Source organism: Tachysurus fulvidraco, chromosome 23 (assembly GCF_022655615.1).
Source record: "Tachysurus fulvidraco isolate hzauxx_2018 chromosome 23, HZAU_PFXX_2.0, whole genome shotgun sequence".
In the NCBI taxonomy this organism is placed as follows: Eukaryota; Metazoa; Chordata; class Actinopteri; order Siluriformes; family Bagridae; genus Tachysurus; species Tachysurus fulvidraco.
Genome location: NC_062540.1, coordinates 13,294,816 through 13,431,185, shown reverse-complemented (window position 1 = coordinate 13,431,185; position 136,370 = coordinate 13,294,816). Strand labels below are relative to the sequence as shown.

The window sequence follows — 136,370 nt, the reverse complement described above, 5'->3', positions numbered from 1 at the left end:
AATATTATGTCTATTCTAGACTGATCCTAGCTGATAAGACTTCAGGGGACAGATGAAGTGCTTATTTGTATGGAGAAACTGTATTATGTCTCTGGTATAAAGGGTTTGACTTTGTATAGCATATGGCATGTTTTTATCTGATGCGGATCATCAGAAATAAATGACCGGGGCCTCTATAAAGGCCGTTTCATAAAGTGCCCTGGGTCTGTGTGTATATACTATAATGATGGTCAAGACAAATGCAGTAGAGCTGAGATTTGCTTTAACAGTTTGCCTGCAGTTTGTATTTTCTTCCTTTAATCAAAGGTTTATATTTACTTCAGTGTTCTCACTCACAAAGTTCATAAAAGTATCCTATGGGTCTAAGTATAGCCTGTAACCTGGCACTGGATGGATGTGAATTTTTTCCTCCTCCACTATTTGTGCATGCAGTTATTACATTTTAGAGACCTGTGCATTTTGTCCATAATAAGCAAATGCACATTGTGTGTTTTCTCAGTTAAGTCTTACTGAGCAGGGTTTCAGTAGGAACAAAAAGCAGTTAGCAGTGATCTGTTGGATGAGTATAAAGACCATTTCAGTATTCGTTTTGTTTTACGGATGGATACTGCTTTTGAAGCACCAACATAGACACCAGTCCACTCGGAGTATTAGTGGCATGAAATGACACAATTTTTCTGTCTGACCACAGTCTCAACACCTTATTGCTCCTATTACCGCCCTAATCCAAGTTTGGTGTCTACAAACACATAAGAAAAAAAAAATCCAGAGGTTGTCACCTATGCGTGATGTCTCCTGGTTATTGTTATTATGTCTCCTAATTGTTGTCCAACAAATTATGCTTAGCTCATAGTAGAATGTCATAGTAGAATGACCAGGCTTTCTATTTCTCTATGAAACCTAAATTATTGGTCATGCTGGGGTTTGGAAATTTTGTTTAACTTGTTACTATGGTATCAAACAGTCTCCCAACAGTCTCAGGATTACGAAAGTGGAAAGACATTTTAAAGAAATGACGCTACTTCTGTTTTTACTTTGTTTTTCGTCATCAGTGCACAAGCTATCTTATACACATCTGATTTAGTCCCTGATTTTTCTCTGTGTAACTGATCCATTTAATTGTGTTTTTGTTTCTGAAATACACCCTAACACACCTGGTATGAAAAGCTGTCAAAATGTAATGGGTCTCCTGTTTAGTTTGATGAGAAGAAATCAAATCAGGATTTCTTATGTTCTGTAAAACTGGTTTGAGACAATGTCAAAAGTGCTATACAAATAAAATTGAATAGAATATAAAAAAACAACACTTTTGGTCAAAAGCAGCCTCCTGACCAGCAGTTACTGAGTTGCACTGTACACCAAGCTGAATTATCTTGTAAATGTTTGCACAAAGACATACCTAGCTGAGCTCCTTTACATGTGGTCTTCCCTGGGCCTCACACACACCATGACGAATGAATCTGCCCTGTGCACTGTGGAACACTGTTTTAAACAAAACACCCTTCTGGCTTTTACCATTACATTGCACAGCCATAATAAGAGTGTGAGTCTAAACGCTAAAGCACAAGTACACAAGAAGTATGCAGTTAAAACCTATCCATTTGTCAAATCTTTTAGCGGCTTAGTCCTACAAAAGCCATAGTATGAACTAGCATGTAAAATCTAATGCTAATATTGTCTAAAGGAAGTAAAGATAGACTCATGAGATCACTCGGGATGCCACCTAAAGTGAGAGCACTGCAGAAAAATACTCTCTGGCACCCCAGCTAAGTTTAGTTCCCCGAACTGACATGTAAGCGTGATAGGAGAGCAATACGACATCCTTTTTAAGGGCTTGCTGTGACTGAACACTGCAGGATCTATTTCAGACACTAATCTCATGGGTACTGTGGTTGTGTGTGTAAATATGTTATTGGTCATCTGAGCAGAAAGACCTTGTGGAGCAAATGTAAATGACTTGCAGGAAAACAAGCAAGAAAAGAACTAGGGATCTAGTTTTAGGCTGCTTAATTTAAAGTGAATAGTTTGAACCTGACAGAATAAAATGCTACATCAATATTGCTTCCAGCTGTAAATAACAGTAATGCTGTTTATGTCAAAGGGAGGTCAAGGATGCCAAAAAACCCCACCATTAACCACTTTAAGGTGCTGAGAACATGTAATGTGGTGTATCAGAAAATCTTTACTTACATTATTTATTTTTTATTTTTATTATATTGTTAACATTGATGATCTGTGTTCCCTGATTGAGATCTCCAAGCACACGAGAGTGGGAATGTGGGAAAGGTTTGTGTGAACAGACTGTCTCAGTTGTAGACATAATGTCATAGCTGACCTGGAACTGCTGGCGGGGAATGTGGTGTACGGATGAAGGGTAATAAGTTACCCAGAATTCAGTAGTCCAGAGGGGAGCATGAAAGGGTCATCAGCTTCCAGAAGGCTTATACCCACAGAGGCTAGTAAATTCACATGTACACTTTGTTGTTCTATAGTGTGTGTAAATTATACACAGTAATGTGACAACACTGGGTGCTATAGTCTTGTTTGCCATCCAGCCGTCGTATCTGACCACCTCAAATTAAAAGCTTATGTAAGGAATTGCTCCATGTGGGGCTTTGTTAAGTGCACTGATATTTCACAAAACCATAGTGTCAACACCTTATTGCTTCTATTATGGCAATTTGTATTTGTCTGCATGCACAAAAATTTGTATTTGTCTGCATGCACAAAAAGTGCTTTGTGACGTGACGACGTGACATACGGCTAAGTACGGTGACCCATACTCAGAATTTGTTCTCTGCATTTAACCCATCCAAAGTACACATACAGCAGTGAACACACACACCGTGAACACACACCCGGAGCAGTGGGCAGCCATTTATGCTGCGGCGCCCGGGGAGCAGTTGGGGGATTCGGTACCTTGCTCAAGGGAACCTCAGTCGTGGCCGGGACGAGACTCGAACCCACAACCTTAGGGTTATGAATCAGACTCTCTAACCATTAGGCCATGACTGCCCCCTTTGACACAATGCCCTGATTATTAGATCTGGTTTTTATGTTGACACTGCTGTAAGCTTTGAGTAAGAAATCTCTGTAATGTGCATTGGATGACATGATGCTCTGTATTTTATTGATGTCTTCTTTATGAGATGTTTGTGGAGCACTTGCCATCACGCTATTTGACCATTAGTGATTTAGTTCACATTTACTGTTATAATGACCTCCACTCTTCTGGGAAGGCTGTACATTAGATTTTGGAATGTGTCTGCGGGATTTGTGCGCGTTTGGCCGTTAGAGGTTAAGTTAGGTCAGACGCTGATGTCCGTGAGGAGGCCTGTGGTGCAGTTGGTGTTCAGAAGTTCTTTCACTCCAGCCTTCGCAAATCATATCATGAACCTCACTTTGTGCACAGGGACATTGTCATTCTAGAACACGTTTGTGAAGTGAAAAGAAATTGTAATGTATGTAATTGTAAATTCTAGCCTGTTGTGTGCTTCAATCTTTGTCCCTGCAGTTTGGAGAAGAACAATTGATTCACAAATAACTTGTCATATAGTGTACATATAAATAAAATGACAGAACTGAACTAAAATGATAGTAGAACAAAAAAACTAATTTTTCTATAAATTTTTTTTAAAGAATTGCAAAAGCTTTTAAATCCGTACGTTCCTTTATGGACACAGAGTAAATCTAAATATGTTCTAACTTATATGTCCAATCTTTGGCTCTCCAATTTGAATCCTCCATCTCATGGCAAAGCTTGATTTTAGCTTCTGTTTTTAATTGGGGACTTGATGCAGGATACGCCCACATTTCATTTTTTTGGAATTTCACTTCTTGGAATTTATAGTTAAAAAAAGAAAGAAAATATTTTCTGTTGTATTACTGCCATGAACATTAGCATAATGGTATTAGAGTATATCTATTGTATTAATAGTACATAAACAAACCAATGAGTTATATATAGAGTGCAGAGGTTTTACACAGGCATGAAAAAGGCTTTAAAGTAAGAATGCATGCAAAAATAGAAATCACATGACCACCCTTTGCATATCAATTCTTCTAGGTACACACTTGGACACACTTTTTGAAGGAACTTGGTGGGTAGGTTGCAACAAAATCCTTCTGTCTTTTTGTGCAATCCCAGACAGATTCAGTTTTGAGATCATGGTTTTGTGGGGCCAGACCACCACTTCCAGGACTCCTTGTTCTTCTCTATGCTAAAGATATTTCTTAATGATATTGGTGATATTGTATGTATGGTGGTGGTGTCCTTCTGCTGAATACATTTGGGGTCAATCAGATGCCTGTTTGTATTTCTCAGCAATAAGGACACCATTATTCCTGACTACATCTTCAACACTATTTGCAGAAATGCTGCCCTAAACCTGTAAGGAACCTCAACCATGCTTCACTGTTGCCTGCAGACACTTATTATTGTACCGCTCTCCAGCCCTTCAGTAAACAACCTGCCTCCTGCTATGGCCAAATATTTCAAATTTTAACTCATCATTGGCGAGCACCTGCTGCCATTTTTCTTCACCCCAGATCCTATGATATACTGCAAAGTCTCAGCCTTGTTTCCACATCAGAGGTATGGCTTTTTGAATTCTGCTGCAATGCTTCCATGGTGGTTTAAAACCAAAGGGAATTTACACTAAATATTGATTTGATTCAGATTTTTCTTCTGTTCGCTCATTTTGTATTTTGTGCTAAAAATAAACAATTAAACTATATATATATATATATCAATATATGTAAACATATAAAATCATTCTAACTTTACAGCATTTCTTCACACCTGCCTAAAACTTTTCACAGTGCTGTGTATATAATGGTACCAATAAGGTTCATTGTGTTCAGAGTGATGCGTTTAAGGGTTGGGGCAGGTGTTTCTAGACTTTCTCTTGGCATGTTGGTGTTCTTGAATCACACGCTGAGTTACTGACTAACATTTTGGACCTCTGTGTCTTGAACAAGGAGATATATCTGCAGGCCCACGTTCTTAAAACTCCTCATTATAGCTACAGTAGTTGGTATAACTTCCTCTATCATCTTGATTTGTCCGTTATATTTTTATGCTCTTGTAATACAAACTTCACAAGTTTTCAATGTAAACAGGGATAAAAGTATGGAAATTGAAAGTTGTTACTGAACCTACTTTAGTTTATATAATAAAATTTGATTGCTTCCTCTGACTAAAAACTGAACAGACATGGTACCCTGTATAAAAGGTTAACAGTAACGCTTTTTGTAGAGAATATGTCCTCTTTGGTAATGTTCCCATAACCACAGCATATAAACAGAATCCTGCTGGAAACTGGGGGAAATCCAGTGTGCTCACCTCACCTCCAGAATTTGTCTATGGCTGCCATGAGCCAGATGAGAGAAGTCTGTCTGAAACACTTTTCCTTCACTGCACATGTCTGGGTTTGGTCAGATTATCGCCTGTCTTTGCTGTCTAGACGACACATTATAGTCAGGTATAGAGAGTATTTTGTCTCAGAAGTTACGAAGGATAAAAAGGGAATTACAGTAGACCATATTTCACCAGACTCATCCTGCTAAGCTCAGACTGATAAATGTCCAGCCGGAATGTTTTTTTCTCCCTGCATGCTTATCTGGGCAAAGTGACAAAATATATTTCTTCTAGTTTTCTAGGATCACGTATGAAGCGGGAGACTCTCCTAGATTTTGTAATGAAGGGTTAAGAGATCTGCTGTGACATGATTTCATGAAAATGTGCTGGCATTTAGTAAATCCATACTCGTGCCTATATGTGTAATACATTCACATGCAAGACTTTAAATTTTTAGTGTAATCTATCATTTGTGGTGCAAGTTTTGTATAGGGTAGTGATTCTTAGAGCACAGTTTGGTGTATTTTGGTCAGACATGAGTATGTAAAAAGTACAGGAATGGCAGAGTTGGATTTGTGTGGTAGAGGTAGGGCAGTGTGGATCCCCATAGTTGTGCTGGAAGCAAGGCATCAAAATTTTTAAACAGTACTAACAGTGTCTAGAGCCAGAAGGGAAGCAAAGACTTGCATGTCAGCAGGGTCCCAAAACTATCTCCCTCTTTCTCCCTCATGTCCAAAAACAAGCTTGTCAAGGAACCCGTGCTATATTAGCTGCTCCAAACCTATGACCTAAAGACTAATCCTCTTAAGACACTTGGCACACAGAATGGAGCAGAAATATAATTCTTTGGACAATATTCCAAATTCATCCCCTTCATGCTTTCCAAAACCAAAAACAGCAGCTTTAGTTTGAACTTTCACAGCCTTTAATGACAGAACCACCAGCTTGCTGTGCTCTGTTAAGTATTAGTCATATTTATTTTGGCTTATAGAAAAAAAGTAGTCTTAATGCTTAGGTCCATTATTATTTTACTGTATTACACAAAGTAGAACAAACAATCAAGGGTCTATAGAGTTGTTATTTGTCCTAATATATACATAGTCATTGAATGGGGGTTTAAAAAGCAATAACATTGGCCACTTTTTCACTTTTCCAGCAAATACATCAGCATGGCCTCCTGTTCTACGATTCATACAGCTGTGCAGTTTATTATGGCATTTCAGAATCAAGATATTAATGAAAGCAGTATGAATCTGGCCTTTTATTAGACTAACTGAATTTCTTAAAATCTGTCTAGTTATTAATATTATCCCTAAACACTATCTGTTTGTGCTCAGTGACTAGTCATAAATAATGTCACTGGTTTTGTTATTGCTATAGGTTTTGTTTGCTTATTTTGTAAAATAAGACTTCAACTGTTTTAAGTCAATAGCCAAATTAATTAGGCAAATGAACATAAATTAATTATGCCGTGCTGGCATGCTAAATAAAGACAATTTTTGTAATACAAAATACAGTGCAAACCTTTCACTCAACTGTAACCATACAAGCTTCTGAGATTATTTAAACATGTAAACACCTTTGCACCTCTTATGAGTGAATGTCTTCTGAACCTCGCCTTTTTTATTCTGCACAGAATGTGAGCAATTACTTAAGGTTCTTCACTGTCTTGCTACACCTCCCTATAGAAAGACAGTGTGCTCTATGCACAATTTAAACTCCTTTACCAGCATGTACAAGTTTTCGGGATTAATTTTGTCCATATGTGTGCCCAACTTGAGGGCATCAGTAGCTTACCACCCAGAAAAGGACATTAGGTACACTTCTGAGGAGTAACTAAGGCCAGTCATGGAAAAGAGTGTGATTGCTGCAAATGGCTGCCAAAGGCTATTTGTAAGCGGAAAAATGGCAAACTCGACTGATTAACAGAGACTCAGTTTGTTTAAGTGTCCCATTTAATTAGGGAGTCAATTCATTACAGTGAGCAGCAGTAATTACTTTAGCTCTCCTTCATGTGTAAAAGAGGAGGAGGAGGGATTATGGTGTAGCTGAGGTCAGCGTTGCTGAAACAGGTGGGGAGGTTGTGGTCCAGACTGATGAAACTCCTGCATGGCCTCCATCTGAATCACTAAAACACTGAGACTGACTCAAGTGCATTAATGCAGCAGTCTGATTGTATCATCATGCACCTCATCCTCATCAGTTCAAAAGCTGTGGTTTTCTTTGTGTCTAAATATAGCTATCCTTCTGGTGCAAGTGCAGAGAGCTGGTCTAGACAGATGATGGTTAAACATTTTATGCAATGAGCTTTTAAGCATCAGTGGAACATTATGGGATTTTTTCATATTTTGTTTTAGATTAATTGACCATTAACAAAATATTAACATCTTTCTGAAACTTGCCAACAAGAAGAACTTCTAAAGCTACATACAATATAATAAAAGACTGTAGAATAACATTTGTGCTACTTCACATTGTTAGATACTGTGATAATGTATAATGGCCGATTTCTTTCTAGCCCATGCTTGTGATTAATGCAGCCTACAAGACACTGTCGTGTCACACTAAAGCATGATCTATATTAAGAATGCATTTGGGATGATATTTTTAGCCTGCTTTACTGACACATCAGTAACCAATCATTTTTTCCAAAATGTCATCGGAGGAGAAACTGAAAGTAGATAGACTAAACACACATGGACCAATGTAAGTAGAACTGATACCAAAGGACAGATAGCAGAAGTTGTATGTGTTTTTTTTTCTGTTTACCATGTTGGGTATTCAGAGGAAACATGGCATGAACCCAGAAGTGCATTACAGGAAATTATGTCAATGAAGTCATAAGTCTCTGTGTGTGGGTGTGCGATAATTTGCACTCATTATCTTATTATTTATCCTGTGATATAATGCATTGCTCAAGCGTGTTCAAATTTTTGATAGATAGTTATTGACATTTTAACCATCCCTTCTAATATTATGACTTTCCTGTCAGTGACAATTCCCCACCAGAATGCCATAATTAACAAGGCCCATGGCCCACTACAAAATGCACTTCTTCTTGTATTCTTAAAACACAAAGCATTTATATGTTGAAGTTCGTACTACACCCTGGTGTTGTCATGTACAAAGGTGAGTGTATGAATCATCATCCTTTGTGGCAACATGAATTATGTCATACATTCAAAGGGCTTCTGGTATAACAAGCAGATCTACATTTTATATACCTACTGTAAGCAGAGGTGACAAGACAGGCAACCATGCCTGTGCCACACCGTTAACATCCTCATGTACCCCGTAAGCCCTGCAGAGAGTGCTCACCATTTTATCCGCATTTTATTCCATTGTTCAAGGAATGTGTTTCAGGCATAGACTGAAAATATCCCATAGGAATGCTTGTCAGAAGTAGATTTTAAGTGTCTGTGTATGTGAACGGTGATTAAAGCCATGTGAGCGAGAACATGAGGGAGCGCCCAGTGCCGGGAGCTCATGTGAGCAGGCCACTTCCTGTGGAGAAATTATTCGCAGGCCTCTGTGGTTCACAGCTCTCTCTGTTGGCTAGACATCACAAGTCTCCAGCCAGACACCACAACATGCTGTTTTCTTTTTCCTTTCTTTTTTCAGAGACTTGACCACACACGATAATTTAGCTGTGCTGATCAACTGTGGGCACAGCAGATAGGCACAGTTAGAGATGCTAGGGAAAAGGCAGCCTGAATTGTTTGTCTCTAGGCTTGATGGGCAATTGTGACTGGTTCTGGGGCATTTCCTGGGTTCTGGGATGCTGGAGGTGAAGGAGGACAAGTTTGACCTTAAGCTCTGCTGGAATGATGCATGCTGAGACAATTAGCTGTTTGAAAGTTATGTTGAAATCGGACACATTCGTGACAGAACATAGTGGCCAGTGAAATCTGAAAATATGCTCCCATATTTGTATGCTGAATAGCACAGCTTATTGGTCAGGAATTAGTTTGGCTCTACAATTTTTGATGAAGCAGCAGGGCTTATAAACTTGAAATAGACTACAGATGGAGAATTTATCAGTCTGCAGATCTTTGTTTAAAGACCAGAGGGATGATTTTTTTTCTGGGTCTAGACCTTATCTCTGATGTAATCTGAGCCCAATTAGAGCCCTCCTAGCTTTTGAGTACGATTACTTAAGCACTCACCAAACTCTTGGTTTACAGCTCAACACAGAATATAGAAGGATATCTACAGATGGTGGGAGTGAGACCCTTGTGGAGGCAGAAAGATGAATGTGTGAGTAATATAATGATAACAGTATGCAGGTGGCTTCCTTTAATGTACTCATGACTATGGCATTTGTCTTTAAAGCAAAACCTTGAACCAGACGCTCTCTGATTAAGAGCTCTTGTTCAAAGCAAAACAGAAAGTTATGTCAAAGTCAGTATTCCATCTGCTTTTGTGCCGTAAAATTATGATACATGATTACATTATGAGCTATTTTGATTACCTTGAACATGAGGTTCTTAGGCAGGGACAATCTGGTTCAAATATCATTTCACAATAAACCTATGTTAATAGGTGATCTTAGATCTTTGATTATCTCACTACAAAATACACCTATCAAGGAATTATAACTGCTTACTTTGATCATCCAACCTTGCGAAATGTGGTATAAAGGTTTAAAAAAGTGCAGCAGCCAAAATTCTGTCAACTTGGAACCAGTGTGTTCAGTGCAAGAAATCTCTAGATTTTCTCTTTTTATATGAGATAAATATACATTAAAATTATGCTTTTGAAATAATTTTCAGTTAAAGAGGTTCCATGGCTACAAGAATTTCAGGATTAGTGCATCAGTAACTTCCAAATGTAACTTCCAAAACTAAAACTGTTATTATATACTATAGAATAGTATTTAGGGTTTGTAAATGTTGTGCTTTACTATTACATAATGTCTGTACATAAGCATCTATAAATACTTACCTAATTATTTAATAATGATTATTTAATACTTAACACATCAAGAGATAATGTTGGGTATATATTAATAGACAGCTGAGTCATAAAGGAAAATGGAAATAGTTCAGTATCCTGTTACATCAATCTGTTAAACAGTGCGCCGAATATTAATACATATCATTTACTTGAGAGGGAGAGAAAATTCACCTGTGGTATAAAGTTTATAAAACCACTAAGATGTTTATTCATATACTGTCTTCTTTTACTTTCATTTTATGTCTGCATGCAGATGTGTAGTTTCACTAAACAGAAAAACAAATCAATTAAACAATTAAATTATTAAATAAATAATAAACCATGTAAAATTTTTCCCAAAATTTTGGTTTTTGCTAATCAGCTCCGAGCACAATGACAGTGTGAATGTAGAGTAGGTGCTGTAGGGCATGTGGATGAATAAAAGAGATACACACAGAACTGTCTTGCTTCTGACAGTTGTAGGCAGTCGGGTTCTGTCAATACCTGTGTTGATTTCACAAATGTCATACATACCTGCTAGGCCAAGCTGGTGCCCTGAAGACATTGTGCTAATTTTAAACCACTAGACAATACCTCACTAGCTTTGAGCACAAGTATGTGGATAAACTGTGATGCCATGGATGGAAAACAAAATCGCAAGAATTTCCAACGTGTGTTTGTCTCAAAGCAGCATTAGAGGTTGCCAAAAATATTTAAAATCCTTAGATGTGAAATGAAAAGCTGTACAAATGGCTGTAAAAATAGAAAGGAACTGCAGTGTGTTAATGTGAACACAATTTATTGCAACTTCTGTGTGACAGTAAAATTCAATCAGCATAGACAGACATCATAAACTAAGTCTCCGGTTAAGGTGACAGAGCTGTAAAAGGGGTTACTTGGTGTTGCAGATTGTGTTTACAAGCAGCATAACTGAACTGTGGCGGTTATGAGTCATAATATGTTTATTAGGCTGGATTAAAAACTGTATCCCAGTTATATATCTTTAATGGTGTGTAGGAAATTTTTATGGTTCAATCCATATTCTCATTGCTCATTGTTCTTTACACAGATTATATATACAGTATCTATACACATATATACTGCTCAAAAAGATAAAGGAAACACTTAAGCAACACATCCTAGATCTGAATGAGTGAAATTGTGGAAAAAAGTGGAAAAACACACTACAGGTGTTCCAACTGATCCAACTTGAGGCTCAGTAGTGTGTGTGTGGCCTCCACGTGCCTGTATGACCTCCCTACAATGCCTGTGCATGCTCCTAATGAGGTGGCGGATGGTGTCCTGAGGGCCCTACTCCCAGACCTGGACTAAAGCATCCGCCAACTCCTGGACAGTCTGTGGTGCAATGTGCCGTTAGTGGATGGAGCGAGACATGATGTCACAGATGTGCTCAATTGGATTAAGGTCTGGGGAACGAGCGGGCCAGTTCATAGCATCAATGCCTTCATCTCGCAGGAACTGCTGAAACACTCCAGCCACATGAGGTCTAGCATTGTCTTGCATTAGGAGGAACCCATAGCCAACCGCACCAGCATATGGTCTCACAAGGGGTCTGAGGAACTCATTTCGGTACCTAATGGCAGTCAGGCTACCTCTGGCAAACACATGGAGGGCTGTGCGGCCCTCCAAAGAAATGCCACCCCACACTATTACTGACCCACTGCCAAACCGGTCATGCTGGAGGATGGTGCAGGCAGCAGAACGTTCTCCACGGCGTCTCCAGACTCTGTCACATCTGTCACATGTGCTCAGTGTGAACCTGCTTTGTGGGAAGAGCACAGGGTGCCAGTGGCGAATTTGCCAATCTTGGTGTTCTCTGGCAAATGTCAAATGTCCTGACCACCTTTGGACGTCGGGCCCTCATACCACCCTCATGAAGTCTGTTTCTAACTGTTTGAGCAGACACATGCACATTTGTGGCCTGCTGGATTTTGCAGGGCTCTGGCAGTGCTCCTCCTGTTCCTCCTTGCACAAATTTGGAGGTAGCGGACCTGCTGCTGGGTTGTTGCGCTCCTACAGCCTCCTCCACATCTCCTGATGTACTGGCCTGTCTCCTGGTAGTGCCTCCATGCTCTGGACACTACGCTGACAGACACAGCAAACCTTCTTGCTACAGCTCGCATTGATGAGCCATACTGGATGAGCTGCACTACCTGAGCCACTTGTGTGGGTTGTAGACTCCGTCTCATGCTACCACTAGAGTGAAAGCACCGCCAGCATTCAAAAGACCAAAACTTCAGCCAGAAATCATTGGAACTGAGAAGTGGTCTGTGGTCACCACCTGCAGAACCACCCCTTTATTGGGGTGTCTTGCTTATTGCCTATAATTTCCACCTGTTGTCGATTCCATTTGCATAATAGCATGTGGATTTGATTGTCAATCAATGTTGCTTCCTAAGTGGGCGGTTTGATTTCACAGATGTGTAATTGACTTGGAGTTACATTGTGATGTTTAAGTGTTCCCTTTATTTTTTTGAGCAGTGTATATATATATATATATATATATATATATATATATATATATATATATATATATATATATATATATATATATATATATATATATATACATACACACATATATACACATATATACACATAGATACACATAGATACATAGATAAATGCTTTCAATATATGATCACTGTAGAACTGCTACATCTCTTGTCTCATAATATTATGCTTTCCAGTACGGCTACTGATAATACTAATGTGTGACTAATGAGATTTTCCTTGATTACAGGTAATTTTAATACTGCTCACAGCCATAGGTCCCTTGGATATTATGTAAACCATCTGCTTGATGCTTTTCATGCTCAGTGAACTCAAAAATTATTTTCTATTGATTGAACGTTGAAATGAGCCATTAAAGCAGAATCATTGGAAGAAATGTTTCAATTTATGTATTGACATTTCCTTAACATGGAATATTGCCTTTTCTACTATGGAGAAGGGGAGGGAAGGAGGTGTTATTGTCTTTAGAGAAATATTGTGATTTTTATTCTGATCAAAGCTCATAGAATAAAATACTAGGCAAAAATATTATTAAGCAATTTCAGACTAATTAAATTTAACAAGCAGCATTAGGGTAAAGATACACTGTGTATGTTTCCAAAGATCTTTTCACCTCTAGATAGCTGCTGTCATATTTATGACTGTCCCAGAGTAACCCTTGTGAGATTGGGCAGGTGACAGCCATTCTGTGTCAGAAACAGTTTTTCATCATGCTTACATATAATCTAATCTATTCAGTCACAAGGGTTTGTTGGCATGATATTTTACCTCTGATTTACATTTCTCATTTATATAACACAATCATCACAACGGTGTCACTAAAGTTTATTCCAGTTTATTCCAGGTTTATTATAAATCTGTAAAGCTATAGATGAGTGCATGAAGTTTGCACCCCATGTTTTTTTTTTAAAAAAAAATTAATACAAAATCCAATTTTAATCACTTACTGTGTATGAATATATCCTGTAACAATCCAAAACAAATAACAAAATTAACTGAATAATCATATGAAAAGAACCTAATGCAAAAAGCGAAACCTTTGTAGACTCATGATATGACTGGTAGAAGGCTGTCTATGACATCTGTTCCAGTTACAAGAGATATTCAAAGAAGACTCTACAAAGAATGAAACCGAATGCTCAGGCTGTTGTAAAGGAAAATGTGTGTATTATTGTTATTACTCAACAGATGTTCAAATGTCTGTATGATATTATATTAATATCACATCGATTAATTGGTTATGATTTATATTATGGTTCACTAACAAATCAGTTACATGTGTTTAAAGGGTCATGAAACACACATGCATTGGTGAATGCTTACTCAAAACATAACAAAAATAATTCCACATTAACGGTAAGAAATATATGTGACGATGAAGGAAACCTCATTGTCCTGCAAATTAATCGTCTTCTTCACAAACTTTCACACTTAACTGCATTTATACTCAGCTTAGTCTGTTTGTATTCCATTTCAGTTCATAAAGGAATATGATGATGTTTTTATCCTCTTAATTTGTTTTCAGTCTCTGAACTTTGGCCCTAATTATATTACCGTAAGTTAGCATTCCAAGATTTATTAACCACGAATGGACAGATGATTCACATTTTCAATTTATTTTCTTCTCTTTCTAACTGATCATGGAAAACAAGTGATGGCAACTCGTACGGTTGAGACAATAAGAGTGTTTATCTGTTGTGCTCGCAGAATGATGGTAAACAAGTTAATCAGCAATTATTATCAAGAGTTGGGAAAACACATAGAAATACATTCATGTGATTGGTGTAAATGGAATGAACTGAACTGAGCTGAAGCTGAGATAGGAAGCTCTGTAGTGGGAAACATATTCTAGCAACATTTTGGTGATATTTTATTGGGATGAATTCCAATAAGTCTTGAACTTGGTGAGTGTACAGGGTACTTATGCATTCCTTCTTTGGTAGAGTATCCAGACAAATAGGCATTTGTTTGTGGTTGTAGCCACATGAATCTGTCTGCAGAGCCTTGGATTCATACACAGAAAAGACAAAAGCTGCTTTATTGAATGATGGGAAGAAATATAGATCAGTATATTATTTACAGGAGGAAGCAAAACATTCATGAATGGAAACCATTGTGACAGTCATCTGAAAGTGCATATGTGGCTGATACACGATTATGTTTCCTGTGGTGGAGAGGCCATATTTTGTGCTTCAAATGGACCTGTTTTAAGGTTCTTTTTTTCCCTCAAGGCCTTAAATGTAACTGGAGACCATATGTGTAATAGGTAAGAATTTTAATAAAATGACAAAACCATCAGTGTGTGTGAATTTGCAGTAAGTCAGTCATATTAACAGCACATGGTACAGAGGGTCATTTGACTCCTGAGTGTGGCTTTAGTAATTCCTTTTATTCCTTGTGTCAGGGTTAAAATATGAGCGAGAAAGAGTGGTAAAGCAATCACGCAGCTGGGTTCCCTTCTGTATGTCAAGCTATACAGATTTACCTCAGAAAATGTCTCCGGTATACATAAAACTCAAAGGGAAGAAAGTTGTGTGGTAGAAGAATACTTTAAGATGTGTGTGTGTGTGTGTGTGTGTGTGTGTGTGTGTGTGTGTGTGTGTGTGTGTGTGTGTGTGTGTGTGCACGGTTCTTATTGGAACAACTATATTAACACAGTCTGTTTGTGTATCACTCTATTGTTATTATGCCTATTTTTCATTTCAACCTGTGTTATAGGGTTCAGTGAATACTAAACATTAACATTTTGTATCTGTGGTATGTGCTTGTAATTCATTCCAATATCTTAATAAAATGCTGCATAAATAGCTGATTTTTTTTTTAAGTGTTATAAGGAGATTTACGAGGAGTGAGTTGTCTCTTTTGGGATCATTGTTTCCCAGTAGTGCTGCTGCGGATTGGCAGCTACCTGTGAGAAACTGCTGGATTTTACCCTCTTTCTGAGAAAGCAATTATAGACACTTAAATCTCTATATAATTTATTTACTCTTTGTTTATTTAAACCAATCTTAAAAAGCCACTCTGGAATGTTAGGATAATTTTGCATTGTGTTACAGGTCTTTCTAAAGATCATACAACACAAACACCTGGTTGTTGAGTCCCTTTAAGGAAGCGTTAAATTAGGAAGAGGAAATTCACTGGCACTCATATGTACACATAAGATTTTACAGGATTTCATTAGTGGTCTACAAAAGAACAATACCTGGCATGATTTTGGAGGGAATTTTAGGTAATTGTTAAATCTTTAATGCTAAGCAGTCAGATAACATTCATTCATTCATCAATTAACCGCTTATCCAAACTTCTTTGGTCACGGGGAGCCTGTGCCTATCTCAGGCGTCATCGGGCATCAAGGCAGGATACACCCTGGATGGAGTGCCAACCCATCGCAGGGCACACACACTCTCATTCACTCACGCAATCACACACTAGGGACAATCAACCTACCATGCATGTCTTTGGACCGGGGGAGGAAACCGGAGTACTTGGGGGAAACCCCCGAGGCACGGGGAGAACATGCAAACTCCACACACACAAGGCGGAGGCAGGAATCGAACCCCCAACCCTGGAGGTGTGAGGCAAACATGCTAACCACTAAGCCACCATGCCTGCCAAATAACATGATCAAATCTAAATGTATTTTGTGAGAGAAATATCAGTCAATGACAACTGAATGGTCACATGTAAAGCCAGCTAGCTACAGTACCTAACATGATCTTAAAATTACATTCACAGTTGTTTCAAATCTTCACTGCTGGATTATTTCTATGTGGCAAGCACAAGCTAACACCACAGGGGAATTAATACAGTGCTAAAATCTGACACTGCTCAAAAATGTTTAACTTGTCATTTAGCTACTAGACTGCATTCTGCAGACCTGACTTGGATTATAATGAGTGTGTATAAAGTTTGCAGTGTTAATCCTGTAGATGAAGCTGTAGACCAAATCTGCCTTCATTTTCTAAATTGATCAGTAAATGAGATTTTCTTAAGATTGACATTTGTGTACTCAAAAACACCCTGTCTATAATTATTAGATGCCGTTATTTCAAAATGTTTACCTTCTCCTATCTAATTAACAGAACAAGCAGTGTGCTTTGGGCCATGCAGGCTGTGTACCTGTACTTTCTGCACCAGACTCTGTTGTTTCTTAGTGCTCATAGTTGGCTGGAAATCATGATCCAATCTGAAAAGTGAGCTCTAAAGGCTGTGTTTAATAAGCAGGTGTTTGGTTTTGCCCATCACAGAAACAAAAAAAACTTTCTAATAGTCACTTTGCCCTACATGTTTATCTACGGGATTCAATTCCCACTTATAAAAACAAATACAGATATAGCAGCCTCTGGCATTTATGATAGTTTATTGCAATACTTGGTAAAGAGCCAGGGTTACTTTATAAGTACACCAAATAGCTCCCTGTCACTTGCGCAGCTAATTCCATGTCTTTTTTATGAAACAGTGAGTCATTCTCAACCATTTGATTCACGGGTAAATCCCAGTCTGTTTTCCTGAAAGCATTCAGTTAGACAAAGTCATTTGATTCATTAGATCACATTCTCATGGGTTATAACTAAGGGAAATAAACAAAAGAAGCCTTTATTTTTTCTTGTATCCATGTTTGAAGATACCCTCATTAATATAATTGTATTATGTGCAATTATGTATTTTTAGGAAGATAGTTACGGATATTTTACACAGGCAGATAACGTTCTCCGAAAAACGTACAATGTGGTGATACTGACTGGATGTCTTGTCCATTTGGTAATGATATCTAAAAAACCCCCACACTGGAATCAACAGGGGCCTTGGCATCCATGACATAATAAGGACCTCTCATTATTTCATGGAGTGATCTGTGTTTTTTCTTCACTAGGTGGCACCCAATCAACTCCTTTACTCTATAATATGAAAGTTCATTGAAATGTGAATGTGTTTAAGGGCTACCCTGAGGTAAGAACACAGACAAGGTAACATACATAAAAATACAACACTCTCCAGCACTTAATTTTGGTTTTGTAGTTATAACTGCCCCTGTAATACAGCCTTGTAAGTGGAACTGTGGGAGTATGTTTTTTAAACTTCTGCTTTCTCACAACCCAGGCACCAAAACACAGCCTCATGTACATGCCAAAAACACCAGGCTGCCAAAGGAGCCGTAATCCAAACTGGTAGAAAAACCTGAGTGTATGTGAGTGTGTCCAAAGTACAAGAGGTTGTGGGACCGAGATCATTGTTGAGGAGGTAATTAGTGGCTAAAATCCCACCACTGCTTGGCTGTAGTCACACTTCTGCTCAGGCAGATTCTCTCTTTCTGTATTTCACTCTCAAGCTTCCCACTTTTGTTTTGTCTCACTATAACGAGTCAAGTTCTCATGACTTATGACTCTGAATGTGAATATTTCTCTCGCGTCTGTTTTTGAACATTTACTTTTTTACACTTCTCACTCTTTGTTAGCCATGTGTAAAGGTGAAGCTCAAAAGAACCACACAACATTCTGCCTAGTACCAACATGATACAGTGATCAATGTCGATACTAGGCTTTCTTTTTATTGTGATGTTTCACATTAGCTGAGGCTTTTGACCTGTGTCTGAATGATTGTTCATTGCGTTGCTCTGCTGCCACATAAAAGGCTAATTAGCTGACTGTATGAATGTGCAGATGTACAGTATGTGTGTTCCTTCTAAGGTAGACTTTGAGAGTATATCATTCATCAGTTCCTTAAACTCCATCAGTTAACCTGTTATTTCATGAGAAACAAGAGTATGTGAAGTGATGAGCTAGTGAGCCAGTGTTAGGAGATTTACATTCAGTGTCTCTCACAGAGGACTGTGTCCAGTGATATGCATCTTTCTGTTCCTCTCGTCTAAACCCATGACTTCTGCTAGACACTCCATGTGCCCTTAGTGCCACAAAAAACATGTCTTTTTTCCCCCTCAGACTACATCACATTTGCTTTCTGTTGTAATCAGCTGGCTCACTTTTCCTGTGTGTAATGGCCTCATTAGGGATAAAGTCTAGACGTTCTACAATGTGAACATGCTGCCCACATGGAGGTGACAAGGCCAAAATCCCAGCCAGATATTTATAGAAGTGACTTTTGTGAGTTAAGCGGTGGCAAAATAATAGACAGAGGTTGGTGCTTTATAATGTTTCAGTCAAGGTGGGTGTGCCAGAATCTGAGTAGGTTTCTTATAAGAAGCATCACTGCTGTCACATGAGCCATCGGGCTGGGTGGGCGCTGAATTTGTTATTCATCAGCATTTCTCATACAAGTCAGATATTTAATCTGGCATTCAGTTCAAAGTGGAGGCCTACTAGCATGAATACCACACACACACACACACACACACACACACACACACACACACACACACACACACACACACACACACACACACACACACACACACACACACACACACACACATACAATTTGGCCCTCTCCTCACCCTCAAACCTTATTATCTTGGGGTTTCCTTGGCTCTGATGACCTGTAATACCAATATCTCCTGAAAAAGATTATAGCCTAGTCTATGGTTCTTTCCCAGCTCCATTTACATTTGTATTGTATTTGTATTGAAATCCATCTCCTCACCACCTCATAAGACATTCTGAAGTGCTATGAAAATACCACTTCAGGATCAGTTGTCTTTTCAGATGCCTGTTCATTTAATAGCTTGTCCTTCAGCATATGTTTACCATGCTGGCATATGTTTACCAGCATAAAAGTATTTTATTAACCAGTGGCATAAAAAAAATTATTCATTGTGTTTTAACTTAGATGAACCTAGTTTTGTCAAAGCATAAACAAAGCTTATGGCAGAAAAAAAACTAAAACACAAGCGTAGCTCATTTCAGAATTAAAGAAACCCACTGTTGCTGTGACGACCCAATACTGTGTGTTGATAGACTTATTTGCAGAGGAGAGACTTGCAAGCAGGAGGAGCCCCTGCTTATTGCTTCTTTTGTCCCAACTTGCACATCTCACTGAGGAGATAGGTGGGAAGTTGGAACGCTTCCATGTTGGACAGTAACTTTTGCAAACTGCTGGTCTTCACCCAATATTGAAGCATAAATCGTGCTTCATGTCATTTTTTTTTTATCTTTTATATGAGATTTAAAATAATTTATGGTATTAGGCATGAAAATTGTAAAAATTCGATAAACTGTTTGAGTTGATCAGATTGAATTAAAGATATTTGAAAATAATTAAATTGATAATTAAAAAACAAGTAATAAATAGTTATTTGAGATACTAAAATGAAAAGACTCGAGAAAAATAATGCAGATTGGTTAAAAAAAACAAAAACGAAACGTCTTTATAAATAATCTTCTGTCCTATTATTATTATTATTATTATTATTATTATTATTATTATTATTATTATTATTATTATTACTGTTCAATCCCAGGTGTGACATGGTAGAATTTCCACTGTCTAGTAGACTGTGATTTCAGTGCCGCTGAGCAGTTCACCTCCTGAGTTCCTTCACATTAATTTCTATCAATGTTGTCTGACAGATCTTCAGGCCACACAGAGATTTTTAATCACAACTTGATTTGTGTCCTTTATTTTTTCATTTTTGCTTTCTGACTTATAACAGTCAGATATTGATGTTATCAATATATGTCCATTTCTCTACATGTGACTAGATCAGAACCTTTGTATTCCTCACATACAAAATGGCTGGCTTTCTCAAACTACCTCTTTTTTGTGCCTAGTTAAGACGTATAAATAATGTAAAAACCTGAGTCAGCACACTTACTCTGCCCATGCTTATGTTTAATGCCTTAAGCCAGGAACTGGACAGCCAGACATTATTCATCAGTTCATATGGAGCTCCTGACCTCTATTAAATGGCTTTATTGAGGCATGATCAAAAGAGATTTAAAGACTATGATAAAAAAGAGTAAGGCTTTTAAAACATAGCAATGGATATGTAAAGCTGGTTAATTAGCTCTATCAGAGCCCCAGGCATAGTGAGGACATGAGGAGTGTGTTAGGTGGGTGGCAAGCAGTAAGTGAAGTGCTGAATGGGAGTTGATAAGATCTACATGAATTATGCATCACATTATGCTATGGGGCGTGAAGTCATCAGCTCCACAGTACAGACTCTTTACACTCAAGCCCACTTGCACAAATATCAAAACCCTCAGTCCACTCCTAATATATATTTTCCTTCTTATTCTCTCTGTCCGTCTTCTCAGTTATAAATAAAATTAAATGTAATCCCCAGAGCAAAACAAAACCTAAATCTATGTATCAGGGTTATATTTGATTCACAGGAGTTTCCACAAGACAGAAACACGCATACTAGTGACCGAATACTGCAATATCCATCCATCCATCCATCCATCCATCCATCCATCCATCCATCCATCCATCCATCCATCTTCTACCGCTTATCTGGGGCCGGGTCACGGGGGCAGCAGACTAAGCAGGGATCCCCAGACACTTCCTCCAGCTCTTCCGGGGGAATACCGAGGCGTTCCCAGGCCAGCCGAGAGACATAGTCCCTCCAGCGTGTCCTAGGTCTTCCTCTTAAATCCCACATGAAAACAGCAGTGAATTTAGCGAGAGCATAATGTGCTGGGGATATCCAACACAGCAAAGTCTAGACTTTCTGGAATGTGTATCTGGTGCAATTAATAAGGAATTAATCTTAACCTTGATGTTAGCCTCAGCTAATTCCAGCTATAACATCACATATTAATATACATTCATTTCATTTTCATTAATCATTAGACCCTGACATGAGCTTATATCCTGTCTACGGTTTCAATTCAAGGAGAGGTGCTAAAAATCACCCCCTAGAAAAATTGTTCCTATTCCACCCTCATTATTCATTAAAATCAATTGACATGTCTATTAACAATATTGGGGGCAGGTTGCAGTGATTTCTTAATATTACATGAGTGATTTATATAATAATAATAATAATAATAATAATAATAATAATAATAATAATAATAATAATCCATCCATCCATCTTCTACCGCTTATCCGGGGCCGGATCACGGGGGCAGCAGTCTAAGCAGGGACGCCCAGACTTCCTTCTCCCCAGACACTTCCTCCAGCTCTTCCGGGGGAATACCGAGGCGTTCCCAGGCCAGCTGAGAGACATAGTCCCTCCAGCGTGTCCTAGGTCTTCCCCTGGGCCTCCTCCCGGTTGGACATGCCAGGAACACCTCCCTAGGAAGGCGTCCAGGAGGCATCCGAAACAGATGCCCGAGCCACCTCAACTGACTCCTCTCGATGTGGAGGAGCAGCGGCTCTACTCTGAGCTCCTCCCGAGTGACCGAGCTCCTCACCCTATCTCTAAGGGAGCGCCCAGCCACCCTACGGAGGAGACTCATTTCGGCCGCCTGTATCCGGGATCTTGTCCTTTCGGTCATGACCCAAAGCTCATGACCATAGGTGAGGGTAGGAACGTAGATCGACTGGTAAATAGAGAGCTTCGCCTTGCGGCTCAGCTCTTTCTTCACCACAATAGACCGGTATATTGAGCGCATCAATGCAGAATAAAAATAATAATAATAAAAATACCAATATTACTACTACTACTACTACTACTACTACTACTACTACTACTACTACTACTAATAATAATAATAATAATAATAATAATAATAATTTCATGCATTAAATAAATGATCACACACATGAATTAAGTTCCTTTAGTGTATTACATTAACACTGAATAAACTTCTTTTTAATGTTCCTGTACTATACAATAATGAACAATGTCTTGTGCATATATGCACCATCGTTCTGCTCATTTGTTATCCAAGCTTATATTTAATTTCAACTTTATAAAAAGCAAGTGTTCATGAATGAGTTTATAGATACATGTCTGCACTGAACTACCTTGACTGTGGTGAAGAAAATGTCCCAGTGACAGGTGGTAGTGAGGATACACACTTCTATCATACACTGTCTCCCTCTAGTGTTCAGTCAGTAAACATGCCTATAGAATTACCGGAGCTTTAAGCTTTTAACCCACTGTCCACTTTATTAGGGACACCTGTAAATACATAAAATCAGTTAGCCAGATGTGTGACTGTAGAGCAAGACACAAATAAATAAATAGATAAATAATATTGATACAGTTAAAGAGCTTCAGTTAATTAACTTACATTAAACATTAGAATGGAGAGAACATGTGAGCTCAGGGACTTTGAACGTGTCATTATTATTGATGCCAGGATGGCTGGTTTGTTGCAGAAACTGCTGATCTCTCTGGATTTTTACACATTTCAGTCCATAATTGTAGTCCGTAATGAATATAATCAACAACAACAACAACAACAACAACAACAACAACAACCCCAAAACACATCTTGGGAGCTGCAGTTTGAAGTGAGGAAATCTATAAATAAATCCAATTACCTATAAAGCAGCAACAGTGACATTATTATTAAAATAACTTCTAATTCATGTTGTTTTAGAAAGTCAGTTAATATGAACATTGATTACTGCATCTGTAGAAATCAGTCAAACCTCAGAGAAATATTCCACCCAAATCTCTTTATTTATTTTCTTCCTTTTTTTTGGGCAGTAGGCCTATGTACAAAACAGCAGTATTTACACAAATGAGCCCACAAAAGCATGAAGAATTCACACTAACAGTCGTAGCATTGCTTGATCAGTACCCTGTTTTGAGAAGCACACATTTGCTGCCTGAAATTGATTATTTTTTTTGTTACCTAATTCGGTTTTTGCACTGAAACTACATTATGGATGCTTCTGGCTTAAGAAGACCAGAACTGACCACAGAGGGGCACAAAAGCACTAAGCACTAATCTGGGCTGCTTATTCAATTTATTTTAAAAATCATTTGTAATCATTTTATTCAAAGTATTTCTATAAACTTTGAAAATGTCCTTCATCGTCACACAGTGATGACTTGCATTAAAAAGCAAGCCTAAAGGTCTGTCAGGGAAACTCCCAGAACCCCCTCACTGGGTCCACATTTATATTTATCTCTCTCACAACAACACACTTTAAAAGATTAAGTGTTTACAGGATTAATTCATAGTTTTCCTTTTAGCTTATCAACAAAAATGAATAAAGTTCTGCTGATGCATTGGCCACTGAGACAAATAAAACACAATGTTAAACTTTTTTTTTTTTTTTAAATAAATAAACATGTATATATATATACTCAAATATTTACTCCACATTTATTCCTTCAGCTACCTCACTTCTCCCTGATTGCCGGTGTACATTACACTAAGGCAACCACAGGCACTGGAATCCGTTGTGTTACAGTAGCTATTCTCAGTGAACTCTAGACACATGATCGGTGCTTTCGGCATTACTGAGGTTCAACGACAGTGTCAGGTTTACACTTAGATAGAGTTGATCTAAATAAACTAATCTTTATGTCTGAAAAAAAAATAGATATTTTACAACATATTAGCTTGAGCTGTAATAGAAATTCTTAATATTTATGACTATTTTCTGTAGTGGCATGGATTTGAATGGGAAAGTCTGATTTTGGGTAGACGTTAAAAGTGGCGTCACAGATCTAGGGTCCGAACACGTTAATAAAGAATCAAGACCGCATTTTATATTTCAATAAGCACATTAGAGAAAGAACTCACAGTCTGTTGTGTATCATGGTTTTTGTGTTGTATATAAGTAAGATGAATGTCCCTTACACAGAAATAACCAAGAACTCTTTTCTCACTATAGAAGGACATATGAGGTTTGTAACAACACAGTTCAGCACATTTGATGGATCCTGGAGCTACTTAGCTGGAGAGATGAATCACCTTTTTTGAGGATTATGTAAGCCATTTTTTGTTATGCAATTTCTATTTAAAGAATAGAAATATTTAAAGAACTCAAACTTTTCTTGTTTTGTTGAGAATCTGAGAATGACACTGATGAAAGGTTTGCTCTTTAGGTTGTATGTTTGACTGTAAATTTTTCTGGAGGTGGAACACAATATCAGTAGTTATTACCTAGACAAAATTCAGACAGTAATAATAATAGTATTTAAAAAAAAAAGCACACCCATGCCAATGGCTGAGAAACATTCCAGTCAGCTTTACCTGATGAACAAGCTCTTGCTGCACGCTGCATTTTTTTTTTTTTTGGAATATTTGGAGCTCAACATGGCTCAGCTTTAGGATGCAATTGCCAAGATGAGAAACAGATAGCAGTTTATACCTAGAAAATCAAGCACTTGATTTTTTTAACAAGGTCTAGAAGCAGTACTGAGAAAAGAACAGAACAGAACAGGCCAAATTCAGCAGAGTGGAAACCAGACGAGAAATTCACCAGGAAAAGGAAAGTGATGCAGTGCAAATAAGGTCTCTTCATTCAGCCTGTGCCCCTCATTCCCACCTCTTCCTCTCTCACTCTCACTGGGTCTTGCACTGAGTGACCTGTAAAGCAGGAGTCTGATGCAGGACATAGTCTGTTATGTACATAATCACAATCCTGTCATTTCTGTCATCTGTCACTGTGGAGCAGCCTGGAGTTATTTTCATCTTTTTATCATCATCTTCATCATCACCTTCAGCAGCAGGAGCAGTCACGGTGAAAACCCGAGCTCATGAGTTTTATAGGAATGCCTTTAATGGTAGCTGTGAATAGAGATGTATAGAGACAATGGTATCAATAAATGATTAAACAAATATTAAACACACTTTTTGATTGACTGTTGAAGGTGGTTACATTAATTCTGGACTTCATGCTATTGGATGATTTAAATAGAATTTTCACCATCTATTATGGGAAGATGCTATATGAAGCTGGAACATTTTGTGAAATGGGTTGTGCTGCCTCATTTTTTTCCACCACACAGATTAATCTTACAGCTGTGAGAGAAGAGTAATAAGTGTTTATTGAACAAGAGTTGAATTCTGTTCACCAAAAAGTATGCCTAAGTTGCAATGATGCTAATATGCTAATAATAATGCTAAGAAATCTTGTTGTAGGAGAAAAGATTATTCATGATCGACATTGCCAGGACAACCTGACTAGCTTTTAGCAGTTTAGCTTAAAGGCAAGACCGTGTGGAGGACTGTGGTGTAAAAGGCAGGACTGTGTGGAGGACTGTGGTGTATCTTATTATGTGATTTTTACCTGTTATGATCTGGGTTCTCATAGCATCTTAGGAACTTCAGATATTGCAGATAGTTTGTGTTCTCTCCTGACTCATTTTATCAACAAGAAATCTTATGTATTATAGCTTAAAACCAAATATTTGACATTTTTTTGAGTACTGTGTCTATTTTAAGTTCTCTTGACCTGACAAAAGCCTTGATTGATTGTTATCATACCTTTCCTTGAAAGTCACAGTAAAGTGGTGTTCATCTGATGGAACATCTATTCTTATAGATATGTGTTAATTAACTCTGCTTAAGTTCAACAGCTGAATGAAGCTGCTGACCTGTTAATGGAGATCCATGATGTAATCAGACTGGAGAGGCTAGCAGCTCTGCAAAGACACACACACACACACACACACACACACACACACACACACACACACACACACACACACACACACACACACACACACACACACACACACACACACACACACACACACACACACACACACACACACACACACACACACACACACGTTATGCAGGGAGCATACAGAGTTGCCAAATACTGCATTTTTGTGTTTGATGAACATCTTGTTTATTAAATTCCTGTCTTGCACCTACATATTTGTTTTCGTAATGAGAAGCTGTCTAGCCTTAGTCTATATTTTGTTTTATATTTATTTATTTATTTAATTCTTTATTGGTGAATGAAAACCAAATCTGTAAATGAGGGGGTGAGATTTCTCCACAGTAGATTTCCACTCTAAATTATGGGACTATATTTTGTCTAATCCTTACTCTTATCTCTCTCTTCAAGTCAACAAACCTGTAAATGATGTTGCGTTTATGTTTTTTCGAATCGACAATAGTAAATGCTTCTCACCGATGTAGACTTGTGGTCAATTGGTCGATCTAGTTTGAAGCGGATGTCAGTCCGGTTCTGCTCTTGACCTTTACCACCATCGGGAGGTTTGCCTATACCTAGGACATGAACAGTCTGTAATGAGCTTTCACACACCTGACATTACTTAACCAGATCGGGTTAAACACAGCCAAAATGTCATATTTATGGTTAAAACATATCATTTTGTGCTGTATTTAATTTACCAGATGAGCTTCCCCTTCTGGTGGTGCTGATGTTTACATTGTCGTCTAGCCATGTGCTGTAGGTGAACGAGTCCCGCTTGTGTGGAGTCCCTGCCGATGACAGACTTTCCTAAACACAGAACGACACACTTTTATTCTGCTCCATTCTGTATCCATACCCTTTATACATACCAAAAGACATGTAGTTTAGACTGCCTTCTAGCTACAGTGACTAAATTTAGATTATTTTAGAGTGTGTTTGTGCAAGCAGAAAATGATAAAACACTCACCATGCCTGTATCGTAGTCCTCAGTGGCCTCGGCCTCGTTCTCCTCCACCACACTGGCAAAGCTGCTGGCATTTGAGGAGGAGCGTGACAAGTCTTGAGCTTCAGGGATGGACGGAGCTCTGAAGCACATGGCCGAGCTACATGCGCGCGCACACACACACACACACACACACACACACACACACACACACACACACACACACACACACACACACACACACTTTAGTATCTATACAATCTCTCTCTTTTACTGTTTCATCCCTTATTCATCTTTTCATGTTCATAACCTTCACCTGTTCTTAGTGACAAGGACCTCAGGTGAGCTCTGATTGGACGAGATTTCAGACTTGGGTTCCTGTGATATGTGTCCACTGTCAGGATTCTTCTGTGTGCTCGGTGAACTGTCCCTGCTGCTGCACATAAAGACACTAACCATTAGGGGGCAGCAGGAGAATTCTCTTCCACACTGTAGCTGAACGTAGTGCTCCAGTTACAGTAGGTGCAGGTAAATCTCTTTGTTAGTAATCAAAGACATTAGACATCTATATTTGGACCGAAGCATGCAGAATCACTACAGAATCTGCTGAAGAACAAGAATTTCAGAAGAGCTGGGTGAAAGTTGTGCTCTACGGTTGAACATTAATCACAAAGAAACCTGTGATTGTAGAACAAGTGCTAAAATAAAGCACCTTTTCATGGCATGGTGCAAGTGGGAGAAGTAGTTTGGGAGAAGAATTTGAGAAGAGCTAGAATAGTTTGGTTAGAATGAATGCATTAAAAACTGATGTAGATAGACAAGCTACTACAACATAAATATTAAAATAGTTTGTATAAATATCCTTTAAAAATGAGTAGGGATTCAGTGCAATGACATTTTTTAATGTACAGCAAATTGTCTGTTATTATATGTTCTCCTGCTTGTATGGGATACATGACATTCAAAGTATGATGATGCCAAGCTGATTGTGCTTATTTTCAATTCATAAAATAAAATTTGGGTATTAATTAATTAACTTATTTATATTGAATCTTGTAAACTTTTGCCACAAATGCTAAAACAAGATAGTAATATTTCTGTTGTACTATTTATGTCAGCATGAAAATAGAGCTCTAAAACTCACACAAACAGTACACTGCTCTTTAAGTTTACGTTAAGCAGACTTTCACTGTCAGTGAGGAAAAAATATTGTCAACTGCTGTGAATTTGACTAGTTTGGAAGCACTGTGCCTTTCAACAGCATTTCTTCTCTTTTGTTCATAAATTATTTTAGCAGGGCAAAAGACTTAAAAGTATGTTACTAATGTTTTGAGCATATATAACAGAGGTCAATAAAGCTGCATCATTAAACACACAGTTATCAGTGTTCAATTTACATGTTTCACTAATTTCATCATGCGCATGAAAGCTTAGAATCTTCTCCGCGTTAATCCACTATGTTATATCTACAGGAGACAGGCAGTTCTGCACTTATTAGAGAGATTCTAAGGTGGCATCTTGTACTTGGAGGAATCCATGATGAGCCTGCCGTTCCTGAGACTGACGCTGGGCAGAGAGACACAGAGCACTGTCCTGTCCTCTGACAAGAGAGCGGCAATCCTTCAGTAACCACACAAAGACAAATATAGTGGCACACAATCAGTGACCTTTTTCTTTGTTTGTTTGTTTCTGCCTCTAGTTCAAAGGAGTTCAATATACACTCTGCAGTCGATTTAATAGGAACTCAATAGGTACACCTGCTCATTCATGCGATTATACAGTCAGGTGATGTTTTTTCAACCTTGAACTTGGTTTTGGTGAGCCTGTGCTTACTGTTGCATCACATTCCTTTTCATGACTGACAGGGGATGAACTCCAAGTCAACGACTGGCATTTGTGTGCATTTTGATATGCTTTTCTGCTCAGCATAGCTGCAAACAGTTATTTGTGATACTGCAGCATTCCTGTGGGTTCGGAAAATTCTGGCCATTTTTCTTTGATCGCTCCCATAAACAAGCCCACATTTTTGCCCACATACTGCTGATGACTTGATTTTTTATTTATTTATTTATTTTTAAGTTTTCTGTATGAACTCTAAAAGCTGCTGGTCTTCACAACCCAAGGGAAAAGCAATTTAAAAAATAATCAAACCTGTCCACCTGGGAGCAAAAACCATGCCACAGTCAACTGAGATCATATTTCTTCCCATTCTGATGTTTGATGTAAACATTATTTAAAACTGTTCACCTGTAACTGCATGATTTTATTCATTGCAGTGTTGCCACATGATTGACTGATTGAATAATTGCATGAATGTGCAGGCGTCCTGTTTTTCCTACTGAAGCTGCTAGGGAGTGTACACGTACATTTATTCTATTTTCACAAAAAGCATGACAAACACCAGTGGACATAGTAATAACATGCCCTACGGCATTATATGCAACTGCTTTTTGGATCAAACTCCTGAGGGTCCTGAGCCACTAAGTTATTCACCTCTTTTCCTGCACCTCCTGGATGTTCTCGATGCCGATGGCACTGCTCCTGCGAGAGTTGAATGGGCCAGATTTTTTCCTCGTTGGACTTTTCCCAGGAATAATCAGAGACTGTAGGAGAGAAATGGCCTCAGTGAGCTTTCCATAATAAAAATACTATACCATCCCACATCCCATCACCCTCCTACATTTTGTAGTACACATAGTTTTGTTATTCTGCTGCATGTCACAGAATGATTGAGTTGGACAGCTTTGTTATTTATTTTACCCTCCAAATATGCCTGAGAACTATAGATTTTTACCACACATGATGGCAGTTGTTTTGTGACAGGATGCATTTTGACTTGTCTGGGAGATTGAAAGCTAGTGATGTGATCCAGAACTGGCTCAAGGTGGTATGCTGGTCCACAGGCATCACTACAGTGGCTTCAGGCTATGACTAGAGCAGCAGGCTTTATGCATTACCACAAGATAAAAGACAGAGGCTGAACTACTGAGCTTCGTTGAGGTTTGCTTTACTGTAGCCGCTTTGTTCTCTTGGTCCGTTTACTGGGTTTTACTAGTCTCAATTCACGGCTTGCAAAATGGGACTTGAAAAATACTTTTTATCTAAAATGACTTCAAAAGCAGGAGTGTGAGGTGACTGAAGTTTTCCCTCTATTTTATGATACAATGCTATTAAACTGCTAAGTACCATTCAATATCAAGACAAGTGCAAAAAGGGAGGGAGACAAGGGCAATGTAGCGATACAAGACACAATATGGAAGGGCACCTGGAAGGGCAGGACGTGGGAAAGGAGAACTGATATTTGGACTTGCAATGACAATTACGTGCAGAAGTTAAAATGCAAAAAAACTGGTTTCTGAGCCTTTTCATTGGAATGACAGAATGCTGCAATTTTATCAAGACTCCATGCATTATTAACTGTTACAAGCTACAGGTTATGAATGGTGTCCAAATGGAGAATACAATTCAACACTGGGCATTAGTATTGGGGATGTTACAAATAGCATAATTACTTATTTCGACTAAGTAATTATGTGATCAACATGGTAAGGTGAACACAATAGGATTTCGATTCAGATGGTTCATGTCATGGTTGCTAGGCAGCTGAGAAATTAGCTAGCTAATGACCAAGGCAAGCATTTCACTGCTAAGTCGTTTATACAGACATTATAAAAGCATAGTGACAGTGAAAACAAAACAAAATTGTATGAAATAACATTTTCCTCAAATTTGTTAATAGATTATTAAGAAAAGAATGTGTAAGAGTAATATCTTGGTATGGTAAGCCAAAACACGCAGTACATTCACTGCTAGAGTGGTCTTTGGCTAGTCATAAAAGTCATTTATATAGACAATACAAATACATAATGACTGAAAAAAGTCAGCACATTTGCTTGTGAATTAATGATATAAGTCTTATAAGTCCAGACTTTTCATGCCTTCTGCCATAAAAGAAAAACAAAACAAAAATAACACAAATTTCTCTTGTTGTAAACACAGATAATACATTTCAATATGAAAGCATTTATAATTGTAATCAAACTAAGTGGAGCCAAGCTACTCCATACTGTTTCTTCTGGGATCTGATGTCTGCTTATACAGTGCTAATGAAGGTTTTCATGCAGTGGAGCAAAAGATGGAGAAAAGAGTGAGAATTTTACATGAACCTCTTCTATTGTTCCTATCCCTATGGCACTGCCGCGGCGTCCGTATTTACTGGGACTTTTCCCTGGGACAAGCAATGACTGCAGAGGGGCCACACAAACAGAGAAACACAAAGAAAAAGAGAGGGGGGGGGGGGAGAGACCATGAGCTGTCATGCAGCAGGTTGTTATAAAAACACACAGGGCAGTTGTCAAGCTTTATAATTCTACAGTAAAAGGGTTATTATGGAAACACAGCAGCCAGATGAGGAGCCTGAGGAGCCATGGTTGGGTACGAAGGCCTGTGAGGGACAAGAGAGCAGGGCTGAGAAAAAGGAGCACACACAGCAGACTGTTAGAGACAACTATGACAATTTGGACACACATACGTTCATTCATTCTGGTTACTTAACACAATATGCCAAGACATTAATGGGTTTAATTATACATATTGTTAGCAAAGTATTGTGTATCCCACATCCGTATTTATGTGATATTCTAGCTGAAAATTAGGTGGGATTATACACAGTACAGAAAGCTACAGCAGTCTATAAACTTTACCAGTCAAAGTAAGAGGATACATATGACTGACACAGCATGTAAACGGACGGAAAACAAAGAAAAAACAAAACAATGGAGTTCCTATCAAACAGAGCAGAAACACAGAAATCTGATCCTGGATGTCTGCTCCTTGTGGACAAAACCCTCTGAGCAAACATGGTCAAAAGGGGCAGTGACGTAATTCATGTGGCATCAGACAGCTGCAACAATCCCCGAGCTGGCAGGAACTCCATTAGAGCAGCTGTGCTTGGCAAAGAGATACTGTGATATAGAGAGCAGCAGGCGGGTGGGTGAGCTGTCTGTCTGAGAAGGCCAGTTTTGCCCTCAAGCCGTATGACAGAGGCCTGCTGAGTACACACATACTCACCACACACAGCAAAGCACAGCTCAGCTCATCATCAGCTCATGCCTGTGGATAAAACACCAGAACAGCAAAAAAGCATCCAGCAAACACACACAGCTCACTCAGCTGGATGTGACGATGCACACTTCACTTTCATGCCACATATTCGCATAGCTCTTCTTTCCAACACTGACAGCATGACCATGTTTTAGCATTCTGGTACAAATTCATCCCTAAGCCATTTAACTCTAAGAACACACACTGGACACCACATACACCCTTAAAACTAGTCAAGAACAAAATGGAGACTTAGAAAAACAGATAAAACAGAGCATTCATATCAGGACCAGGAGTGAATAACACTGAACGGGGGCTGAACCATCTCTCTGAGTCATAAGACATGCTTTTAATATAGCAGATGGCCATTTCAACCTCTGTTATGGTTCTAATGTCTATCAGCCAGCTTATCATTAGATGAGATGAGCAAGAGCTGAGAATGCACTCTTGTGATTATGTTTTAAGACAAGCAGGTCTAGCTCAAGCCAAGTCACTAGTAGACAGAACACAAGTAGTAGATTATGGATATGGCAAAAAGCTATATCCAGATATGAGGAAACAGTGTTGAAATATGAATTCATACCCCTGGCCTCTCAGGTTATACTGTATGCCTTTTGTAGAATTGTTAATCAGTAGTTTTTTTTTTGCTTGTACTTGTACTAACCGGGATATGTTTATAAAAAGTATAGGTGGGCAGAAAAAGAAAATCTTTTTGAGGAAGAGACTTGGAAGGGGGCAATATTGGGATTCAGGGTGGTGGGAATGGGATGATGGCATCTTTTGGCTCAAACTTAGGCCAGAGGGAGTGTTACTTACTATCCCAGCGTATTTGGGGGCCTCTGGTGAGAGTAGCAGTTCGTTGTTGTTGTGGGTAAAACTGCCGCTGTGACTAGAAGAGACTGCACGCTTCCCAATACTGAAACTCATGGCATCCAGAGAGTGGCTCCTGTTGCGGATCACCCGCTAGGGGTCAGAGAGAAACACTGTGAACCAGGGGGCAATAGTGGGCACAGGAACCATGAACAGAGAAGTGAGGTGGGGAAACTTGCTGTTTTGAATTGCAATTACAAAAGCAGACCCTGAATCAACGAAGAGGCCTAGAGGATTCAATAGATAAGAGAATCAGAAATGGACACAGTGATGGAAGAATAAAGCAGAGCAGAAGTCCATGACGGAAGAAACTGGACAATGCACAGTGAAGGCAAGCAGGGCTAGCTCAAGCCAAGTGGAACCACGGGGATATGTACCAAGAACTGCTGAAGCCATCTCACAGAGAGGACAGAGTGTCCCTAATACTAACAAGAGTTCATGAAACAATTATTGCCAATTATAGGCCCTTAGAATCACAGTAGACAGTGATGCATCCATCACATTTTTTTTTTTACACTAAGAGCACTGTCTACATCAACACTGCTGCCAAAAAGTGTAATCTACTTTTATTAACCTACTTTGCATTAAGCAATCAGTGGCATCATAGCAGCATGTAATTTAGCTCTGTTTTTTATTCATATTAAAAATGAGCACAAAGTGCTATAAACTGCAGCTTGATTGGAGACCCTGATGAGTGAGGGGAAAGACACTCTAGTGCTCTATATGCAACACTTACTCTACTCCATGCTTGTAAATCATTTGTGTACATGCGATTCATAGCACTTTGTGTGTCATTTCATCTTGTACACCAGGCTTACATCACATAGTATGAGTATGAGCGAATGAGAACGGCATCAGATGGATAATCGACTCCTGTATCAGTAATGATGTATCACTAGCATCAAAGATTAACACCAAAAATAAACTCTGCCTTTGACCTCATGGAAACCGATGTGTTCAAGGATCTGTTTGTAGCAATTCTCTCTATCAAATCCAATCTTCAGGTGAATTTATACCACAGGAATAGGTTATGTGGTCTGCGGAATAGCTACATGGATAAATAGCTACATGGATATCTTTTTAGCAAAATAATTGCCAGATTATGAGAAACCTTAGTTACCAGCTAATAATAGTCTAATCTACATATTAGAGTTATATCCCTTCCTAATTTTATCTTTTTTTTGGTCATTGGATTTTCACTACCAGTGTAGCAAATATGGATGTGCTTTTACTGCATATGCTATCAATTACTTTAGGGTGATTAAACATGTGTAAGTGTAATCATCAGATGACAGGCTTGGGCACCGTTATTCCTCCATGTGCTAAGTGAAGTAATTAGGGCTAATTAAAGTAATGAATGATTTCATTACAACACTAAAATATGTTGAGCACTGCTACTTAACAGTTGGTGTAATAAACATGCTGACTTGATATCTCCATCCTGGAAGATGAGGGCACATGGCGTTCACACATTTTACAAAAAGTGGTACTAAGCTGCCAGCAACAAAGTGGATAATAGAAAAAGGTAGGATTGGGTCAGAAAAAGGGAAATATAGTCTCACAGGCACACTGTAAAACCAGCACAAAATCTATACACTCTGTCAAGCATACCCTCTCCCACACCTGTAATGAAGAACTGTGAAAACCCACACAAAAGCAGTTAAAAGATTAAAAGAAAAAAGATTATTATTAGGAGCACTCAGACAGTCCCAGCCACCCATGAATCACTGCCTGTCCTCCAGATTATTGGTACAAGCACTTTGGGAGACTACAAGTTGCAGGGTCCTACCTTAAAAGACTCGAAGAAGCCTCCTCCTCCTCCTCCTCCATTCTCAAGCTTCTCCTCATCGCCGCCGAGCCCCATCATGGCCTGACTGTTGATATGCAGCTCTTCGTACAGTGTCTCTAGCAGGGCTCCTCGAGTGCGCTCCTGACCCCCACACACAAAATCCATTACATAGATTAATGAGTATATGATAGACATATTGAAATATTTTTGGTATATAACCTCAGTACTATGACCGTGGGCATGCAAATGGAATACGAATGCATTATTCAGACAAATAATTTGTTCTAGCCACATACCAAAACCAGTCAAATAAGAGGTGCACTATTCATGTTTTTTCCCCCTCTTTTTTATTCTTTTGTTCTTAGTACGTACATGGGAAGGTGGTTTTAAAACTAGGCAACAGGTTTGTTTTTGGGAAATGGAATAATCATTCAAAAATATCACAACCAGGCATAAAAAAACAAAACAAAACAAAAGCATGAATAAAACCAGTCTGGTGCACATGAGGCTGAGGGACCGTCAGAGCCGGAATTCACACACCATGTTAACTCTTTTTTTCCAGTGTGCTTTCCCCAAGTGTGATTACTGAATATGCAAAATAAACATAGCTAAAATTTGTTCTGCAATGCAAAATAGCATAATTAAAGAACATACAATTTCATTGAAATACACAAGGGCTTGGTTCAGGTTTTCATTCCAACCAATCAGAAGCCACACCTGAGTGTACTGAAAGCCAAGAAAGACTGATTAAACTGGTGGACTCAAGTGTGGTTCCTGCATGATTAGGATGAGATCCCTGCATGTCCACCGGCCCTTTGCGGAGAGTATTGGATAAATCTGGTGTCATTCTATTATAAGGAAAAAATAAAACCTATTAGTGTGTGGTAAATTGTGTTAAATATGATCAACTCACCTCCAGTCTGGCAAACTTCTCAGCTTTGTAGCATGCATGCTCAGCGTTGATTAGCTTTGTATATAAAAATTCATGAAACTCTGTTCCCTAAGAGAGAAACAGAATACAACCCATGATTTTATGCTGGACTGTCTAAAAAACCATGAGGAAAACTTGATGCATATTTTGTAGTAACTGGGAATGAACATTACCACAACTTCTTTCAGCTTACCTTCTTGAATATGGCAGGATCAGGTAGGGCTGGTCCAAAAAATGGGACATCATCTCTCGCAGTCACTGACACCTGCAGAATGACACAATTTTATTAGGAAATCTGTTGGTATTAGAAGTTACAGTAGGTATGTAATTTTTAACTCTGATAAGTAACCCAGTAATATTTCCTTTCATGATTAAGTTCTTCACCCGCACATATATTCAGTACATAGGTACCTCTTGTGCACCTCCTGTTATAAAACTAACTTCTTTCAGGATCAATAACAACCTTACAGTGAATTAATAAACAACGATGTTGACTGTTGTATGCTTTACCTTGTACAAGACATTGTCAGAACATGCATTCTCCACTTGTACCACTATGTAGGCATGCAGGAAGTTTGATGCGATCATGTCTGGAACAAAGGGAGTGTTCTCTTCTTGGAACACAATGGCCACAATGTCATTTCCTATATGTCTCTTCCTCTGCAGCTAAAACAGAGAGTTAGGGAAAAAAAAAAAAAATATATATATATATATCAGACATATTTCTCTTTTTTTATGCCTGTCATAATTGTGCTTTCGTTTAATTACAAAGAATTAAAAGAATTTATTAAAAAAATGTAAATTTTTTTCCCTAACAACAACTTTTATCTCCTTCCTTCTTTGTCAATTATAACTCTAAAATGCAAAAAAAAAAAAAAAAAAAAAAAAAAAAAAAAAAAATACAGTTCCTGGTTAACTGAAGTTAATTTTCAGGCAGAACAAATGCAAGAAATGTGGGAAGTTTAATCTTGTTTGCAAAACGCTTTCATGTACAACACTAGCATCTGCTACAGTATTCCAGTCTCTTTGCTAATATTCACACAGAACATGACTGAAAAATATGTTGGCAAATTAGATATGTTAAGAAACACATACGAGGAGGTATTTATGCTCTTATTCTTTATTTAAGAAAGCCCAAATGAGATCATTTTAAATGGTTTATTCACTACAAATTTGGCTTTGCAAATCAACATTCCTGATTCATACTTATGGATGTATGTTTTTGAAAATGACAAATACTGTACATCTACATTCACATCATAATACTGCATATTTATCAGATTGCTGTACCTGTAGATTCTATGTGGTGTCATGTTACTTCTGGTGACTTCTGAAAGCATTAATACTACATACCTATAATTTGTGTCCCATATTAAAGTTTCATATTGATTCCGTCAAAATATAATTCAAATAACGCTCCACAGTGTTATATTTTATCAGAAATAAGATTACTTGTTATCTCATAGTACATTTTATATTATATGGTATATCATATTTTGCTCGTATAAAGCCATAAAATAATCACACTTTTAGAATATGTTCAAAATTGTCTTTCTGAAAATCTAAAATAAACTCACTTGATGCTACCTAGAAACAACAGGTATAACATGTTACCAATTAAACTAAATACTAAACTAATGTCTACTTAACTAAATTAAAAAGAGATACATTTAGATCACTAATTCATGCACAGTAATTTACAGTGTTTAACAAAGCATTTATTGTGTATTATACTAAGTAATCCTTTAATATTTTATACACATTTTATATAAATATTTTCACAAAAGGTTCACTAATTTGACACCAGTAAATGTGTTAAATAAAGTGAAATGGTTTATTTACTAGGATTTAGACAAGTTTCTAATTTAGGATTCACTGAACAAAGACCCTAATTAACCCATATGAGTTATTTTATATAATGTGTTACCGTGATATGTATTCCAATTAGACAATTATATAGAAATATATTCATTATCAACTGCAAACAAATAAATACAACTAATGAAATTAAGTAAGTTCAAATGTTATATAGATTTTAAATAAGAAAATCTCCTGAGAGGCTCTAATATATTAAAAGCTTTGGTGCAATACACAATGACGAGACCAATGAGCCACTCGGGTCATGGCTGGGATGTACAGGGAAGCCTGAATGTGTAACCTTCTGTGGCTGGAAGACTCATGATAATCTCCGCCAGCAGATGGTTGGCAACCGTAATGCAAATTGTAGAGCTAGGATAGGCCAAGGGGAAACAGGGTGCTGCTGATTTTTTTATTTTTTATCATGAGCTCACTTCTATAATGCTGCTCTTTCAGAAAGCAACCTATGGTCTGTCAACCAGCAACAGCTGCTATTGCTCTGTGTGTGAGTGTGTTTAAAAATGGTTGAGTCCCTAAGGAGCGTCTAGAAAAACACTGCTCCTCAGAGAAAGCTTTTGGCACCGGGAGACAAAAAGGTCACTTAGCGCAGCACGTCATCTGACAGCACGGCAGAAGAGGACAGCTGGGTGAGAGAACTGCCGCTCACGCTTGTCTTATCTGAGCTAATAGGTGATCTATCATCTTAAATAAGGGATGTTGGAACAACAGACCAACTGGATGAAAACAGTTTTGCTGCTCACCAATGAGATAATTGACAGGCAGTTTAGTCTGCTAATAAAGAAGAATATAGCAGCACAGATGTTCACTGAAGTAGATAAAACTGTAAGAGGTTTTGTACCTGCTGCGTGTCACCTTCTGTGAAGGGGAGCTTGGTGGAGACGTGGAACATGACCTCTTTGTTATGGAAGTTGTAGTAGACCGATTCTGTGCCTGTTTGCCCGTGTGTCACATCCAAGCCTCCCCGAAAACTAAAGAAAACAATGGTATTTGGTTTTATTTACAAAACTTGCACATTCCTCACACTTAGCAACAAATTATATGTTTAGGTTTTCTATTGATTTTACTGCATTTACTAACTCACAATGGTTTCTGAAATATGCAGAGTCACTTGTTCCCCCCATGTTTTGGAGAGGTTTAGGAAATCATAGAACCCAAATTCAACAGATGTTTAGACACCTTAAATATTTGTGAGCTCACAAATGATCATAAATGGGGGAGATCATGTTTTCTAGAATGATCAGTGTTACCTTTTTATCATTAGAAATACATGAGCTGATTTTTGTTGTGAGCCAAATTTACCTCTAAACCTTTTATGTAATGACACTAGAAGTATTTAGATACAAGTTTCCACAGCTCTGTAGCTGTCACTTCAGTCCAAAAGAGCGCAATACCCCCAATTTTTCAGTTGTTTTTCTGTTTGTTTAGTCTAGTTTTTTTTGTAATGTTTTGTCTTGAGCTACTAATAAAAAAAGTTCCATGATTGATGCATCCAAAACCCCTCCTTCTTCCTTCTATATGCTGTGAACTTCAGTGGCGATATGCTCCTCATGCAACCCAGAAGCAATGTGTACTACAGTATATACTGTAGTGAACTATGGGCCAAATTCACAGTTGCCAGGTAAAATGCAGTAGGAGGCTGAACAGTGTAATGAGCCTTGAATTTCATACTGGGGCATTACTACATGACATCTATCATAAGTACAAAACTGATCAATGAGTTCTATGTTCAGTATCTTACCCTTTAAATTCATGGAGCTTGATCTTCTGACCCAAAAACTCTAAAAACTCCACAAACGCTGGACTTTCCTCGTTATTTCCAAACAGCTCCTCCTCAACCGTCTACAAAGACATAAACATGACATTTCAACAAATAATACATTCATATCACTTCAAATAATATCTTATTTAATTTATTATGATTGAAGTCATATAATGACTTCATAAGTAAATGTATGAATGATAACTTGGATTAAACATTAAACTAAACCTGTAACTTTTCATACAAATTGAATCAAGCAAATTGTTATGAATCAACAATGAATATTTATGTACATGACATTTGCATTTATGTTCTTGTTTGTTCCTGCCTGTATAATAGCACCTACAAAGAAAGTCACTATAATTTACCAAAGCATCATTCATTAGTCGAATCATTGAACGGATATAGACTTTTCCTGCTTTCAAGATGCTTAATAATAACATGAAAATGTAACGACGCTGCTTTTATTAGACAGAACAAAGCCTCAAATTTAAAAGATGCTAAATAAAATGAATCGCTCTAAAGAGCTTCAACAAACAACTGACAAAGACAAAGACCCTGACACACTCTCATATTAGCAAAACCTACAGTGCTAGTTCATTATGATTCCCTATGGGGCAATTAGCCTGATGAAAATGCTAATTGCTTTCCTGAATAAACATCATGCCTTTTTTGTTGAGTGAAGCCGTGGGTGCTGAGTGTACAGCAGTAGAGAGAGCTGTCTTGATTCCATGATAAGGTGTAGGTAAAACACTTGTGTTGGCCCCTGATGGGGTCGGAAGAGTAAAAAAATAGCGAGAACAGGGCAAGTGCATTTTCTGTGTGATGACAAACAGAGCCGTGACAGGAAGAGGCTCTTTGTGTGGCTGACTCATTAGAAGCCTCTCTATGCTAATGCTATGAGTGCCAGTTTTCATTGGCTCTCGTCTTCTGCCCACTGCTCATCTAGTCCAACTTAAAGGTCAAGGAGCTGTGTGAACAAACCTCTCTACACAAAATTTCCATCATTTGCAGAAAAGCAGAGAAAAAAGTAATATGCTGTTAGTTCTCTCTCCGGGGAAGCATTACAATGTAAATCGGACATTTCAGCATGAAATGCTTTTGGTATTTAAAAAGTCTGTGTCTGTGGTTAAGGCACCTGGCTGCTGTTTGAGGACAGCCACCTAAAAGATTTAAAACAGACTACAAAAATGAAACAGTGAGTCAGACCTGGTTAGAGAAACTCCTATGAGACTCACCTGCCCAAACTTCTGATATATTACTCCAAACTTGAAGTTGTTACTGATGACATGCTCATCAAACGTCACAATAAGCCGCGAAGCCTTCAGGAAAATAAAATAAGAGAGACCTTAATTTAGCACAGAAACAGTGGCACTTTAAGGTAAATTTAAATTGACAATACTTGGGAAATTACAGAGTAAAGTTTTGAACAGTGACCAAAGATTAACCTTGAGTTGTTTTCTGTATTATTTATTTATTTGTCTGTCTGTGTCTGTCTGTCTGTGTTCTTAAACACTATATTTTACATGTTTTGATGCAGACAGACAGACAGACAGACAGATGAATGAAGCACCTGCTTTGTCCTCCGATCGCCACCACAGGGAACATTCTCCCGAGTATTAGTAGCTTCTGGACTACATTTCCCATAATCCAACACTGGGACTGATTGCACCACCACCTGTTTCCAATCAGCTACTTCCTATATAAACAGACTTGAACTTGACCTCTGTGTGAAGTCTCGATTTGCCTCGGCTATCATTCTGAGCGGTTTTCTGTCTTGTAGTTTCTGGTCTTTACTTTGTATCTCTGCTGCCTGCCCTGGCCCTTTGCCTGTTATATTGATTACGATTTCTGTCTACTCTGTGTTGTTGTGTTTACCTACGTCGACCTTTGCCTGTTGAATACGAGCATTCTTAATAAAACCTGCAAATGGATCCTAAGCCTTATGACACTTCATTACAGAAGACTTCACCACAAGACGATCCAGAGTGATTTCCAAGCTCTCGATGGAGCTCTCAGCTCAAGCACAGCAACTTGCAGGCCACTATGTCTGTACAAGACAGAAAAATGTTCCCTGTGGTGGCGATCAGAGGATGCAGCAGGTGCTTCATTCATGACTGACATACATTTTTGACATTTCATTGTAAAACATTTAACAATACTAATATATATTAAAAAATGCAAAGACATTTCTAATATCCATAACTGATATTATTGTTATTATTATTATTATTATTATTATTATTATTATTATTATTATTATTATTATTATTATTATTATTATACTTTGGTTTCTTTTTTCTCACTGTACAGCACATTAGGTTTGTGGACAACTGACCATCACACCCATATGTGTTTAGTCCATTATCCTATTCCAATATGGAGTTTCTCCTTTGCTACTGAAATAGATTGTTTCCACTAGATTTTGGACCGTGGCTGTGGGGGTTTGTGCCCTTTTACAAGATCTTTTAAAAGGTTGGTAAGAGATGCCTGGTGTGCCGTCGACATTCTCTTTCATCCCAAAGGTGTTCAGTAGGGTTGAGGTCAGGGTTCTGTGCTAGCTCTTCCACACTAACCTTGGCAGACATGTCCGTGTATAGAGACCTTGATATGTGCACTGGGACACTGTAATGCCGGAATAAGTTTGAGCCTTTATTTCCAGTGAAAGGAAATGGTAATGATATATTATACAGATTAAAAACATACTAAATAATTGTGTGTTAACAATTTGTGTTAACACTTTGTGGAGACCCACATATGGGATGGTCCACATACTTTTGTCCATATAATATTTACTTATATATAATGTATGAAATGGTGGAGACCTGAATACCTTTGGGTAAAGCACTGGGAAGAAGCGATCCACGTTCACATCCTCACACACAAGCTAGGAATAAGAAAACAAGAAACTAAGTGAATTTTTTTTCTCTTTTGTTCTTTGTTTGTTGCAAGAAAAGCAATGGGTTAACCATTGCTTTGGCCAGGAACGGAGAGATAACGCGATCTATGTCCTGACATTGAGGATGATAAATTGCAATGGCTAAAAAAGAACAACGCTGAACTATACTCTCACCTTGGCCATCTGGACAACGTTGGGGAATTCAGTCAGGCATGATATCGGGATCACATCATGATATGTCTTTAATTTGCTCCTGGAAAAGAAAAGAAGAGGATTTGCATTTCATTTTAATCTTATATTTTATTTGATGGATGTATAAACTCATGATGGAGTCGTTCAGTATATTTGGTGTCAGAATTGGTGATATGTCAGCAATTTCCCACAATTGTCTCTCTTCACTCACACACTGGCCCATATTGCCCATCTGGTGACTAATTCGGAAACAAGGATGCTGAGAAGGTGCGGCTCATGTAATCTCAGGAGAGAAATGTGTGACTGAATGGGATATTACTGCCTCTGGAAATGACTCATGGTTCAGAGATTGGATAAATCTATGTCTAGAATAATCTTTAATCCAAATGAAAGTGCAAAGCAGAGCAGCTCAGAAAGAGAATATTTACAAAGACTAATCCCTCACTCAGTAATACATTAGAAAGGTTTTCGATGAAAGGGTACTGGATGAGATTTTAGAAGAGATGATGCACACCTTAACATAAGACGAAGGTGCTCCTGGTCCCCGATCACTTCGTATTTAACTGAGAAGACCAGGTGGCCCAGAGCGCTGTCCAATGTGTAGTAATTAAAGTGTTCCTAATGACAGAGGGGAAAGAGAGTGTGAGAGTGCATTCATCTTCATTCTTCAACACACAGTCACACATTTGAAGAAATATACACAGACATGTCTCTGTTACAAGGTCATACCATGAGACTCATCCATTATGAGGATTTCATTAGCTAAACACATTATGTCAAATTAAGAACAAAACTAATATATCTTCTTTAGAGCTAAGCTCTGAAATGTGTAAAGGGACATGCATAAACCTTCTTAGTTTGACACTAGTCATGTGTCTTACTTTGGTCAAATGGATTTTCTAATCTCTAAGGAAAGTTTTTTTTTTTTTACAAAGTATACAAAGAATACAAAGTACAAAAGTCGACACTAGACTCAACACAGAGAAATGTTACAAAACAGCGTTTATGCTCCACATCCATTATATTTTTTTATATGACTAAAATGTGTTGTACTGTCTTATTACTTTTCCCATGAAGTGTTTTCTGTAGATCTTGGCTGTAACGTTGATTTCCAGCTTGATTTGGGACGTAGGAGACAGCAGCTGATCCAGATCATTTCTGTTCATCAGCTCGTGATTGGTGCCTTCAATCCAGTAACCTCCGAACTGAGGCAGCAGGATCAGAGGAAAAGGGCTTTTCCTGCCTAACACCTAGCCGAGAGAGAAAACACTACTGTGAAGCTAGGCAACAGTTAAAATGTGACTGAGACCTGTAAATGGGTTTTAGTTTACCTCATGAACACTGGGGTATGGGATGTAGTCCTCCTCAGTCTGTTAAATTGAGCAAACAAAAAAAATATATACATGCTTTTGTAGATTACGCACATAACCAATTAACAATATGATATTCAGAAATTAGTAACAAAGTCGGACATAACAATAAAGTATGAATTATTTCAGCACTATATCTATTAGTTGTGGTCGTAGCACAAGATAAATCGCCTACCACCTGAAGAGCTGAGCACCACTGACCACTAATGGCATGGAAACAATAGATTCTGTGTGTGAGGTGAGAATGTGTATGTGTGTAGGGCATACTGTACCTTAAGGGGTGGAGGCAGGGCACACCGCTGTTCATCCATTCTGCTGCTCTGAAACATAGTGAAAAACATATTGCACATCATCATCCTGTCTGATAGAATTTTTTCATGTCTCATTCACTTATTAAAAAATGTATAGATTACAAAAAGGTTAATCAATATGATGCCCAATTTGGACAGCATTGACAGCTGGGTGATGAAGCTGATAACCTGTATTCAGATGAAGAAGTGTACAGGTGAAATATAATGAGGCAGAGGAAGGAAGAAAAACGTCACGCAAACAAAATCTGCTGCTCAAGGAACATTTTAAAATTGTCTTTAAACACGGTCAACGTCATGATTCGTAACAACATCTGTAAAGAGACACTATAGGAGCACATTTCTTAGCAAAAGTAAACAAGAAAAGCTTTATTAAGGTGTAATTACGTACAAGTAACTATATGTAAAATGATTTAGAGTGAAGGATTTAGAGAAATGGATCTCTTAATACTTACGAGCCATTATTAATCCTGATCAATTATCAGGATTGTGTTAGATGCTTTATGTCTATAGAATTGGTACTGGTGGAAAAAACTTTTGTGTGTATTTGTTGGTCTTGTAATCCTCACCACAGGTGCAGTATATCATGATATCATGATTATGAATCCTTGACCCCACTCCAGTGTGTGCTCATCAAGTTTCAAATCAATTAGCATTATTAGTGAGACTCACAGACTTGTACATCTTTCATAAATGCTAATGACTGTAAACTAAAGTGACGATGAATTAATTTTTGTCTTATCAATTTTATCAATCAGTTTAAAGGATACCGTTATATTGTCAGTGAGGACATCTGACAGATAGGTGAATATCAATAGGTAAAGAAAGAGGTAACAGAAATGAGAGAATTTAAAGACAACACGCAATTAATACAAGATTGTTAGTATCATATATTAATAGCACTTTTTTTGCTAAGTGTGAAAAAAATCTAACAAATATGTGACCTGAACAATTTGACATTTGACAATTTGCCAAGCCATCATGCTTTCTGTGTGTGTGTGGTGTGTGTGTGTGTGTGTGTGTGTGTGTGTGTGTGTGTGTGTGTGTGTGTGTGTGTGTGTGTGTGTGTAGGTGTGTGTGTGTGTGTGTGTGTGTGTGTGTGTAGGTGTGTGTGTTGGCTCTGGTGCTACTGATCTGGTCTGTGTTTGAAAAGCTGGGGCTTACATTATTGGTTTTTTTGGTCTATCTGATGATACACTGCAAACAGACATCTTTTTCATTTTATGATAACAGCTGTTTCCTGTTGGTGTGGGACATCTATGATGTGCTTTCTACTCTGCTGTCCCATTCTTCTATTTTTATTTTATTTTTGCATTAAAATGATTTCTAGGCCCCATAGCTGCACTATTCATCAGCCTTGTTCGGATGGTATTTGTTTCTCAGGATGATGTCTACTCTCATAAATCTCTCACTTCTAAAATTAGGCAAAATAAACTTTTTGCAGGTTTCCTTTCCCAGAAAACCAGACATTTGTGTTAGATGTGTTGATATAATCACGTGCTGGATAAATTTATTAATAAAACACTGATATGACATATTGTATGTGAATATGAAATGAGGCCTGCAGCTGTCACTGCAATAGATTGTAAATGGCTTACAGGATTGCCATCTTCTTTATGATTTACTTCATTCATTTCCATCTATTGGTTTTTGAGTGAAGACAGTATGGACATAAAGTGAAGTGTTATTCTCCACAGTTGATGTATGTATATAAGGTTTCTTTACATAACTTCAAATATGACTAAATGCGATATGTTTTAATCAGAACCAACTGCATATAAAATCAGAAAGATCTCAGGACTGACAATAATCAGACCGATTCATAGGCTAGATTCTAACATTAATTATTAGATAAATAGATAACTCCGAAAATTGAATCTCTGAGTACTTTAAAAAAAAAAGATGCAGAACCATAGCCATCCGAATGAGGCTTCAAAATCCCCTACAAAGTAAAGTTATTATGTAATTGTGTATCACCTTTTTGTGAGAGACGATAATAATAAGCAATAACAATGAGAGACTGAGATTAAATTTTAATTAATTGTAATTAATTGCCGAGTAACACAAAGCTGTGACACAAAGTCAACGATAACTTGATTCTTTCGTCCACTGAGCTTACAGGTAAACGTTGCAGAACAAGAAAATATCGCAAAATATTAAAAAACATGGGGTGACATGATGAAACAGGGTTTTTCTCATGTTCTAGAAATCTGTCCTTCACAAAAGTGGAAAGCAAAGAGGATTGTGTCTAGTAGATAGCCAGTTCAAAGAGCTGGCTCTGAGGTTAGTGGAAGACATCTACTGTAAGACGAAGAAGTGAAGAACGAGATTAAGATAATAAAAGCAATACTTTACCTGCATTCTTTCAATCATTTCAAATAAATCAGTAGTCTGAAAAAGGGGGGAGAGGAAATGAGATGAGTGAGGAGTCTGGTGATAAAACTGGTATGTGAGAGCTGAGCCCTGAATTATGTTACATGCTGTAAGTAGAGCAAGAGTGAAGAACACGAGCTAGAAACACTGCAGCTTTTAATCAGCTTCCTGCTTCACCTATAATACCACAATAGCTCTGCTGTATTTCAGTGACCTTTCTGGCCTTCATTTGTACCTATGATATCATCAGGTAATATTATTATTAAATGAAGCACTGTAGTGTCTTAGAACAAGAGAAGCTTGTGTCGAGAGCGTCGGGGTGCAATGTTAGTAGCAATAAGTCAGCATTAGCGGTCAGCAAGGTGCACTTTCTTATCTTAAGTGTTAAATCACTGGTTTAATGTTAAATCACTTGGGGTATGTTATCACAGTCGAGATTATACTGCAGTGTGTTTTGAAGACATTAGACTGAATACACATTTTTCACATTTGTTTCTAAGGCAAATGCAAATGCTCATGGTTTAGAGCTCATTTCCTAGGTTTATTCTCTGAACCAAATGTATCGTTATTCACTAAGTAAATATAAGTAACTGTAAGGTCATCCCTCCTCTCAGTTTCACATGCACGTTTTGTTTCGTTCACATTCCTATGTTCCTGCTATAATACTGTCATTGCATAATAAGTTAATATGTTTACCTGTTCTGTGTCTCATCTTTATTAGGCGGTGTTTTCTTCCTGCTGTTTTTCATCATAAAGTTTCATCATGCATTTCTATACACCAAGCTTCGTTTCCCAGTGCCTTTTTACGGCTTGTGTTTTCTGTATTTTATTCTATTTAATCTGTTCTTGTGTCCGCTTTTCTGTAAATTCAGTCATCTTATTTACAGCATACGTAAATATGCCAACAAAAGTCGATTATCCTTATGTAATTAAAAATAAATAAATAAATAAAACTGAAAATTCTTCTACAATATAAGCACCCAAACCATCAATTGTACATGAAGTTTATGGGCTTTGCGGGATTTACTTCACTTCCTGGTTCCAAATTCAGAGCTTAAGCTTTTATACCTTTTCATATTAGATTCACTGAATGCCACTGAACATGAGACTGCACAACCCTCACATGTTTATGAATAGCAATGCATACACAGCTCACATGATACCAGTGTTTTTCCAGCAGGTGTGTGTCACATGAAGTCTGCATGAAATTCTTCCCGTTCGCTTGGGCAAACAGAATCGTGTACCGTCTCGCATTGTTTGAGTTCATTGTGCTAGTCCTCCTCCATATGCAAACAGACCCTACTGCCTTGAAAACAAACATCTGAGAAATTCAACCTGGCAAAATAACATTTTCATAATCTTGCTGCAAGAGGAAAAGAAGAAAATAGAAGGAGTGCGAATGTGTGTGAGATGAGAAGCTGATGATCTATTTAGTCTATTGCTCTGTGAAAGGTTCTCATACTGGTCATCTAGCACACATCAAACCTAAACAGCAGGCAGCAGGGCTTTATCAAAGACTAATAGTAAAACTCTGCACCATATGCTGTTCCTGATCCTCATCACGGGGATCCTCCTTCAGCAAACACAGCCTGAGTCATGAACACTTGCTGCTTTAAAATAATACAAAAGTAAATACAAAGCTAAGAACACAACAATAAAAAGTGCTCCAGGATAAAACCAGAACTGTATACTAGATCTGTATACTTCTGCAGATTTTAAAACAGTGCAAAAAATTGTGAAAAGTCACAATTATGTATCTTTACTGTATATACAGCTGAGATGAGAATTTGACTAATTAGGAATGGATCTTTAGCCTGCAGTGCACAGATTCCATATAATCTCTATACAATTCAACATGTTCTCAGACTTTTGCTCTCTGATTTCGGTCGAGCTTCAAAAGTTTACTTACGATCCCAGGCCTTTTCCAGTGTCCCACTGTCACATGGATTGGACTTTTTGTGGCCATTCTGAAGTGATATCCAGTGTATTAGACAAAACAGTCCTTTATGTTCAGTCCAAACTAATTCAAGTCTGGCAATATTTTTCCAGTGCCTCCTAAACCACCTCTCTGTTTCAGCCCATGTGAGAAGAAAAGTCCAGAGTGAGAACCAGCAAAGTGTCCCATCACAGCAGTGTGAGAAATCCTCTGACAGAGAGAGAGACGTTGCACTGCTCTGTAAGGCGTGTGTACTATGTATGAGTGTTTGTGTGTATGAGCATATGGTTAGAGCCAATATTTCTTTTTACCTCTCTCCAGACTGGTGTGGGAATTGGCAAGGCAAATATTGCATTCCTTTCTCACAGAGCAGCTCTTTTTGTACTCTCATTGAGGTGTAGAGGTGGAGCTGAGGCTTTGGTTATACTCCTACAAGCCTGCATGAAGCCCACCCAGTGAAGCTAGAATGCTATGTGCCACACCAACAGGTGCTGGGCATTTTATTTAGATCTGTATTTAGAGCTGCATTTTAAAAAACTGGTCCAAGATTAGATATTATATTTACCTCTAATGAGCTCAGAGTCTTACTTTGATTTATTTTATTTTTAAATAAGCCTCTCTGCTCTGATCAGGTCAAAATGACCATTTTGAAGTCTTTCAAAAAGTAAAGAATTATTAGATGACTAAATTACTAATAAAACACCTTTCCCACTGTGAAATTTGCGTGAGGTTATATTCACCTCATTTTGCCCTGAGAGTAACGTGCAACCTGTGTCTAATGGTGATAAGGTAAAATAGTTCTTTAAAATTTGTTTTTACTTTTTTGTATTGCTATCAAGAGGCATAAATGAAACTAGACTCACAGTTAAGCCAATAATTAAAGTTAATGGCAGAGAAACCTGACTTTCAAATGTTTTGGTGGGACCATTGCTGACAGCCAAACAAAAGGAAAAGCATCGAGGAAGAATAAAATATTGAGACAATATTGATGAAAAACTTGGGAGTGATTGTTCCTAAAGATATTTTAATAATGGTGGTGGAGAGAGTAGTCTAACACATGGCTCAGTTGGGTTAAGATTAGGTGACTTATGAAGGCCATGAGTGATCAGTCAGAATAACTCTTTAATGATTTGCAGTGACTCTTTATAAATGAATACATTCACAATGATTCACAAATCTGTAATCTAATTAAAATACAGAAAAAGCATGAATATATTTGCAAACAGCAATTGACATATTCAGAACCTAATTCATATTCACAAAATACGATTTACAAATGCATAAATACATAAATTCTCTCATTTTCATTCATTTACAGTATTTAACAGATTCACAGATGCAAAACACAATTCACAAATACACAAGTGTGTTTGTAAATTTTGGAATGTTTTTAAATAGTAAATCTGCATTTGCAAATCATCACGTGTGTGTATATCGCGAGACTTTCCTGCCAGCCAATAATTCACAAATTAGTGTCTATTTCTTATAGGACATTCACTTTAGCCAATCAGGTGTGAGCTTTCTGTCAAGCCAATTAGAACACGTTTTGCTCGGTGCTTTGACTTAATAAGAATAACTTTGCATCTTCTTTGCAATGGGCCTTAATTAGTGCACAGAAATGATTGTTTCCTCATTCCAGGATGGCTGCTATAAGCCAGAGTTCATGGTTTCTATTCATTCTCATAGATCTTCTAATAGTAATTATTTCTCCATAACACTTCCCTATTTATGGCCAAGTGAACTCAAAACATACAAACAAAATGACTCCAAAACCCAACAGAGTCACTGATTTTCCTGTAATTTGTCACCTATCTATGTTCAGCTAATGTAACTCCATGAGTGTGTATATACATTATTATCTAAACAAAATACATACAGGAAACACTTATATGTACAGTAGAGCTATGACTGTTATTTACTTTTTGTAATTTACATATGCACCAAAATGGATCAAATCTAAACACTGTATGAATCTATAGAAAACATTGAAATGAAGAAAGCAGATGGACTCCTTTGGAGGTTACATTTAGAAGAGGTTAGCAAGAAGTGCTAACATTGCTTACAACCACTTCAACAAATCACTTGAATTAATTCCCTGGTGAAGTGATTGAACGCTTGCATCAAAAAATAAAAAAAAGAAGAAATCAGCACTTATTAAGTCAGAACACTATATATCCTTTCCCTGTTTACAGCCCTGCCTGCACCACCCAAGCTCATCCCTTTCTTTTTGCTTTTCAAACACAAATGCAAATAAAATGCAGAGTGAAAAAAAGAAGACCAGAAAGAACAACAACAGAGAAGAACCTTCTCTACAAATGAGATGGCACTCCACCTTCAGCTGAACATATCTTTTTAATAAGACCATAATCAACATAATGTTGATGTCTATCTTAGGCCATCTAGTTCCGTGGAAACAAGAAACTGCAATCATCTCATAAAAGGATGTTACTATGAGAGTATCCTGTGTTGTAGATATGGTCAAAAAGTACACACAGACACACATTATTGCACTTTACAAACATTGATGACTGGGTGCAGCGCAATATTAAGCTCATCACCGGTATACTACAGCCGTCTAATCTACTTTTAATTGATAACACAAAGTCGATTTTTGTAGTGTATACAGCCCAGTCCTTATTTCATGGGTAGTGTAGAAAATACAAACCCTGCAACAAGTAAATCAGTAAATAGTTCGGTATATTTGCAGCTAGCAATTTAGAGAAGTGACTTCTTTTACTACTGCTACACTCATGACAAGAAACATTATTTCTCTTTTCTCTATTTTCTTCCATCCACCCCTAAATCTCTTTAAATAAGAGTGCCTAAGATTTTCACAAATGTAGACTCAGCATGCAAAACTCAGATATCTATAGACTATGAATTCACCTGTAGGGGATATTTCAATTACGATTAAATAATCAAAAACAAAGAACTTATTTGTGGATTAGATCACGGGATCCCCTTGCACTGATCACATCAACCAGCAGATCCTATAGATCACTAAAATAAGGAAAAACAGAATGCACACAGATTCACAAACAGCTCTGAACTTACCTTAAGGCCACTCCCCTTTTAAGTAATAGGATAGGCCTGTTTCTTTAAACCTTTACAACGCATTGTCGTGGATCATTAATCTCTTGGTAAATATTATAAACATGTATTACATTTGCAGTATAATTTGCAGTCCTTATAATATGTTCATAATATTATACATTGTACAGTAGGCGTTACGAGCTAGACACCATGAACATGCTTTATTTTTGCTTGTGGGATCTGTGTTTCATGTAACACACCCAATAGTATTCTCCCACCCCAACACTGATTGACGGGTTTCTGTGCAAGGCATCAGACATGCAAATACAAAGGGAGCTGCTTTTCCATTTGAATTTTGTCAGGCTCTAGGCAGTGAAATCAAAAACGCTGTTGCCGAAGGACTTTGGTTTTGTTAGGTATGGACTTTGAAATTTGTATGTTTGTGGAAAGAACTGGTAGTACACGATTTGCATTTAAATTATTATGAATATACATTCTTATTCAATTATGTTGCAATTAAATGTGTCCACAAACAGACAATGTAACTCCAAATACAATTTGCAATTACTTTTGAAAATAATCTGGAAAATACTTCTATATTAAGAGGGTTTAAGAGGAGCTCTAAATAGAAAGAACGCTAAAGAAATTCAAATAATAATAATAATATCTATCTGTTTAATATGATGTTATCTAAGTCTAAATTCTGTACATAGAGCTGCATTACAATAAGTAAATTGAAGAAAGCTGGAATTCCATCTGTTTCTTAGTCAATTCCAAGCAGGAGTCTGATCCTAAGTTTGAGAAGCTGTGGTCTAAAGAGAGAGAAGCCAATGGTTTCATGGTATGATGAAATTACCAGTGACTGTGAGGAGTCTGGATAATATCTCAAAGACATTCAGCTGTGTTGTAGCTGTCTAAATGATGCATTGTTAAGCCTTCTGGATCATGTGCAAAGTGCTAGAATACATCACAGGTCCTGCTGCTCAGCTCAACGTGTCATGCTAATTGCTGTGTTACTCCATTTGTCTCATGTCTCCTGATTTTTTTTCCCCTGTGAGTCACTGTCTTTTGTTTTGACTTCTATCTAACACTGAATTCACTGCCTTAATTAAACTCTTTATTATTAATAATGAGTCCTACTGTGCCGAGGTGTTATATGATTGCTGCTGTGCTTATAGTGCAGTCACAGGTCATCAGCATGTAGTCAGATTATATCAGAGGTGCAAATCAGCATACAGGATAGAAGTAAATGCCATCTGAGATAATAACAGTGTCTGTCTGTATTGAACTAGATAACTGCTGCATGATGTGCTCTGATAAAGTTTTACTTAAAGCCAGGAGAATGACACTTGTTAGTCATGCACCATCCCGATGCACAATCACATTTTATTAATACACTTTAAAATCCAAGGGAATAGAAAGCAAATAATTAAAGATGCTTCTAGAATAGGAAAAGGGCTGATGTTTTAAACATCACACAAATTTTAAAAAGAGAGTATGCTTTATCATGCTGTGTTCCCTCTAAGCTCAGACTGAACACAAACTCATAATTTTGTTAAAAGTTATATTCATTGGAGGCTTGTCCATAATAGCAACAAATATTCATCTTTATGAAATCTTCATTCACAGTTCCGTATATTTTAAATCTGTTGCAATACTAATTACCTGCTATTTGACAGATTATTGCCCCACTTTGTTCCAGAGAGTTATTACTGCAGCTTGTGAGGAAAAATGAGAATTAGAGGCCCACTGGGGCATGAATCATGTTGCCCTATGCTCAGGAGAGGAGCAGAGGACAGTGAGTTGAAAGACTGGGTTAAAAAAAGATCTTTATAGCTAATGCAGCTAGAGTATCTCTAATGTAATAAAACATTATATATGTATAATGTTTTGCAAAGATTGTGTGAGATCAAAAGGGAGATCATGGAGTGGTTAATGTTTGAACAACAGTGAACTCATTTTCCATGCAAAGCCTGATTTACTGTAAAATACTATAAAACTGTCTCTTTTTTCTCTTTTTTTCAGGCTAATTTAATGCCTTTAATGTGTGTTTACTATTCATTACATAGCCTATAGTCAAGTGTGATAGCCTCTTGGATTAATGTCATTAATATTGTCCTACCTAAACAAAATCTATGGTCAGATCATGATCAGAAAGCAGATTTCGCTTTCCTTTGGCTTATTTTTCACCCCCCTCCTCAACGCCACATTTTAAGATAGGTAGTCTTGTTGCCCTTGAAACTTAGGAGCAAATTGCTAGCAGTCTGTTATAACATCAAAATTGCTGAGCTGATAACTACAGGTGCTATGCAGGGTTGAATATCTTGGTATAAAAGAGAAAAAAAAAACATTATCCAGTCTAAAAACACTTTAAAGTTTCCAGTGGAATGATGACATCCTCATTCTACTCTATTCCATATTCATGACTCCATGGGACATAGCGGCGATATCAGATCCATTCATTTTCAATGTGTTTGAAGTATTAATTTTTCTTGCTTGAATTGTGAAGGACTACTATACCAAATATAAATTGAATCACATTGTCATATCCTCAATTTCATATCCTCAATGTCATATGTCAAACAGGACTGGGATTAAAGTTTTTGATCAGCACAATGACTACAAAAAACTAAAAAGGCTTTTCTCTTTTTTTTTAAAAATCGTAAAGTCAACAGAAGCACAGTAATGTAAACATGTAGTCTTGTTTGTAAGAGAACGAGGTTACAAAGAAGGAGTTTTTGTATAATTAGATGGCACGGATGGTCTGGGAATAAAGAATTACACACAGGGAATAATTAATTAAGGATGGACCTGACTTCAGAGTCAAGCTTATCAGACCCCTGTCTGACTTTAAGTGTTTCACTCTTTCTCTGTCGCTCTCTCTCATCCACGGCCTTTTCCAAGGCTAATTAATTCAGTGATACTACAGAGCTGTCCTTTGGACCTCCTCCATCCTAATCACAGCTAAAGTGTCTGGTGGAGTGAAGGCCTGAGAGCTTAGGCTGAAAACTCCATTTCACCTCCAGTCACAGACAGGCCCATGGGCAAAGGGTCCTGGTCAGAGCTCTGTCGTCCTTAATTAACGTGTTTACAGCCTACACTCTCAGCTCATTCATTGATATTTGACATTATTATTCTCCATGCAATGCTGTTAGCAAACTGGCCCTGACCGTGCCGGTCTAGAAATTCTTGCTATCTTTCCGGAGCAGGTGGGGATGAATAAGCGAGAAATTCCCTTCTAGTGAAGAACAACAGGAGCTCAGAGATAGGCATCACAGCCATGCAGTGTGTACTGACCACAGAGAAAGGGAAGCTGAAAGCTAATAGGACTGTTAAATTCTCTGTCTCAAGAGCTTAGTAGCAGCTGTCTATACGTGACTTACTTTTAAAAGACTGACTAAAATTACAATCAGATGCAAAGCTAATTTATTTTTTCAAAATGATATGATGCAGAATACAGAAGAAAAATGGAGAACGAACACAGAACACTTTATTGAATAGATGAATACAGAAAAATCATTGTCTATAAAACAAGTGATTTATAACTCAATAAAGCAAATGGTTTATTGCTTAAAAGCTCCCTGACATCATCTACATCCTCTCCTGTTAAGTGGCAGGCTGATTTCCTTAGTGTAAGAGATATTTCATACAGTCTCTGTACTTCAGTCATGGTCCAGGACCCTGTATCCACTTCTGTATAGTCTTGCAAAGCAATTTCCAACTATCTTTGGTTGTTTTCAACACTGAATGCAGTCAAGAACTGACTATTTTCACAGTAGAGATTATTTGACTGTCATTGCAAATGATCAGCCACACCTGTTGTGTTTGCGTGCCTGTAGGATAAAGCAATTGTGAACAGGAACAGGTCAGTGGGCAACATCCTGGAAACAGAATGGTTTGCTATAGCCACACATCTAAAGCGTCCGAAGCTAGGATGCAGCAAGACTCATAACTGATGACTACGTATATCATGATCCAGTGTTGATTCACTGAAAAAAACCCTTTTGTTTTAGGAGGTCTGGACTGTAAAATAGACATTTGATGGACCGTGGGTTGCCTTCTGTACACTTGCAATGGAAGAATTTGAAAATATAAAGACCTCCATACACAAGGAAGTGATGATAACGTTCAAGATAACTACCTCCGTTTATTATTTTGTTTTGCCATTGTACAGGCTACATTACACAAGTTCATTCATCAGCATTCACTTTATTTCAGTCTGGGATATAGTAGGTACTGGGGACACTAAAAATGAGGCAAGTATACACCCAGAATGGGACAGTAGCTGACTTACACCTACTGTACGGGCAATTTGGAGTAGTTAATCCATCTCCTGGAAGGGTTTTGGGTTGTCGTGGAGCTATCTCACACAGACAATAAACCAAACTCAGGATCAAACCAGGGATCCTGGAGCCCTCTGTACTACTGTGCCTATGCTCAGCCAGCAAATAAACCTGTATAAACGTCAGAACCCAAACCGATTCTGTGAGCAGATGATATCAAATATAACCAGACAAGTTTGTGCAAACTTACGGCAAGAAAAACTAAAATGCCAATAAGACATCAAGGCCCTGATTTCCTGAAGGTTTGTGTGCATAAACATGTGCAAACACGACAACGCCCGTCTGCTTTGTTTTACATGTTTGCCTTCTTAATGTACAGTATATGCAATGGACAGACTTAGGTGTGTCTACATGAAGGTGAAAAATAAAGTACCAGCAGGTCTATTAAGCCCCTGAAAATCCAGTTGAAGACAAATTACACCCTTCATTAGGATTTAATAATAATGGTATTCATCATAATTATGCCTCAGAACAGAGGAGTCAAAGATGGCCTCGTATTATGTTTTGCAGCATATTGCATATGGCATGCAATGCCAACAGTATTTACAAATACAGTTGAGAAAAGGTTTTATGTTGTATAATGGTGTATTATGAACAATTTCTCAACAGACTGTAATTGCTGCTATGCTGGATACGTGTATGCCAAGGTTCATTTTCCATTTCTTCCATTTTCAAATTAGGCAGCATTATTTGGAATCTTAATAATTCACGCCTAAGGACTTAAGGGTGTTAGATTCCACAGATGTTCTTTCATTAACATTTCAGTATCAAAATTTTGAAGGTTCAGATACAAATCAGTTTTCTATCCTCATTTACACCCATTTTAATTTTGATTTGAATTTATTTGTGAAGACGATATAACTTTTTTCCTTCTTTCACCAGCAAATCATTGGGCAAACCTTTGCATTCTGTATCACAATACAAGCTTTTGACTTTTTGTACTACATTTTGTGCAAGTTCTAACGTGCGAGGATGAAAAACCATTTTGCCTTCTCTTTTGGATCTTATTTAAACACACATACAATACATTGTATACAGTAAAGTAATTAGTTGATCTCTTGCAGTGCTTTGCGTTGGAATTGTTTGATAACGCAGTCGGATCTTTGAATCTCAAATTGGTGTGAGAAAGGACAGAGTAAGATTTATAATGTTATTATTACAACAGTTTTTGGATTGAAAACAAAAATCATACGGCACAAGATTATCTCACTCTCATGTCTGTCTTTTGTTCCAGTTGTTAGTACCATGCTAGCAAATTGTATACAATTCATGCCATGGCAAAAGTCACCCTCGAAAGCTAAGCCGTCTGTATGAAGACTTTTAAAAATGTAGCAGGCGACAGATTCAGATTCAGATTCAGAAGTTCAAAAGGAAACGGCAAAGCGAAAGGAAGGAATCGGGAAGGATTTAAGGCTTAGTGTTACAGGCAGCGAGGTGTGTGTGTGTGTTTGTTATGGAATTGCAGAGTTTGAAAAGTACCTTTAGGAATGCAGGGGCAGTGTAGGGCAGTGGAGCCTGGAGCAGTGTAGTGTCTAGAGTGCTAGAGATACGAGGCTCTCCTCCATCCTGTTTCCTGCAAACACAGAGAGACAGATGCAGTGCTGTTTAGTGCTGCATCACCTCTCATGCCCAAACACACACACATAGTGTATATACACATAAACACAAAGACTGTGAGGTCACAGGAGGAGAAGCTTTATCAATGTGGCAGCCTGGGGCCTGACATTTGTGTTACTACACACAGCTGTGTAGGAAGAACCTCCAAGCAGTCTTTGCACATTCATTAGCAGATTTCTGGATCTGTACAAGTTCTTCACATCGAGGAGCAATAGGTATCTGCTGCAGGGGAAAGATGAGGAATTTAATTCAATTTTTCTGTCTTCTCCATATTCTTTTTTTTAAACATCTGGTCATAATTTGATTTTCTGAGACTGAGACAAGAGACAAAACTGGGTGTGTTACAATGTGGGATAAATATGTTTCAGGGGCAAACTGCTAAAGTATGACCTTCAATTTCCCATCAGAAAACAACTGTGGTATGATCCTCAGGCTGAAAGATATATAGCCAAAGATATCCCTCTCTAATCAGGAACCTGAAGCACTTTGGATGTCCTCTTGGAGACCCTAAAGCCTTTTCTCATCAAGCAGCACAAATAAGGTTACAGCAAAAACACTGCTTTTGAGGTCATATAAATTGAAAACAAATACACACCATTTTTTAAAATAAAGACCTGGATTAAAATGCAGAACCTCTATTTCTGAGGTAAATAAATAAATATGAAACTATATGTTATGTTGTATGTAAAGAAACAAATGAACACTTATCTTCACCGGCTGGTGAATAGTGAAAGACTCAGAAGTGAATAAAACAGAGCAGCAGAGAAACATTGTACCTCAAGAGCAAACTTCTCCCTCAGATCTTCTGAGAGCCCTTGAACTACTGTATGATGAAGCAGCACTTTTCCCTCTGACTGTGTGTATATGTCTATTCAGACATAACAGTATTTTTACTAACTGATTTTCACAAGCTAATCCACTAACAGTGTCTGAAGATTGTTTTGCTCTTTTTTAATGTATAAACTAGCATGTCTTATCAGGGTCATATCATAATAATGATGCCTTTTTTTTTTAAGTGACCATGACTTATAGTACATACAGTATAATAAGACAACCAATGGGCTGGAATTACATAAGCACAAACATGTTTCTTTCATTTTAATGATTAAAATAAACTTTTATGTCTCAGTCTATCAACAGATCAAGACTATTCCTTGAAATTTTAATTAAATCTTACCCCAGGAATTGTATTAGTATTCACTGAACATAGGCACCTCTAAACAACAGCTTAAACAGGGCCTGTGAGAAGGTTTTTATTTAAATATATTATGATCACCTCTACGTTCTTTTTATTTTGCTTTATATCACATTTATGGCATTTGTATGACACGTTTCAGGTTTACTCTTTTGTCAGGCTTTGAAATAAATCTCAAACGAGACATTTACAGAATTTCATTTCAATATTGATTTCTCTCTTCACCTGTGGCATTATTTGCACAATAATTCTCTGTAGACTATCTGCAAATGCATGCACAATTTTTTAGACAGCTCAGGCAGATTTGTGCTTTTAATTTGGGATCCTATAATAACACATGAATTACATCTTGATGTAATTTGCCGCTGAATTCACTTCAGGAGAATCCCAGACCATCAGTTTCAACTGAACCACAGATTTTACTTTACTGTGTCTGTGTCCCAAAAGCTACACATTCAACCAAACTCATTGAACTGTCTGTCCAAAAGGACTCAAGAAATAAATGGCATGAAGTATGAAGTATTTCAAAGTATGAAAATGTGTTCATTTTGTAGTGTATGTTTTTAGTTGGAGCTCTTTCTACAGCCATCTGGAACTTGTTTTTAACCAGTTTCTTGCAGCACTTGTGCCACTGTCACTGTTGACTCCACAGGCAAGTCTAGGACTGGATTTTATTCTCAATTCCAACCCAAAACAACCTTAAAATAACAACCTCAAACAAACCAATTTAAAGCCTTATGATTTTTCCCTCCCATTTCACATATTAACGTTATCTGATTCTTTTTGCTCTGCTCTGCTGCTTTGGAATCCAGCTTGGAAACAAACATTAAGCAAGCTATCTCTGGGGATCAGGCCTCGACTAGGGGGTTGCACTTCCTTCGCCGATTTCATTAGACCTTCCTTGCTTGGCAAATCCATTCATCATGGACCAGACAGGCATTTTCGAATGAAATGCGGTTACTCTCTGATATGTCTCCTTTGGGTCGTACCCTCCTGGACCTTCATTATCATAAATGCCAAGCAGGATAGACAGCAATGCATGTTACATTAACTTTCAGATTTCTCATAATTCATATGGACATTTCAGTTAAACAATATTTTTCTGCTTTCATAGCCAGCCTTTTAAATACATTTCTTATGGAGTATTATGGTGATATATGCTTTTAAGTGAAGGCACTTGGATAAAATCTGTAAGGCAAACTGAGCTAAAACAGACAGACACTCTGAGGCATGGACCTTGAGTGAACTTCAGGAAGAAGCCAAAACAAGCTCTTCAGATTGCCTCCATCCTTCATAATGCTGTGAGTCTGAAGCGTAGAGCAGAGTCTGCCAAATGAATCCTCATTTACAGATCATCATCTCCATGACTAATGATGACAGAAATGTATCATGGTTGAGGTACCATGATGTTAAATCCAAATTTATCCCAAAAGTACTCCAAAATGTACTAAATGCAAAATGTATCACTCATGAAAAAGTGTTACAGCTGATATTCTGCCAAATACACACTTGAGATTAGTGTATTAGGAAAAATGTTATTAATTCCTCTCTGTTCATCCCTCTCTGACATGGTAGAAATTCCCATTAGGCACCCAAGTGTGTGCATTAACTGGTTTTCCACTGCTGCTTCCTTACAGCCTATAACAGCCTGCTGTGGGAAGGAAAAAGGTGTCTTTGTAGCACATAGACCACTGAAAAGGTAATTACTTGAGGATGGCTTCAGCTGCTCCTCTCCCTCTGGGATACAGACTGAATTCTTTATTCTTTACTATTCTTCGTAACATGACTTCAGGATTTTACTATTAGCACTACTATAATTTGGGTATGATATTATTATAGGTTGAATACTTTTGAAACTCTTAACCAGTAATTTTTACATTTATGGTAATAGTTAAAGGAAAATAATGCCTAAAACAAGACGATTTGTTCCTTTGGTAAAAAGTCATATTGAAAACATTTGTCAGCTTCTACACTCCATAGACAATGTGCTTCACTAAGGAAACGCACATTTCATTCATTGAACACACACTTCACTGCAATTATCACAATCAAGAGTGTTCAGCGGTGTATACAATACACAGCCAATGAGATGGGACCGTGAGGGGATCAGCCCTCCCAATTTGTTATGCCTCCGTAATTGAAGGCGTGCATACATTAAGTCTGCTCGAGGCGGTAAACAGGTGTTACTAAATGACAAAGTCCCTCATGATGAACATGTCAGTGTCCTCTGCCAATAAAATTAGACATGCTCTTGCATGATTAATGCACTTTTGTAAACTGGCATTCATATGAGATAAATTCATTCTTAAACATATATAATGTTTAAATGAAAGCTTTCGATTTACAATTAATAAGAACATCGCACCAATAATAAGAGCAACTGAATAATGACACTAAATTAAAATTCCCTTCAATTAAATATCTCAAAACGAGCTAATCAACTGAACTGTACAACTTCAGGTAACTTTTTTTTTATTTAAATGAGCAAATAGAGATACAAGGTGTGTGTGTGTGGAGTTTGCATGTTCTCCAAGTGCCTCGGGGGTTTCCTCCGGGTACTCCGGTTTCCTCCCCGGTCCAAAGACATACATGGTACAGTAGGTTGATTGGCATCTCTGGAAAATTGTCCGTGGCGTGTGAGCGGATGAGAGTGTGTGTGCCCTGCGATAGGTTGGCACTCCGTCCAGGGTGTATCCTGCCTTGATGCCCGATGACGCCTGAGATAGGCACAGGCTCCCCGTGACCCGAGAAGTTCGGATAAGCGGTAGAAAATGAATGAATGCATGAATGAATGAATGAATGAATGAATGAATGAATGAATGAATTAGAGATACAAGCCAGAAATCAGAGCCTGGCTAATCAGAAACCACTAATCTACAGCAATTTAATTAGTATTTGACAAAATAATCCAGATTTTTCCTCTCTCTTGGGAGTCCAAAAGACTCTTAGCTAGAATTCATAACATGTAAGTGGCACATGTGTACATGATTCAGGTCTGTTCCTTCATTACAACAAAAATTAATAAAGCATAAACCTGCTTCGTTTTTAATTAAGCCGTTTGAGTGATCAACTGCACAATATCATTAATAGAACATGTGAACATTGATGTTGACTCTAGAGAAGTTGGTTCAGCTGCTGACCTAAAAGAATCAGGGAATATTCTATATTTTGTTATTATATTGTAATTACCAATCAGAGACCACGTGATGAACAATAATACCCTAGTTACAGAATATACGTTTAAATCAAGTTCATATAAAATAGCAGAAAAATAGCAGAACTGTAACTGCGTGATTTGAATTGATCTGTAAGTCGTTCCGTCTTCACACATGCACAGAAATTAAAGAAATGTACAGTACTCTTGACCTACAATGGAAAAGCAATTTTGAGTTGAACAAGTACTATGCATTACACAAATCTTTTATTTTCTCTTGCGTTCAAGAAAGTGCTTCAGCACCTTGAAGGCGAGCACAGAGAGAACTAGGAGGAGCTTCTTCCCGTAGGCCATTATGGCCATTAACCAGGAGAACACCTTGAGCCTGGACCCTTTCTGGACTTTTAAAGGCTACCACAACACCCACTACCACAGCTGGAATTTTACACAATTGCACAATTTGCACTACATGCACATTCTGCACTAACAAATATATATATTTGATTAAACTCGTCACTGCACTATACTCAATACTACCTCAGTTTCTGATGATATTTTCTGATATTTTTTTGCTATTTTTTTGCTATTTTTATTTCTCCTTTATATTGTATCTACCCTGTGCCTTATTTTTATTCCTTACTTTACTTTATTTTTTTAAGATAGACGTCTGAGACCGACAGCAGCCTGTTGAACCGAACACTTTTTTACTTTTTCTATATTTCATATAAACAGTTTTTGACAACATATTAATGAACTCTTTGCTGTGCTCGAAGTGTGTAAGGCTACAATACTCTGTTCTTTTCAATTTGCAGACCCAAATATAATCACTCTCTCTCAGACTAGCTCTTTCTCTCATTTTCGTCTGAGCAGACAAACTCAGCTTTCCGGAAGAGACTTTAACTGAGAGCAAATGAGATATTAAAAGCTCTCCACAGCAGAATGAGAATGAGACAGACAGAGTGAGTCACATTTTGAATGCGATGCACCCATCGCTCGTGATCTTTCCAACCAAATTTGTCTGGAAGTGAATGTGAGGCAGTTGCATGTTGCAGATTCTGGAGTTAGGCGTAGAAGGTTGACAGCTACACTTTGTGGTGGCCGAAAGTCTTTAAATAACACTTAACAATTTCTCTGAGTCTGACAGAAAGTCTGACAGAAAGTCATTATCTGAGCACTTAATTACAGCTAATGAGGCGTGAACAGAACCTTGTTATTGCTCACCAATCTGACTGTCCCATTGGATACGAGTAATACTGCTGCTATGGAAAATCTGTAGGGATGTGTGTGTGTGTGTGTGTGTGTGTGTGTGTGTGTGTGTGTGTGTGTGTGTGTGTGTGTGTGTGTGAGAGAGAGAGAGAGAGAGAGAGAGAGAGAGAGAGAGAGAGAGAGAGAGAGAGAGAGAGAGAGAGAGAGAGAGAGCAATGGCAGTGAAGACTAATCAAAAAAACCCACTGAATTGAATTGAACTGTGCAAGGTCACTGAGCGCACCATAGGGTCAGGAGTGCAAGGGCTATCTGGTTACACGTCATGCTCCAAGCAGGCACCAGACTCGTGCATATGATCTCAGCCTATGCTCCATAAAACCCTGCAACATCTGTCAGCACAACATAATGAACCTGAACAACCAGCTTTGTAACAATCAGCTCTGAGCCTGCCCTGTGCTTTTCTTCTCTGTTTGCTACGTTACCCCAAAACTGAAAATTACTATCTCATTCAAACAACACAGGACCAGCAAGCGGGGCATCATTCCCAGTGTGCCAGATATTGATGCTGAAACATCAAAGCAGATGAGGTGAAGAAGTTACTCACCGTATGGCAGCAGTAGCAGTGGGTATGTGTTTCTCGAGCCAAGGCAGTGAAATCTCTGGTGCTGCTTTCAACAGTACCACACACCTGCTAGTTGCTCTGCGCTCATCCTTCCTTCACTACACCCCCTCCGCTCTATCCTTCCCTCCACTCCACTGCTAGCTCCTCCTCTTGCTTCCCTCCCTCCCTCTTTTTCCTCTCTCTCTCTCACTCTCTCTCCCCCCAGAGTGCCGCTAAGAGACTGAGCGCTGCCCATCTAAGCTGTTTGATGCAGCTGTACTTTGCATTTAATTATGTCCTGCCATAATTAAACGCATCTCCCTATCAGCAACTGTTGCTTAGGTAACTGGAATCAGGAATGAAAATAAAAACATCTCTTTCTCTTAATAAACACGTCCGTCTTTCAAATCCTTCCATGGCTACGTCTGTTTCTATCTAATACCTCCATATGTTTTCTCCTGTAAGGTTTAATTTGTCATCGTAGGATGAAGAGGAAACCATAGAAACAGTGCTGTTTACTAGATTACCTTATATACAGAACTGTAACAATTTTCTTCAAGTCAACACTGAATGTGTTATCTGTTAGAAACAAACATAAATCTCATATAGGTATTAATATGTAGCACATGTTACAGCAGCTTGCTCCTTTAACCTGCCGAGTTCAAACGCAGCTCACCTGCGTAAAAACAAATGGAAGCTTAGGTCAATAAGCTACACAAAGGGATTTTTTTTGGCTTGCAAATTGCGCCCTGCCCAGCAGTGAGCTCTGAGTATGGAAAAAGCACATGTACCTCTTCCTGACCTTTTTAAGGCAAAACAAGCCACAGCAATCAATATGCATTGCATGGTAGCGAGGTCGACCAGGATATGCCACATTCATACAAATAACACATGATTAATGAACAATCCCCAAACAAAGTAAGAGGCATGTTGTAATCACTGTAATCCTGATCTAAATACCAGGTCCTGGATGTTCTACATTCATATTTAGTCTCATTCAGAAATGAATGCTGAAAGGGCTCCTAAGAAGCTTGAAAGAAAATCAATCGTACACATGCTGTAAGATCACGAGTTAGAATCTCAGCAGTGCCATGGACTTATTTGACCAGAGGTAATTGCCCCTTGGTCTCTGGGTGATTAGTAGGGGATTCCTCTCTCCTTTGTCAAATCGAGCTACACTAGCCAAACCCGGGTGTCTGTGAGATCATGTATACAGAACAGTATAGTTCAATTCTCCTCCAAGTGTGTTCAGCTGTTCCCTGTTTCACAGACTCTCTTACAGCTGGTATAGGTGCCAGTGCTCATCAAATCCCAGCTGATGAACATCAGGAATATTTTTAGATGAGCCCATTGCTGGCTTTTTGTCAGGCCTGTAATTTGAACTGACAACCTTCTAATCACAAGACAAGAACCAAAGAATGTGAAACAGATCCTGAGCTGATAATGCATTAATAAAGTCAATTGAATAAGAAACTTCCATTTATATTTTTGCCTGGTGTCTCTGTATCTATAATACGGAATATACAGTATAAATCAGTTGCCCAGGCATCAAGAATCAGTAGAAACTAGCAAAACTGCCAAAAAAAAGTTAACCATAATGCTGTTAAAGGTAACAGTCACCTCACAATTAAATATATTTAGACAAAACAAAGACTCAAATATTACTGCATGTGTGACATATAGCCAGAACACCACCTAAAGACAAAGACGTTTCCAGAGGATAAATCTACTCCTCTGATAGTGTGTATTAATGTATTTTAATTAGATATTTAGCTTATCATATTGTATTATCTCACAACAGCTTAGTCTGTATAGCCTTGTCAATTTGTCCAACACTAGCTAATGAGCTAGCTAATAAATTATTCTCTTGGACTTTACTTTATCAAATCTAAGAAAATATCCAGACTGTATTTGAGTCTCATAAATGTAATAAGTGACTGGTGTTGAAAATGCATTTAAGCCCTGTACACCTAAATGTATATAAATAGCTCTGACTGTGAATATTGCTAAAGTGAGTTAGAAAATAGCAGGAGACATTTAGGACTTTTATGCTATACAGTATACTGTACCTGTACAGAGAAATCCTGCTGGTGTAGTTAACCACCATTTCTCTTCTATTTAAACAATTATACACAAAAGCTATTTAAGTCATAGCTCCCCTTTTTGGTGGCTTGACAAAAATGTATGTACAAATTACCCAACAGGCCTAAAATAAATTTGAGCAGTGAGGAATTATATTAGAATCTGGCTGGGAAATCTCTACCAGTTTACTCAAAAAGTATTGCTGAGTCTAGGTCCTCTTGAAGAAAGTAAAAAACATTCACTAGATTCCTGTGTTGTGTTCACCTAAATACAGCATACAACCAAAGTAGGAAAGTTTTGGAAATAATTTGTTGTGAGGGGAAAAAAGAGAACCCTCACTCAGGAGACATGTGAAAATGTCCTCCTTAATAACAAACCAGCTATTCAAAATCACTTCAAATTTCGAGCCTTCAAATAAATGATCTCTGACTGGCTCTTAAAGCCACACTCAGGAAAAAATGTGTGAGTGTCATCTTTTTACATTCTGAAAGAACAGAATGTCTGATCTATCACATTGTCAATGCCAATGCCAACTCGCTGTGATGGAGGCCACAGCTTAGCAACTTTCAAAAACTGAGAGTACATAAAGTCTGAGGACTTGTGGCTAAGTGCATAGAAAAGCCTCTGTAAAAAATGTTTTTCCCTTACAAATGGACAATTAATAACAAGGACATTGCTACAAAAGCTAATGGCTCAGACCTTAGTCTAGATGGCCAAATACATCATAAACGAAAATGTCTCTGAGTGTTTTTTGAATGAAATCTAAACTGGTTTGGGACTGATGTTCTAACTCTGCTCAGAATGCTAGCATGAAGACTTCTTGAACTATGTTACCTCTGTTCTCTCAGCTCAGTTGAGTGCTTTAAAGGAGTTTCAGATGTACACTAAATAGCTAAACATTTTTGGACACCTGAACAATCCATTCCAGACCTTTTACTTGTGAAAAGTATGTCGCACTCTACTTAAACAGAAGCTCTTTCTACATATATTTGGATATTACCTTACCAGTCCTATAGGTCTCAGTAAATCCACCTACTTCAACCTCTGAAACATCCCATTCTAAGGTTAATGTTACAGTATGTAGCTGCAAATGTTCAGTAATCAGTTCAGCACTAACCATTACATCGCCACTCTGATTTATGTTTGAATCGCGGTGAACAGTTGAGATCCGCTCAAATCGATCCAGCTGATCTCATCTCCTATGCGGCGAGTTATATAAACATATGGAGGAGAACTGTTACCATTTTTATCTTTACATAAGTGAGTCCCAGTCCTTCTGCAAGGGGTTCAGGAACCAAAAATATCTCTCTACCTGAGAGATATTTTAAACTACACTATTAATCAGTACATTTGAGTGCATTTTAAGAGCAACAATAATCACTTTGATGGTCAAATAGACACCATCCCTGCACTGGAATATAATTGGTGTTCACTTAGATAAAAACTGATGTAGTTATTGACCATATATTTTTGTACTTTGTATTTTCTACATCTGTAACACACCATGAATGTGTATGATCATATACTGTGTATAAATTGTGCTACATAAATTATGTTAACTGGCCTTGCAGTGTCAACAGAGGATATTAACTCTTGTCTGCATCTATTGCCATTTGTCTGGACAGGCCATGTCTAAAGCTTTAACACAAATTATTGATGCATTTGTTGGGCATTCCCAGAAAAAAACAAAACAAGCTTTTTGGAGGGTATTGTTGTGTAGTGTTGTTCTACTTGTAGAACAGATGCACAGCTGATTACTTACTAATTCTTCTTTTACTAAATACCTTTCTCCATCCCCAATCATCTCATGTCATTTACTTGTTTCTGCTCTGTGTGGTGCTTCAAAAACCTCAAATGGACAATGGAATTTTTATAAACTGTGAGAAAACGTCACTATGAAGCGTGCACACGTATCAAAAATGTCAAAACATATACACACCCAATGGAACACAATGATTTTTTTGCAGATTATTAATCAGGTTAATTCTGTTGACTTCTGAGCACTCAATACTATTCATGACTCACAATTAATGTGTCACTAGGGATAAAAATCAAAAACACCTGAATAACAATACTGAGGACACGGCTTTGATGGTCTCAGTGGTCGCTATAGACATGAGTACACAGCTGTGAGAGAAGACTGATTTTCCTCTGCAGGATTGGTTGACTGAGTTGCATACAAACGGCCAAGAACGCACTCAGTAAAGTAGGTACTGTATAGCAGCCAAATGCCAACACAGTAAAATCTGGAGCTGCATTTCTCTTTATATAACTATTCATCACTTTCACAACCAGCCTTGAAAGAGTGAACAATGGTTGTATAGTCAGTTAAGAGATTGATGAATTTCATTTGTTGTGATTAACTGCAGCCATTTTGAGCTGAGCAGGACTATATTTGTTACCAGAATGTGATTTCTTTCCTCTTCACTCAGTCTCTTTGTGCCTGCATGTGAATGAAACTACATATGGTGAGAATTTATATGTATATTTACATAATATAATTGTGTACTTTGCAGAGTGGATGCTAAGTTATCTCTTCCTATGTGTTTTTTATTAATCAAAAACACAAGTGTTTTTAATATACTTAATACTTAATACTTATACTTAATATACTTACTTAATAATTAGACTATATATTGGTAAACATGTGAACAACACATGTGAGAGTATGCGGTTAGATGAAAAGATATTAAAACTGATTGTAAGCTGCCTGACACAATATGTGACCTGTCTCCACAAATTACAATAACATGCTCTGCTGGTCAGTAGGTTTAAACTAGCTTAGCTTGCTGCGGGAGGGGAAATTAACAAAGAATTGTACCTAGTCCCCAATCTTACTTTAATTTGCTGCTTCCATGAGCTCGTATTTGCTAGGGGTAAGTACAACACACCATACACACCTCATGAGTCATTAAAAAAAACAGAGTTCTGATCTGATATAAGAAACAAAAAAGAGCTATTCTGCTAGGAACAAAAATGTGATCATAATAAACTGTTTTAAAACAGAAATCGCTGTTCTTGTTTAATAACAGGATTATTTTTTTTTAAAAAAAAACTTATTGTTTAGTTATGTACAAATATTTCTGCATCAACATCAAGTCTTGTGTGATTTTACTCAGTGAACAAAAAAACAATTACAGCCCCAATTTAATCTAAAAAGCAAACTATTTAGCCTATTTAAATAATAGGAGAGTAGCATCAAGCCAGAAGTAGTGTTTTAACCCCAAAATGGTAATACATTTTATTTATGCTGGTAAAACCTGCGTAATACCTCTATGTTGAGCTTTTCTTGAAAAGTTCATCTTAGAGATACTGTATTAATATTTCTAATTACATCTTAGTTATTTATGTAACTAAATGATACATATTTAGTGTCAGAAAGTGTTTTTAATACATTTGATCCTGTAGAGCCATCCAGTAATCAGCTGATGTTGTGGGACTAACCCATAATGGCAGTACAGAGTGTGTTTGACAGACAGTTCAATGTACTTAATCCTTCTGAGTGTTCAGGTGCAGTCAGTCTATTTGTATACTTAATTACCTCCAGTCATTTATTTTCTGCAATGGCCTTCTAGTAAAGTCTGTCTACTCAGTGCTCCTTAGACCCAGCTTTATATCAAGATAATCTTTCAAGAACAAAATTGAAATGGCTGTTTGAAAATTGAACAAAAATTATTATTATTATTATTATTATTATTTTTTTTTTTTTGAGTTTGCACACTTAAAGCACACTTAAATCTGCTCACGTGTCAGTATTAGGCCAGGGATTTTCAGCGATCACATTTTTTTTACTGAGGAGTGGGGCATGTAATACAGCAGCGGCTGCTCCATTTATATGTTAAGCAGTGGTCTATCTGGAACAGGCAGTAGAACATATAAGCAGTAAGATCACAAGCAAATGGCTCTGGTCATTTGACCTAAAGTGTGCATTAAGTTTGCCAGAATGTTAATACAGACATTTTTTTTGACTTCAAAACATCCCTCTTCATTTTTCTAAGCACAATGCATTTCGTGCTCAGCTTTGGCCTAATGAGCATGAGCAAGATCTGATGGCACGCAGAAATACTTCCAGTGTGAGCCAGTCTAAACCAATACTTACTACACGGTTGGAGCTCATCTCTCAGACCACCAGCTGTCAGAGACAGAGCAAACTCAAATGACCCACACTAGCATTCAGAGAGAGAAGAAGTATACAGATAAGAAGAAATTGTCCCTAGCTGGATTAAAAAATTTCATGACCTAAATACCAACTCCTCTTCCCTCTGAGTAATTTAATATTTGTGGTTTGAATAATAACTTTGAAAAAACTTAAATCTGGATAGTTCTTGGTTTTTGTACATGTTTGATGTATTGCTTGTGCTCATGTTTAGAAATGAGTTCTATGCAAATGTGTGGTACAACATCATCATCATCCATAATGGGTGTAGTAGAGCACTATGTAGCACTCTGACCAAGCAAACGTTGTTGGGTTTAAATTCCCATCTCATCTTTACATGTATACATCCCATGTAGCTTTTAAAACCAACTGATTTGGCTGTATTTTGCACAGGTTTCTGGATTAGTAAGTAGAGTAACGAGTAAAGTGACACGAGTAACGATGATGGCAGAAAGTTTTAAAAGAGACAAAGCTGTCAGGATGTTCAAAATAGTTGTGTATTAAATTCAAGCTGTCAGGATGTGGTAGCTCAGTGGTTAAGGTGTTAGGCTACTGCTTGAAATGGTGTGAGTTTGAGTCCCATGACCACCAAACTGTCACAGATCCAGGCCCTTAATACTCAGTTGGATAGCCTTATTAAATGTAAGTTACTCTGGAGGAGGGTGTCTGCTAAATGCTATAAGTGTAAAAAAAATTGCCACACGTGGTAGTTTGACTTAGTAATGGACAGAAAGGTTTTGGCTCTGAATATGTCACTTAATCTCCCAGATATACATACTGTAAATGATGTAGGACTGCATAATTTTAAAACCATGTTTCTTGTATATCACTCTGCCATTTTGTGTTTTCTCTCTCTAATCTTTTTTTCTAAGTTGTCTCTAATCTGATTGTTCTAGACTGTGATCTGCTTCTTGAACTTCATTAAAACTAGCAGAATAAACCCCTGTTAGGACTTCAGTTAATAATGAAAGTGCATATTATTAAAGCTCACAGCTCAAAGTAAAACCATGAATAAGACTGACTGACTATACATCACTTATCTCCTACAGATTGACACGACTCTATATTATTATGACACCTTGCTTTGCTAGTCGCCAAATATCACAACCATTTCCACAAGCAGGAGGGTCAGCATTAGAGTACAGAGGTCTGCTCATACACAACATACACAATACAACAACCCATGAGAGAGAGAGAGAGAGAGAGAGAGAGAGAGAGAGAGAGAGAGAGAGAGAGAGAGAGAGAGAGAGAGAGAGAGAGAGAACCCTCATCTTTCCTATCTATCCACTTATTACAAAAGCAATAATTTTTCATGTATAAATCTTTTTTTTAAAGAAGCTCATAGCTTCAGACCTACAGATGCAAATAAACACACACACACACACACACACACACACACACACACACACACACACACACACACACACACACACACACACACACACACACACACACACACACACACACCATCCCTCTCTCATTCATTGCTGAGCTGCAGGGTAGTAATTTCTTATGTTGAACATTAGACCCAAAGGGCATAATTTAAAGCTCTCCCACCTCAGCCATAAGCACTTGAGCACCGACTGCACTTCACTCACCTCTTCATTACTCACAACCACCCTTATCTCTGTCAAGATATCCGTGAGCACCATCATAATTCTAATTGTTCTCTATTAACCTTCGAGAGCAGGAATGAAACATGGTGGGAACATTAACAACAGAGGTATCCATGGAGAGCAAAGCAGAGAACTGTTGCCGTGCCAATGTTGATGATCTTCCTATAACAGCATGTCTGTAACTATTCTGTTACTTTTACATCACAGCAATTTACCAAGAATTGCAGTCATTAATTAATTAGTGAAGGACATGTTTTTCACTTTATAGGTTACATTTAATATGACTGTAAAACTAGTTCCCTCTATTTTTATAAGCTAAAAACACCCCAGTAGCTTGTCTTGTTATTAAGAAATCAGGAAAGCAAAGTCTTCTGTCCTGAACACTCTTACAGGAAAGAAACCTTGAATGTTACTGACACTGCACTGAAGACGTTCTGGTTTGAAAATATCCTTAAACCTTACTGTTCCTAAATCCCAAGTTGTTAGTTTATAATCAGTAAAATGAGTATATTAATATAACCTGTGATTTGTCTGCAGATCCCTAATCAACACCTGAAAACTGATCAACACTTGCTGACCAATAAGAATTGAGAATTTAATTGTGCTGTCAATACTGTTTTGAATAATAATAAAACAAATGAAACCAATAACTAAAAATATTCTTCTAACTCAATGATACGCACTGCACATGCGGTTGAAGGGCAGAATTTAATGCTTTTAGGCTTACATAAAATATGGGAAATTTTGTCAGACGTTTAGTTCATGCAGCAAATACGGTGGATAAAAATTAGGTTGAAACATGCTGGAGTATTCCTGTCAACCAGTTGAATCTGCTGTAATCAACTTACTAATACTGATGTCAATATGATGATAGAATATTTCGATTACTTTACCAGACAGTGGTGCCATATTGTCCTGTGTCAACATTATAAGAATATAGACAAAATATGGACAACTATGCAAACAGACTTACAAGAGAAATAACGTCTGACCTCTTAAAGTGCTAGTACTGATGTTATATATTAATTCTCATTTACATTAACAAATAAAGTAACATAGTTTTACACACACAGACGCATGCACACACACACACACACACCGGCTCAATCCTGGTCAACAAACCACTTATGCTCATATTACCGTGCAGCACTATTAATCTTTAAAGTAATCTTTAGTATACAGATAGATTTGTTAAGTTAATCACCATGCATGTTTGTTTGTGTGTAATGTAATGATTTATTTGTACTACAACTGAATCAAAAGTGTACCAGCTCCGACTATCTTCCGTGCGATGAATATTTTGTACCTCCACTGAGATGAGGTCGACTCTGAGGATCCTGAGGCATCTATAGATCTACCAGCTCCAGTTGTACTCTGCGATACTAAACAGGAGATGTGAACTCCATGTAGTCTTTTACATCAATACAACATCTGTCAGACTGTATATTTATAACCACACCCTCCAGTGTCACCCATATGAGGATGGGTTCCCCTTCAAGTCTCGAGGTTTCTTCCTTCCATTCTAGGGAGTTTTTCCTTGCCACTGCTGCTTGAGTCACCTCAGACTTGCTCATTGAGGATAAATACATACACATTTAAATATATTTAATATTAATCTTGAATTTTGTATTCAATTAATATTTATATTATTCTTTATATAAACCTTTTATTCTATGTTTATGTTCTGTAAAGCTGCTTTGAGACAATGTCAATTGTAAAAAGCGCTATACAAATAAATTTGAATTGAATTGAATTGAATTTAGCAGTTTGGATCCATGTAGCTCACCGCTATAGCGATCATAACCGAGCTGCAGGTACTTTAATCCATCTTTAAAGAGCACTTGAACAGCCCGAGGAAGAAAACAGAGATAAGACGAAGAGATTTAGACAGAGTTGCAGTTTAATACTGCAATGTCAGTACTGACTTCAGAGTCACGCTTTTGGGCTATGTGATCTGGATGGGTTCATGTTTGGATGTGTAGTGTCTGAGAGTTAGATGTTTGCCTGTCACTTCATGGCTATATTTAGGCAGATTGTGGCATGTAGGTGACACACGCAGACAGTCGGAGCTGATTGAGTATGACAGCGCTCTGCTCCCTCAGTTAAACTCTTCAAACCCAATAAAGACACACACATACACACCCACACAGGCACACTTGTCTTACAATCCTTTACTGTGAGGACCTTCCATTGACATACATATTCATACTTCTAATAAATTGTGCTAATATATAAATGTCTGTCATTCGTACAGTTATCTAATCAGACAATCATGCGGCAGCAGCACAATGTGTAGAACCATGCAGATACAGGTCAAGAGTTTCAGTTAAAGTTAACATCACGCATCACAATTGGGAACAAAACGTGATCTCTGTGACCTTGTCATGGTGTCAGATGGGCTGGATTGAGTATTTCAGATACTGCGGATCTCCTGGGATTTTCACACACAACAGAAAGGTCCCCACAAGGTCAAAAACGCTAGATATGCTAATCATTATCAGCACAGATGGTCCCCAACAATATATTAATCCCACTTGCCCCATATCTCAAATCCTCCCCCTCCACACAACACAACTTACATTGCAATTGTTTCAAAACTAAAGGATTTATAATTGGGGCTGTGTCTTATTCTTACAAACTTACAAATCTTCTCTTTTATTTTAAAGATTTGTAAATTTGCTTCACATCAGGCCATATAACATGACCCTTTCCTATAACAGCATTTTATCACTTATATACTGGTTGAAACTGTATGTGATAATGGAAACAAGATGCACTTTTTCAAACACCACCTGTTTCTTAGGACATACAAAATGTCCATCTGGGTTAGGGTAATGATAGATAGATAGATAGATAGATAGATAGATAGATAGATAGATAGATAGATAGATAGATAGATAGATAGATAGATAGATATATAGATAGATAGATAGATAGATAGATGTTTGGATTCAGGATTTTATCACATGTTTAGAGTGTGAGTTGTTTTTGCTGAAATGTTGATATCACCTAGGACATATGCACCCTAATGGGCAAGTTAAATATGTCACAGCCATGTTTAGTGTGTGATGTACAGGTAAGAACACTGGTTACACTGGTAGATAGCTAAGAAAATATATTTTATCCAATTATTTGAAACAGTACTATTATTTTCTAAGTCTTTACACAGACACTGTCTTCTCTATGTATCTCTAGAGTTGTGAATGACATCTATGAGGAAATAAATAATTTTAAGAAACTGAATAATAATTTGACACATGGGCTGAATTTTGTATTATGTCCTAAATAATCTGAACATAACTAGTTATCAGAGTTGCTAAGAAATCTGCTTGAGAAAGACCACATGTCTTCGTGCTGGAGGACACATGACCTCAGGCATCCCAGCTCTGTCTGAAACTCAATAATACATTTGGGACATCTGTCCAAGTCATTAATGAATTAAAGTTCATCTCAATTTAAAACTATAAATAGTGAAGGCTGTAGATTGCAGTTGTTTCAGCTTGTTTCACCTCAGATAGTTATTTCAATGTCAATTTAATGTCCTATTTGGGTTGTTTACTATACACATATTGTAGGCCTTCAACATACTTAAAAGTGACACTAATAAATCAAAGAATTGCTCTTGTTTTATCCAACAGTCAGAATTCAACATAGCTACATTGCGAGAGGTAATAACAGCAGCAGTTCTTGCTTGTTCAACTGCCTCCCCTAATGGCTATTGGGAACAATAGCTATGAATCGAACAACAGTTTGAACAGAACACAACAATGAACATCTTAATGGCTCACTATATATTACTAAAAACAGTTCCTCAGTCATCTCAGGTATGGCTTCAGGCAATGCAGAGGCTAATGGGCTAGTATATTTACTAGATGCCACTGTTGGGATTTTGAACAGTCACACCGGTAGAAAAAACACTGAGTCACTATGCAGTCCCACACATCTAGTTTAAAGACACTCATGACAGCTGACCCAGGATGAGCCAGACTCATTTTCCGCTGCTAATGAGGCAGAAGTTGAGAATGACGGTTCAACCCTGGGTCGTTAAACATAACGCTGCTGTAAAGAGAGCATCCTCCAGCCAGGGATTTGGAGCATCAAGTCAATGAACTATTAGGAGGGCTTTGTTAATGAGCTCAATTTCAGAATTGTCTGCTAAGCCACTTCTGCCTCCAGGCAGTCCAAACAGTTGTGTTTTAAGAATTGGTAGCATGGGTTAATGTGTGTTATATGGCCTTTTCATTTCACCGATTTAAATCTAGATTTATTTGAAAATTTGTAACCTGCATATGCCTGTCTAAAAGTAGGTTTAACTGCTGTTCATCAGTATAAAGCCACTAATAATATTGTCTAAAATACAAGCTGAATATATTTATTACTTGTCATCTGGTAAAAATTAATAGTCATACAACATTTAATGTGCTGCTATATGCCACTGTGCTCAAAAAATCATTTCCTTATTACATAAGAACATTCATTACAGTTTCCACTCATTTTGGCGACTGACATGCATGTGACATCACGTTATGTCACCAGAACACATCAAGCAGTTCTCCTTATTGTGCTGAGCATTTTAATATGTAACACATCCATGTTGTGGTCATTTTGTGATTGCACGTGATGTCACATAACATCATCAGAATACATGTAATGTAGTTCTCCACATTGTGCTTAGCGTTTTGATATGTCACATGTCCATGTTGTGGCAATTCTGTGATTCCACTTATTTTGAGGCGGAGCTGCACGTGACGCACATTAACAAAATGATAATGGTTGTTCTTTTAGAGGTCTTTTAGAAAACCTTTACAATGCTTTTAATACTTGTATACTGCAGCCACTTTTTGGTGCCATCTCTAAATATGGTTAGTAATATTAGCTACACTGTATATTTGCCTAATGTTAGCAAAGTTGAACAAATACTGATAAATTTTATTTCAATTTAATGAACTGGAATGTGAATGGGGCTTCCTGGCTGTGTCAGTTAATACAGGAGAGGAATTAAAAAAAATCATTCCTGTTTCATATTTGTGATTGCCTAATCTCCTATTTTATTGGGAAGAATTAAAACTACAGCAGGTTATGTATGTAAACCAGTTCCCTGAGAAGGGAACAAAACGCATGGCTGGTGCTATTGGAACACTTCTTTGTGGAAGTCGTGTCTGGATCTTTGTGTGAAATCACGCCGATTTATCTGCTTGAGTAGGTCATGTGACAAAGTGGAGCATGCCAACAAGACCATAAAAGGGCATCTACGTCACATTGGTCATGCTTCTGAAGGAAGTGGATGCCCACAGTACGGCAAGCAGCGCAGTGCCTCATTCTTTTCTCAGGGAACCAGGTGTTGTTCCCTTTCGAGAGAACTTAATACTGTGTCATGTCCTACGCTATGGAAACTTCAATACCAACGCTGCCACATGCTGCCCAGAAGTGTGTACCAGGTCCAGGTTATAGAGACTAATATGGATGTGCAGAGAGGACCATCCCACAACAGCACTTATATCCTGGAGGGGAACGCTACTAGCCAGACTGGAATCTCCCAAGGTGCCATGTCCAGTAGGGAAATTAGGTCCGCAAGCCAAACTCAGTCTCAAGGGAAAATGCACATTTTAAAAAGGATCTACCTGAAAGCAATAAAGTGAAAGTGTTTATACAGGTGTGCAAAGCAGCTGTATACTGATGTCATTCTTTCAATTAACAAACAAAAGTGAAAATTTAATAGCAGACCTGCTTTAATGTCTGCCCTGCTGTTGGCCTTGTTGTTATTTCCTTATTAGCTCATATCACAGATGTCCGGTAAATATCAGTATATAGAAGGCATTGGATGTTCTTGCTGTGCAGTCCGAGTCTCAAATGATTGCCTTGTATAAATAAATTAATTAAAACCACAATGGATCAGTTCAAAGAATCACCTGCACTTTGTGATGAGCCAACTTCTTTTTAAGTGGTAATGAGTGAGCGGTATCACTCACGGGAGTGCAAAGTAAGCATATCTGTCAGCGTCCGGTGGTGAATCAAAGCAGGCCATGTTGCTTTGATGTTGGCTGAAGCAATACAGTGACGGGAGACACTTAATGACTTTCATATATCACTTCCGAATGTCACAGTTGCCTTTTCATGGCCACAGTTTAGTTATAGTACTATACTGAGCACAACATACACACACATCATCTGTATGGACTGCACAGACCCTCACAAAACACACACACTGTTTTGCACACTTTTCTGCTGTTTTTGCACATATTGGACAATATCTCAGTCATCTGCTGTTTGCACAACTCCATATATAATCCAAAGGACCTGCTGCTAAGAACCTGCTGCTGTTCATTCTTTTACTGCACAAAATACTGTTTGAACATTCAGTATTTACACCGGTCGGTCGGCGCTGTTTCTGTTACTGTTTATTGTCTTTTGTGTATTGCATTTTTTGTACTTTTTGTATTGTCTTGTAACTTAATGTCTGCACTGTTTTTTGTCCTGCACTGTCTTTTGTCCTGCACTGTCTTGCTTGTCTTGTCCTGCACTGTTTGCACCAGGTTGCACAGTTGCACTTTATGTGGCTAAGACTACTTACATGTCCTTAGCCCTGTCTTTGTTTTATGTAGCACCTTGATCCTGGAGAAACGTTGTCTCATTTCACTGTGTACTGCAACAGCTATATATGGTTGAAATGACAATAAAAAGCTTCTTGACTCTTGACTCTAGTTCAAATATTAATGACAGCACCAAGACGACCCCTACACGGGAAAACAACGCAGACAAAAAAGTCTGAAAACGCATCTCTGTTACATCCTGTGCTATATGCATGATGAATTAGTGCTTCCATTTTTACCTTTGGCCCTGGATCTGGCTCCTCTCAGACTACACTTATTTATGGAGTAGAGCTCATATTAAAGCTGTAAGTACAGCATGCTTTCTGATGAAGATTAACAACAGGAGAGAATTAGTGGTGAACTTGTTTTCAAGCCTTAACCTACTATAGAGTTCATACTGATAACCATCAAAGACACTTGATTGTATTCATCCGTGTATACAGGACTTAATTCATAACGATGATAGATAAAATACATAAAAATTCAAGAAAAGGCTAAGACTTTACAAATTCATTGCAGTTACAAAATTCTCACATCCAATTTAAACTCACAGACAAATTCACCAGTATGCAGCAATTTATTACCTCCACCCAAGAAAAAAAAGCTGCACATTTGCTCTTTAGTGGTGAACAACTGCATTTATTATCCTGTCTGATCCTGTCTTTGTGAAGTGTAATTACTTCCCCTATTTATTCATTCTCACTATTGTCACCAAACTGTTCCTCGATGCAAACTTGACAATGAGAAGCAATTAGCAGCGCTAAAAATGCCTCTTGGCTGAAACAAATATTGTTCCAATGTCAAAACAGTGGATAAAATCTAGGCCGTGGTTTAGTGGGAAGTCCATGCTGACTAAATAAGAGTTGTCTTGAGTAGGCCACCTGGCACCCAAACATAGATTAATTTGTCCTCTGCACTATTACCATCATTAATCAAGTTGAACTGGCTTTTAACTCTTATGGTCTGCTCATGTCTAAATGACCCATTTTACATGTTTTTATTCCCATTTATTCGTCTAAATTTCAGCCATTATTTGACTTGTCTCTTATCACTCTTTCGCTAATAATCTGGGATGGTGAGAGCTAATACTTCCTTCTTGTAGCTCTTTTTAAAATGCTGTTCATACAATGCCACAGGACACCCGGGCATGCTTGGGGGAGCGTTAGTAATTCCATCTCTTAATGATCAGAGCCAATTAATACTTTCTTTGTCTCCCAGACATGAGATTAAAACTGCGAAGGGGTAAACACACTATCACTGAAGCATTTGAGAGCTGACCAAACATACATTTCTATGACAAAAGCAACTTTTGTAACACTTTTTTGATCTATGTTGAAACGCTATAAGTCTTAGCAGCACTGCAAAAATGTATGACATACTTATTCTTAGTAAGTAAGTAAATAAGAATTTACTTATTTATGAAACAAACTCATTAAGTGACACATAAATGGACAAGTAGACAAATGGATGGATGAGCAGATGACAGGACGAACAGATATATGGATGTATGGATGGACAGATAAAGAAATGGACAGACAAAATTGTATGCATAATAAGAGTTTTCCCAAATAGTAAAAAAAAAAAAAAAAAACGATTATCAAGTATGAATTATTCAATTCCATGATCCTATAAGAAAAACTACAAGTTAGCATGTCATGTGTACCCATGGAATGATGGACGGACGGACAGATGGATGGACTCATGGCTGGAAAGGATGGATGGATGAATGGATGAAAGAATGGATGGATGCACCAATAGATAATGCTAGAACAATACATAATGCTAATTTTCTGTTGACTCATAGAAGCCTGGTTTTAAATTTTTTTATACTTATATTGAAATATATATATATATATATATATATATATATATATATATATATATATATATATATATATTATGATTCTTATATTGTTTTTACTCAAAGTTATTTCATGACAATTTTTTTATCACATACTGTAATTTTCTTTCATCATAACTTTTATGCATCATAATAGTTGTACAAGTAGACCACCAGCTCTAGAGTAAAGATCGTTTACATTTATATCTACACCTTCAAACTTCTTTTCCCATCCTACATGGTAGCCTACAAACACGGACACACCGGACTTCACTTTCTACAATGCAAACTCACTTACACACACGCACACACACACACACACACACACACACACACACACACACACACACACACACACACACACACACACACACACACACACACCTCATGCTTAACTAACAATCACTTTATATAGTATACGCTCAGCTTCTTGTTCATGCTATTTTTGATAGTTTTGATAGGTGTTTTTCATATCTCTGATACCTGTTTGCTTGTTGCTTGGCCATTGCCTGTCTTTCTCTTTTAAGCTTTTTGGATTTATTGTTTGAACTGTCATTAAAAGTCACAAACATGCACTTGTGTTTGTCTCAGCATCTGTGCTGTGACACAACACGTGAAATAAAATTTCAAAATATTTCTCAATAATCTGCTGTTCCAAGAGACGTATTTGAAAAATGGTTGATGCAACAGCCTCAAACTTGTAATGTTACTGGGAGTTTCTTTTATGTAAAGATATGTTTCGATATGTTTTTTTCAGGTAAGAATTAGAATTTAACAGAAAATATCCTTATAGAAATTCAGTGCTCATGAATACACTAAGAAAGCCCAGTGTAGGTTAATTTTTAAATATATGTTATATCCTTAGCTCAGTGATTCTAATGGCACTAAAAACATATTCCTATAATTTTAATTAATAATTTTATCCAGGTCTGTGGGAAACTGGAAATACCAACAGAAACTGTATCTTCGTTTTATGTAGGATTTGTGTTGGATTCAGAAGGAGTTAATATTACAATACTTAATATTACAGATGTCGGCCTACATAACACATTCATGGCTTTTAAGGTCACTTACTATACGATTGCTGTAGATCATGTAAAAAAGAAAGAATAAAATAGGAGTAGACGAGGAAAAAAGAAAGAAAAAGTAATCAGGTCACATTTGTTTTTGTCTCTAATTTTAACTCCGATCTGTGCACACCGACCTGAAATACGTTTCATGTTTCAATATCCACAAATACAGTGTAATGTTGAAAACAATAAAGATCGAGGAAATCATGAGGTGTTTTAATAGAACTTTTCCAGTTGTTTTGTAATATAAAATGCAAAGAGATTCAAATGGTTCAACTGGATGTCAACTGCAAGTGAATTTGATTTAATGCTGTTCATTATAAATGTGGACAATAATGTTAAGTTTAGGAGAGAGAGAGAGAGAGAGAGAGAGAGAGAGAGAGAGAGAGAGAGAGAGAGAGAGAGAGAGAGAGAGAGAGAGAGAGAGAGAGGATAAAAAAGAAATATGTTGTTTTTTCCCAATATAACATCATAAATATTTAACCCCTTGAACACCAAGGCTCTGCCATTGCCTGAGTCTTGTAACCGTATGCTTTTCCATTTACTTCAATTGTAGTAATTGAATAATTCATCATAGTGAATAATATGCTTTAACTTCTTTTTTTGTGTGTGTTTTTGTGCAAGACAGCTGAATTGTTCTCCTGTTCTGACGTCTGCCAGCAAAAAATGTCCTTTGTTGGGCATGGAAGTTTTTTCCATTCAAATTCAAATGTCACAACATTTACATGACATTGCTACATGCAAAACTCACCAGAACTTTTTTGGCCTTCCAAATCGGAATGGAGAGCAAGGCATGTTGATCCTCTCTTGTCAGACCTTTTTTAGTGTTTTTTGTGTCTTTCTTTATAAAGTAAGTCCCAGAAATGATCACAGTTCACCACTAATCTGACTTTATCATACACTCAGAGAGATACAAGGCCTTGGCTACAGCAACTGTGTAAAGCTACTTCACTTTAGATTACACTTTAGATAAGATAAATGCTAATCATAGTTTGCTAAACATAAACAAAGTTACAAAGTTAAAATCCTTCAGAATGCGTTTTTCGATATAAGGCCCGTGAATTGTTCAGCTCTTATATAACTACTTATACTTATATTTCCTAATAATATCTAATATATCAGAATCTTTCTTTCATATCAGACACATTATAGCAACTATTGTGATCTGATCTGCATCATATTCTGCATGCAAAAAAAAAAGGTCATCATGCGCTAACAGCAAAAATGCTGACAAACCACAACTACTGCAATAAATCCACTGGTACAGGTATGCTATGTAGGTAGCACTTGCTGTATCCTCTCCGAAGCGGACGATCAGTATGATGAGGAGGAGTCGAGTGTGGTTTGCGGTAGGCTCCTGTTTCCCAGGACTGCTAAGAGCTAGAGAGGCTCAGAAAGGCAAAGACGCCGGTGCCCGGTGCTGTAGAAACCTGATAGAGACTTTGGCAGGCTGACCTTCAAGGCTGGAAGCTCACTGTCCATCTGCCTTCACACACTTCCTGTCAACACGAGCATGCGTGCATGCACGCAAAAACTCACACATACACTTTCACGCATACATCCTACATTGCACCTCACCCGCTCTGTCCTGCCAACACTGCAGAACTGTCTAGTGTTACTGTGGCAACCAGACAGTGGGGCTGCAGTGTCTTGCTCGTATTGGGACAGCTCTCTGTCTGCCTCTGCCTTACTACTGCCGTGCTCACACATGCACCGGGCCGTGCAAACTAGCTCCAATCATGATGAATTAAAAAAAGGCAAGGTATTTGGATTTTGGATTTGGATTTTGTATATATATATATAATTTTAGCTGTTTTCAAATGCTTTTATTTTACATACACCAAAAAAAGGTTTCAGGTGTGAGAGAGTGAGCGTGTGTGTGTGTGTGTGTGTGTGTGTATATGTATGTGTGTGTGTGTGTCTGTGTGTGTGTCTGTGTGTGTGTGTCTGTGTGTGTGTCTGTGTGTGTGTGTGTGTGTGTGTGTGTTTGAAGTTCAGTTATTAAGTAAAGTTATGTAACTGTAATACTAATTTAATCTCTTAATCCACATACAAATCCTATAGCTTTAACTCATCTTCATGCAGAAATAATTCTCAAGAGCACAATGGCTTCCTGTTCACCTTTTACAGTTAGAACATGTAACTACAGTAAGGTAATGAAGCTTTTAGGGAAAAATAATAAAAAAAGTGATGCCACTGAACTACTCCAGAATAATATTCATTGTAATTCACTCCCCATAATTACAAATTTATTGCAAATAAAGTGGAGTTTAAATACTTACCATAAGCTCCGAGCTCTGGAGAAAGTCTTGTCGACTCTGAAAAGGATATAAAAAGTTTCAGTTGGAAAGAGATTTATTTGTTTGTGGTCATGAGTTAATACAGTATGTTCCTCTGGCAGGTCTCACTACAACTTTGGTGTAGAACATGGTGAAACAGGACCAAAATCAGAAACCAAGACAAAATCATATTCTGTTTTTTTTGCCATGGGAACGACACCATGAAGAAGAAATCAGTGATATTTGTTCTTACAATCAATGAGAGAATCTGATGTGATTAGATATCACAGCAACGTGCTTAACCACACCTCTTGATAAGGCATTTAATTAAACCCAACCCTCTTTTTTAACCTTTGTGCTGCTCTGCACCACATGTGCTAATGATACCAAAGATATAAAGGCACAAGTCTTATACCTTGGTTTTTCATTTATACAATGATAATGGAAAAGGTGATAGTTGTGCCACTAAACACCACTGTGGAGTGTGACATGACAAGGCAATCGATGAACATGGCCACTCCAAAACAGGAAATACTCTAACTATAAACACTGCAACATACACTATATACAACAGCTCAGTGCAGCTCAGCTGGCATTTGCCAGAGAATGCCAGAACCGGCAGGTCCATCATCACGTCCCATTCTCTTCACACATGATAGCAGGTTCACACCGAGCAAAGACAGATGTGAAATAGTCTGGAGATGAAGTGGGGAACATTACGGTGCCTGCAACATCATCCGGCATGAACGGTTTGGCGGTGGGTCAGTGCTGGTCTTAGGAGGAATATCAGTGGAGGATCGCAAAGAACTCCACGTGCTAGCCAACAGTACCCTTATTGCTGTTAATTTCCTGGATGAAATCCTTAAAGACATTATTTTACACTGGTGCATTGAGACCTGAGTTCCTCCTGGTGCATGACAACTATGAGTTTAATAAGACTTTTTTTTTTGCTGTGACTGTGAATCCAGTCCTTAACAAATTGATGATTTTGGTTTACACTGACCATTGCCACATCATGTTGTTTGATACAATCCTTATTAGTAAAGATGTGGCCTATGTTTAGACTGCAACAATCCCAATACTGTAGAATATTCATCTGTCACTGGTCCTAGACATTTCTGGCTGGTACATCTCTACAAAACATTTCAGTCCTACTCTACTTAATACACTGTCACAAAAATAACAACAACCTGAACTGCTACTGTGACATCAAGAGAACGTGTCAGAACTGGGACAGATGTACTCTTGATCTCTCAGTGTGCTGCTGTCTGTAGAGCATATGGAGAAATGATTGGGAATAAGATATTTGACTGAACACACAGTAGGGTTCAAATTGCAGATGACTCAGTACCCACCCAGTCCCTTAGCCCATGAGCACATGGACAGCTTTCCTATTCTGTCTGACAGAAATGTCCTCATTCAAACTTCTGGCTCACTTTTTGAAGTACTTCAACTTTTAATATTGATACTAATGGGCTGTGGGTTGTCATGGCTTACTGATGTGTATAAATGCTTTTCTGTGCTTTTCATTTTCTGCTTTAATCTTGTTGAAGGATTATATGAATGCAAATGCAACCTGAATTGGTGCACTGGTACATAAATATCTTAGCAGCATAAACACATTGCAAAAATTAGAGCATGCCCAAACAGATGCTGCTATTGTGAATAAATCATATTCTGTCTTAAAGCTCATTTGTCCCTTATAAGAAAAGTTACTTTTAAAGCCAGTAGATGGTGCTGTCCTAAACACTCCTGTACAAATGTAACACTTTCACTACAGATGTCAAGGACCTCAAATACTGATTGTCATAAATTAAAAAAAAACAGTGGTTGGATTTTTATTTCATTTTATATCGTAGGTTATTGCTGGTCAAAGCACAATGGCAAATCTGCTGTTTAAAGCTGATTAAAGATATGAAGTTTGATACGTTGTATTTCACTCAAAATGTGTTTTATGGCAAATAAAATGCTAAATCTGATGTGAAAACTGGACTACACACTCCCAGGATTATCATGCAACATAATACATTTGTACACATTCAGGCTTACAAAAATAACAGTAATAATTTGACAAGTAGTGTCAGCTTGTTTTAGAGCCATATTACATTCATTCAGAGTTTTATTCTTTCATTCATTCATTCATTCATTCATTCATTCATTCCAGTTGTTTTTTTAGTTGCTAACACACGTTGTTCAAAACTGAAGTCACATTGTCAAAAAAATGTCAAACAGCAGAACAGAAATCTATGCAGACCAAATTGAGTCATTTTTCACTGCTTTCACAATAAATCTTCCACAATCCATGATCTACGGTATGTTGTCGTTCATACTCCAGCACCAGTAAATAAATCCAGTTCCTATTCTGCAACAATCCTCTAAACAGACCAATAAGGTTTCTGTACAGAGATACAAGCACACTTGTGTGCCATGTCAACAAAACTTACCCAGCTGCTCAATATTTCAGCACTCCTGCTGTAACACTCTCATTTCATATCTGCTGTCATTTTCTTTCCAAAGCATTTTGCTTTGAACAGACAGCCCCTTGTCCCTCAGCAGGCGGGAGAGTAGGCTGCTCTGGGAATCCGGTCTTTTTACTCATGCTTCTGTCCTGGATTAGGCTGCATATTAACTGGATTCATCAGCCACCATCTGACAACAGCTTTGCTACAGTATCTCAGTTCCCACGTTAGATTTAGAGGTGGGATTTATACAGAGAAACTAGACTGCAGTTACAGGTTATGAATATCATCAAGTTACCGTTCTTTTGTCTGCATACAGGCCCCTGGTAGCTGGTTTTTATAGTTCATTCGCAGTAGTACTTTAATTACTGAGGCTTATACTGTAAGTGTGTAACATGCTGTCATAACAAAAGAGCAATCTTCCAAAATCTACCTAAATCTACCAAAAACATATCAATGTTACAGATTTGTTCAGTCGCTAACACACGTTGTTCAAAACTGAAGTCACATTGTCAGAACTGTTCACACAGCAAAACAGAAATGCATGCAGACCAAACGGAGTCATTTTTCACTGCTTTCATAATAAATCTTCCACAATCCAGGAACTATGTTGTCATTCGAAAGCTAATAGGCTGCTTTCAAACTGTTAGAAACACATTCAAAACAGAATGCTGCCAAGATTGACAGTATTATATTATTATGTCCAGTTTTGCATTTCCTCCAACTGTAAATCCTCCATCCCTCAGTTTTCCGTGTCCCCATGATGATCAGCGATGAGCATATAATGTTCAATATTCATATATGTCCTGATCTTTTCATTTATTACATGACATTTATTGATGTACACGATATATTAACACAGATGCTTTAATCCAAAACAATTTACAAATGAGGAAATATAAGTGATATACAGTATCACTTATAATACAATTAGTTACCACTTAGTTAAGTGTTGACAGAAGAGTTTTTTAGCGGCCATCTCTAGCATTTTTAAAAAATCTTATAATATCGACATAAAATATAGTAATAATAATTCCCAGCACAGTTAATTGCCAGCTAAAAGCCTACTATTGTGTCCATTTTTTTCTGACTGATTTTGTTTGGAAGCATGGATCACGGAAGACAGGTTGGTGGGAAAATAAGAGTGGTAAAGAGCAGGATAACTGAATTCCTGATTTGAACATGTTACGGTACTTTAGACCAGTTATAAAAAAAAAGTGAAAAGATGCCATTCTTATTATATAATGAAATACTGATTTATGTGAAAAAAAATCATTCATACAAAGAACTTAAACATTATGCAACCTGTTCAAGTCAGTGCAAGTCAGTGTGTTGGGTGACAGAATGCTTTCTACAGTAAATGAGAATTGTTACCGGTGATATGATCAAACTAGCTTATTTTGAGACATGTATGAAATGTTTTGAGTAAGTTTTGGAGATGAGATTAACCATGAAGATAAGATTTATGTTGGTAATGCAGACAATAATGAAGAGTTTCTATAAAATGGCTGCCATATAGACTAATGTTTGTTACAGTTGAAAAAACTGTATCCTAATAAGTTACTGCTGGTCCTTACTGAACATCAAATGCTCCATCTTGGTTGGATATGGCATAAGACTTTTTTTTTATTGCATATTTTCATTCTGTTATCCTTCATAAAGATTTTGGACAGTCAAAGAGAATATGCCAACTCCATGTGGTCTTTGAGGACAACGACCTCCTAATAAATACACAATTGTCAGGCTGTATGTGATCGTAGAAAGGACATTATTCATCATAACACTATCCAGTGTGTATACCAATTTATAATCGCACCCTCCAGTGTCACTCAAATGATGATGAGTTCCCTTTTGAATCTGGTTCCTCTCAAGGTTTCTTCCTCTTCCATCCAAGGGAGTTTTTCCTTGCCACAGTCGCCTCAGTCACCTCAGACTTGCTCATTAGGGATAAATACAATCACATTTAAATATATCTAATATTAATCTTAAATGTTTGTATTATATTATATATAATCTTTGTATAATATAAAACCTATTGTATTACATTATTACATTCTGTAAAGCTATCCATTGTTTAAAGTGCTATACCAATACATTTGAATTGAATTGAAATTGAATTAAATTCAAATGAATGTCATAATTGTAAGAAGTTGTTCTTTGTTATGAAAAACCAAAAAGCTTTATATAGGTGTGAATAGTTCACTTACTGTATATAGCATAAATAAAAGTATCAATAGGGAAGCCACAAGAGTACTGTATAATCTTAATGTTGATATGTAACCAATTTTCTTTAGTGTTTTTTCGGTTGCTGGTGTGTTTACAATTCTGCTGTTGTGTTTGTGTTTTTGGATTTGTCAGTGTGTATTTTTTTATACGGTTTCTTGTTAATGTTTTTCACACTTATTACAGGTCTTTTATTCTCTGTCCAATATCATGTGGTGAATTTTTATTTTATTTTCAGCAGTATATAAGATAATTAATAAGTGTGACAAATGTTGATTTTCCTCTGACAGTCACATGTTTTACAGAGTTCAAGACAAGTCAAGTATTCAAGAATAGTCAAGTCAAGTCAAGTCAGGTCAAGTCAAGTAGTTCAAGAATATCCTGCTTTATAAATTGGGTATTTATAATGTGTTCATGCGTTTTGCTGCAGAAATAGTGAGTGTCCTTCAGGGGCCAATTCACAATAACTTAAAGGCTGCTCTTGCATTTACAAGCATATTGTCAATACAAACAGAAAACACAGAGGCACTGGAAGAATGAATAACCAGCTGATAATGTGTTGTCCATTGGTTTCTCAGCAGCACATGTCTTCAGCTTGGATTTAAAACAACATGTTCCATGTAATATTTGCTTTTGTCTTATTGATTCTTTGCAGAGGCAGCTCAGGTCAACAGCTAAAGTTGTCTAAGAGCTTAGCTATGAAAACATGACTTTGTGTTAAATCCATTTATGCACTGAAGAAGCAGCTCCCTGATGGCTTTTAAAGAAAACAGTGCAGCAATTGTAATTAAATTCGCTTGTCTCTATTACAATAAGACCAGATGGAGTAAGATTATGTTGGGGAATGAAGAATGTTGCTTGTATCACGCTTGTAACAAAAGGGTGCTTAGGAAAGACAAAAGACAACACTACAAATATATTGTTTTATATTGAAATTGCGATTGTGCATGCATTATGAAAATGCTTGTGGTCCAGAGATACAAAGAAAAAACACAACAGTAAAACTTAAACAGAAAGAACCGGTCCTTATTTAACGCTCCTGTTGTTGACAAAGACAAAGAACTGCACTAATTCTGTCTGATGTTTACTTAGCTTGGTTTAAATATAAAAAACCCTACTTTTAACAGCTTATGACTTTTGAAATAAAGGCTTTGTTTAGGTCAGTGTGTATTGTATATTCAGTGTACAGTATATTCTTGCAAAGTTCATGGTATATCTGCAAGACCCACTGAGTAAAAGTGTTTGTTTAGTTTGTTTAGTGTTTGTTGTTTACTGAAAAGTTAGTCATTTTAAGCCATATTTAGCCGCGTTTTCATTTGGAGTTGAGTTTCCAAATTTGCTATACTATTTCGGATGTTTGTCCTTTATCAATGTTTTTTTTCATCAGGACTCTCAACAAAAGTCCCCCACTGACCATTTTTAAGCTTTACTACTTTTTTAAAAGCATCTTTTAAGCTCTACTACTATTTTTAACCTCTTCAAGAGCTTAAAAGTAGTAGTAAAGCTTAAAAAAATGTCTGGGTATTACAATAATCGGCCAATAGTATACAGATGGCTAAAGATGAACCCTAATTGTGGCCCTTCCTCAGGTTTTTACCACAATGTTGGAGGCACATGATTGTATAGAATATCTTGTATGATCTATCATTAAAATTGCACTTTACTGGAAATAAGGCCTAGACTAAATCTGTTCCAGCATGACAACAGTTCAGTGCCCAAAGCCAGGTCCATAAACACATGGTTTGCCAAATTTGGTTTGAAAGCAGACAGATGCCCTGAACTGAACCCTGACCTCAACCTCAGTGAAGACCTTTGGGATGAATTGGAATGCTGACTGCATTGCCCTGATATGTAGCCTGGTATAACCAGGATCTCACCAGTGCTCTTGTGGATGACTTGGAACAGTCAAATGTGGCAGTTAATATAACAGAAAAGTCTGACTAAACGAATGATGTAGGTAATCTGTAAGGTAATCTACTGACTATATATGCTAGAGAGAAACTAGCACTTTGCACAGTACTGTATTTAAGTGCAGTATATTTGATATTTAAGGCATTTTGACATTTATTACTGATTAAATGCTATTAGAAATCAGCTCAAGTGGTGTTCAAAATCAAGAATTACGGTGGCCTTCAGGTATTATATTGGTATGTGGCTTGGTTGTCATAAGAAACACAACCAGCAATCCAAGCAAGACTTGCTGGTATCTGCACTTATTTTCCTATCTATATGTATTTTCTACAGTCACCACTAGGACACATCTTGCCATCAAACCTATACTATTAGGAATAATGACTGCACAATGAGTCTCATAATGCAACATAGATTTGAATTATGCTCATAAATATGCTCAAGGATACAGATTCAAGAAACCTGGGATCACTTTTTTTGTTGTGAATAAACATAATTTTAGATCAAGACAAACATGGATTATTCAGTTTGGCTATACGTTCAATATGTAGTATTTCAAGATTGCACCTTTACACAAGACACACGTCATTGTCCCCACACTGCAAGAAGTTACAAGAGTTTAAGTGCCCTATGTCACAGGATAATGTGAGTAATAAATCCTTCAAGACCAGTCTGAAATGAGGACACTTTGTGCTATCATCAGAAGAGTTGTCTCAGTCTAAAAATCAGCCTAATTATCCTCTAGTGTGGCACGGACATTAATCAACAACTGTGAGGATGTCAAAATTAGACACAACACCGCTGTTACTGTGTTGCATCATTCTAACCTTTGAAAGTATCCTATGTCAAATAAAATGACAAAAACCAATGATAGATTGGAAATTTATTTGACCTGCCATTTACTGCCTTACAATAAGTCATACTACATCTCTGCAATGTTTCTAACATAGTTTTCCCTGCTTCGATCCTCATCTGGGTTACGGTTTGTTGGTGTTTCACATTTTTTGTGTCAGTGTGTGTGTGTGTGTGTGTGTGTGTGTGTGTGTGTGTGTGTGTCTGTGTGTGGGGAAGTGACAAAAGCTATAGTGCTCGTTGTGCCTGAAGTGCCTTGTGAAAGTATGTGATTGACCTTGAGAGTCCCTGGTACACCTACATAAACAAATTTATCATGGCCAGCTCTAAAGCTGCACTTTCACATTTCTGTCCATCTTCATTGTGTATAGTCACTGTGATAATTCAGCATTATCCCACTGGTTAAATGTCTCCCTTTCTAACAGAGATACATTATAAGTCTAAGCACCAGAAATGTCAATATTGTATGTTAGATGTGACATTTGACTTGTATTCAATTCCAGCATCCTTCTTTGAACATCTACTGAATATAAAACATGATATGAAATGTTGTACTACTGCAAATATAAATCGGCATAAGGGTTCACATAATAATCGACATCACACTGGGGTGTTATTTTGATACTCAATGGTATAAGTACTGTGTAACAAAGGGGACATAAAAGTATAATTGTCCAAAACCAAAATGTCTCAAACAATGGGCAGATCTAGGTTATACACAATGTAGGCTCAGTAAAACACAATCCTAAAGTCAGATCTAAAATCATAGTCATAAAGACAGGTAAGGGTTACACAGAAGATCAGAAGTAAACCAGATCAAGGAGAAATCCACCACAAGAAAAAAAAAAACAGTGAAGCTAGGGTCAAACACTGAGCTTAATCAGAGAAACAACAGCTCTGAACTTACTCGAATTGCTGAAAATATGACAAGACTTTGTGATTAGAATGAGTTTTTTTATACTGTTCTGGCAAGAAATAAGCATGACCAACAATAAAGCATTTACAATTTAGTGGAGATTGCCCTCTGGTGGTGGGGTGGTGAACTGTTATCTGTGATAAAGTAAATAATGATGGGTGACAGGTCTATAGCAGGGTGAAAATAAAACATGAAAAGAAGAGGAACAACATGGCTTAGCATGAAATTTTAATCTTTTGCTGACTTGGAATAGTCTAGGTTCTGCTGGCCTGTGATTATGAGAAACAGGTGTTCAGGTCCTGTCAGGTCCTGCCAATGCTGATGCACTTCCAATATAGCATTAATGAGGAGCTACTTCCCGTTTCACAGGTATTAGTGTTGTTCTGCTGGTGTTATTTTCTGAGAGAAGATGGCACAGGAGTGTAGATTGGAAGGATTACCATGTTGTCAAGATGACATGGCTCCCACTCTATTTTTAGATGTTTTAGGGTCTGGAAACTTCATCATCCACTGCACTGGAAAAAAGTTCCCTCCAGATTCCTGAACACTTAGATGGCCTTTTCTAATAAATTAAAAATGTTATGTTTCCACTTTAGATGTGTCAAAAAAGTGAGCAAATCATTGGAATCTGTGCAGTTCTTTAGTAGTTCAGCTACAGTATGTGTCCAGGAGGCAACTGCTTCCACCTTCACCTTTTCCATCTCCATTATATGCATTATGTACCATAAAGAGATGCTTTTCTCAGAGCTTCGTGAGAATTAGGTGTACATGAAAAATCTTGTTTGAAAGAAAGTAGTCTCTCCAGTATCCTTCCCTGAGACTAAGCAATCAAAAACCTTTTGGAATTCCCTTTCAAACTGGTGAGCAGGGCAAGAAGCGGATGGATTTTTTAACCACTTCCCTAGTGTGGGGGAAATTCTATTCTATTAATCAGGAATAATAGTTCAAGTAAACTTTTCCTAAGTTGCAGAGAAGAACGTAGCAGAATCCTGTGGAGTATCAAACTTCTTTATTCAATACACTTGCAAGTGTGAAGTCAGTCTGTCCCGACCTAAGTCTGAACAGAGTGAGTTAGTTGGTTTGTAAAGCAGTAACGGTCACACTATCATTTCCCATACATCTGCAAAGTTCTTATCTTTCAGGCTTAGGGTGCAGTTTGGAAAACAGTTCAATCCCCCTTTGTTATCCTTGCTGTTCCTAATTTCAGGTGTGTGAGTGTATTGATAAAGAATGTTCAATGTTCATTTTTGTTATTCACAACATTTTTCTATTACACTAGCAAAGACAGAGGTTGCACTTTCCAGCAAAACAGCACATTGCATTTGCCCAGATATCCATCACATTTGTCTGGTTGCACAAGACAAGTGCAGAAGTGGTCTTAGTTAGAGTTAGTGAAGAAAGTTGAGTTACTCATGCTGGGATTTGGATTGTTGAGGCAGAGGTTTTCAGTGTTCCCATGAAAAGGGGTTGAGTGAATTCCTCCATATTAATGAAGACTTTTTGTGTGTGATTACCCAGTAATTGACCTCTGGATGTGAGGGCAAAAGTGACAAAGTATAATAGGAACCATGTGTGAGAGGTTTACAACAAACAATGTATAAAATCTAAATAATAATGAGACAATGGGGAGATCCAGGTCATGCATTATAGTGGCTCGATGAAAATAAAATCTAAAAGACAAAGACAAAGTCATGGTTACAAACACAACAAGAGTAGATAAACAGATGATCAGACATAAACCCGAACAATCGGCTTTCCAAGATGTAATAAAAAGGCAAAGCAAATCAGGGTCAGGGGTGAGCTTACTCGATTGATAAACAATCCATAGGACTTTGCAATTATCCTGAGTGTCCATATGCTTTATATTCTATATATGTTTATCAAAGGAAATTAGCATTGTCAATAATAAGAAGTTCAAATTTCGCATGAAGATGCTCTCTGGTGCCTTGGTGGTGAATTGTCATTGAAAAAGAACCACATACCGTGTAATCACTGTAATTTTTACTCACCTAGTTTTATCTGAGAAAGTTTCTTACTATTCAGTGTTTGCAGCAGGTTCGATATTTGCTGTTTGGTAGCAGTGAACTCTTAATGATTATATTTTTCATCCTGTTACAATGATGTTTGTATAGTGCATCCTCTTGACATATTACAGATTTCATGTGAAATCAAAATATATTTATCTGTCAATTTGTATGACAGTATAACATATGGTGTGCTAGAACTAGAGCAACTTTCGGAGTGCTTGTATTAGGAAATGAGAATGATGTCAGTCCAGCACCTGATATACTGTAAGGATCGATACCTCTCTAAGTCAAAGTAATTTTGCAAATCAGTATTGCTAATTTCTGAAAGCTGCTTTAAAAATTTTGCTCCTGTCCAGGATTCTATTGACCTATTACTGGCTATTCTCCAAATCTCTGCTATAAGTAAAAACTACAGATTAAATGGCCATTAGTGCCAAGTGGCATATGGCATAAGCAGTGACGTATGGTCTTCAGAGAACCCTTAACCTGGTTTATTTGGGCCAGTGGAACAAGTGCTTTGTGCCTACATAATGGAGCCATCGGGGAAGGGAATGCCCTACTTGGCTTCTGCACTGACATAAATTAACTACATTAAGCATAGCATTTCCTTGCCACACAATGACATAGAACAAAGACGAATTTGGTTTTGCTGGCTTGGGTTACAAAGATGAAGCGATTACAGCTATAAAGCATAGATTATTCAGAAAAAATGTATAAAAGTAGTTTTATTAGTTATTTAGTTTTATGGTAATTTTTGATGACAATATCATTAATTTGTGTAGTTCATTCATCTGTAGTAAGTGCTTTATGTTGGTCGGGATGGTGGTGGAAATGGATGGTGTTAAGGTATTCATGGTGTGAACACCCCCACACTCACACACTCATTCTTACCTATGGATAATATAATATGTCAATTTAGTTCATTTAGCTAATTTACCTAACAGCATGTTGTAAGGTAGCTGGGGGAAAACCAGAGAACCCAATAGAAACCCACACAGACCTGAGCTCCGGCAGAAACACGACTCACTGCACTCCTAGCAAGGTTTTCAGGAAAATATAAATAATTCAATATTATTTAACATGTTATAAAAGAAAACCAATTACAGGAGGAGATCCAGAGTATTTTCAATCTTACACTGTAGAAATGATTCTGTATTGTGAAGTGAGAAAAGGTGAAAAAAATGAAGAATGAAAACTGATGATAAACCTGCCATTATCATGACATTTTAGATTACAAATGCCATTCTAATCATTTTTATTGTTTGGGAAAATATGCAGGAGCTGATTTCTGAAAAAAATCCAAATCCAAAAAATCTTCAGCCTGTAACATGACAAATCTTAATCATAACATGACAAATCATAAATGTTTCAAATAATGTTTTGTAAATTTGTAAAACCTTGATTAGGCTTTCCACAAAATCATGCTAAGTAACTAAAGACCTGGTTTTAAAAAGTCAGTAAACAACAAAAAAACAGCTTTCATGTCACTGAAAAAGCAGAAAACCAGATAAAGTCCTCTTCAAAAGCTGTCTGGAAAAACAAAGCAAACAGGGAATAGGTTGAATAGACATCTCCACTAAATTACTGTATTCCCTGACAAAAGCAAGGTGCAAAAAGATAATTTTACAATTAAAAACAATCTAAAACTCTGATTCAACTTTGTCACAGCTTCATTTTTTTTGCCTGTGGGTATTTTTTTTTCTGCATGAAAAAATAGATAATGAAAGAAATGCTGAGAATGTGAGTGACACATCATGTGCCTTACTCAAGATAACGAATCAGTTACTGCACTACAGATTACATTTTTCTGCTATGCACAATGTTTTCTATTTTATGCTATTTATGTTCTCTAGAAAGTTGTCAATAGATACTACTAAATAAGTATGACTCATATTAACATATGAAAACTAAATAATTGCGATGCATCCCACATGTGCTGTCTAGAGAGAATCATAAAGACAGAGAAACACACACAAAGAAAGAGTGACACAACCAAGAAAAATAAATAAATAAATGAAAGGGATAAATGAGAAGAGGAACTCAGACATCATGCTTCTCCATCATCAGTTCCGTTTCTGTTCATAATGAAAGTGTATCAGCTTCATCTGAATAACAAAAATCACAACAAAAGCCAGCCGTAAATTCAGACTGCAATAAAAGATGACAAAATATCATATTGTGTTCCTTGAAGATATTTTTAATCTACACATTGGATATCACGATATACTGGTTTGTTTACAAACTGCCAGCCATACAATAATGTACAATGGAATGCAGCTTAGTAAAAAATTGTTGATTAGTATAAAGAAATGAATTGTTTAATCCCTCCAAGTCTGTTACACCATTACTCAAGACACTGCTGGATTTGTGTGTAGGGGTGTGAGCCGCCTGCTGGGCAAACCGTTCACATCTCTCCTCAATAACAATAGTTCTATCTAAAAGCACATCTAAATCTTTTCTTGTAGTACAGCAAGCGCCACAATAAACACAGGTAAACATTTCATGCTGGTATACTAAGTAAAAAAAACCTTAAAGCTATTAGGTTCTACATCATATGAGCCATTAGCCTTAACTGTGGTGTGTGACATGACTAATAAACATAAAACTGAACAGTTTCTCCGAAAACAAGCAGAAGTATAATTTATAAAATTGTACTTTATTTAATGGTCATTTTAATCTACAGTTTTAAAGATTAACGACAAAATGGTGTAATTTCTCACAACATTGGTATTATATTACTGTGTCAATAAGCATGTCAGTCAATAATAAAAATGTAGTGAATAATGTGCCTGTATATTTTTTATTGTTTTTTTTTGTTTGTATGTTTTTTTTTGCAAAATCTAAAAATCTAACATGGTTGCAGGAACGTTGTATCAACTGTATAAGAAAGCTTATTCAAGCTGTTAGCATGAAGCTCTGCCTGCTAGGATTTTATTTTAGTTAGCATCTCTGCATGGGGGAAAAACGTCCACCTACTGTATATGGGACTGTCTGCCATTATTTCTAGCATTAATCAAAGATAATCTGCCTATACTGTAGTAGTAGAAGACTCAACCAGTATGCTACCAACCAATTTAAGGTAGCTAGGTATGTTACAAAGCCAAATCAACTTAAAAGACATTTGTAATACATTTATGTGTAACTATCCTGCAGTATATCTGTGGGTTGTAACTTTCACAACCATAACAAAGTCTATAATAAATGAAAGCTTAGTTAATCTAGACACAATAGCTGACTGATAACATGGACAACGTAAAACTACATTCTACATTTGAGATCACAAGACTCAAGACTTCTGGTAGTTCACAGAATATTAAAAGGTGGTAGAGTGACTACTAAAGGCGGTAGAGTGTTTACTTATTTATTATTTACTTAGCTCCCAAACTGTAGAATAGCCTTCCTGGCAGTGTTCTGAGCTCAGACACACTCTCCCAGTTTAAATGTAGATTAAAGCTCTTTAGCCAGACGTACTGTACACATAATACATCCCTTAGTGCTCTAGTACATCTGCTTAAATGCAAAATTTCTTGCTCATATTACTGTATGAACAGCAGCTACACTGATTCCTCTCCACTTGCTTCTCTTTTTCTACCCATCCTGAGGCATATAGAGATTGTGCCAGCTCCAGTCTTCCGCTTCTTGAAGATTTCAGAACTCAGTGAGAAGAGGGCAAACTTGTGAGGATCTTGAGGCATCTATAGATGTACCAGCTCGATTCTGCTTTATCAGGATTTCCGACAACTAGATGTGGTCTTTGAGGACAAGAACCTCCTGATCAATACACATTTGTCAGGTTGTATATGACTAAAGGAAGGACATTATTCATAATAAAACTCTCCGGTGTTTATAACAATTTATAATCTCCCCCTCCAGTGTCACCCAAATGCTTATGAGGTTTCCTTTTGAGTCTGGTATCTCTCAAGGTTTCTTACTTTTCCATCTAAGGGAGTTTTTCCTCACCACAGTCACCTCAGGCTTGCTCATCGTGGATAAATACAAACACAATTTAAATATCTTTAATATTAATCTTCAACATTTGTATAATATTTGTCTTTGTATAATAATAACAACCTTTTTGTACTATGTTTCTTATGTTATGTAAAAGCTGTTTTGAGACAATGTCCATTTTTAAAATCACTATACAAAACAAACAAACAAACAAACAAACAAATAAGTAAATAAAATAGAAAATTGACATTCACCACACAAAGGAAGCAAAAATGCACTTGCAATTAATCTCTAAGTCATTGTTGGTATTGTTTAACACAAAGTCAGTTACTCTGCAAAATCAATTGTGTTCAGATGTTTGTTTAGCGTGTGTACTGATTCCCCTTGCTTACTTTTAATCATCCTAGTTTTGGCTTCCTGCTGCACCATATACTGTAGTGTATATGTACTTTTCAGTCAGTATTGAATATGAATTGTAAGTGTTCTGTCCTGGGTAGCACAACCTCTTCAATCTCAACAACAACTGACCAGAAAAACTGACAGCATTCTGCTAGTAACCTTTGTGCATTATGAGCAGTGGGTTCACAGTTGCTTTATGTGAATAACTAAGACATAAAATCAGTATGAAAATCTGAGGGACATGTAAATCACAGCATGGCATTATGGTGATAAGACTACACTATAATAAATATTTATGGACAACTGACCATCACACGCACATGTGCGACTAAACTGCACCCCTGAACTCTTCACACTAAGTTCAAAGCACACTAATGTATAGACTGTCTTTGTAGGCTCTGGTATTACAATTCCCCTTCACTGGAACTAAGAGACCCAAACTGGTTTGTGTCCCTGTGTACAAAGCGAGCGCCATGAACACCTGGTTTTCCAAGGTTGTGGGTAAAGAAGACAAGTGGCCTGAACAAAGCTCTGATCTCAACCCCACTGAACACATTAGGGATGAACTGCAATGCAGTCTGTACCCCAGGCCCATGCTCTGTAGTGTAATGGCAAAAGATGAGTGGAGGGTATTTTTAAGTAATATTCACACTTCTTAAAGTCATTTATCACTGCATAATAGTAAAACGCAGACCAACACAAGTGACCATTATAAAAAGTTCAAAGCAAGTTTAAATCTGTATTGTGCATTTAGCATTGTTAAAAAATCAGCTTTGCATAAAATCTGGATGTAGATCTGGGTTTAGATTCCTAATGAGCAAATTAGGGGTGGCAGTGACGAGTGAAAATTCTGACATGACATGAGGAACAATCCTAGACAGGAGCTATCATCATGTTGTTGATGTGAAGAAATGTAATGATTAAAGCAGAAAATGTATTCACATTGCTACCTTACTATAAAGATTTTACTTTGTCATGTATCTGAAAAGCCTAGAAGATATCTTAACAGTATGTTGATGTCCAAACTGACAAACAAGAAATTTAGAAACACCATTCAAAAGTACCTCATTTTCAAATGCAGGCTCACTGCACATAAAATATCGATATGTGTATTAAAGTTTAATATTTCATCCTTAGGGAATAAATATGATAATTAAAGATAGTTTAAACCAAATTTCTATTTTAATTAAAAGTAAAAAAACCAATAAATTATTTTACATTTTTAGTCATTTCACTCATGAACATGAATGCTCTTGTGCATATTGACCTTAATCATGTGTACACAATCATGTAAACACACCTCAATATGATTCTGTAATGCATTCATCAATAAATAGCTGCATAATATCAGAATTAAGTGTATTTTCATTCTGAATATTTCCAAATATAACATTATACACAGAGTGACCTGAAGGTTTATCCGGTCAACATCTGCTGAATGCAGTCACTGAGTGTGAAGAAGTGTGAATGTGCATACTCATACCTCAGTACAGTGGACATAGTATGCTGCACTGTACTAACACAAATAACACACACACACATAGAGTTAGCAGCCTGGACCCCACAGTAGGATGGCCAAATGAATAAATGCAGTGTGACAGGCACATAAATAAATGCTGCTAAACATCATACTGGTATTTACTGCACGCTGTTACAGTAGAACAGCAGCCTGCGTTGGTGTTTGACCCTGTCACTGACTTTTAACACAACGTAGCACTACGCTCCGCAATAGGACAACAAGTGTCCCTGAGACTCATTCCCACCTGTCACACGAAAGAACAAGAAGAATGTCATCTGCATGTGCCTACGCTGCTCAGATAACACTGACGGATGAGTCTGACTTCATTTTTAGAATATGTAGCTATGCTTTCAGGAATCCTTTAGGACCATGAGCTGATTTTTAACTGCACTCTATCAAAAATCAGCAATCAAATCAAAATATCTTTGGCATAACACTGAGACACAAAGTGAGTGAAGTAAAAGTTCTTACTGTGAATAATTTCATTTCATTTAAAGTTTATTTATTATGTTTTTAAAACAAATCCTGTAGAACTCACAGCATATTAAATTTACATGAGCAGTTGAAGATACTGTATATTGGTTACAAAAATTAAACACCAGGGAAAATTTCTCACCTGGTAATTTAGAAATATATCTACAGTTATTAAGCTACAACTACATTATTAGAATATATAAGTTAGAATTGACATGGAAGATATTTCATTTTGTAACTAACTAGGTTAAGTTAGTAAGCCGGCAATCTAAAATATTATTAATTTTCCCCCTTAATGTTAGCAAGTGGAATTACCTGACTAGCCTGCTAGCTGTTTCAACAAAAAAAGTGGAAGTGTGATGGAAGGCATGTTAGGTTGTAGCTAATTATTAATAGATTAGAAGCAAGATGACAATGCTGATTGTTGGTGAATAAAGCTTTGATGCTGATAATTGAATTTCTTGACTATTTAAAATTTCAACTACATTCGAATATGAGGGTACAAAATCTGCGAGAATGACCATTTTTCTTGACATGCAATGTTGTAAGATGGTAGAAGTATGGGTCAAAGAGACAGGAAATGCCTTGTCACTTAATGATTTTCTGATACTCCACTTTTAAATCAGTCATGCACAGGATTCTCTTGGGACATCAATGCCTTAAGTGTCATGTACAACTAAAGCAAGGGCCAGCAATCAATCAGTTAAGAGAGCAAAAGCTGCAAAGAGCAAGCCAATATCTAATCTCATTTGCTAGGGTTAGATTGTAATTCTTAGTCACATCCAGTCATTCAGTATAGTTTTGTTGCTGAGCTTAATTAGATGTGATACTTTTCCTTATTGTAATTGTATTGTAAGAAATCCATGATACTGTTTCCTACTGGCTATATTTACCAAGTTCCTTAACTTATGTCTCTAACTTAAGTATTATAATATTGCATAAGAGTAAAACGCAGACCAACACAAGTGACCATTATAAAAAGTTCAAAGCAAGTTTAAATTTGTATAGTGCATTTGGCATTGGTCATTGTTAAAAAATCAGCTTTGCATAAAATCTGGATGTAGATTTAGATTTCCATTGAGCAAATTAGGTGGCAGTGATGAGTGAAAATTCTGACATGGCATGAGGAAGAACCCTTGAAAGGAGCCATCATCATCAGAACCCAGTGATTACTATAATTATCAGTCATTACCTATAAAAGTCAAACAACATGAAGTGCTTGAACCCAATGTTCTTAATGAGAATCATAATCTTGATGATTACAGCAGCAGTTACAAGTGTACATTATCCAGCATAATTATCCACTGAAGCAAGAGTAATACTGAGGATAAAGATTAAATCGTCCAACATTTTGAGCATTACATAAAAAGCTGTCTTTATTTCTCGGCCCTCTAATAGTGGTTACCATGACTAATTAGATAAAAAAGGAAGGTTTTTAACTAGTCCCACAAAAACATAAGCCCAACATACACAGAGAAAAACCAACCAGATTATGCAGTGCAGCTAATGTCACTTTCCCATTAATCAGATCATTTGTATTACGCAAAAACACACATGTTGATTTCTTAGGATGACTGTCTGGCTATACTAGATCTAATGTCTTTTTCCACAAGGCAGCTACCGAAAAAGGTCCACACAGAGCTGGGAGTTTTACCACTGGCATTGTGGCAATAACAGCAGACAAAGACTTGGTGTGAGTCAACCAGGCAGCTAGTGCCCAGACGATCTGGCCCTGGTCTAGGTGTGATGCTATAGTGAGATAGAGAAAGTGGGGGATGAGCAATTTCTGGGTCTGGGCCATATAAAACCAACATAGAAAGTGCTTTAAACATATGAACGCACCCAGACACTCAGATTATATAAAAGCTAACCTATGAGTTCACTCGTGTTTTGGAAGGACTTCAGATTCTATGTAAATGATAGCAACTCGTTTCAAGTCAAGATGTTGTATATCATGTACACAGGACACCAAATATATTATATATTATTATAATGGAACACAATTTTCTAAGATGACATTTTACAGAGACATTGTCATCCACTGGGACTGGAAATAACATACACCAATTAACGGTCAATGTCAAGACAGAATTATGAAAAAGAAAGAGAGAAAATCAATATGGTGATCTTTTGCCCGATAAATATCTGTCAACTGAAGCAAAAAACTCAAAGTTACCCCTTCACAGGCAGTAAAGTTTTTTCTGTATTTCAGGGCCACTCGGTTGGGACAGTGTCTGTTCTTTCGTCAGCATTCCTGCCACAGGAACAGGAACAGACAGCACTTGTCCTTGATGAGACAGCATTCAGAATCGGTAGCCTTGCACCTGTTGACTCGAGTGGGATACTCCTCCACAAATGAGCAGACAGAAGAATTTCATTCATGCTCTCCTGGAGCCTACTGATGTGTCGGTGTCTCCTGCTTTCTGTACATGTGTCAATCTCAAATCCTATTTCTCGTTGTCTTCTTCTAGTGAATTATCAAGCAACACAAGTGGGGCATAATCAAAACCAGATGGGGTATCTGAGAAGGCAAAAAGCGTTTGATTGTGTTACACTCGCTAACAAGTTAGCAGATCCGTTCGGATGTCAGTATCTGTTGTAAACAGCCGCGAAGTCTAATTTAATCCAGACTCAATTATAATCACGGCTATAATGTTTTTTTAAGAGGTTCTTTCTTCTACAAAGGTCAATCAACACGGTCTGTGTTAGAGCATATACTACAAGGGCCCATGTTTGCCCATTAAGTCTGGTATAGGTGTCTTAATATCATGTTAAACCAAGGTCAGCAAGAACAGTATTTCCTTCAGCATAGCCAACAATATCTGGACAGTGCCAGAAGACAGAAATGATTATAATCCACAGCATACACAAAGTGAGAATAGACTCTGATAATAAAAGGTGAATTAGAAAACAAAACTGGCAGTTTTCTTACCCTCCATATGCTCCAAAAGTGAAACTCCTTTTTCTCTGAGGCATCTTGATAAACAGGCTGAGCTCAGCATTAGACACACAGACGATAACAGAGAAATGCACTGAGATGGAGGCACTGTGTCTGTCTCACCAGATTGAACCGAGAGTGGCCAAGCATGTGTGTGTATTTGTGTGTGTGTGTCCCTTCTCTTTCACTCCCCTGACTCCCTCCCTCCCTCCCTCCCTGTCTGCATCTCTCTCTTCTGCCTTCCTCTCCACCTCTCTTCGTATGTTCCCTTTCCTCTCTTTCTCTCTCCAGTGACCACTTTCATCAGGGAACCAATAGGTGATCACTTAACATGCTTCCCTTCTTTCAGGCGATCTGTAAACAAGCTAAAAAGGAACTTTGTAGAAGCTCTGCAAACCATGACTTTGTATATAATGTAAATGAAAGTTCTAGAATGTACAGTAGGTGATGGCTGATATTGACTAAAATAATGCCAAGACAGAAGACAAATAACAGTTTGAATGTAGAGAAAACAGTTGCTTTTAAGAAAGAAAAGGCAGACGATCCTCAGGTACATAAAAGAAAAATGTGAAATATTCATAAATCTGTTCAAAATCCAGCTGCCCAAACAAAAGGAAGGAACAAGCACAGTGAGAGAGAATTGTCTCCTCCTCCCCGGTCATTGCCGTGTTAAACAAAGCTCTCAAATCACTGATCACAGTCGCTTTAGGCCGTTATTTCCCCTTTACAATAATTAAACCAGTAAGAGAGGAAAGTGGAAGCATATCTGTGTATTATGTCGTAATCGATGGTGTTATTTTTGCCTAGAGTGCCAAAAAAAATCATTTCCAATGAAATGAAATGATGTGGTCTATACTGGAATTTTCTTTGATTCATGCTTTCATTCTTTCTTTCATTTTCTCTTTCTTTCTGAAAAACACTATAAAACAGTTTCCTACACAGCAATTTGCAAAAAAAAATGTCTCCACTCAACTCCTGAACCTGACATGTTACTAAACCTGAATTAGCAAGCTAAAAGAGTTTTAAAAGCTCTTCTTCCCGCAAATCAAAAACTGTTTCTTTTTTCTGATTAAATTATGAAGCTGGGACACAGAGTTTCTGTGATTCAAAACGGGGTCCTTTAAGTGTTATTTAATAGGCAGCCACTAACAATTTTTTTAAATTATTTGTGGTGAGGATTTTCTTGGAACCTGGCAACCCTACCCACAAGCTACAACAAGCTGTCTTTTCAAGCACCACATGAAAGTAAAAGCCTCCGGTTTGTGCAACTTTATTTCTTTCGTAATCCCACTACACAGTCAGACACATTATGACAAGCTTCCTTGAATATAAAACATTCTTATAAAACATTCTTCTTAAATATTCCTATCTATATTATAATATATTTGCATATAAGGCTACAGTCCTACCGAATAAACAAAAGCCAATAGGAAACAAAGAATATATGTTGTGATTGTGCCATGCCAGCCATAATAATAAAAGTAATAAAATGCAAAATAATGAAATATGATTTCATACGGTTTAATATTTTTGAATTAAATAAGCTCATGAATCAAACCAAATAAATTAAATTAAATGATATTTACAAAGAACTGACTTAATAAATTAAATCTTAATATCCAGCAATACTCTCCCTGTCTCTCACTTTCTGTCTTTATCTTCTACTGCATTACATCATGTCTTCTGCCAAAATACCAGCACAACAGTTTTGCTCCCAAAAAAAAAAGACAGTGCACTTCCTGCTTGCTTCTAACTGGACTGCTTTTTACGCTTCTATCAGAAAAAGACAGACTTCCACAAGGCTACTGAAGCTGAGATTCCTTTAGAACAGTCCTTCCTTTCGGCCTTATGGTTGAGGGTGATAGGTGGACGGGGTGTTTGGCATTCAGACTGTTCAATAATGCAAAAGACAATTTCTATATCTGTATGTAATTCTTGCTTAAAATGCCATTAGAAATTGCTACTATATGGTTCAATCAAAATTTGAAGTAGATAACACTTATATCTCCTGTTTCCATTAATTAATTAATTGTGTTTTAGAATCATAGTCTGTTACCTAGCAAACCATCATTCATGTATTCATCGACAGTGACATAAAACCACTTCTATATATTGCTCTAGTTAAACAGCATCTGCCAAATGCTGTAAATGTAAGCAGCTATATTTTTTTTTACCAATACCTGTGTATAAATGCCAAGACTTGCAGCTTATTTCATGGACCCTGAGTAGAGACTACACCCAAAATGCTGGTGGATAGTAGCATAGAATGAACAGTGCTGATACACTGCATACTGCCCTCAGGAAGGAAATAGACAGCTAGTAGTCCACTGCCTGCATCAGAATACATATACAGTACATGATTCCTTTTTTAACCCTTCATTTTAAAAGACCGCTAACAAGACGCTGTATTTAGAGATTCATTATGACACAATATACAATTACAAAGCTCATCTAATTTTAAAACTGATCATTTATTTGTCTCATATTTTACATTACACCACAGAAATATTTTTCTTCATATCGTTACTTGTTATAACATTGGGGTCTACCATGATACAGCATCTTGAAACAGAGAATGTTATAAGAGCCTTGCTCAAAGACTCAACAGTATCAGATTGTTAGTACTGGTGCTTGAACTACAGACCTTCTGATCAGTAACCCAGAGCATTGAGTCCACCACTTTAAATAACCTAACCTTAAACTCATCTTAAATAAGCATATAATCTAAATCTAATTTAAAAGCCAATACACTCATTTATCCGACAGCTCACAATATAATAATCACCCTCACAATATAATAATCAAAAAGTGTCACTGATTATTACAGCTTATGTCATTGGTGAAGAACAGGACAGCTGAATCGTCAATGGGGAGGTGTTGAAGCTTTGAGGAACCGATAAAGCTAATATAAAACACACCTGGGAAAAAACTCCCATCAACATTTGAAACAGAGAAGAAAAACATCCATGTAAACATTATTCAGTGCAACCATCCAGCAAAAGACAAGGAGGAAGCTGCCACACAACCTAGACTATAACACAGACTATAGGACATTGTGGATGAGCCAAAAAACAAACAAAAAAACAAACAGATAAATGTACTGATCTATGATGTCAGTGCAAACATTGGTTCTAGATGTAAATAAAAATATTTGCTGGTTTGAACATATAATTCTGTTCTAAACTGATACATAGTCAAATATGAATAGCTTAACTTTGTGCTGTTTGGTGCCACTGTTCAGAGTTGTCTTAGTTCTCAGGACTGCTCAAACCTCTAAACCACAATGAGCCTGTGCTCATTGTGTGTGACACTTACGACTTTTATGTTTTCCATTTTAAAACAATTTTTGCACAGCCATTGCTCCACAGAACCTCCATACACAAAAAAAACACACTGTGTACCATAAAAAATGTGCTACAATACATGCAGATGAACTGTATTGAATACATTTTAGATGCAGTTTTTATTTCAGTGTGGTGTTAAATATAGTGTTAAGGACAAATGACTTATTATTCTAACAGTCCTGTTTTTTAAAAACATATTATTATTATTATTATTATTATTATTATTATTATTATTATTATTATTATTATTATTATTATTATTATTGTTGTTGTTGTTGTTGTTGTTGTTGTATAGAAAACAATTATTATTATTAAACAGATACTGATACAGATGCTATTGCATTACACTTCTAAATAAAACAATGAGGATGCTAAGAGATAATCTGAAGACATATTTTGGGTATACGCAACAAACTAAGTGGTGTGAGGCAAAACACTTCAATATGCAGGAATCCAAGGCCACGAAGCTCTCATCTAAACCTCATACTAAAAACCAGATTACCCAGACATCAAAGGTTCCATCTGCAGATGCCGCTTCCTATCACCACCTTGTGCAACGTTTAAACTGTAGATATAAGAAATACCGGAGCTCAGGAAAGACTGGGTAGAGCTCCGCTGTGGACTTAATAACAGACTGCAGACTCATAAAAAAAAAAAAAAAAACAATAAAAAAAAACAAAGAAAAAGAGGTTTGGACTAACATTTGAGAAGACACTCTTGAAAAGAGAGGAAGAAACCGCACCCGAATGTACTGAAGGCTTTTTGCATAAACTTGGCCAGAAAATTGACCCACAAAACTCTAACAACTATAGGGAAAGTCCTAATAAACGAAATGAACATGGAAAGGCTGAAAGTAGAAATCAACTCTAAACAGCACTCAGCAAAGAATCCTGTGTTGATCAGTTTGGAACCCATCGTAGTGGAGCACTCAACATGCAACATACAGTAAAACAAAATGATGTGTAGAGGCATCCATGGAGGACAGCTAAAAGATTAAATTCAAAGTCTAGATCTAAGTAATGCATTGACGTTTGCTCTCATGTATCCTTTTAATCCCTGCAGTCAACTGAATTATGCAAAGAACCAATAGAAAAAAGTGAGTACCCAGGGAAGCACATCAGCTTCAGCAATGTACAAACCATTCACAGAAATCAGGATAGAGAAGATCAATCCTACGAATCAGTGCTGTCAAAATCAGAGCACATCCCTCGAGGAAGTAGAACCTTTCATGATTTCCTTCATCTCTCCCACTGACAATTAAGCTGTCCTGCGATGCTCTAATGACAATTAGCACCTTTGATGAAAATTTCACTTCATCACCCTGCAGAAAATCTGGAATTTTTGATAAATGTCACATAAGGTCAGATTTCTCTAGTGTTGAGTAGATGATTCTCTATGGCTTAGAGAATATTAATGGCAGGTATTAAAGCCTAAAAGATACACACATTTTCTCCTACAAAAAAACAAAAACAAAAAACAAATCTTGCCTGTTTGTAGTCCCTGTCCTATGAGAGACAACAAATCTGTGCAAATTCTTTGAAAATAGAGATAACCAACAACAAAAAAGGTAAGTAAATTTCAGCAATTTCAGAACAAGACATTTTAGATTGAAGGTAAATGAGTAAAAATTATAACAGACTCATTGATTGATTGAGGCAACACTTCAAGGCACTTCGAATAGGCTTCCTTCCAATATGAGGCAGGCTCAAATGGGAACACTCACTGACAACTGAAGACTGTTCATTTATTCAACACCAGCAGATGCTTTAACCTGGTCAGGGTTGCAGTGGATCCAGATCATGTGGCAGGAACACTGCAAGCCAAGGAAATTCACCTGGGACAGGACACCAGTTAATCGCAAAGCGATTAAGTATAACCTTAGTCTAGCTAATGCGATAGTGCTTTATTTAAACAGCTTTAAAACTAGTTAAAAGCAACCTTACTGAAAGCAGACATCGAATACATTATGGTCTTCTGAAGATTTGAATTGAATTGAACTGTTCTGGATCAGACTACTCAAGACCAGGAACCAAACAAATGTTCCAGCAAGAGTCATTGTGTATAAATGTGTAAAAGTAGACAAGAAAACAGCTATTTATTTATTTATTTATTTATTTATTTATTTATTTATTTATTTATCTATCTATCTATCTATCTATCTATCTATCTATCTATCTATCTATCTATCTATCTATCTATCTATCTATCTATCTATCTATCTATCTATCTATCTATCTATTAAAGCAGCTGCTAATGCATGGTCTGTATAAAGTTTCTTGGTTCTTTACTATGCTTCAATGAGGAGAATTAATTACATGATAATATTTACACTGCCCTATGAAGAGCACCCTGTCCAAGGCCAGAGCACAGACCCTTGATTGAAGAGAGCCAGATTGAGCCATATTGAGAATGCAGAAGGAGACTCAAACATGGAGTACGGGGTAAAATTTAAAGGGTAATTGTGCTGACAATACAGTATATAGGATATTAATTGTTTCCTACAGTATACGTGCTGGGTGCTTGTTTTTTTTTATTTTTTATTTTGCCTTCATTTTCATACTAAATAAATGCTAAAGTAGAACATGTGTACGTACAGCATCTCTGAGTGGACATCTCGGTCAGATGTCGTCCAGAGGATGGATTCTGAGGACTGAAAGCTGCTTGGCTTTCATTTATTGATGTGATCTAAGCTTTAGATTACATGAGGAGTGCACTATATGACTATGTGTTAGGATTTGCTTTTACACCACAACGATCTGGGTGAGAAGGGTTGCTTGTTCTTAATGTCCTGATGTTGTATTTGGGTCTCATTAAAAAGGTTTATGCAAACACAGAATCACATACATATTTACTGTTAATGAATACTGGGCATAACACAAGCTAAGGTTGAAGACAGTTATAAAAGTGATGAGTGGACGCACATGTTATTTTAAAATTTTTAATTCACCAGAACATTTACATACAATAACAAGTACCCAATTATAATGCACTCATTTTCCTGCCTTGTGAAATTACATAACATTCACCAGTTCTTCAGCCTCTTGGTTTCTCTCAGAGTCTATTTGTTTTCAAGTTTTTGGTGATTTAACAACCTCCTCCAGTACAAAAATAGGTCTCATGCTGCACAGCTGTCTGTTCAAAAGGTAAATAACTAGATAACATAGCATTAGACTGGTTGAAACTGACAGAAAGGCTACAGTAATCAAAATAATCACTCTTTACAAAATTGATGAGCAGAACAGCATCTCCAGAAGTATAACACATCAAAACTTAAGACTAGAATCTGAGACTACAGCGGACACAGGCCCACTGAAACTAGACAGCTGAAAAATGTCACCTGTTCTTTTTCAGACTGTCTAGTCTCAAACTGTCAAACAAACTAATCTGGCACCAAGAACTACTGATCATAATCATTGAGATCAGATTTGGCCTTCCTGTAATATATGGTATTCATATAGTAATATAGTATAGTATTCATATAGTATTCATTCTATATCTTAGAATTACCAGACCTTCTGACCAGTTTATACATTGCAATACAGACTCCAGTGTTTCTATTAAAGTGGCCGGTGAATTTATCTCCATTAACATTTAGTTCATTCGATAGCAAACCCATCACATGAAATTCACATTCCAACTAGTAACATGATCTTTCACCTTGCAACCAATCTCCCTTTAGTATTACTGTAATGAAGCTTTTTAGTCTAAGCTGGATCAATAGGTTGACTTGGCAAGTGGTTTACAGGCATGGATAGACACCAGGCCAAGTATTTTTTGTCCACATTGATTGCACTGACAAACCGTAAAGATCTATTACAGTTCTAATGGAGCCTCCGCCTCTGATGGATGTCACCCTATGACCACACGGCAGCTTTGAGCTCTGTCTCACTGTCCTAAAATCAATACCAGACTGCAAAGGCAAGCTAATCACTAAGCCATACATACTGTACAACAAGACCTCAGTGAGAACTCCTTAACAACACAAAATTTCTATTTCAAATAAGTATGAAATCTCTAGTATGATTCTCTAATTATTAGATCAAAGAGTTAGAATACTGCACTTCAAAAAAGTGTGATAATTCCGTGCAACACTGCCACCTATCGTGAAACAGTGAAACTACACTGCTGGGTGCTGAGTGTGTGATTGTATTATGGGTCAAATTTATAAAAATATATACATAATGCTACAATGTGGTCATAATTGAGATGTTTGTAAAAAAAAAAGAAATATATATATATATATATATATATATATATATATATATATATATATATATATATATATATATATATAAAAAGGACTTTGACTAGATATTGGTTGCTTCCCCAATAGATCGGAACCTTCCACAGTAGATAGAACTGTGTAACAAAAAATGACCGCATGAAATAAAAGTCTACAGATGAATGCATTTGTCTTACTTTGTCTACAGTTCAATACACTTGCTGGATCACTTGGATCACATAAAACAGATCACTCTGTACAGACAGATTTGGTGGAAGTGAGTAATGATTCTCATGGCTGGAGTTAGATTCTGGTTTTGTTATAATCTGTAATGGAAGTACAGAACATACAGTATGTTAGTTATCTCTCCTATATTGCTTTCATCTACAGTGCATCTCTCCTACTGTATATGATGTTTGAAAACAGACACATATACTGTATTAGCAGAGTTTCCTAGTTTTATATTTGGGATTCTGTACATCTACATAGCATCCCTGACAGAATATCTTAGAAAAAATGCTAACATTAATGAGGCTGAATATCAGTCAGAAGCAGAATCAGAGGTGGAATGAAATGGTAAGAGAAGAAGATATAAGGTTTAACTTGCTTCTCTGACATCATGATGTTGACATTAATAACCACCAGGGATTCAGAGTCACTCAAGCTCTAGAGACCATGAAGGAAGAGAGAGAAATGAAAGAGAGAGTCAACAAAAGAAGTAGAGAGAAAAAAAATTAATATCTTGACGTAAATGACAGTAATGAGAAGAAGAGCAGTACTTTTGGATAATTGCATGTCTACTGAAACGTCAATGTTTCACACCCAATGCTTCATCCTGTCTGCAGAAAATTGTCATAGCTGGGTTTTTGAGTATTTTAGGTATTTATTGACTGGTCTTCTGTAGTCAGTATGAGCACAAGCTGTACAAGGAGGAGTGTTAAGAAAAAGCAGACCATTCTTGGAGGTCCAGGCTCTTCATCAAGAGGAATATACATGCTGCATAATTATACATACTGTACGTTTTTCTCCAATGTAACAAAATATTCATCTTTGTGGAAAATAATGAATTGTTGAAACTGGTGTGCAGCATTATCAACTAAGATACAATATATATCCAAATGTATGTGGACACCTGATGTAACACCATATGTCCATTCCATGGCTATAAATATGAAGCTGGTCTGGGTTTTGCTGTTATAAAAGCCTCCATTCTTCTTCTATTCTTTTTTTTTTAAATCTGCATTTTGTGCCCACAAGTGCAGTGGTGAATGAAGGCTTAGTGGTTAGCACATTTGCCTCACACCTCTGGGGTGGAGTATAAATGTTCTCCCTATGCTTCGGGGGTATCCTCAGGGTACTCCAATCTTTTACTTCTGTCCAAAGACATGACCTATAGGCTCAGAGGCAATAATGTGTGTGAATGGGTGTAAGTGTGTGTAATTGTGCACTGTCTAGGTTGTAACCTGTCTTGAACCCAGAGTCCACTGGGATATGCTCCAGGTTCCCCATGAGCCAGTGTAGAATAAGCGCTACAGAAAATAAATGGATGGATGGATGGATGGATGGATGAATAGTTTGTATTATAGATTTTCTTTTTTTGTGATTCTAATAAACATATGTCTATTCCAGGAACACTGGCAGTGAAGTACTGTAGGAACAGACCCTGAAGGGTATTGGAAATTAATGTAGCCAATGATGTTTTTGAGAAGTCAGAAGAAACTGAAGGACTTGGAGAATTTCTACATGGACACTGAGAGAACTAACAAAACTCAAAACAGACATGACTGAAGCTCATGATTGAATCCAGGACCCTGCTTTGAGATAGCAGTGCTATGCTCTGATTGTAATTGTACTGTAATTGTAATTGAATTGTAGATATTCCTATTTTATTTACATTCTCTTCCTGATAAATGAAGAAATAAAAAAAAGTCAAATCTTCTTCTATATTATTAAAAAAGACTCCAAGACATCCTATTTCCATAGTCATCTTATTTCCTGCAACAAGATGACAATGCACAACGCAAGCCAAACTTAAACTTTCAGCTGAACGGAACCAAAAACTTTTCAGAAGTAAGAAAATAGGTTGGAGCGAGTTATAAAGACAAGGCACTGGGATACATGTTATGTGAGAATATTTATATCACAGTAAAAAATAGAGGAGTGCAAAGCTATGAAGAGATATTAATTATTTCCAAAGAGATTTTAAAAGACTTTCGCAAAGTATTTTTTGTTATGATACTGATGAAATATCCGTGAAACCTAACACAGGCTTGGCTTAAAAATTTGGACTCTACTGTGTATACATTTGCATTAAATAAATACATACATACATACATACATACATACATAAATGTACAGAACAATCTGATACACATACAGTACATAAAATGATATGTAGCACACATAGTAGAAAAACACAGAAGGATGTGCATGGAGCATGTGGTAGACTAGTGATTAAGGTGTTGGGCTACCAATTAGAAGGTTGTGAGTTCGATCCCAGGTTCACTAAGCTGCCACTGTTGGACCCCTGAGCAAGGCCCTTAACCCTCAGTTGTATAAAAATGAGATTATGTAAGTTGCCCTGGATAAGGGTGTCAGCCAAGTTCATATTGCTGGTCTCTTAATCCCATAAGGCAATAATGCGTATTATTATGGGCTTAGTAGTCTTCTTCACACACTCCCACTGCGGATAAAAGACGTCTTTGTTATAAAGTAAATGCTATGAAATATGGAAGATGTAACAAAGACTGAACTCCATGCGAAAGGCTTCATTGTTGACATGAGGAATTGGTTTAATGGGAAAGAGAACAAACTGGGTACAGGAAGCCTTAGCAATACTGAATTGGTTTAATGGGAAAGAGAACAAACTGGGTACAGGAAGCCTTAGCAATACTGAATTGGTTTAATGGGAAAGTGAACAAATGGAGAAAAGGAAGAGTTCTCACAATATCTTTTTGCAAGTTGACTGTTCAGTTTTTTGAATGTTTTCACAAATTCCTCAATAACAATAACAGGTTTCACTATGTGCAATGGGTCAAAAGTTCAATATTAGAAAACAGTGAAGAACAAATAAGGTAAAAAAAAAAAAAAAACTGTTTAAATTATGGATTATATATATACATTTAAATATCAAACTATACACCGTCATCAATTTTTAGTATTCACTCTCGTTCTTTTTTTTTCACTAGTATCGACTACTGCTTTTTAGATTTTTATTGGTTTACTCTTTTCAAGTTAAAAGTAACACAGACTTTTTGCTTGTGGCTACATGTTTATTGACTGATTAAGATTTTGAACTGAGTAGGCTTTAAGACTTAAGCTCCAGAGGTTTTGGTGCCAGCTCTGAACAACGTGTACAGCCCAATTTAGTAAATATTATTCTTACTTTAAAAAATTCATTGCATGTCAGCAACCTAGTGACATATCACGTATACTGTAGAAAAGGTTCCACTGTCAGGGCACTTCCACAAGATCTGCTCTGGCATATGCTACTGTTTCTGTAACAAAGCCAATGTACAGCGAGACAGAGCCGAGTCAGTGCTGTGACTGACAACAAGGATATGTGCATGAAGAGACGGTCAGAAGGAGATTTCTATCGTGACCTATTTCGTGGTAGTGTAGTATGTTAATAATGTTTGTGAATGGTAATTACTTGTGATGAAGATGAAAGCTAATTAAAAGGAATTATACTGGGGCACAGGATAGAGGAAGAACTGAGGTTACTAATGTGTGACACTTGAACCCTGCTTCTGTTTGCTCTTTTGCTTTTTTATTTAATGGAATTGACTTATCTGACTTTTTTTAGTGGATATTCATTTAATTATTTTTATTGCTACAAGTCTGATATAAAATGAGTCAGGGCACTGTTGGTTTTCAGTGTGAGATGTTTCTACATATGATAATGTAACCTTACACAAAATTTTAACAGTTAAAAAATTATGCCTTCAAATTGTAGATGCTTATGAACAATGCTTATGGCGTCTCAGAGAGCTTTGATATCATTTACCATATGCCATATTTACCAGATATCATATTTACTTTGTAGATATGAACATTTGTGTTGAAAAAACTAACCATTTTTGTTTTTATAAATCAAATATAAAAATATCGCTCCTAGTTAGGTAGGTAAATACAGAAATAACGAAAAGCTACAAATTCTTCATTGGGTTTTCATATCGTTTTATATATTTCATATGTCAATCGTCACCTTATGGAGTATGAGGTGACAAAGAAACTACAATCAAACCTCTGACCTACTGTATATTCACTTCAGGGGAATATATTTTAGATCAGTGGGATATATTTCATAATCCTCTATTGCAGCATCTATGCTCAAAAGTGGGAATGTAAAGCATTTGTGCAAAGCAAGACCACTTTGAATCATTTTACATGTAGCCATGAACTAATCATAATGGTTACACATTAAGATACTAAATACAAGTTAAATACCCCTGATTTAGATCTCCAATGTGGCCTCTACATTAATCTCCATTAAACGCAACAGGGTGCAAGATCACACGTACGATCCCCGAGACAGATCGTCTTAGATTGAGGTTAAAACTCTGATTGCCTCCTTATGAAGGAGATTCCATCTGCTACTCTTAAAAACATCCACATCCACACTAAGCTTTATTTAGTTCAGTGGCTGCAGTTCTGCCAAAACCACTTTCATCCTTGATTCCTGCTGCTTGATCTGAGCCGGATGCTTCAAGTTACAGTACGTGTGCAAACTTAAGTACATGTTTCAGCAGCTGATGATGTGATGAGATATCATGAAACCTGACCTGAGATGATTAACTGCTAATGCCACAATCAATGTGTGACAGACAATAATATTTAAACACATTAATTAAATATACTACTTCAAGGTTGTGCGTTTGCTAACCAACGTAAGTCCAGCAAACAAGCATGCAGTATGTACTGTGTTGTCTGAGTTAGCTATCGACAGTGTGCTTCTAAATCGTTTTCTCTGATTTAACACAGAAAAATGCTGACATTTGCACACTGGCTAACTAATTTACAGACAGATTCCTGATCTGAGATGAGAACGTAACGAGACGAGAATGTAATCTTTACTTTGAAGAGCCAGGTGTTGACTGGATAAATATTTCTGAGACAGAAACAGATAAGTAAACGTTGTTGACAGTAGTAACAGTCTGGCTGCATGATGGATGTTTGTCTAATCTAATATTTACCTTAGCAAGCTGCAATGCCACAGACGACGTTCCTTTTCCAAGAATGCTCACAGGAAGACGCAACAGCAACAGCATCGAGCGGCAAGAGACAGAGTTACAAAGATACACCATGGAAAAGCGACAATTGAAATGACATTTTATCAAGTTTCTACAAATTAGGTGACAAATCTGAAAGACCCAATCTTTTGGTGCATGTGGTCTAATGATTTTTTAGTTCCCCATATTCACCCACAATTAATAATTATGGCTTCTTATCCTATCATTAAAAAACTGGACAGGTAGAGCACAATCACACACTTACTCTTTTTATAGATCATTTTGACATGCCATACAGTCTACAATGCATATCTTTGGATTAGGGGAGGTAAGGGATGTGGTAGCTCAGTGGTTAAGGTGTTGGGCTACTGATCGGAAGGTCATGGGTTCAAACCCCAGGTCCACCAAGCTGCCACTGCTGGGCCCCTGAGCAAGGCCCTTAACCCTCAGGTGCTCAGTTGTAAGTCACTCTGGATAAGGGTGTCTGCTAAATGCCGTAAATGTAAATGTAAATGTAAGCCCTGAACCTCAGGGAAAAAATTCTTTGTTTTGAATCCAGTCTTGCCCCCTTTACATGTGTTGCTTCCTTTACATGTCCTTATTGCCTGCAGCTGCTTTAAGTTCGGTGCTTTGATTAGTCTGTTGATTTTTTACTCTTTTTTGGGGACTCTGTCTTTCCTTAGCCTTGGATATTCCATTAACAACTCATCTAACCACAGTTTTTGACCTGTTTTTGCTTTTGATTTGTCTACTTTGAATAAATAAAAGCTCTCCGGCACTCCTTTCAACCATGTCTGTCTGCCCATGACTTCTTTCCCGCTTGTTTAAATATGTCTCATTCATCTCACTACAGTAATTAAAAACACAGCAAAATCACTCGTTTTATTAAAATTTCATTGTGGAGCTGCTTGCCTAAAGCTCATTTAATTAAAAATGGCATAAACTTCCAAAGAAATGAGTCATTGGGTCATATTGCATAACAATACTTTTAACAAGTATTTGCCAGAAGAAAAAGATTTCTGCATTTTAACAGAGAGATCACAAAATCCCACATTTCCCTGCCGCATTTGTTCCCAGATGAAACCCAGTGATCCCCACTCAGCTTGCCTGCTGATTTATTCATGTTTATATCCTTGCACCTACAGTATGTATCTCCTTATACCGTACTCTGCAGTACACTGTGTCCTAGATTCAGTTTGTTATGTTCCTTTGATTACCTTATTTTCAGCTGCAGAGTCAGTATTTGGTTAATGGATAAGAACATTTCTCACTGAGCAATGCTGATGGGGAAATGGTAAATGCTAGTCGGATTCATTTTTATTCTGTTTATTTGATTTGATTTATTTATGTTTTTTTTTCTTTTATGTTAATCACGGTTTTAAGTTATAAAATAAACTGCAGGGAGCCTGTTTCTCTTTAGTACTATTCCACACTACATAATCAACCCTACGTGCCTGAAAGATTATGATTAATGTTGTATTTACATACAAGACAGTGTTATGATAAAAGAAAATATCTTGACGTTTAACGAAACTCAGTTCCCCGTAATGAAATCATAAAAATCATGACATAAATCATAATAAACTTTTATTAGGGCAGGTCTCGGTTGGTATCCATTCCATATAGGCAGCTATACAGGAGCATGGAACCAAGGGCTAAAATGTGACACAGTAAGACATGTACAAATAAAATATGCAATATGCAGCGCAGCACAATAACAATTTGTAACAATTTAGACTGACAGTTTGAAACAGACAAGTTAGAGATGCCAATCAGCCTAAGGACTGGGGAGGAAACCGGATTACCCAGAGGATACATTTAATGCACAGCGAGAACATGCAAACTCCATGCACATGGTGCTAACTACTAAGCCCATTACAATACAATAAACACACAAAACAAATAAACCGGACAACACACATTACAGCATACTGTATGATGACCACTAACCTATTGTACAAAATCTGTTAAAATACAGAATAAAATAAAATACAAAATATCAGATTGCAATCCGCAGAGCTGTAACAACCAGTCAATAAAATAAATAACATTTGATTAAAATGACGCACAATGTCAATCGTGGAATCATGCTTATTATTTGCTGTGTGTTCTTTTGAGGTTTCTTTACTGCCCTATCAGACAACATGGACTTGTGCTGCTTTGCAAAATGTCAGTACTGTATGGTTGATGGTTTGAAAATGAGTGAGCATGACCTGAAATGATTGACTTTTAATGAAGTCTATGAGACAAATGTTTTTTTTTTTTCACTTAGAGGCAAAAAACTGTGCTATGAAACATGCACATTATGTAGTGTTAGACAGTAGCACAACATTTCTCGGGTAAACACAATACATCCATCCATCCATCCATCCAGCAACACCTTTTTTTGTACTGCTTGTTCTACAGAGGGTCACAGGGAATCTGGATGGGAGGCGACCTACAACGCATGTATTAGGACTTGGGGAGGAAACCAGAAGACCTGGAGGAAACCCCCATAGCCCTAGGACTACCTCCCAACTCCACAAACACAGGGCAAAGGAATTCAAACCCCCAACCCTGGAGGTGTGATACAAATTCCCCATAATACATTTTAAAAAATTCCTGTGAATCTCCACCAAACTGTTTAGACTAATCTAATAAGCAAAAGTTGCAAATATAAGCAAATTAAAATAATCCCTGGTAAATAATAATCTAGCAACATGTGGACATAAAATATACAGGGATGTGAGTACAGCCAAGAATAGTATATGAGATATAAAGTGCATGTGCAGCTAGTAGGAATGTTGATAGACAGGTGAAGCTGATTGCCTCAGGTAAAAAGTTACCCCAGAGGCTCCGGGTTCGTCCGTGATAGAAATGTAGAACGATTTGTATTATCAGCAATTTAAAACCGCAGATAAGGGGAAAAAAATTACAGATGTCCTTTTATGGCCCAATATTCAATTTGCTCCAGAGGAAGTGACAAAGCCTTAGCCTTAGCCACTACCACAAACTATTTATCTAACTGAACTTTCCTTAACAGTACAACACTATAATACATTTCATCGCTGCTACATTCCCTGTAAAACTGTTATCCGAAAATTCAGCAATGTTTACTCTGTAACAGAAGTGCAAGGAGAAACCAATCAGATTCTTTATCAAATCTATGTAAGGTAAAATAAAGTAGAATATTTTACTTGATTTCATACTTTTGTTTATTGTCTTTTTTTTTTTTAGTTGTTGTTGTCAGCTGCTATATGTCTATCAACTTAGAATTGTTCATGTGCTATGGAAATATGCTATATAAATAAAATGCATTATTATTAGTATTAGTAGTAGTATTGTCATTAATCATACAATAAAAAGAATAAAAAATCTAATAATGATAATAATAATAATAATAATAATAATAATAATAATAATAATAATAATAATAATAATAATAATGAAACTGTCATGTGAATTTAAATGTAAAGGTCAGTATATGCTTCACTCCTGTAATATTAAATGAGTAAACCTCAGTAAAATCACAACAAATAAACTATCAAAGCTTTAACAGTAATTACCAGGACAATTTTATGAAGTTGATAAAATAAGTGGGTTTGTTAATAATCAAAGTGATTTCAGTATGTCAGGCATGATAAAGGATTAAGGGGCTTTGTGCAGAATCCAAATGTTTCAGCGAAAGCTTTAAGAATGGAACATCAAGTATTATTAGAGGCAATGCTGCTGCATATTTTATCTCATCAATAAAAGATATTAAGCAGTATATTTCAGTGTTGCTGACAGCCTGTGGTGTAGGCTTATTCAGTGTCATAGCTCTACTTTAAGTGTTTCAGCAGCAAATGATTCACAATTGGATCAAATTTTTATTATTATGAACAGTGTAATAAGGCAACAGTAACAAATTTATTGCATAGAAGAGATGGATATAAGATAGTACCTAAAAAAATCCAAATAATTTAATTTCAAACAGAGCTGCATGATTCTTGATGAAATACACTGCATGCCCAGATGTTTGTACTGTAGATAGCTGACTATCACACTCACATGCTTGTTGAACATCCCATTACAGATTTAGTCTCCCTTTGCCACTCTTCTGTGAAGGATTTTCATTAGATATTTGGAGTTTGTCTCTAGGATTTGTGCATTCGGTCACAAAAACATGAGTAAGATTAGGCTCTGATGTCAGGTGAATAAGCCTCTAGTGCGGTTGCCATTTCAGTTTACCCTATCAGTATGTTGAGTGGGGTTGGGTTCAGGGCTCTGTGCTGGACACTTCTTTTCTTTGGCAGATTATGTCTTCATAGAGCACATGGTTATTTTCATGCTAAAATTATTTACCGGTTATCTTTGTGCATCTTAGTACCAGTAAAGAGAAACTGTGATTCTACAGTACACTAAAACATTTTATACAAATTTGCTTCCATCTTTGTGGCAACTACATATGGGTACGACGGTCAGCTGTCCACATACTTTCGCCTATACTTTTAGTTTTACTTTACTATATTTTTTAGTTGGAATATAGATATCATGATTGTCACTTTTGAAATGAATAATATCTATTTTCATTATGTTTTATATTACATTAATAAACTGTTTTACATTTTTTACCTTACATTTACCAGAGTTTTGTTTAAAATTGCTTTTTGTTTGATACAATTTTTATTTCTGAATTACTGAAATAATGTATCCTGTAATTTAGTCTAAATCTTGTGCTAATAGAATATCCAATAAGAATTCAGATTCCCTTTGGTACAAAAATCTTACTAATGTAGTTATCATGTAGTCGTGTAGTCATCAGTTGTTTAGTAATTATTTACATATTTTTTTTTAAAGATTCTATATTAGGGGTCTAACAAACCAAAAATTAACCAAAGTTTAATGAACAAAAATACTAAAAAGACTATTTGAAGATCATAATCATTGTAAATCAGTGTGCATATTTTGTCTGTATAAAACTAAATGATTCTCTAAATTCCACAAGCTGCCTCTCGAGTGCTGTGAGGTCGAGCTGGTGCTGTCTAGCAACTAGCAAGCATTAGATGCATAATCAATAAAATCCATATTTCCATGATGCATTGTTACACCCTTATTCTATATTTAATAGGAAACATTTGCTTTCGTCCAGTTTGTTCCTTCTCACTGCAAGCATGCATTTAAATCATTTCAGAATTCGAACCCAGTCCAGATTTCTGATGTTGTTTTCCCCTTTCCTCTATTGTAGGCAGTCACTGTGGCTCAGGTCTGTGCTCAGTGCTCTGTAGTCACAATAAGGAATAGTGGCTCCTGTCTGTGTAGAGTTTCTGTGTATGTACTCCACATGTCAGTGTAGGTTTCCTTTGGATTCTCCAGTTTCCTCCTACCTCCCAAAGGCATGTATTAATCTGCACACATAAAGGTGTGTTTGCCTGGTAACTTCAATGGCCTGCTATCCCATTCAGTGTGTAATAAAGGGGACATTGGATGCTGTAGTCCACTTAAATATATCTTTATTTCCAACCAGACACATTATACTGTAGTAACTTTGCAACACTGGCCAACATCAGGACATCATCATCCTAAAGAGTTCTATGTTTAGCAGTCGTGCACTATAATAATAATTCAACAATGTCGTAGACATTTATTAACATATTTATATTTGGATTTAAACACACAAATATCTATTTTTTTTATCAAAAAGATCATAGATTTAAGAAAAAATATAGTGTATAGTTTAAAAAACAACAATAATTTGATTTCATTTCATTTCTAAACTTAATTTAAACAAGTTTAAACAAGCAAGATCAATTCAGGTAATATTAATGGAAATCAATTACACTGTGAAATCTCATGAGGACGTTGGAGTTGATGGGTACTAGAACAATAGTAATACATTTAAGCATTTAAAGTATGCATTGTAGAAGAGCACAATGCTGTTTTAAAACAATGCCGTCATGTTTTCGAGTGTCAGCTCAGGTGACAGTTCGGTGTTTGATTTAATTTAGAGCTTTGACAACACCTGATCAAATCAGGTTGGGTGTATGGAAAGAAATTGTGTTATTATACTGTACGTATTATACTGAATAATGTTACTCAGTTCAATCACGTGAAACTGATGCATGCATTTGAATTGTGTAAATCCAGTGAGCTTCTTCGTGTGTACTAGTGTACTAGTGAATGGATAAAAATATAAATCTATACCAACAGAAATTATGCAGTGCATCTTGATACATCTAGTACAAATCTATTTTGGGAAAAATTACCAGTTCTTGTATTGCTTTACATACAGTATCTTATCTTGTTTTACCTGTTTAAATTTTATACAATTAAGTTGATACATTACCTTAAGTTAATTTAATCAAAAATACGTTCTTTTTAATTACGTTCTTAAATATTTTAACATTTATTTTAACAGTATTTTGCTCATGGCTTTGTAAGCAAAGAAAAACTTTCTAGTTTTTTTATCTGGAATGAATAATTTTGTATTTTTTTTTTCCATTGTCCATTGCTTGCTTGTCCATTTCAACAAATAATGTCAAAAAACAATAAACAAAATGCAGAGCAAGGAGTATTTTCAAGCCATTCCACTTAAGTGCCCCTGAAGTGCTGGACGAGCGCCATCGATACTCAAACTTGCTTTTGGCAGCTCAACTGAAACGTGTTAAAATTCATTGTGTGCACTAAAGAGCCTGCTGACAGATAACAGACGGATCAAGTTGCAGAAGCTTAAAACTTAAACGTTTCCGTCTAAGAGGAATTAAACAGAAGCTTTTGCAGTGACTTATAAAAGCACAAACAACTCCTATAAAATGTTGTTGGTCATGTGTCATGTATTGATTTCTGTCATTTTAGCCATCTGTATTGATTTCTTTTGCTATAAAGCAAAGACCTAAACACCACTGTTTGTAATGCTAAAACATTGTTATTGGGACTAGTTCAAGAAAAACCTTGTTTAATTGACATTAGTACAGGAATACTTCAGTCAGTGTAAATTATTTATATATTTTAAGCATGGAAATAACATCAGTCCTACCTACAGTAGCTTTCCTGGAAAAGCATCAGGACATAGCATTATTGACAGGTAGAGCCTGGGCATGCCTCAAATCTAACAGGCACCATTACCATGAAAGCTGCTTTATTACGTTTGCAGGTCATAAGTGTCACACAGAGGTTTCAGCAAATTCTGCCAGGGCAGGTCCCACTAGGCATACAAGAGGCAATTAATAGCGGCCCTCAGGCTAGTCATGATACAGCAGCAAATAGATTTGCTCAAGATAAAACCTCTATTTTATCTAATGGTCAGTCAGACTGTCCTGTTTATCCACCTGTCATAAACTGAGGCCACACGCACATAAAATCTGTAGTTAAAACATCATCTGGTTTTGAGCTGGTTTTGAGCAAAATAAATGTGATCTCGCAATTAGTGTAGTTGTTCATGATTACTATGTGTATCTTTTATAATATTTCCCTTTTAACTAAATAAACTTTAAATTACATCTTATAATATGCTTTGTAGGGGTCAAAAGTTTGTAGGGGTCAAAGGATTAAGACAAACATTTCAATTTAAATAAACTACAAATAGTCTATGTTGCAGGAATTTGCCACATTGCCTCTGAATAAATATAAATGCACATGCTATGGGCTATTACCTGAGATACAAATAAGAAAATACCTGACGCTTACCTGTCTTAATTCTGTTTAAATATTTCCCTATATAATGGCTCTGCTCCATGTACCTCAGTTATACAGCTACATAAAAACAATCATTTCAAAGATTCCTTTAAGGTTTTTTTAGGATTTCACATGGCAATGACCTTACAAATGGCTATCCTAGCACCCAGCACCTAGGATTCATCATGTCAGATTGTACCACAGTGCACAAACTAAGCTCACTTTGCTTCTATATGGCAACCAAAGGAACCAATGGAAACCAAAATAATCTGCCCACAATATATTTGGATAAGTGAGCACGACATAAATACCGCTGTCATAAATCCATCATACGCTATCTTCTTCTTTTAGAGCTCTGATCTCTGTGACAGCTTACAGACAACAGACATACAGGAACCCTATCCTCAAAAGCTGACAATGATCTCTTTTTATCTCATTTCATCTCTTCACATCCACAGTGAATGTACTGCATATTTTCTGAAGCTACTCAGAAACTCCAAGGGTACTGGTTTGAGGTTGTTTAGTTTGCACTACCTGAATTAGCTACAAATCATTCTATTGCTAATTATGGCACTCAGGCAAGTTGAAACTTGCAACCCAGCAGTTCAAGAGACATTTCCTAATGTACATTAAGCGCCACTAGTACATGGATCCTTAAATGCTCTCAAGTCAAAACAACAGGCTTTGCTAGACAGCAGAAAATCCCTTTCTGCATTAGATGTGTATGTAGTGGCTTTTGCAATGCACCACACCACTGGTAGAGCCTTTCACTTTTGTCTCCTGAGAGACCAGAATGATATCACCCCTGTCCTAAGGGCTCCACTTATGAACTCATGGACAAAGATGAAATGGGTCACTTTAAATACTGCCTTTTTGCCAGCAATCACTTCCTGCTTTGACAATAAGCTTGTATGGTGGCTGAGGGACTCTGGGGAGACTTAGTGTTTAAATTTTTGTGGGTTGTTTACCAAGCAACTAATCTTCCATAGAGAGGAACCTGCTGCGTGTTTTGTCTACCCAATTTACCTACTGTACTATGGTTCTAGTTGGATTTAAGAGTCTTTCAGGATTGCTCCGTCTAAACAGAAACTGCCCTACTTCATCTGCTCCTTATGGGCATTATTATAAATATGGGCATCACCATGCACTTTCTCAAGTTGGTGGGTTTGTTCAGATATGCTACAGTTTATTGCTTTTAACTTGGGCTTCACTCCAATTGTCTCTATTCACAAGTTTGTGTGAACATGAAGGTCAGAAAAACGTTATGTTTTGTTTGCTAACCTTTCCATTTAGATAACTTTAGCTATTCTGATACCAAGACAAAAGGTGACACCGGAAACTCATTCTTAATCTGTGAACAAGACTGTGTACTTTGGTGTGTGTGTGACTTTGTCTGGCATGTAGAAACTAAGGTCACAAAAACAGTGTGATTTCAATCACAGCAAAGATTTGACACATTTACATAAGGTTAGGTTTTAAAAACTTGGACAAATGCCATATATCCAATGAAATACAACAGTGATAATTACACCTGTCTGTACCACTGTTTTGCTTTTGTAAAATGATTTGTCCTTCTGAGCCAAACCAAATGACACATTTTTGTTATCCTTTCTAATGGTGTCCAAAAAGAAATGGCTCAATTTCTGAGAAGTTATGACTGTGGTTCTTCACAATCTTTAAAAATGTGATTGACAGCAAAGAAAAAGTCTAGCTGTTTTCTAGATTTAACTGGTGTTTTATCAAAGAACCAGGCAAACTGTCCAAAAATTTTAGTGAAAAACAGGCAGAGGTCAGACAGTCAACTTACAGGATATCACAGTATCACAGACTAGACAGTAAACTAGAAACAGGAACAAGGTGAAAATCAGGAAGCAGCACACAAAGGCTAATAAATGTGTGTGTGGCTGACTGAACACAGGTGTCCTAAAACAGTAATTGAGTGACTGTGAGTAATTGAGTGACTGTAATTTATAAAATCGGAAACATAAACATGTCATTTTTTTAATGTTTTCTTAATCAGTAGATTTGACACTGTTTTAACAATTAATTTGCACCTTTACATTTAACATTTGAAGAACGCTGTCCCGGTTTTCACATGAACCACAAGCCCAAAAACATTAATGATCCACCAAGCATGTTGGTGTTGTTTATTGCCCAAACCTTTTTTTTATTTCATTTGAGCACAAAAATGGTTCCAAATTTATTTCCAAATTCCTCATGTTCAGAGATTTACAGGTTTATATGTATCCCCAGTAACCCTACAAAAAAAAACTATTACCGACTTCTGCAGCACAGATGAGCCAAAAACAACAAACATTCATGCTCCATGTCCTCTACGAATAACCTGCAAATGATTATCATAAAAACGGGATACAATGCATAATGCAACAACTCTGAATACAATGATAAGAAAGCCTTGGGATCTCTTCACAAACAAAAACAAGAAGCACATCATCTGGTGCATCTAATTTCCATTTCAGTTTACTTCCATGTTTAAAAGTGACTCATTGTGCAAAATCCATTTTAAACAGTGCATGTTTGATCCTATTCTTCTGTCATGTGAAAATTACTGAAGAACAGTATAATGCAGTTTAAAGCCAGAGCATGTCGAAGTCTAGAGGCTGCAAGCTCTGAGAAGAGAACAAGTCTCCCTACTGATTCGGTTTGCCCACACTACAAGCCAGCACAGAAGGAGAGAATTGAAAGAGGCCTAAGCATCAATGTGTTCAAACATATGCAAGCACATACACCATGCCAACACATTGATACCCAATATACAGTACATGCCTAGATGTAAGAGAGTACAGATGAAGCACGTTATGTATCAAGGAATAAGGATTTGTGATATTACAAGATGTATTAGGCACTTAAAAATAATGCTCTGTTTCTGATAATGTGAAAGACACTTTTGGTTTCAGAGAAAATGTATAAAGGACCAATAAGAAGTGCTAATCCTGGGACCTACAACAGTACAAAGTCATGAAGTGCATTTTTTCCATTACATTTCTTTAATAAGGTCTGCTACTGAACTAGACGGAGTACTATACCTAAAAATCACACCACTTTACACTTGCTAATTTGTGAGGAACACTTGAAGAGCAAGAATTTGAAGCTAAAGTAGGCAAAGGTTCATCAAAACAAGACAGATTAATACTTGAGTCCAGTTTCAGTGAGTATGTGTCCACTGTGGCCTCGGATTCCTTTTCCCAGCTGACAGGATAGAAACCTGGTGTGGTTTTCTTCTTACCATCATTGTAAACAGTGGTTGTTTGATTTTCCATAGACATCAACTTAAACCAATATGTTTGTTCACCTCAGACCTTGTTTTGTTTTGCTTTGCACCAATCTGTATAAACTCTACACACTGCATGAGAATCTACAGATACTACTCAAACCAGGCCTCTATCTCAGTGTCAAATTCAGATATTATACTGATGTTTGATGTAAACAATAACGGAAGCTCTTGTAATATTTCTGCATACGGTAATGTAATGTATTGCACTGCGTCTCCAAGATAAGGTAGGAAAACCACATGAGTGAAGCACATACCACATACTCTTTCATTGTATTATGATTGCGAGAGGAAATACTGTACAACAAAATGACAAAATGTCAAGCTGATTAGCATTTTTAAATTTACCACAAAGCTCAACTGCCATGAAAGATTTATTAGACTGCGTCAGAAGTTGGAGGGCAGCCCCAATGATATGGCCTTAGTAATGGACACAGTGCATGGTGTAAAGACAGATTATTAGTACCATCTGGTTTCCAGATAAATGCCTGGAGCTCAGGTGGTACTGTGGAGGTGGTACTGTCAGCATGTCCATCAAACTAGCAAGCCCGCCGGCTACACACAGATCTTTCAGCTTCCTGGAGGGAAATCCATTGACCTGAATTTATATGCTGTGGGAAAACAACAAATTTATCCTGGAGATTGAAAACACATTTGGGTTTGCCCTTGTCGAAAAGGTTCACATAAATTTGATAATTATTAACCCTACAGCGTTATACACACCTCTCCATCTGAGTTCAGACATCAAACATTATATCTTTTTGTTTTCTCTTTTGCCTTTCGCTGCCTTTTTGAATTATGCATTTGATTTTATGTTAAAAGAAGATACCCTAATGATAGCACCATGATCTTGCACATATACAACATAACTAATATATTTCTATCTTTAATAAAAATTAGGACAATTGTCAGTTTAAATCTTATTATTTTCAATTAAAACGGATCAAGCACCTTTATCAGCGGTTAGCTGGACTATTAAAAAAAAATAACAGAAGTGTAAAGTTGTACAGTATGTGCAGCTCTATTCCATGAAAAGTAACAAAAAATAGTTTCACTTTTTATTGTTGAGTATCAAATGCCTGAGCTTCAAATGCTGTAACCTTAATTTCTCAATGTTGTTTAAATGAAAATCTTGTAAAATTCAGTTTGCAGTCTTGTGTGTACCATGGCCATGTAAACGCAGCATTACAGTAGTGCCAGTGTTCCTCCAAACAGTCTGAATACTACTACAGTATATCCCCCTGAAGACATTTTTTTAGCCAAATTCTCTCCAGTTGGTGTTTCAAACAGCTAGTCCACACAGCACAGCCTGTTCCTAATGCATTATGGCATCTTTCCTTTTGTTGATTGATAAGAAACAATTAGCTTTCAATATCAGCTGCTTCTAAACAGTCTGAACAATAAAATATATTGTTTGCCAGCCGTGTGGCTTTATTTTTCTTTCATTGGCATCATTTTTGCTGTAGCCTTTGATCCCACAGAGTAGATCATTTCTGTTTTAGTACAAAAAACACTCCCTAAAATGTCCCATCTCTTATTACTGAGAGGGTAGGATCTATGGAATGGGCAGAGTAATGAATGTATGAGTCTCCTTTTTCCACTGAAAACTGGAGGTAGCAGTTTATAGGGTGATTGAGAAAAGGTGAATATCAAGCAGGGAATCAAGCTGACTGGCTCACAAAGAGCTGACCCAACACTAACATCTGAGGAACATGGGGGCTTTAAGGCAGTGTCAGGGGAATGCTATCTAAATTATTACTGTGTTTATATAAAACGATACACAATCCTTGTAGTGTTAATCTCACATGATCTATAATAAAGTGTTATTTTTGTACATTTTGGCAATGGATCTGGAAAAAGGAAAGACATTACCGGTAGAAGGGGCAGATTTTGGTAACATCTATCATTTTTCAGGTTATTTATAATATGTCGTATCTTAAACTGTATCACTAAAACTGTCCAAGCTTTACAGTAAAGTCTCAATTTCAATGTTTTGATCCACTTACATTAACATTTACAGCATTTGCCAGATGCCCTTATCCAGAGCGACGTACATAAGTGAGCCACTTGTGATCAAAGCATGATCTGAAATTTATTACCTTTGAAAAAGGATTTAAGCTCCAGGTGCCTGGCTCAGATAGCTACATCAAGCCATATCCATAAAAAGCTTGTGTCCAGTTACTCAGACTATGGGTCATTATGATATCAGTGTCAATTTTCGTTAAAAATCTTGCAAGCCACATTTACTAGATAGGAAACACAATAAAACCATGTTGTACTTTAAATCCTTCTTCAAAATCGGTCCTTTCATGACCTGCAATCATTACTAACCCTAATTAGATGGATATTATGGGGAAAAAAATGTCCCAAAATGTTGATTCTTCTTGTATTTACCTTTGATTCTATACTGAAAAATTGCATCAAATATGCACATTTATTTCATACCTCATCTTGAGTGATTTCACAGTTAAATAAACAGCTGTATAACTGTGTAACTGTTTAGATTCTTGGCTTTATTAAGTATGCAAATTGTAGAACATTTTAATCAGATGAAACCCTAGTTGTTAAAATTAATAGCAATTTCTTTTCTATGCATCAATGCATTTATAGTGTGTTGTTTCTTAATGGACTAACACTGAAATCTGTGGTTTATAGAAGCATTGTCTGTGCTATTGCATGATCATAAATCCTTTAAAACAAAAGTACATATAGATAACAGAATGTACGTTCGCTCGCGCAACACATCTCGTTAACGGAGACTCAGTGACGAACATTTAATCTCACTGGAAGTCGTTTTGTAGCTGATCGCGACTTACTTTGTCCCGCTGTGGCTTTCTGGTTGTCTCTCCGTCGAAACAGCTGGAAGCTGGGTGTGCTTTGGTCACCACAACATCTGGACTTGTTCCGGTAAACCGTAGAAACTGGCGAGTTAAAAAAAAACCCCAACTGAAGGTAATGTGATGTGCGGCGGTGAAAGCGCTTCAGAGCAACTGCTCGTCTCTCGCTTTAACATCTAACTCCTGCCTTCTCCTCTTTCTCTCCGTCTACACCGAGGTGACGCACGTGACTTACCGGCGCCGCTGCGCGCGAGCGAAATTAATAACGCTCTTAGTGCAGGATAATTTGATAAACAAATAGAACGAGACATTTTTTTTTTGCAGTTGAAATATTTGATATGAATTCGTTTAGACACTACATTAATGCATGCACACGGCGTCCATTTTATTAGGAACACCTGTACACCTGCATAGTACTGTATACCTTGTGTAATGTAGATACTGGGATTCCGGTAATGTTCACATCACACAGGTGATCAAGACTGGGCTCTGAGGGATAATAATAATAATAATAATAATAATAATAATAATAATAATAATAATAATAATAATAATAAGAAGAAGAAGAAGAAGAAGAAGAAGAAGAGGGATAGAAGAAGAGGGATAGAAGAAGAAGAGAGATAGAAGAAGATGAAGAAGAAGAGGGATAGAAAAAGATGAAGAAGAAGAAGGCAGAGGAGGAGGAGGAGGAGGAGATTTTATTCTTTTCATAACAGGTTTAGCCAAGATACAGTATAGGACCTCTGGACCAGAGGAATAAGGGCCACAGCAACAGCCTAGTCTGTGTGATTGAAGTCAACTGGTACTGACATTAAACTTGTTGCTTGATAGCCCAGCTGTCTCCAGTGTCCCAAATTAGCAGCTGATGCAGACAAGGATTTAGTTACTTCAGGTGACATTTTTCATAACGGTAGCTTGCAAAGTCAAATCTGCGCTTATTTTTCAGAACTAACAGTTAACAAAATGCTAAATAAAATCTTGCACCTTAATAAAACTTTTTTATGTAAAACTTCATTAAAGTAGAAAAATGCGAGCAAATGTACTTAGGCATCCAAACATACTGTACTGTGAGTTTCTTGCAGTTTACAGACAGTTTTGTATAAGGAAACAAGAGTGACTGCAGATATAAGAACAACAAAAATAATAAACAGATTAATGGCATCATCAAGGAACAGAAATAACTCTCAGTCCTATTGTTACTTTACTACAGTTACAAGGAAGCACTTTTTGAATTAAATGGAAGTCTTGCACAAACAGAGGAAATGCATACTATTGCTAACTTCCAGGTTGCAAAATGGTGCCATATAAACTGGACACATTATACACATATACATTTATAAACTACATTATGGTAGATTATTATTATGGTTATTATGAAGTGTGCACTAAATTTTCATCCATGTAAAGGTATAGGTTAGGATTGGATTACAACTAACATACAGATTAACCCAGATTTTATAGTGTTCTTTTTTTGCGTGGCATAAAACCTGTTTATTCCAAATCTGCAATCAGAATGAACTGATCTGGATCTGAGATAATCTTTGCATGTAATTACAGTTAATGAGGTGTCACATGAGTTTTTTCATTGAATTGCCTTCTGAATAAGAGCTCTGAAGAAGCACAGGAGAATAGACATATACATATTTTACTAAATTCGGCTATTTCCCAACCCGGCTGTAATAAGCTGGTATTTAGAATAAAGTATGTCCTGGATATACAATCTGAATATTTACATTTTATGCTGTATATATAAAAATAATATACAAATTATATGAATGTTTAGACAGTATATCCAGGAATGGCATAAAGAGGTGTGACTGTGTGTTCAAATCTGTGTGCTGATTTAATCAATTACACATTATTTAAATCCATGAAAGAGATATTTTGCCTACAGATGGAGTCTCAAATTCACATATCATAAACATTCAAAACATTTATTTGTCTGTGTTTGACCTCTTTCTTCTCTTTCAGCTTCAATTGAATAAATAAATTTCCAATATTCCAGTCACATGAAAATATACAATGATTTTAATTAATTAATTTAATTAATTAATTAACTAACTAACTAACTAACTAACTACTTAATTAATCAATTAATTAATTGATTAATTTGTTGGTTTGTTTGTTATGAAAATGGCATCAAGTTTTTATTCAGATTATGAAACTGGACTATAGGTCTTTTCCTTTTTGAAACTGCAAGAACCCATAATTAAACATTTTTAGTATCTGAGGTTGCAACTGATAAAATATTTAAGTTGCTTTCCAAGGTTATTGTTTATTGAACAAAACTGCGGAAAAAAAGCTCGAGAAATAGCAGCCTTCAAAATTTCCTATAGCAATTTAAATTTCTGAGGCTGTAGGTAGGAAAAATAGACAGAAGTAACTCACAACCATTATTTTTTAGATTTTATGGGATATAATGTGTGGTTGAATCAACTGAAGCCCAGATGACTTTTAAAAGGACCAGAGTATTATTCTTAATCAAAAGGCTGGTTTCTTTCTTGCAGTGTTCGTTGCCAATGTCTCCACATTTACAGGCTGACAGGCTTACAGTCGAAAAGAAAGCATACGCTGCTATTAAAAAACCCAGAAACTTACATTAGAGTGTAAAATGATTGAGAACTAAATTATGTAGAAAGAAAACTGATAATAGAGAATCTAGGTTTTTTCCCTTATTCCTAGTCAAATCTCCAGCGGAATGCACCAGGAGTCAAATGCTCCAGCGGAAGCTTTATGTACTTATGACTCAAACCTTCCTAAAAATATTTTATGCCTTTTGGCTTCAGTGAATAATCTCACAATGGATACTGTAGACTTCCTGTGACTCATAAAGTGATATAATACTGAACCTTCCATACTTTTTTCACATTTAGTACTGTTTGCCTTGTCTATATATAACTGCATATAATGTGCTATAATGCACACATTCCTGCAATCTGGTATCCCTTTTAAGTCTGGTTCCTCTCCTCATTTCTATCTCTATACAGTATCATCTTTTCTTGTGATTCTTGCTTATTTGTGCTATGAAACTAAAACTGAATTGAATTCTGCCTGAATGTTTTTGCAACCTTGTGTATCTCATCTTACCCAACAGTCAGTCTGTATTCTGTACTTGTCTGCATGCTGTTTTAATGACAGGCCAATACCCAGCTGTGTCAAAACCCATCAGGGCAACAAATATGAGAATGGTGCAGTTCATCAGAGATAAATAGATAAAATCCCGCTGTCACATTGCATACAGAACTGGTCACCATCTGTTTTGGGAATGCACACCTTCTTCGTTCAGCACAAAGCTCAGAGCTTTCTGTATCTATGTGCCCATCATAAATTCTAACAAATTTGTATCAGATGCATTTAGCCATTATCTGAAATTGATTTTATTTCGTATTATACACTGCAAAGTATTAAGATGGATATTAATACAAAGCTTTATTTTATATTAAGATATAATTGATAGATTGCATTTTAAATTTTTAATTCATTCATCTTCATTAACTGTATTATCATGATCAGGGTCATGGTGGATTCAGAGCCTATCCTGGAAATGCTCAATATGAAGTGAATGGCTACCATCTACACACATATTTATACACCCACACAACTAAGAACAATTCACATTTCCATTTCTAAAGTTTTGCCAGGAACCTTTCACAAGATTAACCTACAGAAGAGCTTTTTAATCTCTTCCCAAAACATCCCCATGGCTTTTTCATGGTCTAAGAATACCACAGAGTTTTTAAAGGAGAGGTTAGTACAGTACAGCGAGAAATGAAAACACACATGAAATGTTTTTTTAAGTATAGATAATCCAAACCAAACAGACGCTGGGATAACACGTGAATCTCTACACAGTAACCTGAGCTCAGGATCAAACCAGAGAATATGAAGCTAATCATGACACTACTGTGTGTCCTGTTTTGAGAATCCTTGTATTGTCCTGTTGTTTATGGACCAAAATGGCAAATGTTCTTTCTTTCATGAACAATCCTGAATCAGGAGCAAAATATATCTCATGTTATGGATGTTATTCAGAGCAGGGAAAAACACGAAGACATCCTAATAAGCATCATGTTTTTTGAACCAGCAGTGAACATAAGCTACATTGTAAGTCAAACCAAGTCAAGTCAAGAAGATTTTATTGTCATTTTAATTATACACAGCTGTTGAAGTCCACATTAAAATTAAACAACATTTGCTTCCATGGTGCTACCCAATATAAAGAACTACAGGAAACAACACAAAACTAAACAGTTAATGCTCATATGAATGGACTTGACTGGGTGTGAGTCCTTACATCTTTAACACAAGTCTACAACGTCTAGTTTACAACGACTGTGGTTAAAGAGCTTCACATCAACACAGGTATGATTATAGCAAATAGAATGAAGAGCTTTGGTCATGTATGCACTCATAAGACTTTTGACCACCAGCTCTAATCGTTATGCTGTCTTAGAAGCTATAGATTAGTTACACTGAAAAATGAAACTAATACAGCCATTATAACAACCACACACTAAAGTACATGGAAATCAAACTGCACGTGAAGTCCTGTAAAAACAAAACCTGACACTGGTGCATCATCTCTGCCCTCAGGCAGCCATGGGTCTTTATGGCTCATGTTCTGTATCCAGACACACCAGCTTATAATTGGACACATAATTGTAATGCTTATCCTCTGGCTGTGCCTTCTTTTGTTGCCTTTAATGTATATTATATTCTCTCTTCTTGCAGAACTACATGCACCTATAATATGACCACTCTAATCACAATGCACAATTTTGTGTCTTTTATTAAACTGATGAATAATTTATGTGAAATATGAATAGCATCATGAATAAAACTGAAAACATATAGCTTTTTTAGCATAGCTTTTGCACAGCTGGCTGTATGTTTCCTTTTATGTGCTCAGTGTTGTAAATAAGACATTTTACCTCTAGACAATGAGCAAGTATACTGTATATCTTATTTTACATGATTCATATTGTTACACACACCATTAAAGCCCATATTTGCATTTTTGTTACTTTAAGCTTCTTAATTTCATAGTTATTAAATTATTATATTAAATTATGACTGTCGTTATTTCTCTTGCTGGATCGATCGTCAGCTATATAACTTTGATTGTCGACTATATAGCATGCTGTTGTATAGCCGACAATCGATGTTCTTATCATTTCACAGCCGTTACAATAATTACCTCCAGAATCCCACTCCCGTCTTCCTCCAGACATAATGCCTGCTTTTGTAAGATGATGAAAGCTATTGATCCTTCCATGTCTTTTTACTCAACGGCAGTCCCCAAGCCGCAGATCAACACCCAGTCCTTAACACACATCAAAGACCAGTGCCTCAGGCGGAGTTCACACCAGCAAGCATCTCACATCTCATGGTGCACACACCCATCATTTATTTCACCCCAATCCTCCCGGCAGAAAAGGAGACATAAAAGAACTGCATAAAGTCAAATATAATCCCTGCATCCTCCTGACTTTTTAGCTTTTTTCGTGTCTTTTTTATTTCCTAAAGCACAACACAGCACAGAAACGTAAAAAGCGCACATCCGTCTGTCCTCTATGCAGGACAAGGCCAAAAAGGGGTGAAACAAATTTTCTCAAAATTGTCACTGTCTAAAAAGGAGAAACTCACCTTGTTAGGTCAGGACATGCTGCTATTATCTGTGAGAAATAAGTGGAACAGAGATATGCTGGCAGTGTAGTAGAGAGTGCCAAGTACAGTAGCCTCTAAAACAACACAAACCTCTAAAGCAGGGGTGTCAAACTCTGGTGTAATTATATTTGGCCCGCGAGATCATATCAAATGTGCATTACAGCTAGCTAGCCGCATGCTCCGCTAATACTACAAATCCCAGAATGCCTTGCCACTGTATTGACGCGTAGTCACGAACACCAAGCGCCCCTCATTCTCTGTTGACAATCGTTAAAGGCAGGGTCTCCGATTTTTGAGAAATGCTTCAGAGTCGGGCCGATAATAAACAAAAATCAAAACAAACGTGTAGCCATTGAGCAGAAAGGGGCGTGTCTTGTCAATATGCGGCGGAGAGAGTGTTCAGTGCGCATGTGTGACATTAGCAGAAAGGGGTTTTAACATTGACATGGAGGATAAAAACAAAGAAAGAAAGAGAAGAAAGACTTACGATAAGACAAGAAGTAGGACGTGTTAATATAGGATCAGCTTTCCAGCGCTGGAGAGAACTGAAGGAGCAGGAAGTTGGCCACATATTCACAGATTGGAGTTTCCCGAGTCAATAACTCCTGAGCTAAACGCTGTTACTACACAAATAACACCTCTTTTCTATCGTAGTAATGTAGAGAGGCAGCTACAACCACGTTTTGTGTAGTAACAGCATTTAGCTCAGGAGTTATTGACTCGGGAAACTCCAATCTGTGAATATGTGGCCGACTTTACTTAAGACGCCGAGGCGCTTTTTTCCTTCTCGATAGGTGAGCAACGTTGGTTTTGCTTTGTTTCACAGAACTAATATATGCCTTTGTCCTTTACATGATTATGATTGTGTGTCAGTTTTGCTTGTTTGTTTATCTACAATCGTATTGTTCTTCCCTTCAGCTATGATAAAGACACATTTCTTTCTGTTAGTCGCCTGGGTTACGTATGTATGTGTAGGCGGAGCTATCGATACAGGGGTGGGACCCATTTGGGTTAGGGGCGTGTTTGTTTTGGTGA

General features: G+C 37.0%; 1 protein-coding gene across 23 annotated transcripts; it reads right to left on the bottom strand.

The window, feature by feature from the left end:
- Positions 1–23,344: 23,344 nt before the first annotated feature.
- Positions 23,345–129,870, bottom strand: rap1gapa (RAP1 GTPase activating protein a). Of its 23 annotated transcripts, none has more exons than XM_027170489.2 (27): positions 129,648–129,870; positions 83,448–83,483; positions 57,518–57,611; positions 46,709–46,744; positions 44,318–44,365; positions 44,007–44,045; positions 43,740–43,925; positions 43,190–43,293; positions 42,658–42,736; positions 42,418–42,471; positions 40,823–40,906; positions 39,564–39,664; positions 38,664–38,793; positions 36,458–36,613; positions 36,141–36,212; positions 35,930–36,016; positions 35,017–35,157; positions 33,174–33,320; positions 31,421–31,498; positions 29,748–29,857; positions 28,779–28,874; positions 27,571–27,690; positions 27,279–27,414; positions 27,010–27,118; positions 26,786–26,883; positions 26,238–26,285; positions 23,345–25,428 (listed from the first exon to the last, which is right to left on the bottom strand). In XM_027170489.2, exons 4-26 carry the CDS (start codon positions 46,724–46,726, stop codon positions 26,277–26,279), a joined length of 2,202 nt encoding a protein of 733 aa, XP_027026290.2. In that variant the 5' UTR covers positions 46,727–46,744; positions 57,518–57,611; positions 83,448–83,483; positions 129,648–129,870; the 3' UTR covers positions 23,345–25,428; positions 26,238–26,276. The 23 variants fall into 23 exon arrangements, with proteins under 23 accessions (XP_027026290.2, XP_027026279.2, XP_027026280.2 ...); XM_027170478.2 differs by lacking the exon at positions 129,648–129,870 and adding an exon at positions 103,105–103,297; XM_027170479.2 differs by lacking the exon at positions 129,648–129,870 and adding an exon at positions 103,105–103,297 and having other exon boundaries at positions 27,571–27,687.
- Between the last annotated feature and the right edge of the window lie 6,500 nt (positions 129,871–136,370).

Excerpts from the sequence above, each read along its gene's own strand:
- rap1gapa (XM_027170478.2), bottom strand. The coding sequence starts at position 103,148 with ATGCCTCAGAGAAAAAGGAGTTTCACTTTTGGAGCATATGGAGG. Across the intron at positions 33,321-35,016 it reads GCTTCTTCGAGTCTTTTAAG|CGGGTGATCCGCAACAGGAG; the intron begins GTAGGACCCTGC and ends TCTGACCCCTAG. Across the intron at positions 27,119-27,278 it reads AGGACTACGATACAGGCATG|GAAAGTCTGTCATCGGCAGG; the intron begins GTGAGTGTTTTA and ends TTCTGTGTTTAG.